At 50.6% G+C, this 143,270-nt stretch overlaps 1 protein-coding gene and 1 long non-coding RNA gene across 5 annotated transcripts in view; one reads left to right on the top strand and one right to left on the bottom strand.

Annotated features, from left to right (window-relative positions):
* LOC143442842 (uncharacterized) overlaps positions 1-5,054 on the top strand; it is a 14,876-nt gene extending 9,822 nt beyond the window's left edge. For both annotated transcript variants that reach the window (XR_013111376.1, XR_013111377.1), the window contains exon 3: positions 3,023-5,054. This is a non-coding gene — a long non-coding RNA (uncharacterized LOC143442842). The remainder of the gene's footprint in view (positions 1-3,022) is intronic.
* Positions 5,055-52,549: 47,495 nt separating this feature from the next.
* On the bottom strand, positions 52,550-138,710 carry Neurl1b (neuralized E3 ubiquitin protein ligase 1B). 3 transcript variants are annotated; one of them, XM_076937065.1, is made up of 5 exons: positions 138,544-138,710; positions 65,438-65,983; positions 58,341-59,033; positions 57,371-57,496; positions 52,550-57,078 (listed from the first exon to the last, which is right to left on the bottom strand). In XM_076937065.1, exons 1-5 carry the CDS (start codon positions 138,650-138,652, stop codon positions 56,834-56,836), a joined length of 1,719 nt encoding a protein of 572 aa, XP_076793180.1. In that variant the 5' UTR covers positions 138,653-138,710; the 3' UTR covers positions 52,550-56,833. The 3 variants fall into 3 exon arrangements, with proteins under 3 accessions (XP_076793180.1, XP_034363355.1, XP_076793181.1); XM_034507464.2 differs by lacking the exon at positions 138,544-138,710 and adding an exon at positions 82,564-82,701; XM_076937066.1 differs by lacking the exons at positions 65,438-65,983; positions 138,544-138,710 and adding an exon at positions 63,416-63,606.
* Positions 138,711-143,270: the final 4,560 nt, after the last annotated feature.

The following is a 143,270-nucleotide window of genomic DNA, read 5'->3' as shown; positions in this document are numbered from 1 at the left end:
AGTAGTTCACCTGTAGTGGGTTTGGCCTAATGATGCTTGTTTTCTAATGTTAATTTGAGTCCCCCCAAAACTGTTAGCACAGAGTCAGCAAGTAAGACATTGAGGGACCCTGCCCCCAGTCAATTCTGATTGGTAAATAAAGATGCCAGCAGCCAATAGCTGGGGAGAAGAGACATAGGCGGGGTTTAGTGTCCCCCCTGTACTCCCCTTCTTCCCCTCCCCCCTTGGGACCAAGAGGAAGAGCAGGGATGAGAGAGCTGCCACGTCTTAGAAGAGTGTGCAGGAGAGAGACAAGAGCTGCCATGTCTTAGAGGAGAAAGGTGCCCGCCATGGATTAGCTGAATCATAAAATGTGGCCATATGGGCTGGTCAATTGAAGCTAGTAGCAGCCCAGATGAAACATAGTAACAGTGGGGTTATGGATAGGAAGTAGATTCTAACAGCACAGAGGGTAGCCAGTTGCTTAGCTACTGTGCTGCTTAAGGCATATTTAAATATAAAAGCTGTGTGTGTGTGTGTGTGTGTGTGTGTGTGTGTGTGTGTGTCTTTTACTCAGGAACATAAACAAAGGTAGGAAGGAACTCCATGACAGGATATATTAAAATATTCATACTACATTCACCCTTATATGTAGGGCTATGTTTAAGTAAAGTGGTCCCATCTTTATATACAGATGTTGCTTTTTATGCCACCCCCCACCTTATATAAAGCTATGGTGTATAAGCATTATATGAATGAGATTGAGGAAATTATTCTATTTGTGTGTATGTGTGTCTATGTGAGGGCACTCGGGTGCCTGTGGAAGCCAGAGGAAGGTGTTGGGCCCCTTGTAAGCCTGTTGATGCAGGTTATGGGTTCCAGACTCCAAGCCTCATGTGTGGCCAGCAAGTGCCCCTAACCACAGAATGTCTCTTTAGCTCTGAACGGTGTCTGTCTTGTGCACCTGTAAGTGCCCACCCTTCCACTTACAAGAAGCCCATGACAGTGTCCCTGGCATGTGTGAACTGATAGCATCACTGAGCTCAGTTTGGGACGTTCTTAACTCAAGTATGGGGATACCACGTACCATGTAAGAAAGCATGCGGAAGACTGCTGAGTGGGGTGGAGGGGCTAAACTGGCCCCTGCACATGGGTAGTAGATGTGCACCGGCCCCTGCACATATCTTATAGATGTGGACTGGACCCTGCACATATCTTATAGATGTGGACTGGACCTTGCACATATTTAGCAGATGAGCAGCTTGGTCTTCATGTGGGTCCCAAACAACTGGAGCAGAAGCTATCCCAGACTCTGTTGCCTGCATGGATCTGGCTCCCCTAACTGTGCTGCCTTGTCTGGCCTCAGTGGGAGAAGATGTGCCTAGTCCTGCACTTGATGTGTGCCAGTGATATCCAGGGGCGATCTCCTCCTTCTCAGAGGAGAAGGGGAGGGGAGAAATCGGGGGAGGGGTTTTGGAAGGGGGGGACTAGGAAAAGAGGCTGTGATTGGAATATAAAGTGAATAAATTAATAATAATAATAATAAAAAATAAAGAGCTTACCAAGAATTAGCACAGAGAAGGGAAATGCCACCCAGATAAGGGACTGGGCTGCTAGGAAGGCTGACAAGCTTGTTAGGTCTCACCAGGTGGACACTGGTGTGGGGTGCTGACTGTATGTCTCGCAGATACCCCATTACTTTGTTGTGGACTAAGTTTTCTTCTTGGAACATGCTGTGTGGGGAGGATTTGATGGCCCAGTCTGTTTGCTGGAGTGTGGAATGCTGTCGCAAGACCATGGCTAAGGTCACAGCTGGGGCTTGTTATGGTTAACTTTCGGATGAGATGATTGTCTGCTCAGAGGCAACACCAGCCTCCATCTGCACACAGCCTGTCCTGAGACAACGGCGGCCTTGTTCTGAAGCTAGATCACTTAGCACAGCCTTCCTCCGAGTATGGTGTCCGTGGCCGTGGTGACTACAAAGCAGCTAGCTGGTGGACGGCATGCACCAACTGGCTTTTTGCTTAGAACCCACGGAGACTGGGTTCTAGAGAACTTGTCCAGAACTGGAGCATGTGTGCTGTGCTGTGCTGTGAGTGGTCAGGTCCTTTGCCTCTGCCTTGAGGGTGCTGTGTCTTCTGCCAGTTCATGAAACCACGGCAGCCTCCAGCATCAGTTTTCAAGTAGGGAAAGCATGTTACAGCGTCATGCTTCTGACAAGGACCAAATGAAGCTGAGTCCTGTCATTAGTCCTGGTGACCCTCTTGGTAACCTAGTAAAAAAAAATTTGATCTCAGCAAACACATCTAGTGCCACATTTGCAGTTTAATGAGTGTTGACAAATTTATAGTTTTATATATTTTTACGATAGCATTTATTTATTTTTGTTTGTGTTTTTTTTCTTGTTTTTGTTTTTTGTTTTGTTTTGTTTTGTTTTGAAACACGGTTTCCTCTATGTAGCCCTGGCTGTCCTGGAATTCCTGCTATTGAACAGGCTGGCCTCAAACTCAGAGGCTCACCTGCCTCTGCCTCCTAAGTGCTGGGATCAAAGGTGTGCACCACCGCACCTGGCTTTATTATTTTTAATAAAAATGGCTCACGACTGAGTGTTTGTGTGCAGCTGTGTATAAGCAAGTACAGGTGTCCATAGGTGTCACATCTCTGTGGAGCTGGAGTTAAGAGTGGTCCTGAGCCTCCCATTGTGGATGCGGGGACAGAGCTTGGGTCTTCTTGCAAGAGCAGTAAGCACTTGTAGCCACTGGTAATCTTTCCAGCCTTTAGTTTGACATATTTTTGAGGTTCAAGAAATACAGAATGTATTATTCCTGCCAACATGTTTAAAATAAAGACTATATTTATTCATAAAAAAATCCATTTTCTGTATCCTCCCCTCCCACCTTAGCCAAAATGTTTTCTAGAGTTTTCTATCATCACAGTAATGCAACATTCTATCCACCACAGTTGGGTGTTTTATGCAATGTTTTAGACTTACCTACTTGTATTAGTAGATTTTTAAAAATAATTTCATGGACTTAATTTCCAGAGTGCCTTTAGATCCAGAGAAACACTGCAGAGGATGTGAAGGTGCCTCATATGTCCCAAGGTCCAAAGAACCTGCCACCATCATCGCTTGCAGAGTTGGCAAATCTGCTGGGGACTGGCAGCTGGAGTTCATGTCAGTGCTTACTTCTGTGAGTTGGGACAAAGGTACAGTAGACACACACCCTCCCTCCTGGCTCCTAGGGGACTTCTTTCCAGAGTTCACCTCTCTTTGACTTTTCCTTCTCAGAGACCAGGCAGCCCTGGGGAGTGTAAGGGCTCTGACTCCAGTTCTAGAGGGAACCCACAGGAACCTGAGGTGCATCTTCTCAGCTGTAGCCTCTCACCTGGCAGAGCCCATGCTGATGAGAGCCAGCACAAGGTGTTACCAGACCTGAAGTCCCAGAGTCACCACTCTGGGTAGCCTGTATGAATTAGTGAGACTGTTTCACACCAAAATGTCCAAAGGGGTCGGGCCATAGATTAGGGGCCCGGTGTTTGCTTAGTGTACTTAAGGTTCTAGGTTCAACCCTTGATGCCGGGGGAGAGGGGGAAGCAGTTAAGAGCATTTACTGTTCTTGCTGAAGACCTAGGATGAATGCCCAGAAACCACATTAGGTAGCTCACAACTGCCTGTACTCTAGCTCCAGACGACAGAATGCCTTCCTCTGGAATCGGAGAGCGCCTATGTGTATGTGAGCTGTGCAAACTCACACCGGCACTTATATGTACACATAAAAAAAGTAAAATGATTGAATTAATAAGACTATCTTCTTGAAGGCCAGGTGGAAACCGGGGAGGGACAAAAGTGGAGACCCAGCCTTGGGGATTAGACCGGAGGGCGAGAGTTCAGCTCTGAGAGGAGTGGCATGGGTGAGCATTGGTGGCTGGTCCATGTGTGTGGAAGTGTGTTAAGGTCTGTGGCAGTACAGCTAGGCAAGGAGGGTAAGGCTGTCCTGTCACACTCAGGCGTGAACTCGTGTGACTGCCCTGCTCTCAGAGTGGAGAAAAGGGCATGTCTGGCGTGAGAAAGCTGAGTGGAGCTGACCTCTTCTGTGGATCCAGCCAGTTAGCCCAGAAGAGCTCTTACTTGTTCATTTAAGGTGCTAGCTGGGGACAGGCACCTCATTAGGTGCAGGGCATCTGGGGCCCACATGAAGCAGGCCTTCCAAGGGGCAATGGAACTATTTTTAGTGGCCTGGGCTAACTCCCAAATCCTGACGACTATTTCTGGCATCAAAAGATTGCCCTGAAGGATGTGGAAAATTTTTATGTTAAGAACGTCTCGTCTCCCTGTAGCTAAGCAAGGACACTGTGCAGAGACCAGGACCAAGGGCCCAAGGGCTTCTGGGAGAAACAATAGCTCTGAGCATAAAACTGGGCCTCCTCCTGCCTGGGCTTTACCAGACCAGCCTGGTGATGGAAACTGTCTCGCTGGTGTGCCAGGACTGTCCTGGGTTTAGCATCAAAGATCCATATTCAGGAAACCCCGTAGGAATGGTTGGTCACCCTGTCTCTCTTTTAGTCCCTCTGGGTCTTAGAAGTTACTTCAGAACAAAGATTCTTAAGTGTTTTCTCCAATGCTCATAACTGGTGTAGCAGGTGTTGCTATAGCCACCATCTTACAAGGAAACTGAGGCAGAGAGGAGAGCGTCACTGTGGGGAGGCTTGGAGCTTGTTATTTCCTGCTTTTCAGGCACCTGGGCCTCATTTTGCCCTATGGAGAAATACTGTCCTCCGTCCTAGGAAAGTCTAGATTTAGTCACTTAGTATCAAGGCCGTGTACCCAACTGACCGCTTGTTGATAAAATGTATCCTGCCAGTATCTTTGAGATGGCAAGCACCTGGCTGTGAGATCCCTTCCCTGGAGTTGTCCTGAGGTTACCCTGGCTATCAATCTCCTGCAGAGGGCAAGTGGGGGTCGGCAGCCCGAGAGTCCAGCGTCTCCTACTGCCTGGGGCAGTGGCATTGGACCCAGCACTGGAATGTGCTCCTCCAGAGGGCCCTGCCTGGGGCAGGAAGGGCCGGCGCCTCCAGTTCTCACCGGACTTGGGTAGGAAGAAGCTGAACAATAGTTACTGGTTGGTGGAGGGGGTTGTGGCAGGGGGAGGGCTGGGTCCAGGACATATGGAGATCTGGCCCTATGCCCTGGTCCTGCCCAGAAACAGAAGTGACCCACCAAAAAAAAAAAAAAAAAAAAAAAAAAAAGGAATCCTAGGTCACTGTGCCTTTTTATAAGTAAACTGTATGTAACTAGATAGTGAGCAGGGGAGTTCTGTTAGACTCCTGCTTAGAAATGTGAAAGGGTGAATAAGCACAAGGCTTGAGGAAGCATTGACCACCCATGGCTGCTCTCAGTATAGAAAAATACAGCAGCATGTGACCTGAGCCTTGGCTGGGAGAACAAGATCAGGTAGCTTGTCATATCACACCTGAACCCATCATCCCCTTCCATTTCCCAACACTAGGCAGGAGCCGCCATCAGACACGAAGGACCTTGGGAAATGGCACCACAAAGATGTGCCGCTGTCAGCAGGCATCAGATGTGGGCCCATAGGAAGGAGCTAGAGTGTGTCACAGAGTCGCTGCAAGGGACACGGTGATGACTTCAACAGAAAAGACCCTAACAGATGAAAGTCTTCAGGACACCTGAAGAAAGCCCCTGGGGTCTGCCCATCTGCTTGGAGTTCAGCAGTTTGGAGACCCCTTGTTAGGATAGGAGGGGAGCGGCCATGACCATTGCTTCCCTGGTAGTTCTGACAGGTGTGTCCTTGCCATGCAGTGTAGATGGTGGAACAGAGGTAGGGTGCCTTTTTTTTTTTTTACACTGAGGGTCATCTTTTTATAGTGTGTGCATCTTTTGGGTAGCCCTTCAGGATCTGACCTTTAATTCTGCCTGTCCCAGAACCCAGTGTTTATAATTAGAACTCTTGGCCAGGGCTGTTGGATTCTGCTGTCTGGGAAACGGCATAAACAACACACACCTGCTGCTGGGACACCGAGTGTGTCCCTGATCCAGGGCAGCTGTGTATGGCTGGCTCCTGCCCTTGCTGGGGCTCAGCAGTGTGGCCCCGCTGCTTCTGGTGGGCTTGGCTCCACCTGCCACACTTCTGAGCAGATTCTCACACATGTATGTGGGCACCTATGAGGGAATTTCTACAGGCACAGTGTCGTAGTAAATTGGTTGGAGCTGGTCCTGGGAGCAGGACAGCCAGGGTTCGCAGCCAGTCAGTCAGGGAAGATTTTGGCCTAGGCTTTTAATACAAGTGCGGATGTGGACACAACTGGATGTTAGGGGAGAGCATAGAGAATTCCTGGTGTCCAGGGAAGTGAATGAAGACTTATTTAAGCGTGCGCTATGCTAGGCATTTCCTATTGCCTCAGTGTTAGGGGGTGGAGACTTGTGCTCATCTTAGTACAGGGGATCAGAGAGGTTAAGTTTCTTCCCTCAGGGTGCATAGCTGGCAGTTGCAAAACTAAGCTTTGAGCTGAGTGAGTCTGAGCACAGAGCCTGTGTCCTTTAAGCGCCACCACCCAGTAGGTGCACGGATTTTCTGGATGGTTCTGTGCCCTCCTCTAGAGGGCATCATTCACGCTGAAGCGTGCAAGGTTACTATGACATGAGAATCAGGGAAGACTTCTTAGAGGAGGTGGCAGCTGGGCAGGGCTAGAGAGACTCAGTAAGAGTTTACTAGACAGGGTTCTGGTGGGATGAAGAGTATTAAGGAAGGGGCTTCCCAGAGAAGAGAGAAGCCTGATAAAGGCAAAGGGGTGACATAGGCAAGGTCTCCGGAGACGAGGGGCTCCCTGTGATGGGTATAGGATAAGGCTTGGAGGATATGGGGGCTGGTTGGTAGGTGGAGACACTGGAGACTTAAACTCACAGTACACACATTGCAGCAGGGAGGATGGGGCTCTGAGGCCTGTTTGTGGGGACATCTGATAATCTGAGCAATCTCGGGGACAAAGGGGCTGTGATAAGATATGACAGAAGGGTTCTTACCAAGGACGAATACGGATCCCTGAGCACTAAAACCTCCTCCACTGTGAGCAGGTCAGGCTCAGCCAGTCCGCCTAGAAGAGCTTGCTGGGTGCGCATGGGGCGTGAAGGGGTTGGGAGAGAACACACTGGCCTGGTTGGTTTGTTCCTGTGAGCTGGGTGGCTCCTTTCCACTGGCCAGTTGGGTGGGGCAGTGCCATGGAGATGGATGCTCAGTCCCTCTTGCTAGCCTGTATCTCGCCATTGCTCCTCTTAGACCCTTTACCTCTGAGTGAGTACATGGTACAGATATGAGAACCACAGGCCCAATTTGCAGGCAAGAAAGCTGTAGGCTCACTCTTTCAACTAACTGCACAAATCGGTGTTCTTTCTGTACAGCCTCTATAGCCTGCTCCAGAGAATGAGGAGATGGGGGCTGGCCTCACTGCCGCATTGGCTTAAACACCTTCTATGCTTAAAGTGAAGACAATGCTTAGAGAAAGCTCCTTCTGGTCAACCTTCCACAAAGGCTGCTTTAATAAGCACCCTTGATCTGTGTTGGCAATGGAACCTTCCAGAGGTATACTAATTAGTTTGTTGTTCATTGGACACAAACCAGGGTCATCTGGGAAGAGGAAACCATGATAGAAAACATAGCCCTGTCAGATTGCCTTGTAGGCAAGTCTACAGAAGCAGTTTCTTGATCGAAGATCGATGGGGGAGGACCCAGCCCACTGTGGGTTGTGCCCAGCCTTGGTTCTATAAGAAAGCAGGCTGAGCAAGCCTGAGGAGCGAGCCAGTGAGCAGTACCCCTCTGTGGCTCTTGCTTCAGCTCTGCCTCCGGGTTCCTGCCTTGATGGTCTGTGAGCTGTAAGATACAACACGCCTGCCACTGTTTCCTCTCAAAGTTGTGATCGCTCATGGAGTTTGTCACAGCAACAGAGACCAAACTAGGACAAGAAGCGAAAGCTCACAGCCAGAAAGCTTGGCCAGTGCTCCAGACTAATGCTTTCCAGACCCACACTACAGGGTTTGAACTGGTTTAGGGGTTAAATTTTAAAAATTGAGTGTTTCAAAAAACAAACAAAAAAAAAAAAACAAAAGCAAACAAACCAACCACAATAAACCCATGTGTTCCTGGTAAATTTTTAATAATTTATACTTCACTGCTTCTCTGTTCCTCTGCTGTCTTAGGTCCATTTTCATTTACTCATTTTAAAACTTTTATTATTATCATTTATTATTATTATTACTATTATTACTACTACTATTTTTATTTTTATTATTATTGGTATTTAGAAACAAGGTCTCACTTTGCAAGCCTGGCTGTCCTGGAGCTCACTATATAGACCAGGCTAGCCTTAAACTCAGAGAGATGTCTGCCTCTGCCTCTAGACTAAAGGTGTGTTCCACCAACATTCTACATTAGTTATGTTTTATACCAATGTGAACAGCAGCAGCAGCAACACAACAACAACAAAAAGCAAAAAGAACTGTTAATTAAATACTGACCTTTGACTGGGATTATTTCTTTCTATTCACACTTTTATAAAGAGGGAGGGAGGAAGGGAAGGAGAGAGACAGAGAGAGAGAGAGAGAGAGAGAGAGAGAGAGAGAGAGAGAGATTAAGTTACTTATTTGATTTTACATGTTTGAGTGTTTTGTCTGCATACATGTATGTGCACTATATGTATGTATGCCTGGTGCCAACACAGGTCAGAGGAGTGTGCCCAGCCTGGTAGATGTTTGTGAGGTGCCTCGTGGGTGCTGGTACCCTGCAAGGACAACAAGTCACTTGCAGAGCCCTCTCTCCAGCCCCTGGGGTTGTTTCCTTAAACTTTGAATGAATTACAGTGGTGAAATCGACTGAAATCATTAGTGCTTGATTTAAATTTAAATTTTAAGTGCCAATAGTCACAGTGTTCCATGTCCTTTTGCTATGAGAGGGACTTTCCTGCCAGTCAGTGGCCTCTCAAAGGGAGGACAAGTGACTCCCCTGATCCCCTTGACTTGTGTCTTTCTCACCCAGCAGCTGGAGGCTTTGAGAAGGAAAAGCTAGAACAGATCCTGCTGCCTACCTGTTACCCCCTAAGAAGTTCGTGAAGACCCAGACTTTCCTGTAGATGCTTCCCCAAGGCTGAGTCCCAGCCTGCTCTACTCTGGTGGTCTTCCTTGCTTCTAGCTGGTCACCCTCACTGACACATAGTTATTTTCCAAGCCTGTCCCAGAGGCCACCCTCTTGCCAGCCCCTAGCTAGGCTGGAAGTTCTGAGTTCAGATGTCCTGAATTCAGCGGATGGGGCCAAGAGCATCATCCCAGGACTGTACGGAGATCAGGTCCGCCCTTATAGCACAGTGTCTACATAGAGCTTGAGCAATCCCTCTGTAGTCTTTAAACCAGCTCTGGAAGACACACCACCCCTAACGTGCTGCATGTGTGTGACAGCTACCATACTGTGTTGTTTATGGAATGATGGTAAGAAACATGTGTTCAGTATAAACATAATTAAGACACATGTGTTCAGTATAGGCTTAATTATTTTTAGAGGCAGCCTCTCTCACTCTTGTAGCCCAGGCTAGCCTTAAACTTGTCATTTTCCTGCCTCTACTTCTCCAGTGCTGGTATTGCAGGTATGTGCTTGACTCAGATGCAATTTAAAAATTCTCTATTTTTGATCTACTGTTGGCTGGGCCTGTGCATGTAGGACTCACTGGTACAGCCGGTGGGCTGTGACAGTCACTTTGATGTTTACTTGTTTGGAGCTTCTACACTTTTTGAGTTGCTGGGTTTTTTTTTTTTTTTCTATCTTCCCAAGAACTGTTCTGGACACTTCTATGTCATCAAATGTCAGGCTCACATCAGGTAGCTGAAGATGCTTGCTGGTGTGTGTAAGGACAGCCCAAGTATAGCATGCATAACTGGATAGAAACAAGCCAGTCCCCAAGCAGCTGAACAACCCTCGGCTCCCCCTGCTTCTGGGTCGGCACTGAAACCTGAACACAACTGGCTGGCTTAGTCACTCTCTGTGCCTGGCAACGCTGGCAGCAAAGGCCTCTGTGCCCAAACACACCACAACAGGCCCACGTCACCAGGTTCCTGAGGCACCCCAGGCATTCGGAGCTGGCTTTCCTGAGCAGAGAGGGGCTGAAGAAGGGGCAGCGGTGGTCATGGAGAAGGGGGCCAAGAGCAACAGACAGGGTCCAGACTGGAGACAGGCAGCAACCAGCAATATGGGGCTTCTGGGGTACATGAGTCTTGAGAAAAGCTACCTTGCAGAATAGGCTCAAGACTGTTGAAAAATAGAAATGCCATTGGCAAAGCAAAGCCACCACTGGATTGTGAAACCGGCTTCTCTGTGGGTACCTCCTTGGAAAGGGGAATTCTCTAATTTCTTTCTTTTGGGCTTTATGACAGCTTCATTGAAACATTCACATGCTACATAACTTGCCCATACAAAACGCAAGATTTACTGGTTTTCCATGTGTTCACAGCTGTACTCGCCTGTCTGTTAATGATCACTATGCTCTTCCCACGCCACCCCTGCCCACATCCCGCTCCTGGCCTTAGGCAGTGGGAATCTACCCTCCCTCTCTGTGGCTTGCCTATTCTGGACATAAACTGGAAATAAACTTTCATAATAGGTGGTCTTTGGGGATGGTTTTCCTCATATCTCCCTCTTGTGCCCAAGCTTCATATATGGTATAGTATGTGTCCGTACTTTATTGAGGAATGATTATTTATTAGTAGTAATAGAATAGTAATATTCTGTTACATAATTATGCACACACTATCCCTCTCTGACTGATGCCGCCTCTGGGCTCTTTCCACTTGATGAGTCACACTGCCATGACCGTTCATGTTCAAGTCTTCATGTGGTTTCGTGTTCTCATTTCCCTTGGCTGTACACCTAGGAGTCAACTTTTAAGTTTCTTTTTAAAGGGAAAAATAAATTTCCCCCAAGTCAAACTATGCACTGCGCAGAGTGGATTAAAATGCCAGCATGGTTATGCTAGAACATGTGACCTTGGTGAAAGCAACAGCTGGGCCTGGAACATGCTAGAAGCTCAGTGAACAGAGGCCCAGAATTTCATTCTTGCTTCCTCAGTGAAAGGTCCAGGGGTGGAAATGCCCTGACAGCAACAGAGTGTCTCTCCCTCACTCCTTCATCCATAGATGCCATAGGCTGCTTGGGTGCTTAGGTGCTGTTTGGGTATCCTAGACACAGATGGAGAAGCCCCAGTCACCCACACATCAGGAGTTAAGTCTAGAGGGGAAGACAGACATGAAACCCTTACATTGTGACCCAGAAGGCAGCAACGACATCCTTTCCCCTTACCCTGGGCGTTTCCTTCTTGAGATACCTCACATGTGATGTCTCTTTTCCCCAGGACAAAGGTGACAGCAGGAAAAAACTGTCTCTTTAGGGGGACCTTGGACCTTTAAGGCCCATTCTTGGGGTTTGCTCCTCCTCTCTTTTATATACTGAGGACTTAAACTCACTTCTGGCATAAAAAGCCCTGTGTCTACTGCCCTTTATCATCGAGCTATTTCCCATAGTCCCACAGCCCTCCTGAGTTGTGTCCAAGTAGAGCTGGGAGCCTAGATTGCAGAAACGAACAGAATTGTTCTATCTACCTTGACCTGGCAGGCAGACCACAGTGCCATTGGCAACCCAGGGCAGGGTATCGTGGGCACCAGAGACACCCTTAGGGTCCTGTATGGGATTGCAGCTCTGTGTTAACACACATGTGGGGCACACCCCTCAGCTACCCCCAGCATGCTCTCTGCTCACAGTTGGAGGGGCATCTTTATTTTTAAAGGCAATGTTTAAGTACCCATTCTGAAACATTTATGTCCTCTACTAAATTCCAGCTCCTCACACAGGGACACAGAGGGCTTCCCAGCCTCTCAGGACAGTGCACCAAGAGAATCTGAGGAGCCTTGTCGTTGGATGGATCAGCAGCCCTTCTATCTCATTCTGACTTACTCATGATTTCTTATTTGAATATAGGTGCTGCACACACATGTGGGTGATTCTTAGTCACAAGTCATGTTCTGTCCCACTTAGATTACGTGTGCAAATTTAAATAATTACTTTGGCTTTTCAATGTTAAAAGAAAGGTATTTTAAGGTCAGGTGTTGGGATACAGACCTTTAATTCTAGCACTCAGGAGTCAGAGGCAGGCAGGACTCTCAAGTTCAAGACCACCCTTGTATACATAGTGAGTTCCTGGCCAACCAGGATTGCATACTGAGAACATGTCTCAAGAAAACAACTATCTCCGAATAAATAAACCCCGATCTTCTTTTCTTATGATTTAATAGTAGTTCATCTTCAGTGGGAAAATTTTGTAAAAAATAAATCTAAACACAGCTAGCTTGAGGCAGGAGCTGCTGCATGCTGCCGTCTCTCCGCTCACTCATCCCTGACGTCTGTTACATCATGGTTTCTCTAGGAAGCATTGTCCTCTGTGGATACATAATGCTGTGGAAAGGGGCTGGGACTCAACGGGAGGAAGCAGCTCTGGAACATTCCTTCTTCCTGGAAGAAGCCTCCCTTACCCTATTGTCTGTCTGCGTGGCCCCCTGGGCAGTGGTAAAGCCAGTGCCAGCGAGGCTTCTAGAGGGTGGCCTGTGCCCAGTACCTGGCTGCTTTCTGGCCTGGGTATGAACAGAGGAACAGATGTGTGAGCTCTGGCAGGAGGAAGGTGGGGCCACCCACCTCTGCACAGGTTCTAAGTCAGGAACTGAATCTGCTGTGTGAATTGACAGTGAAAAATCTGTGTGGCCTCCTCTGCAGTGACTGTGGTTGGGTTGGGGTGCAAAGCAGCTAAGACTTGAGCCTCCTGCCTGCTCTCTTTCCCCAGCATCTCTGAGATGCAGAAGAACTTGCCAGTGTTCAGTCAGTCGGTCATCAACAGGTACTTGAGACAGCCATCCCAGCCTGTGAAGGAGTTTTCCTCAGCGAGTAGTGGTGGAACACGTCCTCTCCGACATGGAGAAGACAGCAACTATGAATGGATGCTTGAAGATTCTCATGGAGCCCCTATGACAGTTCCCACAGGTGGTGTCCTTGTCTCTACTATAGGGAGATAGAAAGGAAGTCTGGGGACTGAGGATAAAGGGTAGTCAGGACATCCTGTGTGCCATTTACAGCCCCAAGCTCTCCAGGTACGGAGTGTTCTGTCTAGCTATTTTCCCAGGCCCCTCCTCATTGTGCCGGCCTCTCCTTATCCAGAGGACAATAGAATTCTCAGAATTGGAGGTAAAATGAGGTTGGGTCTGGATCCCCGCACTACTTTATTGTGCCCGTCTGCATGCGTGCGTATGTGCGTGCCTGGATGGGTGTGTATGGACATACATGTATGTGAGTGACGGGGTAACTGACCATCTTTGTCACTAGTGTACAGAAATGTGCTTGGTACTTGGCACACAGGCAAAAACTTTTAGAGTAAAAACTAAAGAAACTGAGTCAGGGCTGTAATAAGAAGCAACTTAATAAGAGAGAGATTAAATGAGCATGCGGCTCTTTAGAGGGACATGCATCATTTGTCCCAGAATTCCCTGCTTCAGACTCACCAGGAACTGCTGTTTTCCTGGGATCCATGAGCAAGGCTCTGGTGCTCTGTGTGTCTGGAGTCCACGCTTTCCTTTTGGTCTTGGCCCCAAAGCTTCTCCCCTCCATCTTCCTATCAGAGCCTCATTATCCCTCCCTCAGCCTTCAGTACCAAACCATGGGTGACTCTGACTCCCTGCTCTCCCCTTCTCACCAGAGGATGCTTGCTACGTCCCCACCACTGCCTCCACCAGCTGGGACCCTGGGCTCTCCAGCCTCCCTATCACTCCTTGGCCGCTCTCTCAGGCTTCCCTGCCTACCTCTGGGCAGGGTGCAGAGGCACCTGATTCCTGCCCTTCCCAAGGTGCTCCCCGTGCCAGTACCTCCCTTTCCAGGTCATTGCCCAGAGATCAGTGCCATAGAGAGGCCTCCCCCCCCAACTCCCTCTTTACCCCAAATCTCCTCTTTAGTCCCATTTCTCCTTAGTTTTTCCTCAGCATGCTTCCCGCTACCTGAAACAATTTTATAACTTATTTGTAAAATATATAAAATATGTAAAAATATATAAACCAATTATATGTTAATTACTGCCCTTCCCTATAAATTGTAAGCCGTGAGAGAAGGAAGGAGGGAGGGAAAGAGAGAGGAAGGGAGGCATGGCAGGAGAAAAACAAGAATGGAAGAAGAGGGGAGGGAGAGAGGGAAATAGATTTGGCCAGGTGGGAACTGAGGATAGGCCATCCTGGGCTACTGAAGATAGGCCATCCTGGGTTATTGAAGATAGGTCATCCTGGGCTCCAGGCCCTTTAGTTGCCAGAGATGATCTAGGAATTAGGACATTTGGAGACTTCTGTCTGTCTGATCTTGAGGGATGGAGCCTTTGGGACAGACATGTGGATCCTTTGTGGTCAATGGAGATCAAAGCCCCTTCCTTCAATGGAAGATTCCCCTGGACATGTAGTGCTGTCCCTTTCTGAAGGATGCAGGGGGAAGGGTACTTTCCAGAATGGGCCCTTCTAATGATGTGTTAGAAGAAGACCTCTGAACTTGGACCCAGGGGGAAAATAGACACTTTTTCTAATATAGCCTTTGCGGGGAGGGGGTTGCCAGGAATAGGACCCTGGCCTTGCCCTGACAATCTTTTCCTCTCAGACACACTGGAGTCTCCTGTGGGGACAGAGGCTGAGGGCAGGCTGTCCCTAGCAGGGGTGAAGAGCACCTGTCTGTCCCATGGACTCAGGACCATTTGATTGAGTCAGTGCAGCTCATAGGGGGACAGAATCAGAGAACCTTGGTCCCCAGGCCCCTAACTGAGGTAGCCCTTACTGCTATAGACAGCCTGGGTACCCAACCCTGCTTCTGCTCCCCACCACTGCGTGTTCCTTCCTCGGTGTCAGTTCTCACGGTGTAGCCCCCACATCACCGCCAGGGCCCTACTTGAGCCCAACTGACTCAGGAACTCTAGAGTGGACCTGGTGTTCAATGTTCAATCTCAGTACTTCCGGGATGAGGTTGGAGGCCCCTGACAGGCCTTGAGGCCTTCCCCTCTGACCCTGTGTGTTGTGAACTGTCAGTCTGTTTTCCCATCAGACATGGCTGTGATGCACGCCTTGGACCTGTTGCCTGCACCTCTCCAGACCAGCAGCCAGGGCAGACTGTGTGCAGAGTGCTCTGACAGTCAGAGGCTCAAAGGATGGCCTCACTCTGGCTGTGTGAACCTCAACCCACGAAACCTCTGTGCCCTCCATTTCCCAGGGAGGGTGGCCATGCATCTGGGTCATTGTGAGGATGGCACGAGATCACCTGTGCAAAGAGCTCACACTGGGTCCTGGCAAACTCCTGGGGACAGGGCTTCAGAAGTCTGAGTTTCTCTGTTTTTAAAGAGACACTCATTTATTACCTAACATACACAGTGAGGTGCTTTCATAATCTAACATGCTGATATTTTTATACTGAAACGTATGAACACACAAAAGTAGAAGAAATGGGCTATCAGTGACAAGCTTCACCAAGCTTCTTAAACTTCATCCAGAAGGCGATGGGGGAGCTATGGAAGAATTTAAGGCTGGGACATGGCATGGTTTGTGAATGTTGTAAAACGATGCCCAGATGTACGCATACCTCAGAGTCCCCTGGGAGGTTGGTTAAACACATGCTGCTCCCTAACTCCATGGTTGCTTGTACAAGGAGGTGTGGTCCCAACCCCACTTTACAGAAGACAGACTAGATGATGCTCAAAGAGACAGGACCTCACTGCTAGTGAGTGGCCGGGCCAGAGACCTGACCAAGGTCCTAGGGTGAAGTCAACGAGGAGCCTTTAGGTTTTCAGGGAACAGTGGAAAAAGATTTGTGGATGAGACACCCAGCCATTTGTTGGGCTTAGCAGAGACTGTGGCAGAGGCAAGGGCACTGGCCTCAGTTTCCCCAGCAGTGAATCCAGACTATCCACTGTGGTCTATCCACTGTGGATATCCACTATCCACTGTGGGCAAGAGAAGGGGTTCTGTGCTAGAGGGTGGAGGAGGAGCTAGCTGACTTGACTCTAGTCCGGGATTGTCATGTGGTGCCCCAGAATTTCCCTGCCCCACCCCCAGCCCACACCCTGGCATGTCTGGGCCTGGGCTCCGGGAAGAAGAGCAATCTTTCAGTTTGTGTTGCCCAAATATTGCGCAGGCCTGTTGATGTCTCTCCATGGCAACAGAGTTCCAAGCTGGATGGGGGCGAGGGAGCAGATCTGTGTCAGACATCCCGAGGTACTGCCACCATCCCTGAGATACTGAGGGAAGAGTCTGACCCAGTGAAGCTAACACTACCAAGTAAAACAAAGTGGCCAGGCCACAGTGGGGAGTGTGGGAGGGAGAGGCACAGCTGGAGGGAGGGATCCTGAACACTGCTGACTGTTCTGTCCTTAGGGGCTGCTGGAGCAGTCAATACTCAGGTTCAAAGGCTGTGTATTCTGCTCCAGTCCCTACCATGGCTGGGGGCCTGTCTGACTAGGGTCCTTAGCAGTGGGTCAAGGGTGTCAACTCTGGCCTTATAGGGTGACTAATAGTAGTGCATAAATTATGTGGAACCGGCCTGGGTTCTGCCATTTCCCCTGACTCTTATTTGAGCTCGACCAGGATGTTCCAGGGCTGATGGACTGGGTAATGGGTACTGTGTAGTCTGGGGCTGCATGTTCCATAGTCACACCTTCCTCCTGGCCCAGAAGCCAGCACCAGGTCAGGGGATTGGCTGCGATTTTTCTGGTCATTACATACAAATATTCCTTTCAAAGTTTAGTAAAGTTGGGTGTAGTAGAACGGCCTAGTACTTAGGTGGCTGAGACAGGAGGATGGATCTTCGAGTCCTAGGCTAGACTGGGCTACGTTGTGAGATCCTATTACAAAACAAAACACAGATTAGACTAGGGAGCAGGTGTAGAAACAGGATGATTCCAAAGCCAGAGTTCTGGATTCAAATCAACAAGTGGTATGTAACTGTGGGCAGGCTGCTTCACTATCTTGGCCTGGGTTTTCCTCTCCGAAAACAGCTTGCCATTCTAGGGTAGCTCAGATGGCAACCGCAGAGGCATTCTTGATGTTTCTGTCTCTCACACAACAGGGTTTCTATCGCTGTGATGAAACACCATGACCAAAAATCAAGTTGGGGAGAAAAGGGTTTATTCAGCTTACACTTCCACATCACTGTTCACCACTGAGGGAAGTCAGGACAGGAACTCAGACAGGGCAGGAACGTGGAGGCAGGAGCTGACGCAGAAGCGATGGAGGGGTGCTGCTCACTGGCTTGCTCCCTATGGCTTGGCTCTTCCCATTTTCTTATAGAACCCAGGTCTACTAGCTTAGGTGGCCCCACACACAATGGCCTGGTCCTTCCATCAATCACTCACTAAGAAAATGCCTTACAGCCAGATCTTCTGGGAGTATTTGCTCAATTGGGGTTCCCTCAGTTCAGATCACTGTAGCTATGTCAAGCTGACATAAGACTGGCCAGCACACCTGGCTTTCAAATATTATCAAATCAACCGTTTTTTCCGCCCAAGTCAGCCCTGCTCAGAGCCACGTGCTGCAGGAGCCACTTCCTGGTCTGGCTGACTCTCTGTGCAGCGCTTTCTTCTCCTCTTGCAGTGGTTCTGTGTTTCAATCACAGTCAGGGCAGGGGTTGGGGTGCGGGTCGAGGGGGAATCTTGTGTGGCTTCTGGTAGAAACACTTGCCCCTTCGAATCCCTGCTTTGTCTCCTACCATGGTCCCTTGCTCATCCTCCCAGGCCACTCCACACCCCCACCCCTGGCATTCCTGGTAAGGTCCTGCTTTGACACTTCCCAGTTCTCTCTGCATAAATGATTACTTCCAGACATGCTGCTGGCTACTCTCTCAGCTTTGCTCATCTGTGCTAAAACATCATCTAATTGGACCTGGTACTTAAAGAGTTCCCAGTTTCCAGGGTGAGCTCTCTCTCTAGTTTACAGGATGGTCCATGGCCTCTTGGCTCTGAACTACCTTGCCACCTCTCTGCTCAGACTAAGCCTACCTTGCCCACACTGCCCATTGGGGCTGGCCTTCTGTTTTCTTCTCCATCCTGGCTGACTCTTGATGTTGGCATGTCAGTTGGTGACATGTTCCATGTGGTGGTCCATTAATTGAGCCCAGGTGTGTAGATACAGGTGTTGCCAACTTGCCCAACACCAACATATATGACAGCAGTTCAGCATGCCCCATGGCCCTCTAGATAGCCACAGGCATGTTAAACTCACTGGGAGAGGAGCCCCATCCTGTCAGCCATCCTCATTACTCAGCACCACTTCCTGTGGGTGGAGTGGATCCTTAAATTTGCATTTGGATCAATCGCAAAAGTTCTAAGACTCAATCAATATAGATGCATGCTTCTGCCATTGCCTAGAATCTGGCACTGAGCTGGGTCCCTCCAGGACGTAGTCAGGGCATTTGAAGTGTTATATCCAGATGTGTGGCTGGCACCCAGTGGACAGAGGCAAGGCAAGTAATCATTCCCATATCAGAGGACTGTCTGGGCCAAATCGAGAACATCGACAGGTTAAGAAGCCCCAGCCCAAGCCAGCCTTTAGCTTGCCTGGTTTATGTCTGCCTCTGTCTCACTTTGTCTTTGCTTGTGTCTCTTCTGTCTTTGTCTCTCTCTCTCCCTGTCTCCATATCTGTTTCTCTCATCTCTCTGTGCCTCTGTCTTTCTGTGTATTTCATGTCCATGTCTGTGTCTCTTCTGTATCTGTTTTCTATGTCTCTCTCTTAGTGTCTCTTTATCTCTGTTTTTTTGTCTCTGTCCATATGTGTCTTTCTAGCTCTGTCTGTCTCCTTGCTCTTCATACACACATACACGCACACACATATATCATATGTATGCCCAGATCTTTGAGTGAGTGTGTATGTATCTGGTGTAGGTGTGTGTGTTCATACGTATGTGGTCACTTGCATATGTGTATAGGGTGTGCATACATCCATGTATACGTGTGTGTGTGTAAGCCCATAGCTGACCCCAGCTGTCTTCCTCCGTCACTGTTCACTATGGTTTTGGCAGTCCTTCACAGAGCTTGCTGGGATTCCTGTCTCTGGCCTGAGTGCTTGGATTAAAGGCAGCTACCACAGCTGCCTGGCTTCTGTGCATGTTCTTGCCCTCCTCTCCCAGCCCTTAGCATCTAACTGCCTCTCATAAGGGGAGCCTCTGTATAGGTATTTCACAACCTTTGAGAAAAGTTATAGACATGATGACCGTTTGCCCCTCCACACTTCAGTGCCCCCAGACAGTCACAGTGATGCTCACATTCTGACACAGTGGAACAGTCTTTTAGACATGTCCACTCTGGCACTGGGACCGGGCTGGGGTTAGATGGCTTTCACCTGCCGCATGCCTTCTCTCTGTCCAACCTATAGCAGCTGCTTCCTTTAACCAGCTTGTCTCAGACAAGCTCTTAACATCTCTGCGGGACACAGGCACACTGTGTGTAGACCTTCAGTCTGGCTTGGCCAGGTTCTGCATTTGGGGTGGGGAGGCCCTGAAGGCTCCCAACCTAAGCTCTGGGTCTGACTGAACCTGCCTGCATTATCCATTGTGAAGTGAGGGTGCCTTCATGTGTTCTCAGGGTTCCTATAGATACAGACAGCTGAGTTCTAACTGTGACCCTGACCTGATGGCACCCAGCACCCACTGGCGGCAAGTGAATCGATTCTGTGCTGATAATCTGTGTCTGTGTGTTTTCATTTCCTGCACGCCTCTGGCATTTTTATGCAAGGAAGAGCTTTCTCCTTCTGTTCTCCTGTTTCCATTTTGTCTTGATTCGGATGACTTCATGAATTAACATTTTTGCATGTGCGAGTGCAGGTGTGCGTGAAGGTCAGAGACAGAACAGGTGTCGATCTTCTTGACTTCCACCTTGTTTGATACAGGGTTTTCTTTCTTGTTTGATGCTGCCTAACACACAGCTTCCAGCGATGTTCCTTTCTCCGTCCCATCTTGTACGAACACTGGGATTACAGACCCAGCTTTTACACGGGCTTTGGGATTTGAACTCAGGTCTTCCCGCTTACATGACAAAAGCTTAACTCACGGTGCCATCTCCCCAGCCCCACATGTTCAATGCATTGCATTGTCATTTTTATTCATGCTTCTGGGTCAGAGCTCAGGCCGTCAGGGAGCCATGGCCGCCTAGATGGTACCCATGCTGCTCTCCTGTTTTAGCACTTCCAGAACCTTCCCACTTCAGCTGCAGAACCCCGAGTCTCTAGATGGGCTCATTTGTGGTGTTGGGGGAAATGGTAACTAGAGACCCAGGTCTGGCCATTATAGGCTTGGTGGCAATTGCTGCAGGTAGAACCAGGAGGGAATCCTCACACGTCTGAAGATGCTTAAGTCATGAGCTCCCAGACTTTATTTCTGTTTCTGTTGCCTTTAGATTGAGGGCTGTATATGTGTTTGTATGTGTGTTTGTGTGTATGTGCAGATGTATGTGTGTGTATGTGTTGTCAGGCTGTGCTGACAGGACACATGGCTGTAGCATCATCAATCACAGACCTTGCATGCTTTGGTCATTGCTGATTTGGTCACATCACCTGGTTATGGTCTGAACATGTGCCCATGCTGTGGAGGTTTGTGGAGCCTGGCGCTATGATAGGCTGTGGAACCTGTAAGAGGCAGTGCCTAGCAGGACGTCTAAGTCTACCAAGATCATGTGCTTAAAGAGGCCTGTGATTCCTTGTGCTCTTGTTCCCTCTCTCTGCATGTTCCTCTCTGCACAAGGTATGCAGCATGCTCCATCATGTGCTCCATCATGTGCTCAATCATGTGCTCTATCACATGCTCAATCACGTGCTCCATCATGTGCCCAATCTTGTGCTCCATCACGTGCTCCATCATGTGCTCCGTCACGTGCTCCGTCACGTGCTCCATCACGTGCTCTGTCATGTGCTCAGTCATGTGCTCCATCACAGGCTCCATCACAGGCTCCATCACAAGCTCTATCATAGACTCCATCACACGCTTCATTACACACTCCATTCATGCTCCCACCATGATAGGGACCTCAACACAGGCTCAAACCAACATGCATTACCTAAATCTTTTCTTTCTCAGCTTCCTTTGCTTGCACGCTACTTTACCAAAATGGAAGGCTTATGTAGATAGACAGTGATAATAAGCTTAGCCTGCCTCAGTGGAGTCTGATACTCTTCCTCCAAATGCCTCATGGCACAGTAATGCACGGACAGATGCAGCATGGGACATGGCCTGTTCTTGTTGATTGGATTTGACACCTTTCTTAATGCCCCACCTACCTCCATCAGCAATAGCACTTCTTAACCTGTGAGTTGTGAGCCCTTTGACAAACCTCTATCTCCAAAACTACTTACATTATGATTCAGAATGGTAGAAAAATTACAGATATAAAGTAGCAACAAAAATAATTCTATGATCGGGGACATCATAACCCGAGGAACCATATTAAAAGATTGGAGCATTAAGAAGTTTGGAAACGACTGCTCAACAGAGACAACACCGTGTGCTAGAAGTGTGGGGAGTCAGTGGAAGTGCTGCTGCTATGTCTAGGGGCTGTGGTTCACTGTGGGCTGTGCAAGAGCAGAGACATCTTGACCTTAGACTCTTCACTAAAGAATGGTAAATCCCACAGTGAGTAATCCTTTCTTTCTTGGGACAAAGGCACAGGCTGTTGAGTTTGTGGCTTTAATGTCCTTTTACCCTTACTGGTCTCCCTCTGTTTAGATAGTTAGCCCAGGCTGACCTTAGTCCCCTTATGTAGCTGTGGCTGACCTTGGAATCCTGATCTCCCTACCATCACTTCCTGAGTACCGAGATTTCAACTGTGTGTCGCAGCTCCCAGTTCGTGTGGTACTAGGGATCGAACTCAGGGCCTTGTGCATGCTAGGCAGGCACTCTACCACCCGAGCCCACATTCCCCTGCCCCTGGTAATATTTTTTAATAAAGAGATGAAGCCACTGGCACAGTCATTGGAAGTCAACAATATTCACACAGAAAATATGGCATTGCCACAGTTAAGATGCAACTGTAAATTACTTAAAGTTAATGTGTCTCAGTTTCCCTCTCTGTAAAACAGCTTAACAGGATTTTTGTTTTGCTTGTTTGGTTTTTTTTTTTAATCTTTATTTTTGTGGGTTTTTTTTTTTTTGTTGTTGTTGTTGTTGGAGACAGTGTTTCTCTGTGTAGCCCTTGCTGTCCTGGAATTCGCTCTGACCTCAAGCTAGAGATCCCCATGCCTCTGCTTCTTTGGTGCTGGGATTCTGGGCATGCAGCACCACCGCCCGACTCAGCAGGGTTCTTTATGGAACACATTAGCTCATATTTGTAAAGGCCTGAGTGTCCGCTATACCTACTCATTAATCTAAGATTTATTTTATGTATAACAGAGGTGTTTCGCCTGTGTGTATGTATGTATGTATGTATGTATGTATGTATGTATGATGTATGTAATTATATGCAAGCCTGGTGTCTGGGGAGTTCAGAAGAGCCTGTCAGATCCCTTGGAACAGGAGTTAAGATGCTTGTGAAACACCATGTGAGTGATAGGAATTGAACCCAGGTCTTCTGCAAAGCAACAAGTGCTCCTAACCACTGAGCCAATCCCTTCAGACCAACATGTTTTGGGACTTTCCGTGGGTGGGATGTGATTCCAGTTTTCCACCAGGTGGGGGCGTGACACATACTTTTGAGGTTTATTTGCTTTACAGCCCCAATAAACAACAAAGGTTAAGCCTGAATGGAGTGTCCCACGGATGTAGTGGCAAAGATTAGCAAAGCCCTCTGACGTGGGCTGATCTTTGGCAGTGACCCTCTGCCTGGCACCACTCCCCTCAGACACCATTCCCTCCGTCCACCACCTCTCTTACACATATTTGATGTACTTGTATTTTTGCAACAAACCCATGAAATAGGAAACACTATATTATTTCTGTTTTGAAGGAAGTGGTCAAGATACACAGAGGTCAATTACTGGCCCCAAATTGCATCCCAGCCTGCATGCACTTTGAATGCTTGGCTCCAGAACCTGGAAAGGCCATTTTGCAGATAGGAATTTTGAGGCCCAGACACAAAAGGAGCTGGGCATGGATTCCAAGGGGTCTGCACTGGATTAGGAACTGAGTATGGGGCCTCTGAATAAGGCGGGGTGGGGTAAAACACCCTTCTTGCCTCAGAGTGGCTTCATGGTTTAGCTGGAATGGCCTGCTCTCCTGCTTTTCCCACAGGGGGCAAATGTCTCTTATAACTCAGCATCCCCTACACAGGCAGACCACAGGTGAGAGAATTGCGGGCTAGCCTTAGAACCACAGGAACCCAGAGGGTGGAACTAGGTGCTACCCTGAAGGCTTATGCTCGGTACTGCAGGATCTTCACAGCCACTCTGGTAGAAACAGGGTGTTCTTGTTTTACAGGCAGTGACACTGAGACTCAGAGATGTCCAGTGTCCTGCCCCAAGTAACATAACGGAGGCAGGAATAGAGTTAAAACACAGGGGTTGCAGGCACCGGGACCTTTCATCTACCCCTCCTCCACAGCTCGGAAGGACTATAGAAACCTGTTAACAACAACACCATGACTCTGCTGGCTGGAACCAGTTAACAGGTAACAGGCATTGGTTAGGGGTGATCATGACCCCAAACTGTTCAAGTCAATCTTACAGACATTAGTTTGGAGGACGGTCATATGATAAAACACTGTCCAATCAGAGAAACTATCCAGGAGCCTCTCACGTGGATGCTGGGATCTGTCTCCTGCCCTGCAAGACGGGAGCCACATGCTATATAGGTGCTGCCGGTGTGTGTGGAACCTCTAGGGTGAGGCTGGCTGCTCTCAGTGTTCATACCCAGCAGACAGTGAACCCTGTTAGTGTGTGAGGTGGGGAGGTGTGGAGGGGGCTGTTCTCTTCCTTACAGGTGCTTGCAGTCTGCTACTCCAGGCTTTTGGAGTTAAGAATTTGGGCCTTTTCCCTGGAATAATCCTCTCTCTATGGCTACATCCATGTTTCCTGAGCTTTGCACTGTGGATGTCTCACCTGCTGCCTGTGTGTCACGTGCTGTTCTTTTCCCTAAAATGTTCCTGCTGTCCAGCCATTCCGTCAAATAATGGCAAGGCAGAACACGTGGCAAATTACAAAGAGTTCCTTCCATCCTTCCACCAAGAAAGGCCAGAGTGGGGATTGGTTATAATGCTTTGTCTTAATCCAACTCCCCAAATTGGGAATCTGCCTGTCCCAATGCTGAAGGTGTCCTGTCCCCAAGTGGTTTTTGATTGATCAGTAAAGAGCCAATGGCCAATGGCTGGGCAGGGTGAAAGAGGGGGACTTTTAGAATTCCCAGGCAAGGGATGAAGGAAGGAGAAAGGAAGAGAGTCACCAAGACAGAGAAATAGAGGGAACAGATGTAAGAGCTACAGGAAAGAAAGCAACCAGCCATGTAAGAATTCAGGAAAGGGGCCCTAGGGGCCACTCACTGGAGTGGGTCTGGGGTAGTAGAGATGAAATATTGATTTAGCAAGTTGGTCAGGTATGTCGGATGGGAGAATGTGCCGGCAGTGAGCAAGTTTAGAAGTGCTCAGCCACAGAGCTAGTCCAGAGGCCACAAAGCCAGAGGTGGCTTTTGTAGTGGCAGAAGAGCCTTCTGGGAGCCATCATCCTAGCAGAGCAACAGAGGGTACAGCCTGGGAAAAGGTGTGTAGACCTTAGGGGGAGGTGTGGCGTTTGTTCAGTAAACTGTCAGCTTGGGGATATGGGACAAGGCAAGGCTGGAGAGGTCTGCAAAGGATGAGGGTTGGGGAATGGAGGGGGGAGAAGGGAGGAGGAAGGAGAATGAAGAGAGAGGAGGGAGGAGAAAGGAGGCAAAAGGGAAGAACTCCAGGGCCAAGTCAGCCTAGGATGGAACCTGCTGAAAGGTCACAATGAACAGCCTGGAATGTCAGCTTTGTCTGGGAAGGTCCCTGGCCTCTGTGGGCTGTGTGGAGAACCAGTCCTGGAGTGTGTAGGATTGGCTCCATAGGCTCTGCACCCCAAGGCTCTGTCCTCTCAGAGTCTCTGGCATCGCTGGTTCACTCCTGAGCCATCTATGAGCACCTGTTACTAAGTGAAGACCAGGTCACTGGGTCATCTGGATCCAGTCCCTAACAGAGCCCCCTGTTTTCCGCCTAGGGACCTTAGATGAGTACCTTTCCTTCCGGAAGTGTTAGCTTCCTCACCTACACCGAGTAGAGTCTCACCTGCTTCAAGGACCACAGTGAGGCTCAAGAATGGCCCAGCAAGTGACAGTCCTTTGGGTTGTGCCCAAACCTTGCTTGTGCAAGGATGATGTCTGTGCCTATTTTCCCACGTTCCCCAATAGTTCCTGGCTGAGTCAAACCCTCACACACTCTGCCATCTTGCTCAGAGCTCTGAGGACTCCTCCCTCCCTACACCCTGGAAGATGTTCCAGGTCACGTCCTAGGACTCACTCATCTCTATTCTGTGCACAGGAGACATCTCTAGGACTGCTGACGCCCTGTCCCCAGCACTAACCCTTCCCATGACCCAGATGGCCCCACACTGGAGGACTTGGCCTAGGTCACAGCTGCCATTTTTTTCTCTGACCTTCTTCCTTCAGGTCAAGGTCTTGGCACAGGCTCAAGTAAAGGTCTCCAGTCCACAGAATCCTTTCTCTATACATGTAGCTCTGGGTAGGAATACATAAGTGTTATCAGTGTGGGGTGCAGGAGCAGGTTTAAGGGTTGATTCATGAGACTAGAGACTTCCGTGGGGGTTCAGGTGCAGTCTGGTGGGGGAGACAGACATATATAATGTGGTGACTTTAGGTGTTAGTCACACAGTAGAGCCATCCGGGGAGAGGCAAGAGGGTTGCTGTAGTGTGGTGGTGGCGGTGGAACAGGGTAGAGCGTTGCTACAGGAGAGTGGAGCTCCAGGGGGATGAGAATAAGACTTCCTGGGTGACCTCAAGGGATCCTAAGAAGCTTTAGCAAGATGACCTGCAGGGCCCAAGGAAGGAGAGTCCCTCCTGGTGGCTCTGAGGTTTCTAGGACACAGGGCACTAGCTACCTCCTTGGGGAAGCCTCAGGTACAAGACTCATGTCTGTTTCTTCCTTCTTAGACTCCCAGTTCATCACGTAATCTACATAAGGTACCCTCTACAGCACTGCAGAGCACCTGCAGTCTGCACAGGCTAAACACTGTCTTTTCTCTCTTTTCCTGGCACCTCATGGCCCCTGCTTTGGCTGAGGGTTCTAGTTTCCTCCTCTGAGAACCCAGTAACTACTCGTCAGTGTTTGTGGCTATACGGCTGCGGCAAGCTGATGCACCTTTAGTTGACATCTTGGAAAAGCATGGCGCCAGCCTCTTTGAACCCCCAAGACATCACTGGCTGCCCAAGGGCCTTTGAATATTGCACCTCATGGCTTCCCTTGCCCTTGGCCACCTCCCTACAACTCCACGCTTCCTGCTGGTCACTCAGTCCCACCACCACAGACAGATCCTGCTTGCCAGGGTCAGAAATACCTTTCTTCCTTTTTAATTGCCCGTTTCTCCACTATCATTCGAATGCTCCAGGAGACTCGTCTTATATGCTGCACACTGGTCCTGCTGATGGCTCTGAGGTTTCTGGGACACAGGACCCTAGCCACCTCCATGGGGAAGTCTCAGGTGCAAGGCTCAGGCCTGCGATTCTCTACGTCCTTAGGCGTGGAAGAGAACCTGTGCACTATACATGCAATGCACACAGGAGTTAAACGAGAGAGGAAGAAAGGAAGGAAAGGAGGATGGAAAGGGATGGAGAAGGTGAGCGAGCCTGCGAGGCAGAGGGCTGTGGGGAGGCAGGCAGGACGGTAGGAAGAGGGGTATCTAGGGTGAGGCTCCCTCTGCTTCTTTTCACAGGGTTGGCCTGGCAGCCTTGCTGGGGGAGCGCAGGAAACATCAGCCGATGGGATTAGTGGGCAGGAAATTCTCCAGGAGACATTAGTTTCTAAATCTCGTTCCTCACCACGAATGGCATGTACACTCTTGGGGGTGTAGCTCAGGGTGGAGCACCAGACTCAAGGCTGAAAAAAAAAAAAAAAAATCCCACAAAATCTATAAAACATTTGAGAGCAAGTGTCCATGTGCCAACAAGTGGCCGATGCTGCCACCTGCTGGGCACCCAAGGAAAGGGCTCTTCAGGTCACTCACGGCCCCTTCCCTGGGTCTGAATGCCCGTTTGTTTATTAAGTTGATGCTCTGTGAGATGTACTAGTGGACCCGCACACTCCATGTCAGTCTTTCATGCCAGCTATCTTCAAGTACCAAGCTTGGAAATCCAGGCTTGTAGGGTGGAGAACCTAGACAGTGCCTTTCTAGGCATGTGGGACAGTGGACAGCGGGACTCCAGCCTTAGGTCCCGAGCAGTTTATTAGAGAAAGGAGGCCAGACTTGAGCCAAGTTGCCACAGCCTATGTGGCCAAATTTGAAAGTAGACAGAGGGCCAGGTTGGCGAATGGACTAGGAGACCTTCTCTGGGGTAGAGGTGGGGAGCAGGGCCCCGAAACAACCACCTGCTGGGGTCAAGGGCATGACCTAATACTGTTAGGCCATGCTTCCAATGGAAGGCATATTGATGGTGTTAGTGAGGCCTGTACTCTCCTTTGGACTCTGCTGGTTCTTGGCTCCATGAGCTTAGGCTATCCCCTTTCCTCCCTTGGCCTGCCTTATCACTCCATACAACGTGGTCAATAGTATTTCTAACTTCTTTTAGGCTCAACTGAGAACCAAGATCTAACATCCGTAGAGCCTCAGGCACATAGTAGGCCCTCAAGCATGAGACATGAAGGGCCTTACCAACACTCAGTAGTTGCCCCAATGCCTCTTCAAAGCTGAAAAACAGGCCTTGTGTTGTGATGCTTCTGTAGAACCGGGGAAACTGAGTCACCGGACCAGGAAGTGCCTGAATCCAAGCTTCAGCCTGAGTCACAGCATAAATGGTAGAACAGCTCCTGCTCACCACCCCCGGAAATACTTCATGCCTCTGTGGCTGGCTTCCTCTCCTTCCCTGCCTTGCCAGCCGGGCAGATGCTGGCGGGATCCGAAGGAAGTCAGGGCAGGCTCCATTCCAGGAGGGGCTTGTATCGTTTTTGAAGACAAGGCTCTCTTGTGGCTCCTTCAGTGAGGAGAAGGCTCAGGGCTGAGGGAGAGTTTTTCTCAGACCCCGTGGGTACCCTTGCTCCATGAACGTTGCCGTGTTCCCATCCTATACACGAGGGAACTGAGACTTGCAAGGTGTTTGCTCAGGTCCTACAGCTGTGTTGTGGCAGGACTTGAGGTCACCCCTGCAGCACCCCCACAGAGAAAGCTGAATAGGTTCTCATAGGTCACCTCAGCTCCCTCAGAGCAGGCTGGCTCAGAGGCTCAGCAGGAAGCCCTTCCCATCCCATCTCCTCAGAACTGGGACAGGCTTTGACGTCAGCACGTCCACATTCCTGCCCTCTAGCCCTGGGTGGGGTGTTGATTTCCTCCCTCCAATGTTGGTATCACAAACAGGAAGCTGGGTCATGTGGGCAGGCCTGGGTTTCATTTCTAGCAGGTGGTCTCCACTTCTGAGAGATTGGGGGGTCTGTTTTAATATGACAGAGGGCTGTACTGTCCCTGGAGCTACTCAGAGGGTGTTCAATGACCACATTACCTGTTGGTCCTCAGAGTGCTTACACTAGATATGTATGTATACGCAGCTTCCTGCTTCTGCTCACGAAAGAACAATAAGCCCTCTGCCAACAGACAGAGCACTGACGCAGGACTTGGGCTTCATGAGTCCTTGAATTCTTATCGTCAGACTTTCATATCCTTTTACAGATTAGACCACCCGACACACTAACAGGCTAAGCCAATTGTCCGAGCTCCCACAACTGTGGGGTTGGGTGGGGCAGGGATTTGAACCTACACAGTGTAGCCCGGAGCTAACCAGCATAGCCTCTCCTTCCTCCTTAGCTCAGCCCCCTCAGGTTGTAATTCTGGAAAACGCAAATTTGATGGCACCTGTTTGGAGCTAACTTCCTCTACTGGCTCCCTACTGCCCCAGGGTTTGAAAACCATGGCCTGAGGAGTCTATGGCCTAACCTTTGCTGCCCGGCATCTACCTTGATTTCCTCCTTTAGCTGTACCAAACTAATCTGATCCCTGAATCCAACTTCTTCACCTGCCAGGATTACCTTCTGTAGAGAGGAATCTGAGGGTAGAGAGGGGGCAAGCATTGTACCGGGTCACAAAACCAGTCCCCATGAGTCTGTCTAGTCTGAAGCCGTCTAAGGTTGCAGACTAGCTTGTGCTGGGTAGCAGTTCTGACCAGACAGCAGCTTCCCAGGTCCCACCCTGGAGGTAAGAGGTATTTGTATGGTGATCTTCTGAGGTGAACCTGAGGCCAGCCCCCCCAGTCCTTCCAATCCTTCTTGCTGCCTGATAAACCCAAGTTTCCATGGAAATGCTTAATATGGGGTCTCTAATGGCGGGGCTCTGTTCATCCGAGGCCACCAGCCCCGACCTCCCGCAGCAGCTTGACTTGTTAAGAACCTTCCTTGGACTCTTTCCACTCACAGGTGTATTTCCCGAATCCCGGAGAGGGCTGATACAGAACAGTGGCTCCATGTGCATCAGACCATGGGCTGCCTGGTTCATCTAGGCCCTAGTCTCTGGCAAATCCAGATGCTGCTGCTGCCCTGGCGACCACTCTCGGAGAATCACTGGTGTGGAGGACGCCAGGTTGCAAGGTTGTTGGTTAGACAGGGGAAGGATGGATGGAAGCGTCTAACTCTACTGGATTCTGCAGTGGCTCAGCTTTCTTATCCTCAGATGCAAAGAACAGCAGGTTACTTAGTGCTGGGGTTATAAGGACTGCAGAACACATTGGGGGCTGGGGCGGGGGGGGGGGGGAAGATGGTGCGGATAAGAACTCTCCTGCCACCTGGTTCTTTCCACAGATGTTCACTGAGCAAGCACTGTGCTCCTTCCCTGATGTGTCCAGGCCCCAGTTCCCATGGGCAGCATGGATCCTTCTACTCCCTTGAGGAACAGGCTGTCCTCTGGGCATGGATGGGAGGTAGCATGGGAGGGGCCAAGCCACTGCTTGGTCTCTAGTTACCAACTGTGCTTATCCTTGAAGGAGGAGACCTGAGAAGCCTAGTTTCTCCTCCTGGTTGTGGAACCCCTTCGACTCCAGTACACCCCATCCCTTACCCACAGTTACTATTATCAGAACTCGGTACCTAAGAGCAGTGTATTGGAATCCCACACTAGCCCACTCTCTCCAACTTGGGATAAGACTCATCCTTTGGCTGAGTTCCACGCTGTGGGCTATGCTCACCAGTTACTGAGTAGCTGTCTTGGTGTTCAGATCAGTGGTGCATCCTGATGGTGCTATTAGAAGACCCTTCTCAGACTTACTAATGGGACGAGGTGAGGCCTCACAGAGGGCTGTGGAGAGCTTCCATCAAGTGAAAAGGTGCAATCATATACAATAAGGAAAAGACAGTCTGAGGCTGCCAAGGTTCCTCAAGAGTAAATCTACTGGTGAAGTTTCAAAGGAGGAAAAGGAATTCCGGGCTAATCACATCACACATCAAACTGCAAACGTTCTGCCCCCAGTGTGTGGAGAGCTGGGAAAAGCACACACTGGGAAGCTGCCCCAGGGCAGCTTGCACCACAGACCCATTGGTACAGGGAGGGATTTCCAGCAGCCACACTGACTGAATTTTAGATTGTCACCTGCCAGATAGGGAGCGACTGGAAAGGAAGTCAGCTGGGTGCATTCCCGTGACACAGCGCCCTCTGGTGGTCGGAAGGTGTATGGTCGCTGTGACTCAATGCTGTTGAAGCTAGACAGAACAGGAAAGGATGGATGGAGCAAAGATTGACAGGTATACAGTATGCACACGGGAGGGACAATTTGCACTCCCTGAGCAGGGACCCGGAGGATCTAAGCTGCCTTCCAGGTGACGGCTACAGTTTAATGTACTATGGATAGGGCCTCTCCAGGTCAGGAGAGGACTGGAAGTAGAGGTAGCTGTTGTGGCACAGGTGAGGGTCCTACTATGAGAGACATTGTTGTGGAGATGAATGAGGGCTGGCTCTGGGACCCAGTTGCATGGCCATGCAGGTGAGAGCCAGGTCTGAGTGTAGCTCCTAAGGTCATATGCTGGAACGTGTGCGCTAGCACAGCCCTGACGGAGCTGAGGCCTTTGGTGGTCTGTTAGGTCATAGAGGCCCTGCCCTTGCTGCCTGACATGGCAGCTCACACCATGCTGACACAGCAGCTCACATCACACAGCCAGTACAGCAGCTCACGCCATGCTGACATGGCAGTTCACACCATGCTGACATGGCAGCTCACACCATGCTGACACAGCAGCTCGCACCATGCTGTCACGGCAGCTTGCACCATGCTGTAGACACAGCAGTTGACACCATGCTGCTGACACAGCAGCTCATACCATGCTGATGATACAGCAGCTCACACCATGCTGACACAGCAGCTCACATCATGCAGCCAGTACAGCAGTTCACACCATTCTGACACGGCAGCTCAGCAGACCTGCCCATCCTTTCCTGCCCTCTTTTCTCTCTCCCTTCCTTGCTCCTCACTTTCTCACCTACAGAAGTCCATCACACATGCACCATCCCCCAGTTACACACATAGACACATTACTGTCTTATGAGCACACACTCCTTACACACTTACACGCCTTACTCCTTACAGATCCCAGTCTCTCATGCAGAAACACACTCTGTAATCATACTCTATACACATGCACACACACACGCATTCCACACTCACTCTCAATCACATACAGACATACTCCAAAGTTACTCATAAAGTGTCAGTTACATGCATGCACGCACGTACACGCGCGCACGCGTGTGTGCGCACACACACACACTACCCACTTAAACAACACTGGTCACTCACACCTACACATTCTATTGTATGAGTGCCCACATATACATAGCCCGCACTTGTGAATGTGCCCTTTGTCACTTATATACTCTTTACACACTCAAATGCCTAACTTACCTACTTTCCTTCACACTCACACATACTAACCCTCAATTTACACACCCACAACTCAACAATCTTGACCAACTTCCATCACTACTCACTTGCTATTAGTCACACTTACCCATAATTCACATCCTTCACTTGCTCATCCTTGATCCCCGTGTGCGTGTCTCCAGGCTCTCTCTGTGCCTTCTGCTCTCAGAGCCGACAGTCAGCAACCCATGGGTGACCCGAGAGGTCCTTGTGAGCTCTAGCCTTCTGAGAGCTGCCTTGGAGACATGGCATCCCTGTCTCTTGGAATGGAAGATATTTCTCCCTCACGGAGAGCTGGTTTTACAAATTGCTGCCCCTTTTTTGGTCGCCTCCCCCACATCCCTCCGGTTCCTTCCACCTCAGCAGCCAGGGCTGCTCTGTTCTATACACAGAGTCCCTGTCCTCAGAAACTGCCTCACCTCTGACACCTCACTCTGAGTACCCAGATCTCTACCACCACTTCCTGCCCAGGAGTGCTGAGAGAGCGCTCTCTCCCCTCCCTCTCCCCATCAGCCTCCTCTTCCCACAGTTCATCTCACCTCCACCGTTTACTGCCCTCCCTGTCTACTCCCCTCTGACCTCCACTGACTCCTGCCATCTTGTTTGTCTGCAGATCTTCAGGCTAGATGAGCTCACCCACTTTGGCCTCTTCGACTTAGAACAACTGCAGCCAGGGGCAAAAGAGAGCCTTTATACACTGCTGGTGAGAATGGAAAGCAGCTTATCCATAGGAGATCAGTAGGAGGGTAACTCATGAACCCGCAAATAGACCACATGCTCCAGGGGACCCCAAGTAAACACATCACAGAACATTGTTCACAACAGATTGGTTGTTATGGAAGGAACCTCTGTACCCAACAACAGAGAAGTGAATAAGTTGTATGTACATAAGGAATGTCTCTGCGTGTGTGTATGTGGAGAGCAGAGGTGCATGATATAAGTCTTTCTCAGTGGCTCTTTATCGTACACTTTTGAGATGGGGTCTCTCACTGGACTGGACATCTATCTGCCTAGACTGACCTCCAAGCTCCAAGCGTCCTTTACTTTGCCTTCCCAGAGCTGGATGGATTACAGTGTGTGCCACCAAGCCTGGTGTTTGTGCAGGTGAGGACGATCCAAACTCAGGTTATTACACTTGTATGGCAAGCACTTTGCCAACTGAGCCATCCCCCAGTCTCACAAATGATATGGTCACAGACATAAAGAAGAGTGAGTTTGTGTCATTTGCAGGTCAATGGATACAACAGGAGATAATCATAGTGAGTCCGTATGTTTCGGCAAGACAAATATTGTATGTTTTCTCTCATTTGTGGGTCTTAGAGTTCAGTGATACGTTAGGTGATATACATATGGATAGCATGAAACGGCCTGAGCGGTAAGAGAGGCTGACGGGAGGGGGAGGGCTGACAAGAGGGAGGGGTGTGGGGAACAAGGTGGGGGTATATGCTTGAAGTAACTATGTAATTGCATGAAAATGAACATATGTAACCCTGTCTCAAAGAGTTTTCAAAAAAATTGAAGACATCAACACAATCACTGCCATCTCTCTCAAAATTATGAAGACACTGTTCATAGATGTAGAAAAAGTAATAGTGATATTCAAATGTAAATGGAAGTATAGAAGACCCAGAATGGCCAGCATGATCGTGTGTGTGTGTGTGTGTGTGTGTGTTGGAGTGCAATGTCGCGTGTGTCACAATATCTGATTTCAAATCACACTACAGAGCTATTGTAACAAAGACAATACAGCAGGGCAGAAAAAACCAGACGTACAGACCAGTGGAACAGAGCAGCCGAGCCTCCACAAGTAAACCTACACGGCTGAAATTGTCTTTTTTAAAGGTGCCCCACACACACATTATAGGGAAAACGATCTGTTAACAGGTGATGCGGGGAAACCGGCTCTGGGTGTAGAATGGCGAGTCGGGGAAACCGGCTCTCTGCATGTAGAACGGCGAGCCGGGATCTCGTCCTTTGCTTTATGCAAAGAGCAACTTAGAGTAGATCAAAGCCTTAATATAAAATATAAGACCCGAAATGTTGGAGCCACTAGCAGGACACACCTCAGGACACAGTCACAGTCACAGACAACGACCCTGGGCTCCAGTTGGCCAGAGAATAACAAGGGCTGACACATGATAGCACATCAAATTAAAAGCTTTAACAGAGCAAAAGAAATCCTTCCCCGAGGGAGTGGCAGCTTGCAAAACGGAGAACGTCTTTGCTAGCTACTGACCTGGCAGTGGACTAATAATATCTAGAATACGTAAAGAAGTAGAGAACCTAAACACAAAGGGACAGACAATCTAACCAATAAATGGGCAAGTGAACGGAACAGATACTTTTAAAAGAAGAGCTATAGCCAGGCGTGGTGGCAGATGCCTTGGGAATTCCCGCATTCGGGAAGCAGAGACAGGAGGGTCTCTTGAATTTGAGGTCAGCCTAGTCTACTTAGTGAGACCTTGTTTAAAAAAAGGAAGAAGAAAGAAAAAGAAGGAGGAGGAGGGAAAGGAGGAGGAGGAAAAAAAAGAGGAGGAAGAGGGAGATGAGGAGGAGGAAGAAGAGGAAGAAAAGGAGGAGGGGAGAGGAGGAAGTGAAGGAGGGAGTGGAGGGAGAGGAAAAAGAAGAGAAGGAGGAGGAGCAGGAAGAGGAAGAGATTTGGATGACAAATGAGGACATAAAAAAGAGCAATCAGCATCTTTAGCCATCAAGGAAACGCAAGCCAGGACTCCATGGAAACCCATCTCCTGTCCGTCACAGTGGCTACCACCAAGCCAGCCAACCATGCTGGTGAGGCTGCAGTGCCCTGGCACTGCTTATGCATTGCTCATGGGAATGAAAGTTAGTGTAGCCGCTGTGCAAATCAGCATAGAATTTTCTGTAAAACCAAAGCTGGAGTTTTCATGTGATCCATCTTTGTCTCTTGCGGGGTATACTCTCAAGAACCAAGGCGGGGTGCAACACAGTACAGTAACCAAGGTATGGCTCAGCTCAGGGGCCCATCAGTGGGTGTGTGGATAAAGTGTGCTGTCATGGTGCATGTGTATGTGAGTGCATGCCTTTATTAACCCCAGCACTTAGGAGGCAGAGGCAGGTGGATCTCTGTGAGTTTGGGGCAAGCCTGGTCTGCAGAGTGAGTTCCAGGATAGCCAAGACTACGCAGAGAAACCCTGTCTAGAAAAACAAAAAAACAAAAACAAAAGGAACAAAACAAAACAAAAAACACCAAACAAACAGACACCAGAAAGAAAGAATGTAAGTTGTATGTAAGAGTGGTGTGTAATCTAGCATGGTGGCTCAGGCCTGTGATTCCAGCCCATGGGTTAGCATTAAGGCAGGTGGATTGCTACAATTTTGAGGTTAGTCTGGGCTACATAGTGCATTCCAGGGCAACCTGAGCTACAGAGTAAGATCTTGCCTCAAGAAACCAAACCAAGGGGCTGAAAAGATGGCTCAGAGGTCAAGTACACTTGCTGTTTCTCCAGAGGACCCACATTTGGTTGCCAGCACCCACCTGGCAGCTTACTGTTACCTGTGGCTCCAGTTTCTAGGGATCCAATGCCCACTCTGGCCTCTTCAGACATATGTGTTGTACTTGCATGCATATGGAAAATACATGTACATAGAGAAAACAAAAACCAAACTAAACAAAATTAGCCAACCAACCAATTAGCCAATAACAACCAAACCAAATTAACCAAGGAAGAGAAAGATAAAAACTAGAAAAAAGATAGAGGAGTCTTACTCCATTATCAACAATAACAAAACATGTGAAGACCAGTAAGCCAGACCGAGAAAGACAGATAACACAGGCCCTAGTTACTTTTCTCATTGCAACAAAATATCTGACAGAGGCAACAGCAGGAAGGAAGGTTTTTTTTGTTGTTGTTTGTTTTGTTTCTGTTTTTGCTTTTTTGTTTGTTTGTTTGCTGTTGTTGTTGTTGTTTTTGCTCACAGTCTGAAGGTGCAGTCCATCATGGCGGGAGACTGGGACAAGAGCAGCTCTGAGCTGTGGCTGCAGGAGATGAGGCAGCGGGCAAGCAGAGAAAATTGAATGCTGCTGCCCAGTGGTGCCCCCTCCCCACTCCACTTCCTTTTCATTCAGTTGAGTCTCCTGCCTCTCGCCGGTGGGATGGTGCCTTGCACACTTAGATGGGTCTCTCAGTTCAGTTAAGCATCTGGGAAACACCCTCACACACACACATCCAGAGGTGTGTGTCCTTGGTGATTCCAAGTCCAGTCCAGTCCAGTCTGTAATAAGAGCAAACACTCTGCACGATGTGTTTTCTCTCATATCGAGATGAAGAAATAGAAGCAGAAGCCAGGCTGTTTGGGAAGGAGAAAGGAACCATCAGTGTGTGTGTGTGTGGGGGGGGGAGGAATCCGTGGGGGCTGTAGGAGTGACCACAACATGTGTTGTATGTATACATAAAAATGTCACAGCGAAATCCAGCATTGGAGACAGGCCCCAGATGTCAACAGAACCAGCAGGCGCTCGACTCTGTAACCGTGTTAGCTTCCAGACTGGAGCAGTAGTTGTTGGGAACATTTTGGGAGTGCCCAGACTTTGGGGATGGGGGGGGGTGACTCCCACCTGTCTTGGTTTTTAGGGCTCCATCTGCACTTGTTGGGAGGAGCCATGTATCTTAAATATTTGACGCTATGTGGAAGGTCACTACGTTGAGTCTCCTTATCTCCAACACCAGTTTCTTCTGTCATGACGGTCAATCAGCCAGTCACACAGAAAACCTCTGAACACTGTACGTCTCCGACCACCACTTGTTTTTCCAGCCTCCTTTCAGCAACCCGGGAGAGAATGCATGTTTTCCTCTTCGCTCCCTCACCCCTAGTCACTCTGCAGGACACTTAGGCATCAAATCCAGCTGTTGTAGCTCCCAGGAGCCCTTGCCATTGCTGTACCCCCTCCCCCTCCCTCAGCAGTAGCATCTTCGGTACAGGCTTCTCCATTCTCTCTTGTCTCCTGGATGCTGCACAGTCTGCTTGATCTCTCACTCCTGAGGCTCCGTGATTGTCATGAACTCCCTTCTCTCTGTCCACCCTTACTTTTGATCTGACACAATCCATGATTTTTTGAAAAAGATCTTTTTTATCTATGTGAGTACAGTGTCACTCTCTTCAGACACAACAGAAGAGGGCATCAGATCCCATTACAGATGGTTGTGAGACTCTCTTCAGACACAACAGAAGAGGGCATCAGATCCCATTACAGATGGTTGTGAGTCACCATGTGGTTGCTGGGAATTGAACTCATGACCTCTGGAAGAGCAGTCAGTGCTCTTAAGCGCTGAGCCATCTCTCCAGCCCCCAACCCATGATTTTTAAACACCTACCATAGGTTGTTGCCATCACCTGTGTATCTTGGCTCTAAAATTTTCCTGGCTCCAGACCCATAGCAATAATGAGGGTCTCGTGGGCATCTCATGTCTCTCTACCACCCCCAGGCTGCTGGCATGACCACCTACTCAGGGTCTCAGGTTGGACATATTTGATTCCTTCCCCATCCAATCCTCCCAACCCATCCCATTATTCTGCCTCAAAACACAAATTCCTAGTCATGGCTTAAGTGTCTGCCCCCTCCACACAGCTCACATTCTGAAATCCAAGCCCCCAAGAAAAGAGGGTATTATGCAGTGGGGCCTTTGTAGGCCACTTCTGCTGTGAATGTAGAGTCTTCGAGAATGGGAATCAATGTTTAATTCAATGCTTGTTTATTAAAGGGAGAGTAACAAATGCTTTATTAAAGAGAGCATTCCCCATGCCTTCTGGCACGTGAGGGCGCATCAAAGAGTCTGCAGGCACCTCAGCCCTGGACTTCCTCATCCCAGAGCTGTAAGAAATAAACTTCTGTTCTTGGTGAGACTGAGTGTGAGTGAGTGAGTGAGTGTTCTGTGGCCCGTGGCTTACCAGAAGTGATGGATCTTTCTTCTGCCTACTTGTGTCTGTTAACTCTGCCCCCTGAGCACCTATGGGACCAGGTGCTGGGGATAAAACGCAGATGAGATTCATCTGTCCCTGCCTTCCCTCTTCTAATGGGGTACGCTTGAAAGACCCAGTGACAGAAGGAAAAGGGTGTGAAGGGACACAAGGCTGCTGGTGTGGTCGTAAGGTAACTTTGAAACAGCCGTACTTAGACTGAGGCATTAATACAAATGGCGCAGGCTTCGCAGGCCCTGAGAGCTTCTGGTTTCGTCTGGGAATCTGGCAAGGATGACAAGTCTAGAAATTATATAATCTGCTTCATGTTTGGAGATATTCTCTTCTCCTGCTGTTTGAACAGTGATTTAGGAAGGACTCAAGGGACTCAAGAAGCAGTTAGGCCAGGCCATGCTCAGCTCTGGGCCCAGGGAACCGGGCCTGCGTGCGTGACTCACCGGGCAGGATTGGGAGGAGGTGCCCCTGAGAACACTGAGGGCTACTTTGAATTTGTGTTTTACTGTGGGTAATTGAAAGTGTGTAGGTAAGGAGAGACTACCATGTCAGCATTCCAGGATGGCTTAAGGTATACAGGCAGGCGTGTCAACACTATCCTGACATTTTGGCATCCCCAGGTATCCTGGAGTGGCTCTCCCTCCAAGATTCTAGGGGCATTTGTTCTATGCAGACCCAGGATATGAAAGGGCTGTTCACACTTGGGACAGTTATTGAATGGGAGCTAACACAGGGGAATTTGTGAGAACTCTCCTCCCTTTCTGGATTCGGGAGGGTGTACAGTGAGAGGCAGAAACTGCCAGGGGCTCTCAAGGCGAGCACGCTTATAAACCTGTGCTCTAGGTGGCCCAGTGTGACACGCTGTCCCTTTATCCCCACTGAGGAAATTAAGTAGTGTTGACATAGTGTACTCAGTCACCACGAAGGGGCCTGACATCCAACGTCTCCCATCCTTAGAGACTTCTAGACTCAGCAAAATCTCTCCCTTAGGCCCAGGTAGTATGCCTCCCATGTCCCCCCAACCCAGAACCCTTGCAGAGTAGAGGGAGAGGCAGGAGAGAGGCAGGTGGTAGAGGCAGCACTCTCATGTCCGTCATCGCTGCAGGGCCCGAAGCCCATTTCTGCAACCATGTCACCCAAGTCCTCCTTGGAACTCACCCCAGTCTCTGTCTTCTTCACCTACTGTGTTTAACTGAGGAGATGGAGTGGCACCTACTGAGTGCCAGGCACTGTTTACACACTAGGGGCCTAGGCAGCAAATTAACTCTGGTTCTTGTTCCTGAGGAGCAGGAGCTGAGTGAGTACAGACTAACCGAGCCTGATGAGGGGCTGCTGGAGCCTGCCTGGGAGAGCCTGCCTGGGAGAGCCTCCGAAGTCATATGGAAATGGGGTTAAGGGAAGTGAGTGGGAGTGATCCAAGTAGCCAGTCCCTCTCCCTCTCCAGCTCCTTCTCCCTCTCTCTCTCTGTGTGAGTCTGTTTCTCTGTGTGCATGTCTGTGTGTCTATCTCTCTGTGTGTCTGAATGTCTGTCTATATGTCTGTATGTCTGTGTGTATGTGTGTCTGTCTCTCTGTGTGTATGTGTGTCTGTGTCTGTCTCTCTCTGTGTGTGTATCTCTGTCTCTGTGTGTGTCTGTCTCTCTGTGTGTGTATCTCTGTCTCTGTATGTGTCTGTCTCTCTGTGTATCTCGGTCTCTCTGTATGTGTGTGTGTCTGTCTCTCTCTCTGTGTATCTCTGTCTCTGTGTGTCTCTCTGTGTATCTCGGTCTCTCTGTGTGTCTCTGTCTATGTGTCTCTGTCTGTCTCTGTTTCTCTCTCTGTCTCTCTTGCTGTCTCTTTGTCTCTCTGTCTCTCTCTGTCTCTGTGTGTGTGTGCCTGGAATAGGTGAGAACATTCCAGAGTGAGAAGAACATGTGGGCAATAGGTATGATTCTTGATCCACAAAGTTCATGCATGACATGAGCTTCTTTCTGTGACAGCCTTCCTGTTCTGAGACCCTCTTCCACCAGCATTCTCCCCTTCTTCACAAGGTCACAACTAAGGGCTCAGTACCCAAGCATTGATGAGAAGCCAGCAGAAAACCCAGAAACCCATGTCCTCGTGCCATTTGTTGCCATAGCAATTCAGACTAGTGGTCCTCCCACTTCCTATTTGCGACCTGCCCTGGGGCATCTTTCTGTGGAACTGGGAGGGAATAATTCCAGGTAAGGAGGAAATGACAGCCTTCAGCACTGCAGTGGTGGCTCACTCCAGATGGGTACGGTGAGATGCAGCCTGGTGCTAGGAGCGGAGGAAGAGTACCGGGAGGTCTCGAGTCAGCACATCAGGCTGAATGTCCTGGGCACAGGAGCCTGAATATGACCTTGACTCCAAAAGCAGCTGTCCACACTTCAAAAATGGCTGAAAGCCATCAGGAGCACTGCTTACTTACTGAGTTCTTACAGCCCCGTCCTCTGTCTTACCCATGAAACGGGGGACATGCTTTTCCCACCATTGGGGACTCTCACAATTTCACTGCGGTCGCACTATACATCGAGAGGCCGTCTAGGTGTCTTGCTGTTCTGTAGCTGAAGAAGTCAAGGACAGAAGGTGCCATGGCTGCTGGCACCATGTAGATTCCAGAGCCAGGATCTCACTTACGCCCCAGGGCATGCTCCTGCTTCTCTGTGGACCAGTGGGGATAGGCAACCAGGATTCTCCCTCCTTTAAGTCGACTTACTGTCTTAGCATTAGCAGGCCACAGATGGGGGGGGGGGGCTTGCTGATGGGTCAGAGCCTTTTCTTGTTTGGGTTAAACGGGAGGGCAATAAAAGGGAACCATTTAAAAGAAAGTATTCAAAAGCTGTTACAGGGGCTTCAACCTCTTCTCCAAATCAGTTTTTCTTAGATTCTTTTTTGGGGGGTGGGGGTGGGGTGACTGGGTAAGGCCTAGCGAGTCCAGATGGGAGAAGGCTGCCTCTGAGCCTTTGCAGATGCTGTGCCTTTTTTCTGGCACACCCTTCCTCCTTGTCTCAGTCCGCAGACCAATTGCAAGAAGCATTTTAAGACCCCTCTGGAAGTCTCCTGTGATTCTCTCAGGTCAGGTCATGGTTCCCTCCATGCCCCAGGCTTATCCAGACACAGCACTGTCTTCTCCTGTAACATTCCCTTCTTATCTGTCCTTTCCCTGAACAGTGAAGTCTGAGAGCAGAATGGAGTCCTGTTAATTAGCTAAATCATTGTACGAGGTGCTGGAGACAGACCCTCGGGCCTCACACAAATTACGTACACGTACTTCTGAGCTGTATTTCTTTATAAGAGACCCCTTCTTAGTCGTCTCTTCATCCCCCTGTCTAGAACCTTCTTGAATTAAGCAATAATGATTTTCATAGTATGACAATGATATCTGGCCCACACAGAATTGTTTGCTGCTATTATCACGCAGAGAAACAAAGAAAATAAACGTGTCTACGCTCACTTTCACCATCCCTCTAGCAGGAGCACCTTTGTCAACACCTTTGCTTATGTTTGTGAGTGTGTGCACGTGTGTGTTCGTGCCGCAAGCACACGCAGCATGAAGCCCATGAAGGGTTGGTAGAGGACGGCTTGCAGGAGTCAGTTCTCTCCACCCACCATGCAACTTCAGGAATTGAACTGAGGTCTTCACTCTTGGGAGCGAGCGAGCGAGCGAGCATCTTTGTCTGCTGCTCCAGCTTTCTGACCTGCCTTTGGCTTTCTCTGCTCACTGTCCACGTGCTTTTAAGAATGCATTTCTTTATTTTATCGTGGTGTTGGGGATCGAATTAGGGGCTTCCACTGTGCTCAGCCCATTGCTTCGCAGAGCTACATTGCCACCTCTGTTTACCTGTCTTATTCTGGTTTTTAATTAATATGATATTTATTTTAAAGACATCATATCACCCGGATGCTTTCATTACTTTTTTCTTGCTTGGTGTGTCTGGGACATTCATGACATTCCAAAGCTGTCCTGTGAGTGAATCTCAGACCCGTCACTGTGGTGTTGGAGAGAAAGGCCCTTGGTTTGATGCTTGGAGGATATGGTGTAGGCTTTAAAATTTTCAAAACCCACTTTTAATGATGGTTCTTAAATGCTTTAACCTCATTTCTAGCCACCACCCACCAGAAGTAGTGAGAAAAAAGGTTATTAGGAAATGGGGGAAGTGGACCTGTTTAGAAATGGTTCTTTGGAGTGAATCCCATCTGCGTTGGCAGGGAATCAGCAGTTCAGTTCACAGGTCAGCAGCGGCAGCTCGATCCACTCGCAAACACTTCACGGATACACCAGCAGTCCAGTTCAGTAGTGTCAGGATAGCAGCAGCGGTGGCACAACCTAGCAGGAAGAGCCAGGCCTCAGCCGGATCAGCACGAGTCAGCAGGAGGAACCAGGACCACCATGGATGTCGGGAGAAGTTCTGGGCTGTGCCTCTTGCAACGAACGGAAGATATGCCATTGAAGACAGGAGACCAGGAAGCACTGCACAGCTAGCTCTACAAGCAAGCCCCCGTCACTGTCCATTGGGTCCTATTTATACTCCCTCCAAACATGTGTCCTCCACGGATCTGACCTCCCCACGTGTCTTAACTTCAAGTGAGTCTGTATCAGCTGACATCACTCTGCCAACCGGCTTGAGTCCACAGAAGTGGCAAGAAGCCACAGGTACACCACCAGAAGTTTTTTTCTTTCTTTTTTTTTTGGGGGGGGGTATGGGGTCCCGACAAACGATGACCAATAAACAATGGTAAGACGTACCAATACCACCAGCATTGTCCGCTGTCTGTTGGGTCCTTCTTAACACCATGTGTCCTTTCACATGTTTGCTTTAGCAAAATGTCTGCCTTAGTGAAACATCCTCTTACCTGTGTTTGCTTCAGAAAAAAAACCATTCCTTCAGATGTCTGCCCCAGCAAAACACTATCTGACACAACTGACTTTCCAAAGAAACCAGAAGTTTCCACTTCATTATGGTCTATCTGCCCAAGGGCCACTGTGTCCCTGAGAGGACAGACTGGCACTATCGCTGCTGTTGGCATCCATCCTGGCTCTGGGACTTTGCAGCCCCATTCTAGCTGGTGTGCCGAGGCAGCCATGCACGCTGGGGTTCAATTATCACCCTGAAAAGTAATTGGCTTTATGACCCAGAGACTTGCCACACACTAGACCAGGCCTCTGAGTCACTGGGTCATCAATTCCTCAGGTTCTGGGACATTCATAGTCCAGTAGCTAAAGCTATGTCTTTAGCATCCTTTACGATGCCTGTCTGTGTCTATGTTCCCATTGCCTCTCTTCAAGGTACCTGGCATAGGTAGGCTGGGTGAATTAAAGTGAGCTTGAGACCAGTGGACTGAGGCAAGGACCAGGTGCATGACACACCTCCTGGTCCTTCAGGGTGTGGCAATTCTGGGATCCTGTTGGGGTCTCAGCAACTCCAGTAGGTTCCCACCACTGTGCAAAGCCATCCAAAAACAGCCCCAAAGTCACCCTAATATCCCTGTATCCTGTTAACACAAACGTGCAAAGTCAACTTCTGGGTTTTTCCTTTCCTGGTTGCTGGGTGTCACCTAGAGGGTGTCACCTGGAGGGTGCTGGAAGGGGTGGATTTGTCTAGAGGGCCAGCTTTTTTGAGAGTTGGAGGGGGTGCCACAGTTCATCGTGACCACTAGAAGATGTTTCATCTTCTGAAAAGATATCCCCAATTGCTTCTCTTCCGAAAAGCCAAAACCCCTTCCAACTTCAGTTTTATGGCTTTCCAGTGTGGGCTGTCCTTGAGGAGGGGCCCTTGTGTTGATCCAGGGTGGAAGCCTGCTTAAGAGTCATAACGGAATGGCATCCAGGGACATCTTGGAGAAGAGCTGGTGAGGCAGCAGATTCTCAAATTGGACTGTTGCCCCAGCTCCGGCAGTGTACCCACCTGCTGACCTCTGCTCCTTGGCCGGGCAGCCACTTTCTGTTGGTGGGACTGAGGACAGTATCTCTGCTGGCCAACAGCTGCCTATCTCTAGTGCCCGACTTTTCTGAAGTCCCAGAAGAGACCGAATCCTAGGCCTCTGTATAGCTGCCACAGCAGCTAAAACAACGCCCCTGTGGAAAGGTATCTCCATTTGTCAGAGCAAGCCGAAGGGGGCCCACGTGGAGGTGAGATTGGCACAGAGAGGAGTCTGAGAGGGAGCAGGGGGAGTGTCTGAAGGGCTCTCTTCTAGCAACTTTAGACATCTATCCTGTGCCGGCTCAGGAGGCCTTCCCCGAGGCCCATTTCCGTCTCACCGAGGTGGGCTGGCTGTCCCTGAGGGCAGTGCAGAGGCTGGAAGCAATGACTCCGTTGCCTTCGCTGGGGAAGGCTTGGCCCTTCCCACGCCTCCCCTGGAATGCGAGACTGCTCCTGGGAGTTGAGCGAAAGTGTGACTTTCCCTCCAGAGTCAGAAGGTTAGCCTCCCAGGCCTGGACCAGCATTCTTGACCAGGAACCAAAACAAACAAGGGGCACGGGGCCAGGGCAAACTCAGAAGCAGGCCTGGTAAGCCCCTGTCTCAGCACCTCCTTTTCATTCTTTGTGGGAAGGAGGTGCGCTAAATTCAGAGATTCCATTTGGTGGAGGTGGGATGGAACTCAATAGCGCCACCATGTGGTGGTAGGCTGCAGGGAGCAGAGCTGTGTAAAGCCCTGGCAGGTTGAAGGGAAGCCCAGCAGGTTGTCACTGGGGGAACATGCAACTGCCTAGTCCCCTTTATCCATAAGGACATCTTCTAACACCCGAAGGGGGCAAATCCAAGCACTGTGTTGCAGGCGCCTTCCTCCCGGCCAGGACAGCAGTCACTGTGCCCTCCGTGGTTCCTGTCCGGGCTCTGTCTCCAGCTCTCTGCTTTCACCTTGGGCCACTATGAAGTACAGTACGTAAGGGTTACTCAGCTAGATCCCTGCTCTGCCAAGACAGAGGAGCTGACAAGTTAGTTAACTTTGCTGTGACTATGGGCTGGGTAGCACATACATTGTAGACACATACATTGTAGAAGAATGTCCAGTGTAAGCTTGTGGGTCATTTATTACCAGAATGTTCCCTGTGATATTCAGATCAAGGTTGATTGTGGGTAAGCCATAGAAAGGAAATAAGGGTAAAAAAAGAGTCCTGTACTTAGCATTGACTAAGTGACCTTACTGTGACCTAACCCACAAAGTGGGAGATGCCTCTCTCTCCTCAGAGATCCAACAAGGCTCAAAGAGGGAAGGGGTCTCACCTAGAAGCAGGCCTGGACCTGTCTGTGTGTTCATGCTCTGTCATCCACCATGCTGGATCCCATCAGACCCTCAGAACCCCTGTAATAGCTGACACTAAGAGCGCCAGGCCATATGCCCAACCAGCAGTGAGAAGATGGACTTTAGGGAGGGGCCTAACTTTCACAGATGACTCCAGGGTGCAGTCACACACAGAGTGATTTTTGAGATGGTGGACAGGGTCTCATACAGGAGGTGGGTGGAGCCGGGTATGGGCTTCAGGCCTGTTGAGCAACTCCAGAACTGATTCTGTGCTGCCAGGCTGCAGTAATGGGCCTTGGGTACAGTCTGTGGAAAGATGTCTAGGCCTAGGTGGGCCACATCTGGGAGGGCAGGCAGAGAAGGGGACCAGGACTGGTACCTCCTCTCTTAGGTTTCTGGAGGCTTCGCCCTGGGTCTATTTAGTAGTCAAGGTCAAGTTTTGTTTCCAGAACTGGATGCCTGGGCTACTTGTGTTTTCCACATCCTCCTGTAGGAGACAAAACAACTTCCAGGACCAGGCTGAACCTATAGGAGGCCTAGGTGAGACTCTGGCTCTGGGAGGACACAATGGTACCCTGTGGTCCAGATAGGACCACTACTGCTCTTTGCCCATCTGTGTTCCAAACTGATTAGGGGTCCATTTGTTCTCTTTCTTTTCTCCCTTCTCTTCCCCCCATCTCTTTGCTCTCTTCCTCTCTATTGGGGATGTATCCACAGGTCAGCTGGGCTCCAGCAAAAGAGCCAGTTTGTTCCAGACCCGCGGCACAGCTCACCCACAGCTCCTGCCCTCCATGAGCCTCCTCCTTTTCTTCTTCCCCACAGGGCCAGAACACCTGGGGTGGGGTGAAGGTTGTAACGAAATTCCTCTGAAAGATTCATTTGCTTTGGAAAAATCACCAGGACTAGATGCTGGGGTAGAATTATGAAGCCAGAAAAGAAAGTTTTCGGCCACACAATAAGGTAGAGAACTCCTGTCTTTGGTCCTGATTTTTTTTTTTCTTTCTATCAAATGTAAGTGGCAGTGAGGCCTACTCCAGAGGTTTTGTGAGGACCTAAGGATGAAATGGAAGTCGTTCACGGGTGGGGAGTGCTCACTAAATGACCCCTTATTGTTAGCTCTGTGTGCGACTTGGTGTGCAGAAGCTCAGGAAAGAGAAGCTCCTGTGTGTGTAATATGGCCAAACCGGAGGTTGGCTCAGCGTCTGGCTACAGGAGTGGAGGAGGCTTCGCACACTAGAAGGGAAACGGGAGAGGACAGGGACAAGTGTACAAGACCAGGAGAAAGAGGGACACTGACAATTTCTTTGTATTGCTGGGATAAAGCCATTATGACCAAAAGCAACTTGGAGGTGGGGGGAAGAGTTGATTTCATTTTACAATTCGCAGTCCTTAATGAAGGGAAATCAAGGCAGAACTCAAGGCAGAAACTCGGAGATGGAGCTGAACTACAGACAATGGAAGAACACTGCTCATCGACTTGCTCCCTGCTGGCTTGCTCATCCTGTTTTCTTCTCTACCCCAGGGTCACCGGTCCAGGGAGAGCACTGCTCACAGTGGGCTGGGCCTCCCACATCACTCATTAAGCAAGGAAATGTCCTGAAGACCTGCTCACAGGCCAATCTGATGGAGGCGTCTTCCCAACCCCATGTCCTCCTTCCAGATGACCCTGGGTTGTGTTGAGTTGACAACAACCAGCATATCACTAAGTGATCCACAGCCTTCACATCTGGATTGGTCTGGCCCTCAGCCTCAGTAATGGACTGGCCCACACTGGTCTGTTTATGGGTCTGCTTGCCCCTCCGGGGAGGTGGGCTTTAGAGAATGAAAGACCCTGGCTTTGTGTCAACTGTAGACATGTGACAGAGACTGTTTAGGGTCTAGGCCATTGGTTCATTGGGTCAAAGAAAATTTGAGGCTTTTCTACGAACTTCTATACAGTCACTGTCATGGTCAATATTAACTGTCAACTCAATGGGGTCTAGGGTTACACTGGAGATAAGACGTTACTGAGAGATCTTCTAGACTAGTTACTTAAGTGGGAAGACCCTAAGTGGCACACCGGATAAAAAGAGGAAGGCGAGCCGAGTGTCAGCATCCATCTCTTTCTGCTTTCTGACTGTGGATTGTCCCTGACACCATACCGTCCCTGACACCATACCGTCCCTGACAGACACCATACTGTTCCTGACACCATACTGTCCCTGACAGACACCATACTGTCCCTGACACCATACTGTCCCTGACACCATACTGTCCCTGCCATGGTGGACTGGAACTATATAACCCAGTACTGGCCACTGGTACCAAGAAGTAGAGTTTTTGAGGTGAGGAACCTGACTGAGTGGCTCCTAGGCCTTTGGAAGGGTTTTGCAGGAAGAGCATGGAAGTGTTTGGACCGTCAGGCTAGAAGCCCTTGGGCTGTTCTGTCGAGAGTACGGAAGACTGGGGCTGCTGAAATGAATACTGACAGGGGAGGCCCTGCTCACGAGGTTTCAAAGGCTCGTGGGCTTTACTGACAACGGGGCCAGAGGTCGTTTGTGCAATAACCTGACAGAGTCCAGCTGGATTTTCCCTAAATGCTGAGATCTTGAGTGGTGGGTAAGGTCGAGTCTCAGAGCCCCTTCCCTACTGTCCTGGTGCAGCTGGAAGTCTCCTAACAATCGCAGCCATCTCTGCATCTTGTCTGCAACTTTAAACTTACCCAAGATCTTTCTTTCAACAAACTGGACCTTCACATATCTTTTCTTCTCCCTTTTGCTCTACCCACCCCGCCCCTGCTGTAGACCTGGATGAGAGTACTGAGCAATAACCATGCCATAGCGTGAGTGCTATCCTACCTAGGAATCTTTTTCACCCAACAAATGACTCATTACTCCTGATCCTACCCACCTGATCCACCCACGGTTTTAAACCGTGAAACACAATTTCATTTGAGAGGCGAGAGCATAAACTGAAGGTGTGCCCTGCTCCTGAAAGGCAAATACCAGTGTTAGCACACAGTGTGTTTCCCCAGGGTTAGCACACAGAGAAGATGCAGTTGTGTGTGCAGTTGTGCTACAAAGGGGTGGGGGTGGGGCAAGCTCCATCCCCAGCTGGTGTCAGAGTTTGGTAGCATCGTCTACATGGTACTGGTTTCACACACATGGAAGATTTAAGATTGAGAGGTCACGGAGTCTTGTACTGTGGTTCCAGAGAGCTGCTGGGAGCAGATAGTGGGTGTCAGGGTCGGAGTCCCTGCAAAGAGACCCCAAGAAACCATTGCATGAAACCGTGGAGGTAAAGCCCAAGCTACAGTGGAGATTTTGGAGAGACTAGAATCATAGAAAGATGGAGGCACGGAGTAGAGAGGCAGCTCAAGAGGGAGGTTGTGTGCAAGGAGCAAGGCTGGAAGAGTGGGTGTGTGCAACCCCATGGGCACACACGTTTCTGTCATGAGCTCTGGATGACAGGAGGAGCTTCGGGGTGTGGTGTTTGCCCCTCCGGGTTTTGCTCTTGCTTGGGTCCAGTCATTCTTTGCTCTGTTCCAGTTTCCCCCTTTGAAAAGGGAATGCTTGTTCTGCTCCATTGTGTAATGGAAGAATGTAAGTTTGGTTTTTTTTAAATTATATTTTATTTTTATAGGAGCTCATAGTGAAGTGATTACCTTGAGTCTCAAATGAGCCTTGGGTTTCAAAACGTGTTGCACCATTAAATGCTATAGCGACTTTTGAGGTTTTACAGAATGTATGTCGTCCGTGAGCGTATAGGCACAATGGGGATACAGACTGGGGCTTAAAAGTGCTGTTTGGGTGTGAAGTTGGCAAAGGATGGACTTGTGATTAATATTGACTTTCCGCTTGAGAGGATGTAAAATCACTTAAGGAGACAAGGTTCATTGAGATAGGAAGACCCACTGCCAGATGGAATAGAAAACGAGAGAGCAAGCCGAGTGCCAGCATCCACTGCTCTCTGCTTCCTGACTGAGTACCACGACCAACCCTCTCTCACTACTGCGGGTATATCCTCTTCATCCCTAGAACCATGAGCTAAAATAAACCATTCTTTCCCTAGGATGCTTTTGTTGGGTATTTTGTCCCTACAACGGGGCAGATTTCTACCACAGTTACTAAGTTGGTATGACACGTTAGTGGCACTGGCACCACCTTTATGCTACGGGCAAACCTGCCTAGCATGACGCTAACATAGAAGAAAGCAGAAAAGAAGCAGAGACAGATGTATGATGAACAGCTGGGTTCAGCTACTCCTGAAGGAGCTAGAATTGGCAGGTTCGGTGTGTTAAGTCAATAAGGTTTCCCTCCCTTCCTTAAGTTGGCCTTTCCTTTTCTCTCTTTCCCTTCCTTTCTCCCTTCCTCTCTCATCTATCTATGTATCTATGTATGTATGTATGTATGTATGTATGTATGTATGTATGTATGTATCTATCTATCTATGTATCTATCTATGTATCTATGTATCTATGTATCTATCTATCTATTTATTCATCCATTAATTTTATAAGATCTCACAATACAGTCCAGGTCCAAAGAAGCCAGTTTAATAATTTTTCTTTAATAAAAAAAAATCCTGAGCTGGAGAGTTGGCTCAGCAATTAAGAGCACTGACTGCTCTTCCAGAGTCCTGAGTTCAATTCCCAGCAACCACATGGTGGCTCACAACCATCTGTAATGGGATCAGATGCTCTCTACTGGTGTATCTGAAGACAGCGACGGTGTACTCATATACATAAAATAAATAAAAATAAATCTTAAAAAGAAAATTTTAAGAATCCTGCTTATTAGAATGGGTATTCATGAAAATGTTCCCTAGCCTCAAAGAAAAAGATGGTGTCATGGGAGGAAGGGAGAGAGGGAGGGAGGGAGGAGTCTGAGTTCTGAGAGCAAACCCAGCTGTCGAGGGTTTTGTTTGACAACCTGTACTTCTCTGGAGAGTCCTTGTCTCTTCCTCTGTAGAGGAGAGCCTGCAGAGGCCCGTGGAGATCCTGTGATGCTGCGGGTTCCGTGGGTTCTGTGGCTGGTGCACTTCTCTTGCCCCTCGTTCCTTCTGCAGTGGTCCAGCTGGGATGTCCTGATGGGGTGGGGAGAGCAGGCCTGGACACTTCCCTCACCTTCCCTAGTTCATCCCTGTGCTGCTGCAAGCCCACCACAGTCATCTGGGCCCTAAACTCTGGACTACAGGAAGTCAAAGCCAGCCAGTCAGCCTGGCCTTATCTCACCACAAACGAATGCGAATCTGAAACTCACATATTGGCTGCCTGGGCATTCTGATAAATTCCAGCTAGGGCCAGCTGCTCTTTGGAGGTTTTGCAGAACTGGGAGGCACTTTTAACTCTAACCCGAAGTTGAAATGGACAGCCAGTCGTACCTGCTTGCTACAGAACAGGTAGGAACTGCAGGCAGTCACCACACAGCCACTGCTCAGTGCAGCCCACTCTGGCTGGTTTTCTGTGCTTGCTGTGATGTACAGTCAGCAGTGCCGAGCCACCACACCCGTCAGGTCAGACCATGTGTGTGGGGTTTTTGAGACAGGATTTCTCTGTGTAGCCCTGGTTATCCTGGAACTCACTCTGTAGACCAGGCTGGCATCAAACTCAGAGATTCACCTCTCTCTGCCTCTTAGTGCTGGGATTAAAGGCATCCAGCACCATTCCCCAGTTCATGATGTGGTTTTGTACCCTGTCTTCCCCTGGATAATGTGGAACTTGAACTGCTTCTGTGTCCATGTCTTGTTAACATTAATACTATGTTTCTGTTATGAACACCTATCATTTCTTGCCCATTTGTGAGTGCTGGACACTGGTGCCCAGAGCACGTCCAAGCATCCATCAGGTTGTCTGTCTAGACACTCCTTCACTATTCCAATATTCCTGAGAAAAGGCAATACCCACTTAACAGTCTTCAGGACCCAGGAAAAGGCTAATACACATCCCGGGGCTGGCCAATCAAGATCCACATTGCCTCGGTCTTAGGGATTGGTTCAGGAAGGAACATCATACAGGTTGGTCCACTTAGGGATAGATGATGGAAGGCAAGATGCAGGCTGGGGAGATGGGCAGTTTTGAGAACTTGCCTGGAAAGGGAGAGAGGACACACAGGGGAGTGAGGCAGGATGCAGAACAGTCTTCTCAGTGGAGATGGCTGTGCTATTCCTCTCTTACGTTCTGTTCTTCCTGCCTTGGGAACCTTGTTACTTACAAAGTTAAGGCAGCACCCCGTGTTGCTTTAAGTGCTGCACACTTCTGGGTCTTGGTTTCCTGCCACACTAACTGATGCTGTTGCCAACATCACCACTGTCAGTGCTCACCTGTAAAGAGAGGATTCCTTTGCAATATTTTTGTAGATATGGGGTGATGTGATGAAAAACAAGTGGTCATCACACTGTTCACAAGAGTGGCCATAATGTTCATGAGACAGTGGCTATCACATAGTGTTCATGAGACAGTGGCCGTCACAGTGGCTACCACGATATGACCATTAGACACTGGCCTTAATACAGTGGCCATCACACAGTGACCATAAAAATGGCCATTATACCATGGACAGCACATGGATTTCATAACATAGTCACCATCACACATTGACTATCACACAGTGGCCATTACACAGTGGCTATCACAGAGATCATCACACAGTGGCCATAACACAGTGACCATCACACAGTGGCCATCACATGGTGGCCATAACACAGTGACTACCACACAGTGACCATCACACAGTGACCACCACACAGTGGCCATCACATGGTGGCCATCACACAGTGACCATCACACAGTGACCACCACACAGTGGCCATCACACAGTGACCACTACACAGTGACCATCACACAGTGACCATAACACAGTGGCCATCACACAGTGGCCATCACACAGTGACTATCACACAGTGACCACCACACAGTGACCACCACACAGTGGCCATCACACAGTGGCCATCACACAGTGACTATCACATGATGGGATCATACAGTGACTATAATACAGTTGACCATCACATAGTGGGTATCACATAATGGCCATCACATTGTTTTCATAGCACAGTGGTCATCCCAATGACAATCAGACAGTGACTATCATATAGTAGTCATCACACTGTGGCCATTATACAAGACTCTGCAGACACATGTCACCTGTTTAAAGGCTACTAGGATTTAAAGTTCCCCTCCTCCCCACCAACATGACATTCAGTATGATTTTTAAAAATGAATTCTGATGAGACTTTTTTTTTTGTATCAAGCCAAAGTTGTATTTGTTTTCAAACAGGAAATTTATGTTAATATAAAACAGATAAAAACAGACAAATATCAGAACACACAACACACAAAGACCAGCGCAAACCCTTCCCGCTCACTCCCCAAGCTCTCAGGCTTTTAGTACAGTTCCCCAAAGACTAGACGGTATCAGAGAGTCACAGTATTGAATCAGAAAGGACAGACATGTTTCAAAGGGTCTGTACACAGGTAGTGGGGACGGGTTGGGGGGATGAACACCATCAGTCCAACCGCAAACTGCAAGAGGGTCTCAGGGACTCCTCGCTGGCATCTGGAGCCCAACTGCATCTGCTAGCTTCTTGTCCACGTTGAAGGGTTGCATTTTAAAGGATAAAAAGCACACACACACACACACACACACACACACACACACACACACACTTCCATAAGGCACAGACAGATTGTCATATGGGTAGTTCCATTAGGGACTTGGGTGAAACAATGAGACGCTAAAATATTAAGAAATGCTGGGAGGTGGAGCGGTCCTGAGCCGTGTCCCCAGCCAGGGCAGGATGGACAGAGCAGTGAGCAGCTACCATTTCCTATCCTTCAAGGCTGCACAATGTCATTAGCAGCTGGAGTTCAGGGCTCTTGTTCCCCTACCCCCAGTGCCTGGAAATAACAGGGAGTTATCTCCCCAGAGACTCCCTGTAGGTGGCCATTAACTGGTGGTGTCTTGATTGTTTAGCAAGAGCTTACTCACCACAAAGAATACCCCTAATGTGGGTGTGGGAGGCTTCGTGGGTATCTAACTAGATGGATCCAAGGCAACAGAATGGCCAAGAAAGCCCACATGCTCTACCCCGTCTTGCCCAGGGCTGGGTGTTCGATCTGGGTGTTTGCTCTCTGTTTCCTCTTACAGCAGCTGAGGCACTCAGCAAATGTTTGTTGAATGACTATGTCCATATATACGGGATGCTAATTTATCAACCCCCTGGCCACTTCTAACCTGGCTCCTGGTCTGAACTGCAATCTTTTACTGAGTACCTACTACGTGCTAGCCTAAGCCCCAACTCCAGAGTGATCAAATCAAGTTTATGATCTGGCCTCTGGCCTCTTGCCGAGAGCTGCCCACAGGCCTTGCCTTTTGTTCCAGTCTTCAACCTTGCGTCCTGACCACGAGCCACGCTGGTGAGTGGGAGTTGAACAAGTGAAAACGTGTGTTGCAGCCTGTGCAGGAAAGCTGCCCAAGAGGGTCAGCCCCAGTAAGAGGAGGAGCCTGATTAGCCTGGGAAACAACTATTTTCCAGAAAGTTCCAGTGGAAAGGGATATGGCTCCCATGAATGGGGACATTTGGCCTCCCCATCCTACTCTTGGCTTTTGAGGTTCACAGGGCACAAATAGGCAGTGAGCCTGAAAAACAGGATGGGGTGCTGCCCAAGAAGGAAGTGGCCACAAGGTCCCAGAAAGGGGTGGCCTAAAGTCCCTCTCCAAAGCAGCCCCACATGATACCCCAGTGCAGACGGGCAGTGAGTACGTAAGCCTTGGGGGACATCTGTCCCCTCAAGGGTGTGGGCACCAGGCTTTCCAGGTGAGTCTCATGAAAGAAGACTCACGCAGTATTGAGCTTCCTGAGAAGTAGGGCAGGCTAGATGCCGGGACTGGAATCCCAGCCCTACCACTTCCTGTTTTGTGATCCTTAAGAGTCTCACAGGATCTCAGAGCTCACTTGCCAAACGAGGACAATGCTGTATTTCATAGACCCCAGGTACCTGTGTCCTGAGCTGATCATCTTTGACTTGGAAGCTGCATCCCAGCATCCTGCAACTAAGGTGGGTGTGGCTTTTTCCGTTGTCCATAAGATGGTGAGCCTTCTAACCATTCAAGTCTCAGATAGGACTCAATGTGGCACTAACACCTATACACAGGGTCCTGTACAAAAGGTGTCTCTTTAACTCAGTGCTCAGGCATGTGAATGGTATGAAAGACACTGGCTTCTTTTCCCTCCTGTCCCTTGTCGAGATGAAACACACACACATTGCCCCTAGGGCCTGACTCCATCTTTCAGATCACAGGAAAATACCCCGACTTTGCTCTGTGGGAAACAAGGCAGCTATTTATAGCCGCTGCAGAGCAGGTTAAACAGGCCTGTGGTTCCTCTCTGCCCTGGTAACAGGTCACCAGAGCCTGCCTGGTCCACCCCTGCATCTAGGACCTCAGCTGCTGATGTCCTGGTGGTGGCTGTGGGTGACCCCTGCTGGGAGGGCAAGAGGCAAAGGACAGCTTGCTCCCTGTTCACTGAAACTGTGGCAGTTAGACTATATTCAGACACGGCCATGGCTGCCTGGAAACCCGGTCATCATCACCGGTGACGAGGAGGCTCCGCCCATGCCCAGCACATGTAGAAGCTAAAAGCTTGGCTGTGTATATTGAGATGTGTACCCAAAGCACCTGATTCTCAGGCTCTCACTGAGGCAAACAAGGGTTACTGTAGCTCCTTAAAGGATTCAGCTACACCGGGGTAGTGGTGGTGCACACACCTCAGTCCCAGCACTGGGGAGGCAGAGACAGGCAGATCTCTCTGAGTTTGAGGCCAGCCTGGTCTACAGAGTAAATTCCAGGAAAACTAAAACAATGACAAACCAAAAAACTAAAAGAAAAAAAAAAAACTTAAAAAAAAAATTTTAAAAATTCACCCTAAAGGAATTGTGGACAAATGCCCTGAAGTCCCCAAGGAAGAGTGAGCTCTCAGAGGCTCTTGCTGGGAAAGGAAGAAGGAAACTGTGAACGGGCCAGATCCACTCTCAGACAGATAAGCATGGCAGGCCCAAGGCCTCCAGCCAGCAGGGGCACTGAGTAGGGGTTGGGCTGCTCTCAGGTGGTCCATGGCTCCTTGTCAAAGCCTGTTCTGTGACACCACATGGCCTGGATGTTTCTCTTTCCCTCTTCTGGGAGCTGTGAGAAAAACAGTTGCTCCTGGCAAGGTGTCTCAAGCTTTCTCTCAGAAAACCCAAGTGGGTCTTGCCTGTGCCCTGGCACCAGGCTTCCAAGTAGGAACACAGAAGAGAGAGGCCTAGGAACCCCACTAAAGGTACAGTTCAGGGTAGGTGGACATACATCCAGTACAACCCATGGCTATCAAGAAGGGAGGAGTGGAACGCATGGCCAGAACATCAGCAATGGCTAGGTCCGGAAGCCTACAGAAACAAGTCTGACCCGGTGAGAGGGTGCCAGGGCCAGGGGCCTGGCAAACACCAGTATACAGGCCCAGGAGTGGGGAGCATTTTCCGTCTGCTTCTCATGCGTAGCTAACCAGTGTAGTTCACACCATAATAATCAACAGGAAAATGAGAGGGTCAGGACAAGGACCAGGTAGGGGGTCTGGGTCTTCTAGCTTCTGCCAGCTGGTCACTGGGGCATGCCCACAGCTCTCAATACTACCGTGGGAGATACGGAGTTGTCCCAGAGAACAGGAGGGACATCACAAAACTCCAGAGCATGTAGGGACAGGGCTGAGGTGTTTACTGTTCTACTGGCTGGGGATGAAGGAAACTAGATGCTAGAGCTTGGGCCTCTGTCCTCAGCTGCCGTGGAAAGGCCACTCCTAGTCTGTGTAAGAAGCACAAACCACCTGTTCTCTGATGTTCTCCGCCCACCTTCTCCCCTCAGCAAGAGCTGCTCCCTGGAGCTGTAAACAGTGAGTTATTTTTGCTTTCCCTTAGAAAATCTGAGTGCCGTTGAGGGTGCTCTGCGTAGGTTCGGGCCTCATGTGTTCAAAGCTAGCTCATTGCAGAAAACCAGTTCCCCAGAAAGTGGACAACCATCACATTAACATTTGGGCCCGGATTGCACATTCCTTAGTGTTAAATACCCTCCAGGAGACGGATCCCTGCATAAAACGCTCACGAATTCTCTCACACGTATTCTCTGTGCTCTCTACCCCCACCCCCCAACCCCGATAGACACACTCAACCCAACCCCAAAGAAGCATTGCACAGACAGAGGGTACCCTTTCCCAGCTGAAGGTCACCAAGAGGCAGGTGATCTGCCAGGCAGTTCCTGAGCTGAATCTTGGGACAGGCTTCTGGGGGCAACAAGTGTTTGAGCCAGAAGCAACAAATGCTTGCCCAGGCTCTGGCCCCGGGGGCCTCATCTCCACACCTGTCCTGCCTTGCTCATCACTGCGGAGTGGCAGATGAGAGATGGCTCCTGACCCCAGGCTCCCTGATAGCCATGGTGTCGCCCACCTAGCAGGGGCTTCAGAAAGGTGACCTTGCCTTGGCCGAGCCAGTTGCACGGCTACGGCCTATAGATCTTGATAACATCCTTGATGGGCCGCCGGCAGATGGGACAGCAGGCCCGTGCCTGTCTTCGGAGCCGCAGGCCGCAGCTGTGGCACAGGCACATGTGTCCACACGTGTAGATGACTGTGTCCACCTCGCTGTCAAAGCACACTGTGCACTCTCCATTCCTGCTGCCTGCCGGCTCCGGTGCAGAGAAGGCTGGGGACACCGGGGGACTCAGTGGGGAGCTGGGGGCTGTCACTGCCGGAAGGGAGATAGGGTTTCATTAATGGCGTGGCTCTCAGAAGGACTCCAAATGTACTGTTCCCGTGGTGACAATGGGCACAGGTCCCGTCTTTGTTTATGTTTTGAGTTTTACCCATTTTTGATAGTGTTGTCCCACAAAGCACAAAGGTACACTGCTTTTGTCAGCAGCCTGTTCATGCTCCCTCTGAGCACAGCAGAGAGAAACAGCAAAGGCCAAGGCCATGGCACAGCCAAAGGACCCATGCCATGAGGAAGCCCCACCCCTCGGGGATCTGTGTTTCCTTACCCAGAGACGATTCTGATGCTGAGGACGACTGGTTGATGCCGAAGGTCATGTCTGAATCGCTGTCATCCTGGGAGCCGCTGAAGGACCCTGATGGTGTTGTGGTCTCAGGACTGGACTGTAGGGTACCTGGGAGTCAAACAGACTCTATTAGGGTATGAGAGAGGCACATGCTAGTCCCTGCTTTTCATCTCTCTGCACCCCTCCTGTCTAGTAATGAAGGAGGTGACTGTCCGGGGTTCTGTCAGTGTGATGTCTGTGTTTTGCCTGCTCAACCTCCATTCCTTATTTTGGTGCCTTCGCAGTGATATGGCTATAGTGCCATTATATTATAAGATATAATATAGTATACTATATTGTGTGTGATTTATATAGTATATAATATAATATATGTATAGTTTATTTCTGTTATAGCTTCTATTTCAAAAAGCCTTGGCATGCCAGGCCAGATCCAAAGAACCTACCATTCTTTAAGCCCACTGTGATTCAAGGAAGGGCATATAACCCAAGCAAGGCCACCATGTTGCTGCCATTAGAACTGAGGGTGGCCTGGCATGGGAGAAGCCTCTGTGGCAAGGCCTAACTAAGAGTGGAGCCAGCAGGGGCTTACCCTGGGGATGTGCATTTATTATCTAGATCTAACTTTCCTGAACCCATCCAAGAGACTCCCAGACTTCTGAGATACTCTACACTTTTACTTGGTGCACTTAGAATGGCATTTTGTCGCAGCTACAGAATTCCAGAGTGTGAACATCTCTCCCTGCCCAAGCTCAGCACTAAATATGTCAGTGAATTTCCCTCGTCTTTGACAGTTAATATGCATTATGCATTTTCTAAAAAAAATCCTAGTAAAATAAAGTAAATAAAAATAAGTAAATAAATGATAAAGGAAACAAAAACATCTTCCAGCTGAGCTCTGACAGTAGCTGGCTGCCCCAGGGAGCTCTTGTTGGGAACCCCGGCGCACACTCACCCAGGAGCCGCAGTTGGCCCGCCACACCGCCGCGCACAGCGAAGAAGGCCCAGAGCGCCTGCGAGGTGTCCACGCACAGCAGGCGTCCCCGGGGGCGCCCGTTCACCGCCAGCAGGACGTCGCCACCGGGTCGCAGCGTGAAACTGAGCGCGTCGCCTCCGCTGGGCACCGGTCCGGCGCGCGCCACCACCCAGTATTCCTTGCGGTCCAGCAGTGCAGCGGGATCGGCGGGCAGCTCAGATGGCCGCAGCGCGCCAGGGTCGCAGGACGTGATGCCGAAGGCCACAGCCGTGGGCGCCGCCAGCCCCGGGCGCCCCACTTCCACGCACAGGCTCTCCCCTGGTCGCAGCGGCCGCTCGGAGAACACGAGCGTGCGTCCGCCATCGGGGCGGGGAGCACAGGCTAGCCTGCGGTCGGCGGACAGGCTCACATCGGGGCCACGCGTAGCATGGAAGCGCAGCTCGGCATCCAGCAGCGCAGGCGATGAGGCGGGCCTCGCGCGTTCGCGGGCCACACACGGGACAGCGGCATCAGGACGGCCGAGAGCCAGGTGACCCAGCTTGGCCACCACCTGGTTGTTCTCCAGCTCGTTGTTGTCGAAGTTGGCAGCGTCGTGGCTGCCGGGAGGGGGGCAGGCGCTGAGGCGGGCCTGGCCCAGGCGCAGGGGGGTCAGCGTGTCTGCGAAGGTGCTTTCTGTGGGACAGAGGAGAGGCGTCAGGAGACCACTGGGCACCCAGGACGTCAGGCCTCAGACCCAGTCCCTTAAGCCTTAAGGGCCCTAGACTCCAGTTGCCTGTGACCTCCAACCTCAGATCCTACACCCCACCCAGGTCCGCTGTCCTCCAACCTCAGGTCTAAAATCCTACACCTCAGATTCCCTCGATCTCCAACTCCATACTCCTGAACCCCCAAACCTCATAACCTGGAGCTTAGATTGCAGAGTCCTACCACCTCAGACATGAGACTCTAGACCCCAGCTTCAGGCCCCAGATGGGTCAGGCAGAACCCCACTGCCATAAATGTAAAGCCCTGGTCCCAGATCTGCCTGACTTCTGACCCCTAGCCCCCTTGGACCTCACCCAAGATCTTCCTGACCTCAAATTCTGGATGCCAGCTGCCCCTCTACCCGCCCCCCCACCCCCCGAATTTATGGCTGCCAGAGGTTAGACTGGATTAAGTGCTACCTGAGCCTCCAGCCCTTGTGGCACCCAACCTCCTGTCACTTAGGAAGGGCCTTCTTTCTCTCCCATCTCCACCCTGCTCCGCTTCCTCTCTCCTCCTTGTCCTGGCTGTTCTTGAACTTGTGGTCTTCTGTCTTAGTGTTCCAAGTCCTGGAGTTCACGCACCACGTCCAACCTCTTGCCTCTTTCTCTCTCTCCCTCCAGAGGTGTTCATACATTTGCACAGCTGGGCATTAGAAGTTTTATTGTTTCCCTAGTTAAAGCTAAACAAACATCAGCCTAAAGAGCAAATCCTAAACTGGGGCCCTAGCCCGTGGGAGGCTAGCCTGAGCTCACCCATCTTGTTTAATCCCCCAACTGACAGGCACAAACTATCAAAACTGCCATTCGGTATGACAACTGAGGGACAGCTCCCAAGCTGTCTTGTCTAGATTCAGGGTTCTTCGCACAATGCCACCAGGAACAGAAAGGACAGGACAGGGGACAGAATGGAGATGGGGGAGGAAAGAGAAAGCGAGGATGTCAGTGTCTGGAGTGGGCGGTGCCATTTGCTCAGTGGGGTACTGGGAGAGCAAGAGGCGAGGAGAGTCAAGAATTCCATCTAACAGGCTCTGTGCAAGGCTGGGGTGTCAGAGAGAGGCAGATAGGCAGCAGGAGGGTGGGGTGCACATTTGGAAATTCTAGACTTTGCAAAGTCCCCTGGGGTTCCTGGGGTGGGAGCTAGATTAAGAGGTAGTGCATGTTCTGAGAGGCAGGGCTCTGTGCGAGCCATTGGAAGTGCTGGTCCCCAAGAGTAAATGCTGGGCTGAAGAGTGACTCAGTCCTGTGAGAATAGGCTGTTATGAAGAGAGCAGGCCTAACCACTGACTCTCTCCAGCTTCTGGTCTCACTATGCTATCTATGTCTTCTGCTTATTGCTCCGGCCTTCCTGATGGCAGCTCCCAGAGGCCCTGCCTGATAACATTCTAATCATTCTTTTTTGTCAAAGCCTCAGGTATTTTGTTACAGCAGACGGAAGTGTGACTAACATGGAGGCCAACAGTTCAGAGATGGCACCCAAGTCTGGCTGATGCCCTCAGATCAGGGGAAATGGTCTTGCTTTCTGAGAGCCTGTTCAAGTCTATGGCTGTTTATACATATGTACACGTAACTATCTTCAGATTCTGTTACACATACACACATGCACACCCAACCACACTCTGGGTGGCTCTAAGGACTGAATATGTATTTAAAATATGTTTATATGTCCTTTTAAAACATTTGTTGTTTATGTGTGTATTTCTTGTGTGTGTGTGTATACTACATACCTGGTGCCCACAGAAGCCAGAAGAGGGCGTTGGATCCCCTGAGACTGGAGTTACAGATATTTGTGAGCTGCCATGTGGATGCTAGGAATCGAACCCGGGTCCTCTGTAAGAGCAGCCAGTGCTCTTTGCTGTTTGTGCCATTTCTTCAGCCCCATGTGCACTGTTTTTTACATGTGTTTTATGTGTGCTGCCGCACACAACTCAAGAAAGAAAGTACACCCAGCACAAAATCCAGGGCCTTCTGTCTCAGTAGTAGAGGGCGTGAGTGAGGTCTTTCCAGTCAGGTACGAGATGCCTTGCAAGGCCTATGGAGGACTGTTGTGCTGGAATCTGTACCCACACCCAGATTTCCTTGGAGAGAACAACCCACCCTTACTGCTATCACCTGAGGAGTTGAGGGTCTCTTGACCTGGTCAGTCACTACTACCCCACCCCTGCCTACAAGTCAAGAGAGGTGTGAACCATAATGCTTGGATGGTGGATGGAGCCAGTAAGTCTTGAGACCTAGAGAAGCAGCTGGTAGGACACAGGACTGCCACAGCAGGTGACCCTTTGTTTGGCCCACAGGATAGCCAAGCTGAGGAGGGAGCTTGCAGAATACAGCAAAGGGAGAAATGAAGATGACTCCCCAGGCTCCGCCCTTTGCCGGTAGCGGTTCACCACTGTCCCTTCCCCCTTAAATGATATTGAAGTGACTAAGTATTTCAGAATGTCTAGTCTGCGACACCATGGTTTTTGTTTAATCTGACCCAGACACTGGACAGAGGAAAGATGAGAGCCACTTGGACCCAAACACTTTGTGTCAGGAAGAAAAATGGATCTCCTCAGCCATCATCCTTGGGACCCTACAGTGTTCTGGATTGCCAGTGTAACTTAACAGATGTAAGCCTCAGTTTCTTTATCTGCAGGCTGTCCTAGGGTGCACTAATTAACAACTCAGGCCTGGCGTATGTGTCATAGGCCGATAACCACAAATATAAATATAATGATATCTAAAAGATTCTAAGTGACCAGTGGGGAGGGGCAGGCACCCAATGCAATTCTGAGGGCTTCCTCAGAATTACAGCAGGGGCTGGATGCAGGCTGTGCCACCTGAGAGCCTTGGGGGTGCTGGGTGCTGGGTGCTGGGTACTGGGAGCCAGCTCTGCTGTCATTGGCTGAGGTGCAGCCTAAACAGAGACTTTCCAGATCTCCCAGGGGACTCGTGTACAGCCAGGGCTGAGAGTTATGGAGCCTAATACAGACAAATGTGGCCTTGCAGACTAGGAACTTCAGGACTGGTCACTTTTCTTTTCATGGCTTCTCTCCTCAGTGGGGAACTGCACCCTGGACCTGGTTCATCCAGTGTGGTAGCCAGACCCCTGCAGAAGATGCAGGGTGGATACTTCCTCCAGGCCAAAGCTTTGTGCAGCCTGTAGGCCCTTTGACTTGAGTCCTGGGGCAGTGAATGCAGTCCCAAAAGCAGAGGCCCTGTTTCCCAGGCCTGTGGTGCCGGGTGAAATAAAGCCTGCACACACTGGAATTCTAGATAAACAAATTGGGTGGGCATGAATATGTCCCAAATACTGCCACAGGACATATTGGTACTGAATTTTCTTTTCTGTTTATCTTAAATTTAAATCTAACTAGATGGCCTGGATTTTTATGGCTCCATCTGACAGCCCTACCCCGATGTTATCTTTGGGTCTTGCTTCTCAGGCTTTACTCCATGGGTATGAGAAGAGACGGAATGATGAGCGGGTACTGGGTGTTGGCTTTTCGGGGAAGGATTTCATGGCTGAGAATTTTAAAGCAATTAAATCACCTTCTCAGAAGTCTAGGGTACTCAGGGCAAATCAGACACTGGCTATTGTGAGTTACCCATTGGTGGGTCCTGGGGTACCTCTCTCTCCAAGCTAAGTTTCCCAGGGATCTCTTGGGGTTGTACGTTACAACATCCTCTCAATGTTGTATGTTACACCCTCCTCTCAGGGTTGTACATTACATCACCTATGTTAAACATTATCATCTCAGGGTAGTATGTTACATCATGCCACACCTGCTGCCTGTTCTTAATATTAAGTCATGGTGGCTCAATATTCATTTGTTTACTGGTATTTTTAAAATTTTTATTCAGTGCTGGGGATCAAAACTGGAGCCTTGCATGCTGGGTAGTGCTCTGTAATGAAGCAATAGCCACAAGTGAAACAGAGTTTCATCATGTAGCCCTGGCTAGCCTGGGACTTTTCTATGTGGATCAGGCTAGCCTTGAACTCACAGAGATCCACTTGCCTCTGCCTCCTAGATGCTGGGGCTAAAGGCATATAGTAAGACACCAGCGTCTTCTTATTTTTACTATCCCGCCAAACCCTGCAACCTTATTAACTTTGGAGGAGAAAAGAAAGAAAAGATTACACAGATTGATACTAACCCCTTACCCTGGGGCATTACCTGGGCATTCTGTGACAGAGAATTTCTGGGGAAGAGAAAAAAAACCCACTTATGGAGCCAGAAGCTTCCCTCATATAACCCTGGAAACGGTTTTGTTGCTTTTTAATTGTACATGGGGCTGGGGTGGAGAGATAGCTCAGGGGTTAATAGCACTTACTGTTCTCGCAGAGGACCCAGTTCAGTTCCCAGCATCCACATGGTGACTCATAACTGTCTGTAATTCCAGTTCCTGGTGATCTGACGCCCTCTTCTGGTCTCCACCACATGCACACATGTGATGTATGTACATACACTCAGGCATGCCCTCATACACGTGAAAAAAAAAAAAAAAGCAACACAGCTGCATGCACACACAGGAAGGGAAATTCTCCCATGACCCCCCCCCCCATCCCAGAGACAGAGGTCTCCAGAGCTCGCTGTCCCTTTTACAGGTTTGTGTGATCACTGTTCCATGCTGAAGGCATCTCATCAGTTAGCACAGTTCAGGGACGTCTCAGAAATAAGGAGACTGAGGTCCAGTTTGCTTTGTTACATGGTGGGCTCTTCTCAAATCTCCCTAAGGGTCACAGAATACTGTGGGGTGGGGGTGGGGGTGATGTTGATGATGGTGGTGTGGTGGCAGGTTTGCTAAATGAGAAAATGAGGGGGAGGGGGGAAATATGTCCTCTAGGTGTACCCAGACTCATTTAGTCATCAAGGCTAGTCTCCCATCTGTATTTTTTTTTTTTAAACCCTAACCCACTTGCACTGTTCGTGTGTGGCTGTGCTTTTTCCTGTCTGCTCACAGAGATGTGGGTTGGAGAATCAGATTGCTCCCCAGTTCCACGGGGATAAGGGGTGGTGGGAGATCTGGGAGGCTTAGGAAAGCTGCGGTTTCTAGTGCCTTCCTGGAAAACCTTTAAGGGAAAAGGGTGGGCAGGGGCGTGGTTAAAATGCCCAAGGGAGGCCCCAGCGTGGAGCAGAGCTCTTCACAGTTCTGTCTGCCTGAACCGCCTGAACCAGCCTGAACCTGGGACCCAGGCCCCGCCCACATGCAAGCCAGCCGTTGAAGTGCCGGCAGTGCCTCAGGCCATACCCCCACTTCAGACACCATTTCCTATAAGCCTGCCAATGATCCTGTGAGCTGAGCGGTCTCATGAACCTGCTTTACAGTCGAAAAGAATTGAAGTCAGGGAGGGTCCGGCTCAGCATCCAGGCCCCACAAACCGGTGGAGAGCTGGGCCTAGGCAATCATCTCAGCAACTCTCCACATGCTCTTGCCAGCTCTAACCACTTAAAACTTCTATGGCCTCTTTATTTCTTGGGGGAGAGGACCATTCGCTCCTGGACGCCAAGTTTGCCTCCCATGCCCAATGGTGGGGTGGGGGGCTCCCAAACATTTAGCTATTTGAGCCATCTTCCCACAACAAACAAACCAAGGAATTCCCAGCAACCTCTAGTGTGAAGCAGAGTCCATTCATAGGGCTGTACAGAAGGCTCAAAGAGCACCTACTTCCAGGGAAGAGGTGCCCCAGTGTGGGAAGCTTCCGGCTACAGACGGTGGGTAAATTGGTCTATCTGTCCATTCCCCCACTTTGCCCCTGTGTACTTCCTTACAGGCAGATTACATGCAGGGGTGTGTGCAGCTTTCCGAGAAACCCAATCTCTTCACACCTCCCAAGTCTAGGCTAGGCTGAGTTGTTTGCAGGTGCAGGCTACAGGCTCAAAAGAGAACACGTGACTGCCATTCACTTGGGGAGGAGAGATGAGAGAATGGCTTTCCCAACCCACCCTGAGCCCCTTCACAGTTAGCCTGGCTCTAGCTGCTGTGTCTGCCTGCTACTGGCATATAGGTTTATATGCAGGGTGAATGAGTAAGAGCCAGCAGAGGAAATGCATGCTGGGATTGGGGGAGGTGCAACATGAACAAAGGAATGGACAGAGGGAGCGGATTGAAGCGTAATACTCTAAAAGTGATAAACTGGCTAGCCAAGGCATGGACTCTGGGGCCAGCCCACGTGGGTTCCCTCCCAGACCAGGAACAAAAGTAACGCTCTGCGCCTCAGTTTCCACCTCTGGAAATTGGACACCATTGCTTTTGTGAAAATCAAGACACATCAGGCAGCTTGGTGACTCGGGTGAGCCAAGCCCATGGGGGCTGTGAACACTGGGGATGTGCAGGCTGTGCCAACCGACCTACCCAGCAGCTGCACCTCGTCCGTGATGCCATAGACGTCGATGAGTGCCCAGAGTGGGCCTCCCACGGCCACGCCACAGTGGAACAGCACGGGCTCGCCATCGTTGACACTATAGAAGACGCGACCATGGCGATCGGCCCAGTAGGCCAGCACCGTGTCCCGCAGCGCCAGGTTCTCGGGCAGCGCCTTGGCCCAGTATCCAGGCCGTGTGACCAGGTCCGGGCAGGCGTACTTCGGAATATCCTGTGCGCTCATGAGCGATGGGTCGTGCGCAGTGAAGCCGAAGCGCAGCGCGCCGCTCCAGCCAGGACGCACGGCCACCAGGCGCAGCCTCACCTGCTCGTACAGGCGAATGGGCCGCTGCGTGAAGGTGACACCGTTGCAGAAGCTGTTCCGCCGCGTGGCCCTGCGCGAATGGCCGTCCAGACGCACGTTCTTGCCCTTGGCCTGCGCATGGAAGCGCGGCGCCTCGCCCAGGACGGCTCGCCTCTCCGGGCCCGGGCCGTAGCAAGGCCGGGTGGCCAGGAGGCGTGCAGGAGGGCTAGAATCTGTGGACAGAGAGGAGGCATGTCAGCGCTTAGAAGTCCTGTAGCCAGGGATTTTTACTAACCATTTCCATAAATTCCACCTTAAACTGGGCATGGATACATTTTAGATTTAAAATTTAGAAGGCTCTGGGCTAGACCTAAGGATCTCCTCTCTAACCCGCCCCTAACCATGGCAAGTCAACTGTACACATTTCACAGACAAGCAAGCCAAAGCTTGCTGATGCTATAAATGTGCATTAAAGGCCTCCCCCAGTTCCACATCCAGTTTATGGCTTGGGGTCAGATGACCTCTTCATCCCCAGCAAACTCCCAAGTCTAGAAGCTTCCATCTTAGGACCACATCTGAGCTGCAGAGTGCCCTGATTCTTGAGGATCAGTGGGGATGTCTAGCTGTTTTCCTTAAAATTTATGTTCACAGCGAGGTAGGGATCTGGGAAGCACACATTCTGTTGGGATCCCTATGGCAGCCGGCACTCCCAGCCTCTGGTCTCTGGAGCTGGACCACAGTGGCAGCCCTGTCACCACTCTTTCTGCCTGATTCTCCTTGTCTGCAAATGGGTGCAGTAAACTCCCAACGCTACTGAAAGGCAGTGTGGATCAAATCTCCACCTATGAGGGGACACCTAGTGTCCGTGGTGGCCCACTGGTAATTTCACGATCTCTCTGTGGCTCTGTCCTAGGCAGGGCTCTGGCTTTCTGCCTTCTCTGATGGTCATAAAATTAGCCTTTTAAGAATGTACCTTCTGGGGGATTATGTCTAGGGAAATTTTCCCTGAGGGACTTTTCAGAGAACTTGGCCACTGGTTACAACCCAGGTGACCCAGAAGGGAGTGGGAGTGTCGTCCCTCCTTTCTGGTTTCACCCCAAGGGAGGTGGTAGGAAAGTGATCATTGCAGAGAGGAGTTCTGCTTACTACAGCAGCAGAGGCCATTTCAAAAGCAGGCTGCCACAATACATTCTGTGAAGAATGACAGGCCACTATGGGGACAGCTCCTCCCATGCTCACCCAAGCATGCATGCACTGTGCTCTGGTCCTCTCAGGGATGGACATGGAGGGTTTAGTTGACTCTGAGGCTGATGGGTGGCAGACCAAGGGAGAATAACAATCATGGCCCCTCTAAAAACTGAGACAGGAAGCAGGCTTCTTCAGACAGGAGGCACCCACCTGCTGAAGACAATGCCAGGCCAAGGAACAAGACAAAGTCCCTCTTAGAAGAGAGAGAGAGAGAGAGAGAGAGAGAGAGAGAGAGAGAGAGAGAGAGAGAGAGAGAACCTTCAGGGACTGTAGTCAACCAGGTACTTAATAAATATCAATCAAGGGTCTACTACTTGTCAGACAGCATGCTAGGCAGTGAGGATACAACTGTCCCAAGAGAGACAAAGATCCCCTTCTGATTCGCTGACTGCACATGAGGCGTCTGTGTTAGTGGGTTGTACTGCAGAGAACAGTGTGCTGAGCTGGAGCCGAGACCCTGCCCTAGGGCTTTCATGGACAGCCTCTCTGATGGGTGACTGGAGGCAGAACCCTAAAGGAAGTGTAGGACTGAGCCTGCAGGTGTAGGGAGGATTCCAGGCAGGGACAGGGGTGGGGAAGCCAGGGAGTGGGTCCTGAGTGAGCCCAGGCTGGGCTGGGGGGTGGGTGCGGGGTTTATAGATCTTTGCCTTCACGTTAACAGCTCTGCTCTGAGGGAGCTTCATTAGGGGAAGCTCAGAGCTGAGAGGAAGGCTATGCTGGACACTGGGTCAGGATGGGTTGTTGGGAGAGCCACAGTTTGGACAGGCCTGCTGGATCACAAGGCACAGATGAGAGAGAGGCCAGTAGGTGGCGAAGAGGGGTCAGATTCTGGGTGTGTCTTGATGACAGCGGAGATACAAAGATTGTAATAAAATTTCCACAGAAATTAAAAAAAAACACGAGATATATTTGCATTGAACGTTTAAACAATACTCAATGGATAGAACCCGTTTTTTAAAAGGGATTGGTTCTTCAGTGTATATTTGAAGAGGGAACAGAGAGCAGTGGTAGGGGTAGGCTTGTGGCAGTTGTGGCCCAGGGTGGGGCTTTCACCACATCCTCCATGCCCAATAAAGGCCTGACCACACCAGGTCCTTGTTAAAGGGTAGCGGCTGCCTGCACGCCTGGAAGTTAGCGACACTGGCTTCTCCAACAGCCTGTTTACACATAGAGAAAGGGGACAGTGGGAGGACTGCAAGCTTAGGTCAGTCCCTTCTGTAGACTCTACTGGGCCACTCAAGTGCAGCCATGCAACTGTCAGGGCCACCATTGCTCCAGATTAATCAGACGCAGCTTCCAGGTCTGAGTCTCAGTAAGACTCCATCCTTCTCCATACACCCATCCAGTAGTCGCCATTCTGCCTGCCTACTATGGTCCTTCCTTCCCTATTGCCATGTCCAGCTGTTGGGGAGACTGCACTCAAATCCAGAAGCTGGGGTGCAATCCTGGCAGTTAACCAGTACAGACCTTTCTGCTTGGGACAGGCTTTTACTTGCAAACTGGGCAGTCACCATGCATCTAGCAAACATCTGGAGGCTGCTTACTCTGTGGTACTTGTCCCTCCTTCCATTCTCTCAATAGAGCAACAAGAGCCTTGTCTTGTGGTACTTGTCTTCCTTCCATTCTCTCAATAGAGCAACAAGGGCCTGGGCAGGAAGGATGCAGGAAGTACTCACAGGAGACCCCGTACGAACACCAGAGAGTGGCAGGCTGTGTTCCTTCCACTGCTCGTTCAAGTTTTACATTTATTCACCCGCCCTGTGTGTTCTGCAGACCCCACATAGTGATTGGCATCTCTCCAAAAGAGCATAAAGAAGGCGGCTCCATGCCCCAGCACCCAGGTCCTGTGATGTCCACAGAGACAGGTTTTGAAAGATCAGACGGCAGTGATGTGGGCAGAGCAGAGGCTGGTCACTGTGGGGAATGCAGAGGACTGGGGTAGTGCAGGGCTTGGGATGCCAAGGCTGGGCAGCCACCCACCTTCACCTTCACCCGCGTGAAGGGTTGCTGTATGTGCCATCCATGTTCTGGGACTCAGCTGCCTGCCTCTAAATGCCAAGCCAAGCCAAGAGGCTCAGTCAGGATGGCAGGACCCAAGGTGAGAAGGGGCTGTACATAGGCTTTCAGCAAACAAGCCTGTGGCCAGCCACTACTGCCTGGATAAGAAGAGCTCAGCTTTCGCCAGTGCCCAAAGACCAATGTCCCTGCATCTGCTGAATTCTCCAGGAAGCACCAATGGGATTCCAAAGCAAAGCCTTCAGCTTGCCCAAGTGCAGCGTGAGCTTGGTTGACTACTTCTCTTCCGGCCCCACGCTCTCTATGCACTGGTCCTGTCTATCACAGTCCCTCACCAAGCAACCCTGGAGCCCCACCAGCTGTTAATGGAGCCCTGTCTTGGGCAGGGAGGCAGGCAGAGACATGGGGAGATGCAGTCTCTGCTACTTTCCAGCAAGTTCCCTGCAGACACCACTGTGATTTTGGACAGCACGCATCCAAAGGCCCCAGGCTGACATATTTGTTTAATTTTGATTACACAGCCCAACTTCCTTCAGGGAATGAGAGATAAACACGCTGCTTCACCCGCCCTCCCCCCCTCCCCCTCCCCCCACACACACACTGAGGCCAGAGACCTGGTGAGAGGCCGAGAAAACCAGAGTGATGGAGAGGATGGAGGTCTGTTGTACTCTTGACACAAACTGAAGACACTTAAAGGCCAACAGGTGTCCTGAGGTGCATCCAACACCTGCTTTGCTGGTGTTTTCCAAGGACACAGGAAGCTCAAGCTATCAGGAGAGCCAAGGCTCTGGGTACAGCAGTGGGAAACTGATTTCTCTCACTTCAACAGGGGCAGCAACAGCTGTGTTACAGAAAGCTGAGCCTAAACCCACTGTACTGCTCATCTCTGAGCTGGTCCTATCGTAAGCCACTGTCCTGTACTCTGCATCCCCCACGATGGATATTTTTCATCATGACTGCTGTTGGCTTTTAAGATGAATCTTCACCTGCAAGATTACTGTAACCACTTCTGGTAGACAAGCAAGCTCTGGGCAGCCATGACCCACAGTGCACACAGCACAGGAGCTAAGGCATGAGTCCCAGGTTGCCGACTCCGTCTCTGCAGCAGCCTGAGGACTTGGTCACTTCCCAGCTTTGATACGGCTCTGTTGGTATATATACCCCATCCTGCCCTGGCCCGAGCCTTCCTGACATCTCATGGTGGAATGTCCTGTCACGGCTGCAGTCCAGCAGCTGTGAGCACAGAAGTTCTCAGCTGCTGCCACCAGGACCCAGATTCAGACACCATCATCACAAGAACGTTCGGCTAGGATGAGGCTTCCAAATCACACTAGGACAAACCCATGTCCCTTTGCTCTCACACACACAGCCGAGGCCCCAGGCTAGTGAGGTCCAGCTAGGAAATGTGAGACCCAGTCAGCGGAGGAATTTCCAGAGGTAAGACACAGTGGACGTCAGCTACCTTTATTGTTGACAACAGGGGCAGTCTCCGCCTGAACCTCATAGCCAGTAGCGCTGGCCCCACCCAGAGGTGTGGGTTTTTCTAGAATTCACCCAGGGGAACGATGCCTAACACTAAACCATGGCAGATTCAGGGCTGGAGAGGGCAGATTGGGCGACTCCAATGCCCAGTTCTGGGCAAGCCTATGAACACTCTTTGGGTGTCTCCTGCTATGTGGCTCTGGGTTCAGTCTGTGCTTTGCTACTAATCTGCTTAAGAACCCTTGAGCAAGTCCCTTTGTCTCTCAAAGATGTGGCTTTGCCACCTGCAAATAGTGGATGACCTTACATCTCCACCTTGGGGTGGCTGGCAGGTTTCATGGGAACATCCATAGATGCCTCCCAACGTTCTGGCCCTTAAGCAGAAAGGTGGCAAATATTCATGCCCTCTATCAAGGTGCAGCCAGCGGGCAAGCCCCTGGATTTCTATTGGCTCCGGAGAGCACGGCCCTGTAGTCATACAGACTTAACTCAAACCAGGCAGTGTTGTATGTTTGTTTGCTGTGTGACCATAAACTCCACGTTTAACATCTCTGAGCCTCAGGCAGACCTAAAAGACTAGCGGAAATCATGTCTACCTTCTGAGGTTGTCTGGAGAATGACACAGGCTCACTTGATATGCACTGTGGTACACACAGTGGATGTCTGTGAGACATCTAGCCCTTTCTTTAATCAGTGTACTAGGAACACAGTTTCTCCCAGAAGGCCCATGAGTTTAGCCAGGAAATGCCACCTCAAACTCTTATGGCTATCTCCACAGACAGAGGCCTGTTCTTAAGATATCATGTGCCAGGCACAGGTGTGCTATGCCAATCATCCCCAATCCTCTCGCCACTGACCCTTCGATCTATGTCAGGCTGAGGAAACAGTGCTCACTGCCAGGCTTGCTGGAAGCTTCCACAGTGCTGGTAGCAATGATGGCATTCTTTCCCACCTTTAAAAAGAGCAAATGCTTCATTGAGAATCCCTGCCGAGCTCCTAAGATGTGCTGGACACAGGCCTTCATGCTCTGACCGGAAGCTGGAAACACCCCTGCAGAGTCCCTACCTCCCATTTCCAACAGAGAAGAAAAACTGAGGCTGTGAAGCCAGACTCAGGGCTTTCTTCCTACCCGCCCATCTTCAGGGCAGCTAGTTAAATGCTTGGGTAAAGGGTAGTGTGGAGTCACAGGCCTTACTGAGAGCAATGAAGAGTGCATAGCCTTGCCTTCTCTACCCAGAAACACAGCCACACCCCATGCACACAATCTGACATTTACTTCAGAGGCTTCCTGGACCCTTGGATCATCCATCCTTAGACTGCAGACCTTGAATGAGAAATATCTGGTTCAGGAAATGGTCCCTCAAGTTCAAAACGCAAACCAGCTCTGCAGGCAGCACAAAATAACATGGAGTGTATCTCTTCAGAGATAAGAAAAAAACCACACACACACACAAACCGAGGCTTCCCGCCATACCAAAAGGGCAAGGACTTGGGTGTCCTTGGCAGCAGAGGAGACCTTTCCATTGGTGGGTTTGAAGTGGCTAGAAAACAACTCACCCTGGCTCCCCTGCCAAACACAGCAACAGGCGCACAGGGGACTTTGTTCTTGGCCTCACAGGACTGGCTGGCCAGCACCCTGTGTGGATGAGGGCCAGCCCGCGCTGGAAACTGCCACTAGCTGCCTCCTCTTTGCTCTGCAAACAGCTATTGACACTCAACAGCTGTGGGGGGCTGGGGGTCCCTCAGGGCTGTTGGGGAGAAAGTCTTGTCTGTTCTCTGGGCCTGTGAAGTGTAACAGCCCCCTCAGCTGGGCTGGCTTCAAAGGGAGCCCAGGCAGAGTGTCATCTTGCTGTCCCTCCAACTGTATGGTCCCTCAGCCAGGTTCATTCTTGATGAAAGGGCCCAGGAAATGCCAGCCTTACAGGCATCAGCTTCAGGGTTAGGGCCCCAGAGCTGTGAAAGCCAGAGGGAACATCCCTCATTCCTTCCTTGGTGCACTACTTCCTCCTCCAGCCGACAGCTCCGTAGCATCCACTCTGTGCCAGTGCCTGTGTGGGATGTGGGGTACACGTCCCAGTGAGTCACACAGAGGACTCCCCTGCTGTCTCCTTCCCCCTAGAAGGCAGATTCAGAGCTGAAAGCAACAGGAAGGACACACAGGAAAACACAGGGAAGTCAGAGGAGCTGCCCTTCAGACAGAAGAAGGCCTGGGAGGTGTGGTTCAGGCAGGAGGACGGACAGGCAGCAGGAAAATGCTGGAGGGATAATAAGCTGACTGCATTGGGAGCTTTGGAGGGGTAGGAGGATGCAGAGGGAGTCAAAGGCTGCATCATAAAGGATCTCAAAGCCCAGGCAAAGATCTTCAAGAAAGCTTGGGGCTGCTCAGAGTTCGAAGTTGGGCAATGCCCCAAGTGGATCTACCTCTCTGAAGAATAAGGTTCAAACTGTGAACCTTCCCTTCTCCCCGGCCTGTGCAAATGGCCCAATAGAACAGGCAAGAGAAAGGCAGCCAAGATTTTGAACATCGAGTCTAACTGCCACACACTCCTGCCTGGCCCAGCCCCACCCTCACCCCCCAGCCCAGTGGCGCTTCTCCAGGCAGCCCTGGCAGCTGCTCACTGATAAGCTGGCTAGAGCTGCCCAGGCCTGTGTTCCCCTCTCTTTTTGCCTTGCAGACAGCCACTCCCGCAACCTGGTGCCCTGAGTGGAGACTTTACTCGTGCCAGGTGAGCACCCACAGGTACTCGTGCCAGGTGAGCACCCACAGGTGCTCCTGAGAGTTGGCTGTTTGTGCCCACAGAGCTGCTCAGTGCCTGGAAGGGTGGGCACTGAGCAGAGGCTTCTCCAGTATACTCCTATCCCCAGAGTCACTCTGCAGAGCATGTCCGCCCCAGGTCTTGCTAACATTCCAACCTGTAAGGAGAGCGTTGCAGATGTAAGCGAGGCCATTGTGGAACTTGGCACGGAAAGGGACTCTGGCTGGGGCAGGCAGAGTGGCAGTGGAAACCATCAATCAGCTGGTTCACAGCCTCAAAAAAGGTCACCGTTTGGCGGAACTTGGGATGAACAAAGGCAAAAGTATCTAAAAAAGGAAAGCGGTGGTTGTGGGGGGAGGGGAGCCCCAAGGGCCGCCAACCCTGGAAGGAGCTAGAGGGACACCTGCTGAACCCAGGCCCACCACCCCAGAGACAGAGGAGGCTGCTACAAGCCCCACCCCTGAAGAAGAGGGGCTTAGAGAAGCCTGTAAAAGGCCCAGCTGACTGAGGTGGGCTGACCGTGGGGTTCTGAGCAGCCATATAAGACAGGATCAAGCTGCTGTGACCACAGCCTGTGAGGAGGGTTGGGGACAATACCTAGCACCTGATAGGCCAGGGTGTGATTAGTTTTGTACCCCAGCTGGCTCTTCTAGTGTTTCACAGGTCTCCGGGACAGCCTATTGCCCTAAGAGGTGAAGGCCTATGCTGGGCCTGTGAGAATCTCCTTCACACTGGGTTCGGGCTCCCTGCAGCCAATCTATAGGTCATAACCCATTTCACAGATGGGAAGATCAGGCCTAGAGATGGAGAGGGGCTGGCCACACACAGGTAAACCACACTTGAGCAAAGGCCTGCACTTGTTTCCATGTGACAGGGCAACTTGGTCTTAATCCCTCATCGCAACAAATCTGGGTGTGTGGATTCTTTGCCCCCAAGCATAAAGGCTACACACAGAGTCCTACTGTGTGCAGGGATCTAACTTACACCTGTCTTTCATTTCCAGAACTGGAGGAGAGCGATACCATGGTCATTCTCCTCCTACAGATAATGAAGGGATGGAAGCTCAGAGTAGGGAACCGGCTTGCCCAAGGACACACAGCTTAGAGGCAGCAGGACAGATTTGAACTAAGCATTGCCTCCAAGCCCAGGGCTCTTTCAAACATCTCTCTTGGAATTCTAGCCAAAGTCCAATTGTAATTGCTGTAAGACCCTGGGTCCAGCTCCAGACCTCAATGCCCAATTCTGTCAAGTGGGAGATAGACCAAGATGACGCAGAGGCTCCCTGGTTCTGAGAGCAAAGCCCTCATCTTCCGGGACAGAGTCCTACGCCACAACCCAGACACATGGAAATTCCACTCTACCATCTTCTGTCCTTGAACACCAAGAACCTTGAAGGACAGGAAGCTCCCTGGAGGCCCAAGGAGTGGCTGTCTCCAGTGGAAAGTTACTGAGCCCAGCTTTGGAGGCACAAGGTGGAGCGTGTGCCTACCCACCTCATAAATCTATCATCCTGGGGGGCCGAGGGGAAGAGAGCACATGCCCAAGGGCCATAACTGTGGTATAAACTGGGTGGTGTTGAGGGTGTAAATAAATGCCCTGGGCCCTCTGCCAGCCCACAGCCAGATGCCCCCGCCTATCCACTTCCCCAAATGGCTTACTCATTAAAGAGCTTTCCCTACCAGTAGGAGGTAAGGTCTGAGGTAAGGTACTACTAGGTCAGTGGAGTCCCCATGAGAAGGAATGAGGAAGGATTACAGTACTTGGTGGCTGTTCACAGACACCTGCCATTGAGCTGAACTATTTAGAGTCTGGCTGGATTAGCTGAATTGAGTAGCTTCCCATCACCTCAGTGTCCTGATCTGTAAAATGGGTCTAACTCCTGCAGACCATTAGGAAACATAAGTGCAAGGGTGAGAGAGCCATAGAACACATCTCTGGCTCACCAGGGAATCCTGTCCCAGGATTCCAGAACAGACTGTCCTCCGAGGATCTACGTGACATATGGCTATGCCAAGCCGCTCCACACACAGGCATTCCCTCACCCTTGAACCGGGGGCCCTGACTTGCAGAAGTCCTTCAGCACTAAAATCTGTCTCTCTGGGCACAGCAGACCTCTGCCCACACTGCCCTGCATATCATGTCTAAAAGCAGCTCACAGGTCGTGGAGCCCCCGAGCTGCTAATGGTGACGCTTCCAATGGAATGGCCTGTGTCTCCTCCCAGTTGTGCTACCCAGAAAGTCTCAGGACAGTGTCAATCCTCTGACTAGCTTTGGCAAAGACTGGGATGTATATGTCAGATATAGGGGATTCTCAGGCAGGACCTCATGGTGAACCCATAGGACACCTGGAGCGTGTCCAACCTACCTTGCCTGCAGTTGGGATTCAAGACAAGCAAGCAAGGAATACAAAACTGCAGAGAGTTAACCTGCAGGGGGCATCCTGCTCAACCCAGCAGTCCTCAGGAGGTTCCTGGCCTCCAACCTGAAGAAACTGTGTGGCCCAGGGCAAAGGACTGTTTCTCTTAGTGACAGTCTCCTACCAGTTACACGCAGCTAACAGCAATGGCTACTAGGGCCTGTGCTGAGGGTTAAACAAGCCACTGCCTTAGAACAGTGTTTGGCACAGACAGGTTGTGGACACACGTTAGCAGCTATCATTACTCTGTGTCTGACTCTTCCAAGAGCACCTGGTCCAGGCTCACCATGGAGCAGCCTGCTGGCTGGGTGGATTCATGACTCTAAGGCACAAGAGGAACACTCTTCTGGTCCAGAGTTTGGCACACCTGGATGGTATCATCACGTCAATGTGCCAGGAGAGGGTGAGGCTTGGAAGGTCATGCTACCTGACTGGCAGAAGGGGATGCAGGACACAGATACACAGGACCCTGGCCTGTGTGTTGTGATAGGCAGAGTGGGGACAGGATGCTTCTTGCCTGGCATCCAGCCTGTCAGCCTTGCCCACTGAGCTCGGGTTAGTAGATGTGGGCCTGTGGTATCGTCCGTGGCCTGGGTATGCAGGTTCCACTGGGCAGGCACATGCACCCTGAAAGAGACCAGCTCAAAGCCACGCCCACCTTTGTGGATGCAGAGACAAGGGTGCTGGGAGGGGATGTTTTGCCACAGGCAATTGGGATATGGATGAGTCACCTTCAGGTGACAGAGAAGGTGTGTCCCAGGATGCTTAGGGTGAGGACAAGGGGCAGCCACTTGATGACCGACAAAAGCTCCTGGGGGCAGGCCTGAGGCTGGGTTGCTCGCCTGCCTCTTCTCAGCCACCCGACCCAGGGCAGGTTTTATTACTGCTCAGAGTCTGTTTCCTGGTCTTGCCCCTTAGCCTCTGCATCCACTGTCAGCCTTAGGCTTCTATTTTACACTCCAAGAATACAGTACAGACAGGAAGTGCAGTCTCCCTTTCTACCCATGGAGGGTTAAACATGTCTGGTCCTGGTCCTGATGGGAAAGGTAGCGAGTAGATTGCACTCTGTCTGTAAACCTCTCCTACCACCATGACTGTCCCCGTCACCCCATTAATACCAGCCCCCAGAACTTCGCAGTTCTGCTCCTGTCTTCTCCCCTGACCTGGGGTCTTTGACCTTGAGCACCCTGCCTTCCAAGACACTTCTCCCCACGATGGAGTACACCTCCTCCAGGAAGCACTCCCTGAATCTTCCTCAGGTCTCTCTGTCACTCACCATCACTACCGTGTCTTCGCTGGTCTCGTCCACTCGAGCCTTATTCCCTAGAACCAGGCCATGGTCCCTGTCCCAGCTGAGTGTACCCATTGCCCCCTCAAAAGCCTGAGAACCTGAGACCAATGTCTGCACGCCTGAAGAGAACCTTCCAGTCCAGCCCTGAATCTGAGGCTGAGAGTAACCCAGCCATTGCCAGCCAGCCCTTATGGCCCCCAGAGGCAGGACTGAGACCTTCTTTCCCCAGTGACAGCCATGATCATGATGATGTATCTTGCTTACTGTTCCCTTATCTTACTCAATTGACCCTGCCTTCCTGGGAGCTACCCCTCTTGTTCCTGCTTCCTGCTGAGGGTCTGGGGTGCAGTGTGGCCTTATTCTAAGGTCTGGGCTCCAGGTTCTGCCCTTACCTCCCCTGCAGCCAAGGGGCCTCTGTCCAGAAAGGCTGTACCCATCAGAGATGCATTTGACCTGTGACATGGACATGAGCTGACACCCTAGCACTTAGGAAGCCTGAGTCTAAGGCCAGTCTAGACCATACAGAGTGAGCGCCTGTCTCCAAAGAATCCTCCTAGACTGTAGAAATGGCTCCTTGGTTAAGAGAGAGCCTCTACTCTCGCAGAGGACCAGTGTTTGGATCCTAGCACCCATAACGAGAGGCTTATAACTCCATAACTTCAGCTCCAAGGGATCGGAATGTTCTTCTGGCCTCTGCAGCCACTACAAACATGTGGTACACATGCATGCTCACATGCACACATGCAAATAAAATAAATCTTTAGGGCTGCAGACTGCTCAGCATTTAGGAGCATTTGCTTTCCTCTAGAGGAGCTGAGTTTGGTTCCCAGCACCCACACCAGTCAGTTTACAGCCACGATAATTCCAGTTCTAGGGAATCTGACATCTCTGACTGTGCACAATCTCACACACATGCATATACATAATTAAAATAATAAGACGTATTTTTGAAAAATAATTCTTTTATAATGAGTGCATACTAGTACATTTTCTATGTTGTATCACTAAAGAATATTTGGTAATTGGAGCTGACCCACAGTAGACAGGCATGGTGGGAGCCCAGCTTGGTTTAGGGATAGGGTGGCACTAAGCTGGTCCTACTCTATAGGAAACATGCTGCCTTTCTGGCCATGGCATTCAAGCCTGCACTCCATGCTAGGCACATAACATGCTGGTAGCCACAGAGTAACTAAGGCACAAAGCCACAGAAGATCCTAAGAGCAAGCAGACACTCAGCTGGACTTCCTTTCAGAGGTAATCTCTTCCAGGAAGCCTTCCTAATTCCCACAGTGAGGGAGGGGCAGATGAACCAGATAGGATGGAAGAGAAGAAGCCTAACTTGTCTGTCCAGAACATGGACCACTTCTCTACCAAGCATCCATCCACACAGGACAGGCCCCTGGCTCCTCTCCCTGTATCCACTGCCTGCATAGCGCAGTCCATGGCATCAGTACAGGACCTCACCTAAGGGAACTTGCCCGGCTTACAGGGTCTCAGGGCAGTTGAAGGAGCTGCTGTGGCTTTGAGAGGCTCAGCTCAAACAGAAAAGAATATTTCAATGACCCGAGGGAGAGAGGGGTATATGTGGTCAAGAGGACAAAGAAAGCTCAACTCAGCTCCAAATTGCATCTGAGAGAAGAGGGTGTGAGAAGAAAAACAATTGTTACTTGTTGGCCTTTGGCTGGCTACTGCAGGGTGACCACAACTGCTCCCTTCCCAGGGGCTGAGAAAGTCATGGTTCAGAACTTGCTCTGGGAGCATCATCACAGTGGTCAGACAGGATGCTGTGCAGCAGAAAAGCCAAGCAGCTATAAGGCTTTGCCCAGGTTTGCTTTGTCTAGCAGGGTCTTGTTTGGGTGCACCTTGTTTAAGATGGTCATAGGAGAGCTTTGTTTGAGGTTGAAGGGGAGAGGGGCTCTGTGGGAAGGGTCATTTAAGACAGGGGTGAGTACACCCCATCTAGACTTAGCATCTGTGAGCTATGTAGTAGATTAGGAATCCTCTCCCTCTCTCTCTCTCTCTCTCTCTCTCTCTCTCTCTCTCTCTCTCTCTCTCCTGTGTGTGTGTGTCTGTCTGTCTTTATATCTGTCTCTGTAAGTCTCTCTTCCCCCTATATATAGTGCTTTTGCCCCTGACCTTTCTGAGCCTTCATTTTTGTTATCTGTGAAATCAAAGACAGCCCCTTTGAATACGAACAGTGAAGGTCTGGCCCAGCCTGCCTACGGCAGCCCAGCTCAGTTATGCTAACTCCTCAACCAAAACTCCCAGACAGCTGGCTGTCGAGCAGACACTGAAAGCCGTTGGGTTGGCCAAGCACTGGACAACTTAATGATTAAACCAAGTCTACAGTTCGAATTCAGCATCTCCTCCAAACAGTGCTACGGGTGAACCCCAGAGGTGCACAGGAAAGGGGCTAGAATGTGCTGGTTGGGAGAAAGGGAAAGAAATCTTCCTCCCACCCACCACATCCTGGAATGCTACCCCTCCCATTTCTACCAGTTTATTTTCTCCTTATAAAGTCCAGGGGAAGGCCAGGAAGAGAACAATACTGTGGGGCATTAGAAACCTGATGGATCTCAGTCACCCAAGTCCCAGCTTGGATGGAGTCTGTGTGAGCCGGACTTACCCAGCCTCTCTGTGTGCCCACCTCTAAACTGGAGAGGACTAATACCTTATGTTGCAGGGTGAAACTGCACCCAGGAAGGGAGGCTGAAGCACACAGTAGGAGCTCAGCAGATGCAGCATCTCCCGCTGACCCTTGCTTTCTCCTGGGTCAAGGGTATACATCATAACATGTTGGTGTAGTTTGAGAGAGCTGCCAAGGTTATGAACACCAACCAAAGGGCACTTCCCTTTCTTTGGCATTTCCTTATTGTGCCCTGTAGCGTGCCATGTGCACGGTGGAATACCCAATAAACATTATCTAAACCATGGTGGCACTTAATAAGTGTTATCTGAGCCTTGATTGAGACTGTCAGGAAAAAAAAAAAACCCGGAGGACTTTGGAGCTAAATAAACCTGGATTTCAATTCTGGCGCTGCCAAGTAGAGCTCTGTAGGCAGGGACGAGCCATTTGACCTCCGAGAGCCTTGGTGTGGTTTTTTTTTTTTTTTTTTCCATCCATCAAATGGGAGTAATGGCTCTGCTGGGAGGATTAAACTCATTCATTTATCCTCCCAAGCAACCAAACATCTACTATGTCCCAGCCCCTACTCAACATGTAACAGTGATCAAGCATATATGTGTTGTGCAGTGACTATGCTCAGAAACGTCAAGCAAAGAAAGGGACCTGGGAGAGAATGACAATGTCAAGATCCAGTCTAGAGCAGGGGCCTGAGGGAAGGGAAGGGAAGGGAAGGGAAGGGAAGGGAAGGGAAGGGAAGGGAAGGGAAGGGAAGGGAAGGGAAGGGAAGGGAAGGGAAGGGAAGGGAAGGGAAGGGTAGCCATTTGGAGGTCAGAGTGAAACTTCCAGGCAGCCTGCTCAGAGTATGGCAGGAGTATAGCAGCCTTAAGAAGCACGCTTGGTTTATGACTGCAGCTACTTATGCAGGGAGCCTGGCATGGAATCCAGGTGCTCAGCAAACGCCAACCCTCTATTTTCAGTCCTGTGGAATGAACCCCACCCCACGCACATGTCCCTTCCCTGAGAAGGAAAGCACAGGCTTCCTCAGGGCAAGCCTGAGCCAAGTATTCCTTCAGCCAAAGACGCAGGCTCCATGTGTGCTCCACCACCCGGTTCTGAGCCTGCGCCAGGCACTAGGTTCTAGGATGGGCAAGCCAGGGAACAAGACAACCAAGGCATGGAGCCTGTCCTCACAGAACCTCTAGATTGTCACAAGAAGACACAGTGACAGTGCAGTGCAGTCATACGAACACAAAGTCTTACAAAGGTGTCTCCTATTGGGGCAGGGAGTGTAAGGTCCCTGGGAAAGGTGACCAGGGAACCTGCTGGTGAGACATTGTCTGGACAAGGAAGAACAGCCCAGGTGTGAGGGGTTGTATAGATGCCAGAAGCTAATGGCAGGTAGATCTGAGAATATATAAGTCTCTACATTTTGGTCACCTGCTATCTGATATGCCTCCTCACTTGATTCAAGTGTAGGTCCTGAGTGTAGGCGGTTCCCACACAGCATGGGGTGACCTGCCTTGACCCTGAGTCCCCAGCCTAGAGTGCTCCACCCACAACATCAGGCCCCAGGGGAATGGGCACCCCAGCAATGTATGACCACCTGGTGAGACTGCCTGTCTCTTGCCTCTCTCCAAGTGTGACCCACAGGTGGCAGAATGGCTTTTAAAAACCAACCAGAATAGCACAGGCATTCTAGTTGAGTATGGAGTGGTGTCTCAGTCATGGACTTCTGTGGTTGCCATCTCTGATGAGACCTCAGATCTGTCCAGATTGGTGGCCGGGTCTCCTCAGCCTAGCAATAGCCATGCACACAAGAAGCAATTGTCACTCTGTCTAGTATGGACCCAGATTCTAATGCCACCTCTGAAGCTGACCAGACTCCACCTGGCTGACCTTAGAAATAACCCAGTGAAAGCCACCTGGGGTTTAGGGCTGTCTCCCTCCTCAGCAACGCTTGGTCCTCAGGTTGGCCCAATCCCCTCCAGGGAAGGAGACAACTCTATTTGGGTAACTGCTGGAGGAAGGGCCGTGGGGGTGTCAGAGCAGAGATGGGGTATCAGCTGGGCGGCACTAAATCTGACCCATAGCCAACTTGCTTCTTCTCTGAACTACCCTCCCCCAACACACACACACACACACACACACACACACACACACACACACACACACACACACAGCCTTGCCCAAGGATGCTGAGAATACACAGCTTTATGCCCAAACACTTCTGAAGACTTGGGGCAGTGGGGGTGAGGGGCGGGGCAGACGGGCTGACAGGGCCCATGCAGTCTCCCACCACTGCCTGGCATCGGTCATTTCTCCGGTTCTGAGCTTTAACTTCTTCTTGTGTAAAATCGGGGTACCTTTTCTTATGAGGATGCTTCTTTGCAGACAGGCTGTGACAGTCTCGGCGCACTGACCTGTTCCACCATCACTAGGTATTTTCAACGAGGCGTGGCGTCCCCGGCCTCCGCACACCCGCCCCACGCCCCTCGCCCACTGCCTTTCTCCGGTCTGGGAAATTCTAGGGCGCTTTTTAACTAGGGGGCGATGCGTTCCGCAGCAGCGGCTCAGATGGGGCTTGGAGGGCCCCCAGCTGAGCGGACACCCGATCAGGGCGCAGCCCGGCGCGCGTGGGAACGCCGCCAAGAAGTAGCACGTGTGGCGGGGGCGCCTGTGGGCTGTACGCGGAGACCCGGGACACCCGTGCCCTGCAGTCCCCCTGAAGGGCTCCGGCCCGGGGAAGCCCCGATGCTCCCCTCCGGCTCGCTCATCAGCGACCTCCAGCTGGAACAAAGGCGTGGGGCGCACGGCCAAGGCCAGGAGAACCAGGCAGGGTCACACAGCCCCGCAGGGGTGCGGTTCCGGGGATCGGATTTGGGCAGCCAGGCTCCGGCTTGCACCCGGGCTCCGCAGCTGCGGAGACCCGGGGAGGACCAGGCGCTCGGCGCCACCTCGGGGCGCGGCTCCGGGCATACCTGGCAGGGTCCGGTGCACCGTGTTGCCCATCGCTGCTCCGAGAGAGTCGCGGCGCGGGGCTAGCTGGGCGGGCCGGGGGCCGTGGCCGGGCTGCGGGGCATTGCCGCTGCACCGGCGACCGGCGGGCGGCAGATGGGCGGCGCGGGCGGCGGCGGGAGGAGGCGGAGCCACCGGCCCGGGCGCGCCCGCCCCGCCCCCGCGCCCGCCGCCAACCGTGCCGGGGCGGGGCCGTGGCCACCGCCGCGTCTTTTGAAAGTTTGCACCGGTAGCGCGTTGGAGAGGCGGGGCTGGCCTCCCGCCCTCGTCGTTCCCGCGCGGACCAAGCTGGCTCTATCTGCCACTCGGGAGGGGCCTCCGGGTCCCGAGGCCTCGTCCAGGCACTGGGCCACTTCGGGTGGTGCCTAGACTCCAGGGCGACGCGCACACATGCAGGTCATGCCATGCCGGACACTGTCAAGGGCTCCATGACAGTCCATCCAGGGTGAGATGGGGAGGGGTGGGAACTTCTCCATTCCCTAGTCCGTATACCTAGGAGGAGAGACTTTGGTGTTGTATAAAGAGGGTAATGGGGGAAACCCAGACTTCAGCTCACTGTGCCTTCTTCATTAAAATACTGCCCACACCCTATGTACCAGGCCCTGTGCTGAGTCCCAGACACAGCAGTCCCCGCTCTCAAAGAAGAGACAGGAAAAAGAAAAAAAAAAAAGCAATTAAGATCACACAGTAATCAAAGCAATAACATTGAAGTGTCAGGTAGCACTGGTTGTGGGTTTTTGAGAGAACAGGGTGGTGTGTGAGGTGGATAGTGTGTGGGGTGGCACAACCACTCCCACCGCATAGGTCTTTTCTCGGCACCTTCCAGCCTTGGCTACTCTGCTGTAGGGAAGCCAGCTAGCCCATGCCACCCCTAGTCCCGATTCCCAGGCTGACTACCGAGATGGGGGAGGTGTGATGACTGAAAAGACCCAGTCCCTAACCATTACTTTCGGACTTTCAGACTCGGTATTCTCATCGGCTTAGGAAGCAGGATTATTACCTCCACAGCAGACAGGAAAAACTGAGGCTCAGTGGGTGGAAGAGATGCCCAAACCTATCTCCCAATTGCTGAGGGCAAATTCCCCCTGAAACTGTGTGAATGAAAAGGGGTGCTCGAAGGAGAGCCTCCTGCCTTGGCTTCTCAGTTGTCCTCAGCCTCTCTGCCTCCAGGACGCCACGACCAGACCTATTCTGTACTGAGTTTCTAGTTCTTAATTACAAGTGTTCTCAGTTATTTAAAATTTCACCCCAAACTCTGGTGGGGAAAGGTACCTTAGCTGAGTGGGCCTTCACTCTGTATGACCCTTTATGACTTACAGAGGTCATGTTGCTATAAAAGGAATTGAGGAATTTCACTCAGATAAAATGACTCATGACAAAAGGACCTTGTGGCTGCAGGATAGGAAGCTGCTGTTCACTGGTCTTTAAAAGGCCGTTTTCGGAGCACTCCAGCAAGCGGCTATGTTTCGGTCACCTCCCAGGCTGCTCACCTGCAGCTGCTGAACCCACCCACCCCCGACTGTCCTGGTGTGTGTGTGTGTGTGTGTGTGTGTGTGTGTGTGTGTGAACATGTGGATTTGAAAGGCTGAGATTGAGGCTCTCAGTCCGAGTGCAGATGTGCTGTAGGGAAATGCCTTCCACGTTGGCGACACAACAGACCATGCAGAAAAGTCAAGATCAGAGAATTTCTTGAAGGTCTAGAGTTCCAAATTAGTGTGTTAAATAACACAGATTTAAAGCAATGCTGTTTTCAGTGGAGCTGATATCTGTGCAACAGTGATAACTTGGTGGGTGGAGGTGATAAGCCTGTGGCAGTAAGATAGTAAATTAACCTTGTAAGTGACCATCTGAATGCCCCTCTCTCTTCCCCTCCTGTCTTTGTGGACTCTCTAGCTGGACATGCACGGCCTGTTGGGGAGGATGGAGGTTGTCCTTCCATCTACAGTCTAGGTAGATTCTAGACTGTCTCCTATTTGTGTATGTATGGTAATTGCTCCATCACTGAGGTCCCCCGGCACCTTGCCCTGTCCTTCAGATGCACCCTTACTGCAGCTGCTGTCTTCCTGTCCTTCCCACTCCAAGGGGACACATTCATCTCTGCCTTTCCACATAGGGCTGGCCCACTCAGTGCATACTGAATAAAATATTTGCTGAGAGGTCTGGCACTGACTGACCAAAGACAAAAAAGAAGAAGAGAGGCAAAAGAGAAAGCAAGAAGAGGAAGGGAAGAATTGGGAAGGAATATGGTAACATAGTAACGGTAGTTCTGCCTGCTCATCTTGAGTGACGGATGTGGGCAAAATAAACAGACAGAATAAGCAGTGCATTCAAACATAAACCAAGGCTGTGGCCACTGCAGTACAGGCTGATTTGCTCATTCTAGAAGTTGCTTTGGCTCTGGATCCCACTCCTGAGAAGAAAGCTGAGCTATTGAGTAAGGGTGGGGCCAGTGGCTTAGCCACATAGGGAAACCCCTGTGGCAGGAGTAAGAAATAGCTACCTGTGAGGGCTTTTAGGTTCCACAGATTTCTAGATTTCACTGTGAGGCAGGAGTACACTGTAGTGGGCCATTGTAGAGTCCCAGGCTAGAAGAACCACAGAGAGCATTCCCCAAATTCTGGCTGATCTCCTATGGTTCTGCTTCTGTACTCTGGACCAACCTAGCTCCTCAGCAGGGCCAGCTGAGAAAGCACGAAACTTCTATCTGCATGGGTTAGGAGACCTGGGACCAGACCTGGGGCAGAAGCATGGAGCAACAGGAGGAATGTGGACCCCTGCTCATGTGCTGCGCCTGGGGCTCTGTGACCATAGATGTGTCTCATGACCCTCTCCTGCCTCTGCCACACCAAAGACAGCCTGTAAGTTCCTCTGTAGACACAGAGCCTCAGAAAGTGGAGTCCCTTGCCTGAGGCATCCAGCAGCTAAGAGGAATGGAGATGGGTACCCAGGTTGGACCATCTCTAAACAGTGTGTCTCAAAAGTGGAAAAAAAGAGAGGTTCTACCCAGGGCCAGGATACTGGAGCTTAGAGGAGTGGGTGGCAGGTCAGAAGTGTCCCCACAGGACTCAGGGGACAGGGCAGGTGGGATACCATCAGACTTTGGCCAGAGCCTTCAGTCAAGTTACTCCTGCACAACAGCAGCCTGCCCCATGCAGACACAGCCGCCTGCCTCATGTGGCACAGAGACTGGACTATCACCTTCCTTCGGTACCAGCCCCACATGGGCCCTGGGTGAGCATCACTGTAGTTATACACTGCCAGGAGCCTGTAGAGCAGGAGGCAGTGAGAAGCCTGGTCCTGGCTCTGCTTCTGTGAGGCCAGCTCTGACAGACCCAGCCATGGCAGCAGTAGGTACATACACCTGCAAAGACTCACCTGAGCTGGGGGGGAGGGGGCATCACAGGTACATTTACAGACTCAGGAAGCCAGAATCCAGGCTGCAGTTGGATTACAGAGCTGTTTTAAAGTTGCCACAGGAAGTTCCTAGAAGGCCCGTGAGTCCCGGTGAGTTTGGGCTTCAGAGCAGAGCTCTTGTCTCATAACACCAAGGGATACACTTCTGAGACTGGGTGCCTGCCTGAAATGCGCAAGGCCCTGGATTTGGTCCTCTTCGGTAAAGAAAGAACCCCAATTTGCAAATCTCAGGGCCATAACCTCTCGCTATATCAATTGCTGTGTACAAAGTTCCAGCAACTGAGTAGTAGGTACCTGGTACCACTGTCCGAGTCCTCACCACCACTACCTGCCAAGGTGACCATGAACCTCCCAGGAAAGGAAACAGCTTCAGAGATGAGGAGGAAGAACTGTCAGGCTCTCCCAGTCGGGAGAAGGTAGAACGCAGAAGGTTCTCATTTCTCCACAGAGTGATGGAGCCTCCCAGCACAGCCCTGAACAGAGGAGCCAGGCAGTCTTGAGTTTCTCCAGCTCCAGGGTTCACTCCTGCTGTACTACCCTCAATGAGCAAATCAGTTCTGTCTGGCAGAGAACCCAGCAGCCACAAACCTGGCAGCCAAGGAAAGGGAGAACAAGCCTTGTGCATGGTTTCCCTCATTTACTTATGGAAACACGTCTAACCTGGAAGATAGCTGTAGCGGGAGCTAATCTCAGGGCCACAAGAAGGTCATTTTTATCCAATGACATATCAACCATGTTCAGATGGATGTAGACATTAAGGTGGGAAAGTACCTAAAACCCAATGGGGGTTGCTGTGCCAGAACCTGAGGCATGGTGTCCAGACTCAGTGTTTCCATGATCAGGGTGGAGGTGATCTGACTCACTCTGTGGGCACAGGGCAGAAGCCCGAGGCAGGGTGGACTGGAGTAAATCCACAATTCTAGCTGTCATTGGTTGGGGAAGTACTGAGGTAGTTACAACACAAAGGTGGCCCACACTGCATGAGTAGCAGACCCTCCAAAGCCCTTTGCACATGCCACCATCACAATAGTGGAAGGAGGTAGTTTTACCAAGGTCTCTGTTCTTCTAGATAGGGAAGTTAAAGCCCAGCATGTGTGGGTAGCTCACCTGTGATCATACAAGAAAAGACACTGAACATCTGGGCTCTGGTCTGTTAATCCCCAGGGTAACTCTCGTAGAGAGTTTTTTTTTTTTTTTTTTTTTTTAAAGGGAGCTGAGGTGGAGGACTTGTTTCTGAAGGCTCCATCTTTGTCACCTCCTTCAATCCTTGTCTCCTTCAGCAAAGCAGGTAGTGTTATCATCTCTGTTCTATGTTGGGAGGCTCAGAGCAGCAGAGAAACTTATCTAAGGCCACTCAGCCAGCTGTGACACATGTGGGCCTGGAACCCAACTCAGTCTGACTCCAGAGTCTCTGCTTTTTTATCTTGGCCCCCAAGTGTCTGAGAGTTTACAGAGAGACCAGCCTGTCCTACCGGAGCAGCCAGAGTCCTGATGACTTCCTGGAGTTGTAGAAAACTGGCCCTGGGCATATGGATGTTTAATGAAAACTAGAAGGAAGGGTTGTATGGTGCTTAAGAGCCCAGCTTCAACCAGAGCTTTTCCCTAACTGACTGGAGGACCCTGGGTGGGGCACATGCCCCTGCCTGCCTTGTTTCTGGGTCTGAACAGTGAAGCACACACGCATCTCTGTACTAGAGAAGTGGCTCATCAGCCAGCCATAGCATGGAAGCATCCTGTGTACTCAGGATGCTAGCCACATCTGGACCCATCACTATGTGCCTGATTGCTGTAGCATCCTCTATTGAGAGGTCCAGATTGGTCAAGCAGGATGGTTTGAGTCCACACTCTGCTCTCTTCTGGTTGCCATTGTTTCCAGGCTCTGGAACTACATCCCTATAAGGAGGCATTGGCTTTCAGTATGGTCCTCTGTGGCAGCAAGCTCTCCCACTTTGTCCAACAGCAGTTCACTTGAGAACTATTCTATCAACTGTGTTAAGGAAAAATCTAAATGGGCTAAAATAAATGAAGGACACATGCAAGTCACAGCCTGGTTGGCAACCCTGACAGTGACAGGCGTGAGTATGTGTGCATGTATGTGTGTGGTGTGAAAATAGATTCAGAAGAACTAGAAACAGAAGGATGGAAGACAGTTATTTACAATGAAGGAGAAGAGGGGAAAGAAGAATGAAATTAGAGTTTTTTTAGTGGGTTCCTTTTGGTTTGTGCAATTTTTAAAAAATTAGCATACAAGGTTTCATGATGGCATATGCCTACTTTGCTTTGATCAAGTCTCCCTCATCTCCTCCTTCTCTCCCTTCTCCACCTCCCCCGCGTCCACAGACCTCTCTAGCTTTACTGGATCTTAATGCCAGTCATAACGCTAACTAAAACACTGTGGCATTGTGTTTGGATAAATGACCAGACCTGTTGGGTAGAAGACAGAAGACAGACACAAACAGATGTGTGGTTTGTGCCAAGCATAGGATAAAGACAGTCTTTAATGACTAGTGTTGGTCCATCCAGCTGGCTGTCCACATAAGAGCAAGAACCCTACCCACACCATCACAATGGCGGCAGAGGGATCTAGGCTAAAGGACAGAATGACATGGAAGAATGTCTTCACAGACAGAGTGCAGGTCAGTCCATAAAGTGCTTGTCTGGCATGTACAAGGCTTCAAGTTCAAGCCCCAATACCTCATGAATTGGGCATGGCCATGCACACCCATAATCCCAGCTCCAGCACTTGGGAGGTGGGGGTAAGCAAGTGGAGGTAAGAGGATCAGAAGTTTATGGTCACCCTTGACTCTACACGGAGTCTGAGATCAGCCTGGGCTACGTGAGATTTTACCCCTCCCACTCAAAAAATAAAAACCATACAGGCAGTCACAAAAAATATATCTTCACATCAGGCATGACACACACCTGCAATCCCACATTCAGGGGTAGAAGCAGGAGTCTGTTACATATGGAGTTCCAAAACAACAACAACAACAACAACAACAACAACAACAACAACAACAACAACAGTAAAACCAAACAAAAAATTCATCCTTAAAAGAAAAATGTAGCTGAGCATGGTGACTCAGGTCTCTAATCCCAGCACTAGGGAGGCTGAAGCAGGATTTCCACGAGTTCAAGACCAGCCTAGGCTACACGAGCCTTTCTCCCAAAATACCCACTCCCATTAGCTTTATTATTTATGTGACATTAAAAAACAGAAAACAACATGACCAAGGGATATGGAGTTGGCTTTGTATGTAAACTAACTACCCTTCAAGCATGAGGGCCTGAGTTTGAATTCCCAGAGCCCATGTAAGAGGGGGAGCCTGGCAGCAGGTGCTGTAACCTTGGCACTGGGCTAAGGGTACAGGGGTACACCTTTAGGTTCAGTGAGAGACACTGTCTCAAAAAACAAAGTGAGGAGACGGAGAAAAAACACCGACATTGCCCTTTAGGCTCCAAAAATATGTAGACACCCAGACTAATAAATACATAACACACATATGGGGAGTTAGTGCAAAAGAAAAGGGGGCAAAATCCAGATATTTCACAAGAATATTTTAGTGGCCAATGAACATGAAGGTACTGTGTCTCATCAGCGATCAGAGAAACAAAAATCAAAGTTACAAAGAGATAGCCACAGCACCCAACTGACTGGCTAACACTTAAAATCTTGGTCATACTAAGTGTCAACTGGACTGTGGGAAACCAGGAAATCTTACATGGATGATGGGTATAAAGTAATTCCACACTTTGGGAAACCATTTAGTAATATCTGTTACATATTGAACTATTTATATTAAGTGTTTACTATGCCTGCTAAACATGCATTGCTATGTACCTGTATCTTTTAAATATCTATTTGACAGTATCATCTACTGTAACTAAGCCTGTCTCCATGATACCACAGTCACACTGACCATTGAACATGGTCATGCTCTGGGTCAAGCCAAGCTGACAGAACAGACAGCCTGGAGTGGGTGACAGAAAGTGGTCATCACTTGTGCATAGTATGGTGGGCAAGGTTAGACCAAGGGGGCTTGTGGGAGGTTGAAAGTGTTTTGTCTTTTAGAGGAATCTTATTGCAGTCTCTCCTGAGCTGTGGCTTCTCCACACTGAATTCCATGGTGAAAATATTCCGAGTATAGAATTCCCCAGCAGCCAGGTAACTGCCAGAGAGATGCAAGGTGGTCTCAGAGTCAGAGCTGGGACTGAGGAGAGCTACCCTAAGCCGCGTGCTCCTCTAGGCTGGCGCCTTCCAGGCTGGGGTGGGAGGTAGGGCCCTGAAGTGCTGCAGAGGAGTTTTCTATGAAGAAACATGAGTCCAAGCCCCAGGGCTCATCGTGTGTGTGTGTGTGTGTGTGTGTGTGTGTGTGTGTGTGTGTGTAGTCCATTTCCTGTAAGCAGCTCAGGAGACTATTTGCATTTATACTGAATGGTTCATTCACATCCTGCTACAAATGTCTGTGTCAGGAATGGTTTCTCCAAGTTTCAGGGGGCTGCAGGATCCCAAAGACTCCAGCAAGTGAAAGGAGGTAACCACAGGACACTCCAGGGCTAGGTAGCCCAGCAAAGGTGGCAGGTCTGCTTGCTGCAGAGGGGAACAGCAGGGAGGCTCTGCCAGAGCTGTGGGGTCACCTTGGGAGTTGAGGCCCTGGAGTCTGTGGGAGGAGCCTTTGAGGAACAGGTAAGCCTAAAGGAGTGGCAGTAAGCAAAGAAAGAGGTGTCCCAGAGCTGCCACTGTGTGAGGCTTCCCTCTTGAAAAGGCCCAGCAGAGCGGCCTTATTCCCGTAGCAGCTGCCTCGAGAGGCCCATGCCTGTCTGTGTCTCCTCTGACTGCCACAGTCTACCAGCGACACAGGCCTGTCTGCATCAGGTCAGGGGCAGGGGAGGGAAGTAGAGAAGGCTAGCCCATCGCTTGGCCAGAGATCAGACACTGACAGGGAAACTTTGTGAAGCAGGAGGGAAACACTGTTCTTTAGAAAACTGTCAATACAAAGGGGAGTAGGTATACACAGAGGGGGACAGGGAAGGAAGAAGGGAGGGAAGAAAGAGAGGGAGATAGAAGGAGAGGCTGTGTTCTAGAGAAAAGAGCCAGAGTTTTGACAGACAACTAGGCGGGGGGAGGGGAGTCAGCTCTGCTGTGTAAGTATGGACAAATTTCTTGCTTCCTGGAACCCTATTTCTACATCGCTAGAGGCTAGGAATAACGGTACCAATATCAGGACATTCCATGATGTGAGTCTCCCCAACAGTAAGTGTCCCATGATGGAGGAAAGCGTACACTGGCACTACCTCCGCCCATGAGCAGAGCTGAAGTTCCTAAGGGAGGTCCCTGATAGTGGGAGACAGAAAATCTGGATGCAGGTGATGGAACACCAGGGTGGTGAGCTGGGTGAGGGAACCAGGGTGCCATCTGGCCAAGGGGCTACTGGGGCTGCTGTCTTTGGGGGCAGGCATTGCCTTCAAGTCACATGGTCACTCCCTTTGCTTGTTGAGATGGGGACTGTATGTAGCCCCTGGCTGTCCTGGAACTCCCTGTGTAGGCCAGCCTTGCCTCACATCACAGATATCCACCTGCCGCCGCTGCCTCCTGGATGCTGAGATTGAAGGTATGCACCACCATGCCTGGCTCACACAGTGTCCTTATGGAAAGAACAATTTAAAAGGCACAGAAATCAGTTCAGGGACACACAGGGGCCCAGGGGACAGGCTAAGAGGTTTCAACTGGTCCTTCTAACCTTCAAGACCTAGACCCTGAGATGTCCCAGCCAAGTGGGCTAAATGATATGCCATCTCAAAAGGAGTTTAAAGTGCCCCCCCATCTCTAGAGTTGAAAGGGCAGCAGCCATTGGCTCAGGAGCTGCTTTATCGTTTCTGTGCAAAGACAAGACCTGCCCAGAGCTGGATCCCAGAGAGGAGTTTTTGGCCACCAGGTCACTCTGAGTCACTCTCTGGTTCATCTAAGGGACTAAGTGCCCCAGGCCTAGTCTCCCCTACAGTGAGGGCTTAGTATAGATCCTAGACCAGGCCTGAGAACAGTTACTGGATATGAGGAGGAGCTGAATGGCTGAAGGGCACCTGGGCAGACAGATAGAGGCTGCCTGGCCATGGGAGGGCCAAGGGAAAGAGCAGAAAAGCCAGGTTTTGCAGACTTTTCTTTCTTACAAGAAAAAAAAAAAAAAAAAAAAAAAAAGCTCTATATTGATTGTATGAAATACCAGGCCCTACAGAATATCTTTGTAATCTCTGTGATAAGTTTTGATCACAGTCCCTGGTACCTTTTCTTAGGCCCCACATTTTATGGATGCTTCCTTGCTTCACACAGTTATGCTTGCAGACACTCGGGGGCCCCTAAAAGTGGGCATTGCAGTTTGGTACCCAGCATCTGAAGTCAAGGTTACACAGGAAGACAGAATCCAGAGTTGGGCTTGAGCTGGGGATTAGATGCCATTACCCTGGCCTCCCTCCCAGAGGCACCCAGGATGGGCACACACCAACCTAGTGATTCAGAAACTGAAGCCTTAGGGTCTCAGGTTGTCACCAAACCAGCCTTTGCCGGGAACGAGCTCAGCCACTAAACCCAAGCTGCTGCTAGGAAAGAAGGGAAGAGGTGGTATTTTTGGGACCCATCACATGAAGCAGGCTGAGGTCCCCCCTATTTTTAGCAACCAAGCTGCAGGTACCTGTTTCTCCCCCACTGGGAGAAAAACCTTCAGCAAACATCCGTTCACACTAGCCCGATAAATTCCTTAAATAAAACGGCTACATTCTGGCATCCCCTGCACTAGAAACACACACTTCTTGGGTTTTTAATATCACACACGTGGCTTGCATAATTTTAACCTGAGTGCATGGTTGCTGTCTTGTTCTGTGAGTCACTGTTTGGGGTGTCAGGATATGGGGGTGAGGTGGGCAGGCTCTGTGGATGCGCGGGCCATGTGGCAGTGCAGGTGGTCTGTCCCAGGGAATGGGCTCTCCTGATCCTTAGAGAGGAAAGGCCATTACAGGGAGACCCAGAGGCCACTGTGCTACAGTCCCTGAATCTTCAGACCACATGGGAGTCTCCTCCATAGCCTCTGTGCTATCATAGTGGGTAAAGCCCGCCTTCTCACCTACCCATCAGATCCCTCCCTGGCCTGGCTTTGGGGGGGCTTCTATAACCTCAACCCCTCCATGGCTGTGCTCAGCAGGCATGCTGAGCCTCCTATAGCTTCAGGGTACCTGTACCTGTTGTCCTCCACCCTGGAGTATCTCCCCTTCCCTAATCTCAGGGCTTCATCTCATAGCTGGGGTCTTAGCTCATGTCATCTCCTCTGAAAACCCCACAGTCCTGACCATCTTGACTAGGCTGATGCAATCTGTTCCGACCTCTCCCGAGCTTGGGGTTGAGAGGGGAGAGGGGATGGGGGGGGGGGGAGGTTTCTCTTTCTACTTCATTTTATACCAGGCTCTCAGTCACACCCTGACAGGGTTGTTTCCTAGCTGCCTTCCTTTCTTTCCCCTTGAGCTTAACGTGGTCAAGGTGGGCCTTTCACCGTCACCGCCTTCCAGCATTGTCTCTGAGGCACCTTTAGTAGATGCTCAATCCACTGAACAAATGAACGAGTGATGCCTCCCAGCTCCCAGCGAGGCTCCTTCCTATTTCAGAGACGAAAAAGCCTCAGAAAGGTTGGTGACTTGCCCAGGGTCACACAACCTTCATGGAGGGATCCAGAGTGAGTCAGGGCTGGGAGCTCCCCCAGCACTGGACCCAGTATCTTCTTTTCTCCTCTGTGGATATGGCGAATGCCTCTTTGCAGGACAGGCAGGGAGAGGCTGAGTAACATCATTAATTAGCCAAGCTGGGCACTGTACAGTAAGGACACGTATTCAATTGTCCACAGGGAGCGGGGGAAAAAACCGCCATCCACAGAGGGTGTCACTGTGGCCATTAACTCTGTTTGTTCACTGTTCTTTTTTAAATCAGCTTATGTTGAGCACTGTCGTCACCTTAAAAAGCACAGAGACAGAGGGGTCACTTAGAGCACAGTAGGGTGGCTTCAAACGTCTACCATCAGCGTCACAGAAGGCGGCTCCTTCCATCCAGAAGTTCTTTTGTTTGTCCCTCCTCCTGCTGCCCCAAACCCATGGCCTATGACATCACCACCACAAAGCCCACCCTGGTCTCAGGCACACGGGACTGAGGACCAGCGAGCCTCAGAGAGATGAGCCACAGAGTGCCTTCACTTACATATGGGACGCTGAGGTGCCGAGGCCCAGTGAGGGCTAAGATGATGACCTCGTTGCTTCCACTCTGCCCATCTTCTCCGTGGTGCTGCTGTCTCTACCCGGGCTGCCACTTGCTAACCAGCTGCCCAACTACTGTCCATCTGCCTCAGTAGCTAACGTAACCCTGCCTTGGCCTTCTGCACTTGGCTCTGTAGATAAGTCTGTATGATGTGTGTGACTGGGAATCAGAATTGTAGAGGTGCCAGGGGTGGGCTTATCCCCTCCTGTCTGTCAGCGGAGACACGGATGGAATCATTCTGGTAGTCTAGGACCTCAGTGGATGTTAGAATCATGAGGGGCCAGAGAGACAGGCCTTTGGAACTTCTTGTCCTGCTGGCCTGAGGGAGGTCTACTCTGCCCAGTGATTCTGCTGTGGGACATCGAAAGGGTTGCTTTGAGCTAATCCTGACCCTATGCATGCCCTCATGCAATGGTGGTTAAAGCCGGTGTAGTAGTGAATCATGGGAAAGGAACAAGATAATGTCCCCTGTACCACATGCTATTGAACACAATCCCTTCCCTTCTAGGCCGACAGACCTGGATCTCCAATGCCCATGCTCAGCGGTGTGGTCCAGGTATTTAGAGAAGAAACCCTTCCTTCCTGAGGAACATCTTGACCCCAGACAGTTAAAGCCACACCCAGGTGCTGCTGGAGAGGTGAGGACACAGTGAACGGAGCAAAGCCTGTCATTCATCAGGTGGTCTCCCCATGGTCAGTAGAAACAGGGACAGCTGGCCTCGCTCACTTTGTCCTCTACTGATTCTTAAATATTGCTTAACATAACCTAGGGTAGGGAGGGGGTAGGACATGCTGGAGTGAGCCCTGCACGTGGGCTCTGGCTGTTCATCTAGGGATCCTCTGAGGGCAACAGAGAGATGCAGAGAGCTCTATACACACAGTGAATGCATGACAGTGAGCAGACCTGTGCTGAACCCAACCACCAGGGAAGGGAAAAAGGCTCTACCGTTGGAACCACCACCTGCTGAAGCCGGGGAATGGCTGCTTTGTCAGGTATGCGTAAGCACCCATCCTTCTTGCTCATCTCAGAAGCCCAGGTCTATGTCGCAGCAGGCAGAAGGCCAAAGGAGCGTGTATTTTGGGATGCCCTTCTTTCTATTTTACTTCTCCCAACACTGGGTTTTCTTCTGGTCAGCTCTCCACATGGGCTTTGGTGAAGCTTGTGGGGGCAACGCCAACACGTCTAACTCCTGTCCATTTAGGCTTCACGAGGTAGATTCCTGCCCACCTTGCTGTGAATGGCACGGCTCTCTAGTGATGCTGCTTCACACGGAACCCGGGAGGCACACAAATACACAAGACGCTTGCTTCAGGAACATTCCTAGTGACACAGTCTCAGCTCTGTTCCTGGTGGAACTTCTCTCGATGGCTTTTCCCTTAGGCATGCATCTGGTGCACTTTGTATCGTCAACACGCTGCACGTAGCCACGGCCCTCTTTTGAGCCTGGTAACTTGACTTCCATTCTCTACCCTCATCTTTATGAGGCAGCATTGGGCAGCCCCAGCTTCTCAGGCTGGCGGGAGGTCCCAGGGAAGACACAGCCACACCTGAAAGACAGGCGAGTGGTCTGTAAGGACCCTGAGCACTGGAAGCAATGATGGCGGCCGGGGTGCAGATGGAGCAGACTATGATCAATGAGGGTGTGGAAATTCGGGGCTCCCTTTTCTCTTCTCTTCCCTCCTATGACACATATGCTGAGCCGTCTGAGATTGGTATCCTTGTAAATTACAATTGAGGGTCTGGGGCTATAGCTCAGGGGTGGGGGTTTATGCAGTTTCTTGCCTTCAATCCCCAGCACAGCAAACAAAGGTGAGTTATCGCTGTGTTTCATTTTGGGTAATTTCTGCTTCTCCGTCTTCAAGGTCACTAACAACCGGAGGCCTGCTGGGGATCCAGCCCAGGGCCTGGGCCTGGGCCTGCTCAGCCTGCCAGGTGCTCTCCCACTGCTCTGAGCCAGATCTTCAGAGGCCTTTCTTCCAGGTCAGTCGGCACCTTTCCTCTTGTGTTGTGCATGCTGGAGCTTTTCTCTCTAGACCTATTGGGGCGAGGCACTTGTCGAGATTCATTTTTTGAAAAATGTAACTGACAAACTCTGCATCCATGCGCAGCATGCCTTGGTGTTAAGAGCAGCCGAGGTAAACCCAACTAGGTCAAAGAACCTAGCACATGAATTGGGTGGACATTTTGCCAAATGTGAGACAAACACACATGACACTGCTATTAACTGTAAAGCCATCTGCGAAACTGACACCTCTGGCCTTTTCAGATTCTACACATGAGACCATACACAACCATCTCTCCGTGTCTGGTTTGTTTCACTTGACATAATGTCCTCTAGGCTCATCCATGCTATTGCTGGTGGTGGGTGTTCCTTTGATTTCAGGGCAGAGTTGTATTCCACAGGCACACAGGCTGACTCCATGGTGTGGCTGCTCAGTGCTCAGTCAGGAGAGAGGGTTGCCATCTCTCCAGGATGCCAACCTCTGGCCTTCTGAGAGGAACCAGTGCACGTAGAATCCTTCTGTCTTTGATAGACCCATGCTGCTGCTGAGACAAGGCAGTCCTTTGTCTTCATGCCCAGCCTTGTCCTTTTGCCTCTGTGGAGTCATAGTGACGATAGCTTGTGTAGTCCTCAGAGCATCTCCTGGCAAGGGTGAGGCTCAGCATCTCTTGTGGTTGGACTCACCCCTCGGAATAGTCCTTTGCCTTGATCAATAAAAAGGAACTACCACATGAATTGGGTGGACATTTTGCCAAATATAAGATGCTACTTACACACCGAGAACCCAGAGAACAATGAAACAAAACTAACATACAATGGACAGATCAGCCCATGTAGAGGTTTGGGTAAGAGCGGCCCCCAGAGGCTCATATGTCAAATTCTTGGTCACCAGAGAGTGGCACTACTTGAGAAGGATGAGGAGGTGTGGCCTTGATGGAGGAAGTGTGTCACTGGGGGGGCGGGTGAGCTTTGGGGTTTTAAAAGCTCAAACTATGCCTGCTCTCTGTCTTCCTCCTGCCTGAAGATCTGGGTGTAGAACCCTCAGCACCACTCCTGCCTGCACGCTGCCATGCTCCCCACCATGATGATAATGGACTAAACCTCTGAAACTGTAAGCCAGCTCCAATGAAATGTTTTCCTTTATAAGAGTTGCCATGGTCATGGTGTCTCTTCACAGCACACTGACCAAGGCAGTCCGTGAAGAAGCATCTCTGAGATCCCAATGATGCCAAGCCCAGGCAGCAACTAAGCGTGTTTCTCTTTCCTGTGCTGAAGCTGTGCAGGGGGTGGGGGTCGGGGACATGGCAGCAAGGAGCTAATTCTCAAATAGTCACAGAATGCATAGGAAAGTCTCCAGAGAGGCAAGGATGGCCAGTGGAAGGAAGTGGGCCTTTATCCTCATCTTCCAGAGGCCCTGCCGTGATGCCATCATGCTGCTGTTTCTGGGGGGTATCCAGATGTTCCACACTATCCAGCTGTGTGGGCAGATCTGCTGCTGGCTGTGTATTTGCAAAACCTGTCTTCCTGCGGCCTCTGGACTATTGCCCCATCCCAGCTGACCAGCCCCAAGCTCATCTCCTGGCCACTACCAATCTGCTGGATTTGAACGTTCCTTACGGCACCAGTATCTAATTACTGGACCCATCGGTTGAAGTCAGTCATCCACGATCAAGACCACACAATGAGGTTAGATATGAATGGCCAGACTCCAGGTCCACAGGATTTCTGAGATCCTTAGTGTCCACACCCACGCCGGCATCAATGGGTTGATCCATCTATCGAAAGCCACCAGCATGTTCCCAGTGGAGCTTGGTCTTGGCTCATCCTGGTGAGCCACTTTCAGCACTAAAAGCCCCGCCCATGGTGCAATCTGGCACTGTGTATTATCTTCCTTCCCTTAGAATGAATTCCCCACAGCAAGCTGGCACATCACCATGTAACACAGCCGGAGGCACAGTGAACAGCGCCAGCTTCAGAGGGTACTATCACCTATCAGACCATCAGCCTGCAGGGAGTGACAGCTGCTTGTCTGGCCCCACCCTCCAATGAGCCAACTCTCCTTTGTGTCCACCATCAATGGTAGCTCCTTGCTGTGTTCATTTGCTGTGTGCACTGAACATTCAGTATCAAGTTTTAAGCTGCAGCAAAGACAGCCATCTGGAACCTTCTGTCCGCGGGGGCCCTGAGGTCACATTGTTCAGGAGAGATTTGGAAGTCCTGGCTTGTAGCCTGCTTCACTCATTGATGAGAACAAACTGGAGGGCCGCTCTTTCCTCATCCAGTGCCTGGCTTTTCCCAGAAGACACCTGGCTGTGTTGCTCAAGCCTGTATTGTCACGGCCACCACACCCTCTGTGCCGTCACCAACCTCCTACCTTTGTCTCAGGCAAAGCCACCTGGCAATGCCTCTGCAGCCACTTGATGTGCTGTGGGAAACGGCACTGCCAAAGAGTTTGGTGGGGGAGGCATAGTCAGGCAGCAGCTGCAGAAACATCCAGGGGCTGGGACATTGATTGTCATACAGATATAAGGCCCTGAGTTTGAATTCCCAGTAACCAGGCATGGCGATGCACATTTGTAACTCCAGTGCTGGGGGAAGCAGAGACAGGAGGATTCTTGTTGCTCATTGGTTGGCCATCTTAGTGGAATCCATGATGCTCAGTAAGAGACTGTGTCTCAAAATAAAACAGCACAAAAAACTCGAGAGTCATAGCGGAAGACATCTGACCCCTGGCTTCCACGTGCAAGCATGCACTCAGACATGGTCACTTCCTCCCGAACATGTACACACACTGTGAATGTGCACATACACCACATGGCCTTGGGGAGGCCTGTCTGCTCTCAGCAGCTGTGTGACCTTGGACAAGTTAGATCACATGCCTGAGCCTCAGTGCCTTTATCTACAAAATGGGACCACCAGGGCCTCTGACTGTACAGTCTGTGAGAGACCAAGTAAGCATTGAGTGATTAGCCCAGGGTCTGCTATTCAGTGGATAGTCAACAACTGACATCCATCACTGTCCCTCTGCAGGAGTGTGCTGAGTCACATGCCCCTTGAACCTGATCTTCCAGGTCTCTTCCAGCCCTCTGGGTCAGTGTGGCCACCATAAACCTCACACAGCTAGCTCCAAACAGTCTTGAGAAATGGCTGGCCACCATAGGACCTCTCGCTTCAGAGCATTCATTTGACCAAGCACAACTATTCCTGTTCAGAACATGAGCTACAGTTTTTCTCCAATGTCATGATCCCTTCTACCTTCTGTGGGTAGGATGGCATTGTGATGGGGTTCCTGCCTCCTTCCCTTCTTCCAATCAGTAACCTTGGCCTGAGATGCTTCCTGAGGCTTTCAACAGATAGCCTTCCATTCCTTCATCCATCCATCACATACTATTACCTATCCATCATCCATCCACTCATCACCCATCTATACCACTCATCCTCTACTCATCCATCCATCCATCATCCATCCACTCAGTCATCCATCCATCCATCCATCCATCCATCCATCCACTCAGTCATCCATCCATCAATCCATCCATCCATCAATCCATCCACTCAGTCATCCATCCAACCATCCATCCATCCATCCATCCATCCATCCATCCATCCATCCATCTATCCATCCATCCACTCAGTCATCCATCCACTCAGTCATCCATCCATCCATCCATCCATCCATCCATCCATCCACTCAGTCATCCATCCACTCAGTCATCCATCTATCAATCCATCCATCCATCCATTCATCCATCCATCCATCCATCCATCCATCCATCCATCCACTCAGTCATCCATCCACTCAGTCATCCATCCATCCATCCATCCATCCATCCATCCATCCACTCATTCATCCACTCAGTCATCCATCTACTCAGTCATCCATCCATCTATCCATCCATTTATTCATCCATTCAGTCATCCATCTTGTCCCTCCATTCATGCATCTATCCTCCTAATGAGCTGATGCGTCAGGTCTGCTCTCTACTCTACAACACAGTCACTGAAAATCACGAACTTTCCAGGGAAGCCAATGTCAAGGAAACGAGCCAGCAAACTGAGCACAGCTTTCCAGGCCCTTCCCCCACAATCTGGCCCCTGGCTTCCTTTCTCTTCCCCTCTCCTACCATAATCCAGAAACTCAGTGAGAAGAGCCCTCAGTGGGAGAGTTGGTCCTGGACCATTCCCAGGAGTTTCTTGTCACTGTGTGGTATGCAGGCTGCCTTCAGTGTGCGACCTGAAGATGGGTTTGCTGACTGACTAAGGTAACGTCTGGTTAGCACACCCACCAAGAGGAGTCATGAGCAAGGTTAGTAGAAAGACAGTTGTCCACCTTCCTCCTGGACACTCTACATCTGGGAATGGAGGCGTAGCCATGGGGACTCTGGCTGAAGGCCCTAGCCTGTGACCCTCACAAAGTACCTTTGGCTTCCTGTGTGTCAGCTGTAGTCCCTACGTGGGAGCTCGAGCCCTTATGATCCTCCTCCCCGCTGTGTTCAACCAAGTTCTTCCTGCTCTTTAACCAAGAACTGTCTCAGCCCCCAAGGGTCACCTGAAGGTCACCTGGGGGCTACCTGAAGGTCAGTTTTACATATCCCCTGTGCTCTGTGACTCTCTACTCTGTGGCATATCCTCCTTCCCAATTCTAGGCTCAAGTGTAAGAATGCCTTGAGGTAGCTTTGTTCACTTGGACCCCCAAAGCAGAAATGGGCAGCTTGGTTATATGTGGCCTCTAAACTTGACAATGTTTTGGCAAAGATTCCCCCACCCCCAAGGACTCTGGACTACCTTTACATTCTGGGTGCTTTTTTAGATGTCTGGGGCCTGGAAAGAGGCAGGAGCCTTGCTCTCTCTGATTCCTCAGGGGAGGAGGGCAGGAAGCTTGCTTCTTCCTCCCCCACGTCTCCCAGGCCCTCCTCCCCCAGGCCCATCCCTCACTGCTGTTCCAAGGAGGAGGAAGAATGTCATAGATGCTGTAGCTGTTTTTCTGGAAGACTGTGAAGGCGCATTAAAATATGTGGTCCGTGGGTGTGAGCTGGGCTGGGGCCTCACAGCTCCATGGTGGGGAAAAGCACCAAGGCAATGTGGTTGGGAGGGAGGCAGGAGAGAGAGAGAGAGAGAGAGAGAGAGAGAGAGAGAGAGAGAGAGAGAGAGAGAGAATATCGTGTTCTGAGGGTCTGGCCCCTGGCATGGCCTCTGGTTTTTTAGTCCTGGACACAGATTTACGAGGGTTTATCCTAAGCGCCTACAGTTTGAGGCCATGGATATACACCGTGGTTATTTTGAGGAGTAGCAGGGAGCTGTTCATGGAAACGGCCTGGCCTCTCTGTCCCCTCCCTATGCCCTGTTCTCTGTTCCTTTCTAAGGAACAGGCAGGATGCAGGCAGAGATGGTTCACAACCTTTTGGTTCTGGTGGGGAGCCTCCCGGCTGGGTAGGTCAGTCTGTTTGTTGGGGATAGCCTGGTCTATGAAGGGCTGCTGGGCAGAGTGGAGTTGGGGCAGGATAGGGAAATCTGGAAAGCTCATAGAGGCAGTGATCTGAGAGAGCAGAAGGAGAAAGAATGTTAGCTGGGCATGATGGAGCCCCACGCCATCTGAGTCCCCATCCTGGACTCTGTGATCACAGGCAGCGAGGCTCAGCATGTGGCTGGTGACCATTCCCTGTCCCTGGTCCACCAGGAGCAGGAGAGGTTTGAAGAATTCTGCCTCCCTCAGGTGCAGGTTCCATCCTCCTCTGGTGATGGTGGTCACAGCACTCGGGTGGCTGGGCCCCAAAGGGACTGGGGAGGTCAGAGGGCATTGAGACAGATCAGGGGGAAGAGAGGCTAGCCCAGAGGCTTTAATCAATCCAGCCACCCAGGTATAGTCCTGTACAGAAAGGTCTCCTGGAAAAAGCCTGTTCTGCTTCTCATTCCATAGTTAGGAGCATAGAAGCCATTGTACCTATCACAGTGTGCTAGGAATTATATTAAATTGTTTGCTAAGAGGAAGGGGATGGCAGTCACTCCCCAGGTGCTGATGAGTATTTTCCATTGCTCCGTATCTCGTCCTGCTGTGCTGATCTTATGTATCTACAGTATCCCTGCACCCAGAAGCATGTCATTACGTCCCATCCCCCATTACACCAAAGGCAAATGTCCTCCCAACTCTGGGTTTGGTTCTGGAGCCTTCAGGCCTGGACCCCTGGCCATGTTGATTTGCTCCAAGGAGTGAGTAGCACGAACCTCCCCAGTCATGAAGTACGGGGTTCGTGGGCAGCACTGGAGAAACCAAACTCGCTCTCTCTCTGGAAGTATTCAGACAACCATCTCCTTGACAGATGCCAGAAGCCAAGTGACCACATGTGGAAACTTGGTGTGGGCACAGGAAGGAGAGCCATCCTCAACACAGCTAAAGAGCTAAGAGGCCCTGGTCCAGCCTCACCTGATGCCTGTGCTTGCCAAATGTAAGATATTACTTTTAGTTTTTGAAACAGGGTCTGGCTGTGTAGCCCAGGCTGACTCAGACTCCCAATCCTGTCTCAGCCTCCTGAGCAGTGGTTCTTAACCTTCGTAATACTGTCACCCTTGAATACAGTTGCTGATGTTGTGGTGACTCCCAGCCATAAAATTATTTGTGTTGCTACTTCATAACTGTAATTTTGCTACGGTTATGAATCATAGTGTAAATATCTGATATGCAGGATATCTGACGTGTGATACCTACAAAAGAGTTATTTGAACTACCATGGGGGTCGCGACCCACAGGTTGAGAACCACTGTTTTTGAGCCTGCATCCCCCTTACCCAGTACTGCTCTGTCAGCAGTCTGTAACTGACAGGCAATGTAGGAGGGTCAGGGGGTAGCCTCAGCTATGGAAGCTTTGGCGACCACATCCCCTTTCTCAGCCCCTTTCCTCATATACATGTTGCCTCCAGTCCCCACTCCGTTAGCTGAAGGCAGGCAAGCAATATGGCTGTCCTGGCTTTGCTGGCTCTGAAATTCCCTTGAGAAGCCTGTGCCCCCTGACCTGCCCTTGGTGTTTTGTTCAGACACTTGTTTCTGATCTTGTAAGTGAACCCTTGAGCTCCTGTGCCATGGCCCCACAGCATGGGGGAGGGGGCTAGCCTGGGGTAAGAAATGGGTGCAGACACAACTTCTCTACCTCACTGCAGTGAGAAATTGGCTCACTGCCCTTGATAATGGGAGGCAGAGCCTCTCAGAGCATCACAGCAGACAGATATGGGGGACATCATCCCAGGTGTCCCTAGCTCTGCAGACATCCACAGACATATACTCGTCTTTGTACAGCTTGATGTTTAAAAAAAAAATTGTTGACATGCAACTTATGTATCATAAATTTGCCCATCCAAAGTGCACAGTTCGATGGCTGTCGGTCTCATTAGTTTTATAATTGTCACCGTCATCGGTCTTAGAATCTCAAGATGAAAACTGGATTTTAGCTGGCAACCCACGCTCTCACCATTGTCTCTGTTTATAGGTTGTCATGTGCCTGCCCTATCTCCACAGAGTCCGCTGACACTCCATAGGAACACCCACGGCCACTGGTAGACGGACTTCACTTGACAGACCATTCTCCGGGACTTTCCCATGCTCTGCTGTGTATTAACACTACATTCCTTTTCATGGCTGAATAATATTCCATTGTATGGACAGACCACATTTTATTTGCCTTCCTACAGGAGTGAGGTTTAGGTGGAGTCCTCATGTCAGTGAGCATCGGTAGCAACTTTTATGTGGACATCTACCTTTCTATTATTTTTTTAAAATTATATTTGCATTTACCTTTTTTTTTTCCTTTTTCTTCCCTGGGAGTGTGCTAGCCGGGGTGTGTGGCTTCTGAGGGTCTGCCTGCTGCTTTCTCACCTGCACTGCTCAGCATCCTTTTACTAGCTCCTCCCCCATATTTGTTCTCTGTCCTCTGGGTCATGATCATCCCAGATGAAGAGTAGTGCAACCTCACGTTTTCGTTAGCAGGCTGGCTCTGCACTTCCTGCCTTGGGGACTCTCTGTCACAGGCCCATTTTAATCATTTGGCTCATAGTCCACTAAGACATGTGCCCTGTCTCCTCTCTCCCCTGATGATGGAAACTTACATTAATCCTACCATAGAATGCAACACACACACACACACACACACACACACACACACACACACACAAACACGCGCATGCACCATGGAGGCAGGAAGGAGACTTCCATCCCCAATAGGGCTCCCTATTCAGGTTCTGTCCAGATTTGCTGTGTGACTTTAGAGCAACCACAGAACTTCTCTGGGCTCTTTCCCAGTCTTCTGTTTTCCTTCCCACCACCTGACTACTTGGGTTCTCCTCCATCTACCCTCAACAACTGCATTAAAAACATCTCTCTTGCAACCTTCCCAAAAGCCCTGGCTCTGGCCCTTAGATCCCCCTTCTGCTCCTGAAATCTTAGGACCAGACACTCAGAGAAGATAAGCAGCCAGTTCATGGACTCCTAGCAGGTAGGCAATGCCTCCAGCCCAAGGCTCTCATCCTGGTGTCAGTGGTTCCATTAGTGACCTTGAGTGTCAGGCTTTGCTCTTCCAACCTCAGTGTCCCCTCCTAAGGACAGATAGGTAACTGCTGGAGCCTTTGCTTGCCCTTCAGACTCTCTCCCTCCCTCTCCTTCCCCCACCTCTGAGCCTTGAGGGCATGGCCACTGTGCTTTTGAGCCCTCTGACCAGGGGAAGAATGGTCAACACATGAGTGCCTGGAGAGGTGAGAGGGAGGAGGAAGGAGGAGGAAGACAGTGAGGAGGAGGAGTCTCAGCTCCTCCTGCAGCTCTAGCAGTGTTTAAAGGACTCCTGGGCTCCAGGAAGAATAGCCTGGCACACCCAGCCGCTGTACCCTACCTTACATGGCTGCTTCAAGGGCTCTCTGGGAACACTTTGCTTCCTTTCTACAGTGTCACCACATGGTCAACAGCAGTATATACAACACACACACAAACACACACACACATACACACACTTATACACACATACACACATAGAACACACAAAAAAACATACACACAGATAAACACACCACACAGATGCACACAGAGACATACACACAGACACATATATATGCACACACATGCACATACACACAGAACACACACACACAGATAAACACACCACACAGACACACACAGAGACATACACACAGACAGAGACACAGATCACACACGCACACAGACAAACACATAGACACACACAGAGAGAACACACATGCACACAAACACACAGACACACAGAAAGAACACACAAACACACAGGCACAGAACACACACAAACACACTAGAAAGACACACACAGAGACCACATACAAACACACAAAGAGAGACAGACAACACACACACACATACACACAGAGAACATACACATACATAGTGAGATGCATGTAGATACACAGAACACACAGATAACATACACATACACAAAATACACACAATCACAGACACTTGCAGAAAGACACACACAGGAACACACACAAACATGGAAAAAGATACACAGAGAACACACACAGAGAGACAGACAACAGATATACATATACAGAGAATGCATACAAACATACAGAGAGAGAGAGAGAGAGAGAAGACAAACACACAGAGAAACAGACACATACATACACAGTATACAGAGACACATACACAGACACCCAGCAGTTATCCATAGACACACAGTGACACACTCTCTCATTTGTCCCCAGTCCTTCTGTAATGGCTTGATTTACTAACCCTGACAGCTCCACATGCCACCACCGCCGCACTGAAGATTAAGCTTCCAACAAGTAAGTTAGGGGACAGTGAGACCCCAAGAAGCAGGACAAACAAATGACATCTATGTGCTTCCCTTCCAAGGCTGTGTGCCTGTTGTTCTCTTCCTCTGCATGAAGGGTCTAGGGGAAGAAGCTTCAGCCTAGCAGGGACCAAGGCACAGACTCAGCCACTGGAAGAAAAATGACCAAGGAAAGGGGCCCACTCTGGGAAAGCAGGGCCTGGGCAGGCAACACACATGTGACCCCACACACCAAATGCTTCAAGCCTGGTCAGTATGGATACTCAGGCCACACAGAGGACATAAACAGTAGGCAAGCTATAACTTCATGCTTTACTTGAAGGACTCAGTGCAGGTCTGGGGTACAGATACCACCACTCTCATTCTGTAGACAAAGAAGTTGTGACAAGATGGCAAGCTCCCTGCTGGCTGCAAGCTGCTGAGCTGCCATGTGGAGGACCAGTTGTCTTAGCCAAGAGCTGCCAATGCATCAACACTTGACTCCGTGCAAGCTGAGGACACTGTGGCCTTAGCTCAAGTGTGGTTCAGTTTCTCCAAACTCATACTGGAGTGTGACTGGCTAACCACAGTGGAGAGAAAACAGTAGAAAATGTTTTTAATCCTACCCTTCCAGAGATGAGTCCATAACAGATTGCAACATTCCAGTTCCTCATTCCAAAGGGGGAAACTGAGGGCCAGAGACGCTGAGTGTCAGAATTGGGGTTAGGTCACAAAACTCATTTCTCTGGGCACTCACTCTTCCTCTTTCCCCTTCTCCATTTCCACCCCTCACCTTCCCCTCCCTCTGTCTGCTGGGGCTCGAACCCAAGGCTTCACGCATGCCAGGCGAGCATTCTAGCTTTCTCTACTGTTAGGCTCTCTTTCATGTTTGAAACCATGAATGTACACAGTCCTAGCATTGGGAGGATCCTGAAACAGTACGGAGGAGGGGCAGAGCTCAGGGAGGTGAAGTCCTCCCCCCAGCACCACACAGCAAGGGGATGACAGAGTTAGGGTAGAGACCTAAATCCATTTGCCCCAGTGCAGCTCTCTGCCTGAAGAAGTCTCCAATGGCTGTAAAGCGGCACTCACATCAAAGGATGGGAGATTGGCTGAAAATAGCCCTTTCCCCAGGATTCTGCTTTGTCTGCGGCTCTGTTCTGGCCCAAGCCCTACCCAAGTATGGCTAATGGCTGCCCACCTGCCACTCCTGCCCCTTGAATCTGGGCTCATGCTACTTCAGAAGCCTCCCAGGATGCAAGAGATGGCAGGTCTTTGCCTTCCATCCACAGCGGCTGATTCTGAGCAGGAAAGCGTTTCCCTCTCTCCTTCTAGCTTTATAGAGTGCTGTGGGGGATGGAGAGAGTCAGGTCAGCCAGAGCAGACATGGGGAGGGCTGGTGACAACGCAAAGCCACACCCAGTGGTGCCAATCCCTCGGGACACATGGTAAGCACCTCAACACACAAGCAAAACAGCCCTGGCTCCAGGCTTGCAACTAGAGCAAAAGCAAATTCAAACTATGCCAAGGATAATATGGCAAATGAGGAGGGGGGAGGGCGGAGAGCAAGTGAGCGTACTGAGGAGACAGCTTCTAGAGGGACAGACCTGTCGTGATCCTGTAGAAACAGGCCAGAGCTGCTAGACTGCCTACTTGTCAATCAAAACCAGAAATGGAGCTTCTGTGAGAATTGTATCTGTTGTTGGCATCTGCTTCAGCTGTAGACCTAGTAAGTGCTCCCTCACAGAAGCAGTCAGCTCAGCACACAGTTATGTGTGGACAGAGCTCCAGCTGGCAGACAGGAAGATATAAGAAACTAGATGGCAAGCAAGTGACAAGCACCAGGGACTGAGAAGTCTGGTGCCACAGGGCTAGTGTCAGCACCACGGGACTGTCTGACAGGCAGGAAAGAAGCTGTGTAGATTCAGGAGCCAAATGCTTTGAAATTTAGCCAGATTTAGCCAAGCTAATGTGTACACACACACACACACACACACACACACACACACACACACACACACACACACACAAACCAAATAACCAAACCAACCAGCCAAACAACAGTTACAAAAGGAAAACATTCTAATTATCTAGTCGCACATACAGAGTAGTAAAGATTCGAGCTCTGGGCAGGTAAAACAGTCAGAATAAGTGCAAGCAAAATGTTCTCTCCGGCCATGCAAAGCAGCAAGGTTCCTTTGAGGGTATGATCAAAGCCATGAAGGTTAATCCATTTTGAAGGGACAATAATAGGAACCTTTGTTCTGTCTAATGCTTTAGGCAGAAGTCCCCATGAAGCAAGGTGTGGGAGATGATCTGAGAGTCAGGAGTTGGGGACCCCAGGACAGTCAGGGACCCCAGTCACCTACCTCCACCTGGGTTCAAAGATCAGCCATCCAAAAAGAAAGCCTCAAGGTGGTTAGGGAGGGTAGCAAATACCTGGGGTTCCAGCACAGGAGGCTAAGGCAGGCGACCTGGACTGGATGGTGAGGTCTTATGTAGGAAGGGAAGAGAAAAAAGAGGGGAGGAAAAGACAGTGGAAAGGGAAGGAAGGGGGGAGGAAGGAAGAGAGAGAGGGAAAGAGAGGGAGGAGCCAGCACTTACACCAAATAATCTCTCACATTTATCATCATCATCATCATCATCATCATCATCATCATCATCATTATTATTTGTGATTAGCTACATACATGCCACAATGCGCATATAGAAATCAGAGGACATTTTTCAGGAATCAGTTTGCTCCTTCCACCGTGGGTTCTGGGGATTGAACTCAGGTCATAAAGCATGTGTGACCATTGAGCCATCCCACCGACACACACACACACACACACACACACACACACACACACCACACACACACATGCATGTGCACATACCACTCTGTAAGGATACCTATAGATCTGATCAAATCGTCATGGGGACTCCAGCTGTATACCTGGGGTCAAGCCGGCTGTACTGTATCCACAGTCAGAAGGAGAGCATGGCAGACACGCTTGCTTGTGCACAGCTTGCTTTCTCCATGCTTTTCAATGCAAGACCCCAGCCCAGGGAATAGTCCTGCCCACAGTCTTCTCACCTCAATTAATCAAGATAATCCCCCTGTGGTGGTTTGAATAGATATGACCCCCATAGACTCATGTGTTTGAATGTTTGACCTGTAGGGAATGGCACTATTAGGAGGTGTGGCCTTGTTGGAGGAAGTGTGTCACTGTGGGGAGGGCTTTGAGGTCTCCTATGCTCAAGCTCTGCCCAGTGTGGCACACAGTCTTCTGCTTCCTGTGGATCAAGATGTAGAACTCTTGGCTCCTCCAGCCCGTATCTGCCTGCACGCTGCCATGCTTCCTGCCTTGATGATAATGGACTGAACTTCTGAACCTGTAAGCCAGCCCCAGTAAAATGTTTTCCTTTGTAAGAGTTGCCTTGGTCATGTTGTTGTCTCTTCACAACAAGGAAACCCTAAGACATCCCCACAGGCAAACCCTAAGGCCTATCTTCTAGGTGACTCTAGATCCTGTCAGGTTGACAGTTAACACTAATTAACCATCACACAGTGGCAACCTTATGATAACAAAGGGTTTTATCACTAGATATGGTCTAAACGCTACACATAAGTGTGGTGGTTTGAATATGCCTTGCCCAGGAAGTAGTACTATTAGAAAATATGGCTTTTTTGGAGTAGGTGTGGCCTTATTGGAGGAAGTGTGTCACTGTGAGTGTAGGGTTTAAGACCCTCAACCTAACTGCCTGGAAGACAGTCTTCTCTCAGCTGCCTTCTGTACAAGAGGTAGAATTCTCAATTTTTTTAGCACCTACCTGCACGGACTCTGCCGTGCTTCCTGCCTTAATGATAATGGGCTGAACCGCTGAACCTGTGAGCCAGCCCCAATTAAATGTCCTTTATAAGAGTTGCTGTGGTCATGGTGTCTCTTTTCAGCAATGAAACCCTAAGACAGTAAGGGATGTGATAAGCTAGAAAACTCTTCACTGGGTGCCTGCAGCACCCCTAACTTCTACTGCCCTGGATTAAGACGATCAAAATGTAACTGGATTCTGCCGTGAGGTCCACTGGGTCTCATCCACAGAGACACAGCTACACAAGGCAGCGCTGTGTCTCCTCTGGGAAGGATGAGGTGTGGAATAATCTGAGAGCCTTCACTGATGCTTCTGAGAAGACAAGGAAGAAGGCAGCTTCTAGAGACAGATGTATCAGAGGGTCCCGTTCCACACAAGCATGGGCTATACAAATGTGCACAGTGGGAAGGGAAAATCTCCCTGTCTTCCTGTTGAGCAGACTTGCTGGTGCCATCCCAACGGTCCTGGGTCAGCTCACTGGTATCATTGATTCATGGCCCTGAACACCCGTACTAGAATGGGACTAGTGGCAGAGTGGTTTCTTCTCGTGCTCCTGGCAGATCTCAGTGATCCCTTGGCTGACCACATAGGACCTCCTGACCCTGGTTTTCCACCACACACCCTTGGCTAGGAGGTTTTCCGGATTCCTGTTTGCTGAACTACAACCAGGATGGCCCTCTAAAGACAAGACAATTGCCAGCACCTCATCAGGGATATCCTTAGTCAGTCAAAGGCCCTGGCACCACGCCATTCCTCCTTGGCTCTAGCGGGAGAGTCCTGTCTCCATATAGATTTTCTTGGTCTGTCAGGTGGCTCCCCGGAATATCAGAGATCCTCGTGATGCCCACCTGTGTCTTCTGTGACTATGTAAATCTCTCCAGATACCCCTATAGTAAGTAGCTAGGATCAGAACCCGTGTGGCCACCCTCCGCAGCCTCTACACCACAGTATGGAAGAGTGTTTCCCAAAGTCTCATGTCTTTACACTGAATGACAAGCCTTGGAAATAAAAGAATCTTGAGGAGGTTGGACTCGGTGGAAGGAAGTCACGTCTTTGGGGTTTGCTCTCAATAGGGATGTCGAGGCCTCAGTCACACCCCTCTCTCAGTTTCGTGGCCAGCATGAGAATAAGTCTCCTCTGCCAGATAGTCTCAGCAGGACGTAACCTTACATGGTGACAATGGGGCCAGCCAGCCACCCATGGACTGGCACCTCTAAGACCATAAACCGTATGGAGTTGATTCTATCAGATACTTGACACACGGACTCTCTCCAGCTGCCCATCACAGTGGACTGGAGTTGCACAAACCCAGACACAACCCTAACTCCACTCATTCATGTGTGAAGTGGTGATCCTTCATAGCTCTGAGGAGGGCTAACTGGACCATGAGGGTAAAGCACCCAGCACAGCACCTGGCACCCAGCATCCATCAGTGACAGCTTACTGGGTTCTATCAGAGCTGATAGAAAGTTCTAGAACCAAACAGCGAGGATTATACATATATTTAACGTCATTGAACGGCATGCTTTCAAATGGCTACCAGGTCGGTTTGCACAGTGTGTGCTTGACAGTCATTCCACTGAGCCACAGCAGTGCTTCCTGCCAGCTGCCAGTGATCCTTCTTCATGGCACTGTCCAGGTTTAATCCTCAGACCCAGCCTCCTTTCCTCTTGCAGAAACTCCTCAGGCTGGCCCTGAGGCTGACTAATAATGCTTGTTTTTTCCTCTGCTTGGAAGACTGGATCCCCCAGAGACCACTTACAGGGAGGGACCAGAGAGACAGGGCTGACTGTCCTCTGATACTTCCAGCCCTTAATGACACTTGGCGGCCTGGATCAGAGAACCCACCCAGCCCAGAAAGTCTGAAAGGCATCCCTTGTCTTTCTGGGATGGTGATGTGAACAATGGAATCCACTCTGAGTCTACAGTGAACCATGGGATGCTACTCCCACCTTCTCCAGCCACAACTCAAGGCAGCCAGCTTGAACTGGCTTCCTGCAGCATCATACCCCCTCCCCAACTTCCTACTCAGCAGTGCTGTGGGCTAGGCCAGGCTGGCCCACTGGAATGAACGCTCCTTTTTCCTTGGGGCCACAGCTCCATTCATTCAGCCCGGTCTTAACCAGAGACCAATAGCCCACACTCAGATAGATATTCAGGACTCTAGTCTCTGCCCTGTGGACCCACAGAGCACTGGCAGGAGACTCAGAAGAGTTGGAAGGCAGGCCCCTAGTTTAGGGGAGGCAGAAGGCAAGGAGGACATTGCCCTCTCCCTGGGCTGGCCTTCCTGCATAAGGCCTGCCTTCTGTAGAGCCCCTCTCTGCCAGTCCTTCAGGCTATCCCTGGAGTTTTATACCACTATGCTTGCCCTGGTGTAGAGCCAGTCTCACATGTAGCTGGATGCCACCTGTGGGGGCCCTTGCTAAGAGAGTGAGAACATGATAGTAATGTCTACCATACCCCCTTTCTCTTCCAGACAAGACAGATTCATACTTGAACTTCCTCAGAAACCATTCACTTCCTGCCCTGTCTGTCTCTCCAGGCAGCCTCACCCACCTGCCATTCTCCACTCACAGCCCAAATGAACATTCTAGAATACAAAGCTCTCTCCTTGCTGGAGACTCCTGTTGCTTCCTGGGAAATGTCTGGGCTCTTGAAGGATCCTGCTGAATTCCCTTGCCTCTCTCCACACAGCTGGCCGCACGTTCACACTGCCTAATCCAGGGCGGGCCATCTGTGCCCCATCTGTCCCCTGCCCCTGGAAACCCTTCCCTTGCTTCACCACAGAAGTTCTCTCTCTTATGCACATCTGTTAGGACCAAGAAGGTGAATCTTCCCTGGACAGCTCTGAGAGAGGAGGCAAGTGTCCACACAGAAGCACCGTGCTCTGGACGGGCTTGGGAACAGATCCTCAAGTGTTCCAGTGTACCTGGAGCAAGGCACTCAACCCTCCTGAATCTATGTCTTTGGCTGCAAAGTGGGGCTGAAGGCACTGCTTGTCCCAGTGTGGTATAGCATTCACACAAGATGATGTATTCTAGAATTTGCCCTGCCAGTGAGCATGACCCCAAGCTATAACCCATTACTGTATATTGTGTTAAGTTTTGCATTTAGTTTTTGTGTGTGCACCTACATGTGTGTTTAAGTACTATGTATGACATGTGCATGGAGCTCAAAGGGCCACTTGCAGGAGCTGGTTCTTTCTAGCATATAAGTCCCGGGGACAAACTCAGGTTGTCGAGCTTGAAGGCAAGTGCTTCACCCACTGAGCCACCTCTTAGGCCCCCAATCACCCTCGTTTTTTCACATCCAGAAGAGTTGGTAGATGGGCTCCCAGGTGTGCCAGGGAAGGCCTGGGCCAGGGTGGAGCCCAGGGTGCAGGACTGTGCATGAGGGGGCGAGGTCAACAGGTGCCTAGGTTGAACACGGAAAAGCTGTTGCACATAAAATACCCCAGTGTGTCAGAGTGGTCACCTCTGGCTGATGCAAACTTTTAATGTTTTTTAAAAATATTATTAAAGACTCTTCCTCACTCCCTCACTGTTATTTCTCAGGCTCCTCCCAGATGCATGTTGATCGAATCAAAAGCTGGAATTCTAATCCTGGGCTCTGATTAGGTTGCCCAAGATGAACACACACAGACACACACAGACACACAGACACACACACACACACACGCACGCACGCACGCACGCGCACACACACACACACACACACACACATGCACACATACACACATACACGCCCACCAAGAATGAAGAGACCCAGCCTCTGAAAATCATGGTACCACAGGTAGATAATACAGTCAGTGAATCTTATTTGAATACCAGACAGGACCCAAGCTTAAAATTGAGAAAGGTCCAGGAGAGGGAGGAAGGAGAGGGAGGAGGGGCCATCTGTCAGGAGCCTAGGAGGAGAGGCACTCCCCAACCCAGCCAGAGAGGGCTTGAGATGGCTGTTAGACTAACGTTTGGAATAGAAAGTTCTGTCTCCTGAACAAATCATCTGCCTATATTGGAAGCCATCTTTACCTCTGTCCTGTCTCCCCATTGAGCCTCCCAGACAGCCAGACAGTGTGGCTCGCTCACCACCATCCACTACTCAGCTCTGAAGCTGTTGCCAGGAAGGTAGGCACAGAATTAGCAGTTCTTGGGGCCAACCACACCATCACACCAGAATCAACATGGCCTTGACACATACCCAGCTTCTTGTCCTTGTGACCAAGCTACGCCCTGTTATTGGTAAGACCTTGAGGCTGCTTCTAGTACAATCAGTCTGGAACACAGGTCAGCCCATGCAGTGCCCTTTAAATGTCTTCACAGAGCTCCTCAGCTCTGACACAGCATTGGGAGCTGTTTCTATTCCACAACATGGCAGGTCCCCCACAACGCCCTACCACCTCAGGTCTTGAGTAGTGTGCCCATCTTCCCTACCCTGCCAAGCTGCTTAGGCCTCTTGGTTAAGAGTGGAGGGGGATGGCCTGGAATGTCTCCATGCTTAGCTGATGAGAACTCTGTCCAGCAAGGGAAGAAGCAGCAGGTGTCTTCTGTTCCTCTGGTGACCTTCTCAGCCTTGAAGAATGGCAGGAAACACCCTGGGGCCTGCTAATGAGTGCTGGATGTCTCCCCGTAGCCCTGGCGGGCAGTGAGGATTCGGACCCTCCTTCTTAGCTACTTTGGCTCTTCTCTGTTCTCCACGCCTCCTTCCTTTTCCTTCTCCAAGAACCATGAGATGCCGTGACCAGGCCCAGCCAGTGAGGGGAAGCCAGGCAGAGAGGTCCGTTTGAGTTGGGTTTCCGTCAACAGCTTTTGTTTTTCCTAGTTAAGCAGTCATGTGGTGGAGCGAGGTTTTCAGAGCACCTTGGCTTGGTCAGAGTTTACTCAATGCTAAGCTCAGTGGAGATGAGTGAAGTGGATGAGAAGCAGGGAGCCTGATGGAAGGGAGGGGACTTCCCGGACTCAGGATTACACCCAGCAGATGCAAGCATGGCCAGTTGATGTCTCTCTATCTCCCCAGCCCCTGCCCAGCACTCTGCACATTTCTCTGGTTTTCTAGGGGATATCATTTCCCATCAGGGTCTCCAAATGGCCACTCCTAAATGGCAGCTTTTGTTACTGGCCGTTCTAGATCCTCCAGGTCTCCCTGATGAATGCAATGTCTTCACACCTAATAAAACACACAGCAAGCTCTTGGAAGCCTGGAGATCAAAGCCTTGGTCCGAAGCAACAGTTCTCAACCTTCCTAATACTATGACCTTTACTACAGTTCCTTGTGTGGTGGTGATCTCCAACCATAAAGTTTTTTTTGTTGTTACTTCATAACTGTAATCTTGCTACTGTTACAAAATCTAATGTAAATAGCTGTGTTTTTCTATGGTCTTAGGCGACCCTGTGAAAGATTGCTCGACACCCCCACAGGCTGAGAACCACTGGTCTAAGGTATCCATGTGGGCTTCCTTATCTGATTCTCACAGAAACCTGCAAAACAGGTTTTCTCATTATCTTTGATTAGGAAAAAATCAGCCACGGAAATACAGTTCTTGGACCCCTGGCTTACAAGCAGGAAAGGACTTGGATCCAAAGCCTGTACCCTCATATGCTTTGCCTGACTCAGTTCTGGATCAGATGTATCTTTCTAGCCCACTTAGCAATGGGAAGAAGGAAGAGCTGGGTGTTATGTCCCATAATACTCCAGCAGGGCACATGCTTTTCCAGAGAACACATGCCCATGTAGAGCTTCTGCTAAGGGCTCCAACACAGGAAGTACCCATCAGGATGGCTAGGTGGTGAGGGTTGAACTGTGATGGTGGGCAGTCATGATGTCCGACCAATGCATAGCCCCTACACCTCAGTTCCTTGAGCTCCAGTTAGAAGGCTTAGAGAGGTTCCCTGAGGAGACAGTCAGAGTCCCTCAAAAACCCCGGTTCTTCTACACATCTGCTTCTGTGGAACTCACTGGTTCAAAATCTCCCCGAGAAGCCCTTTCCTTGAGCCTCCTCTCCTGGCTCGGTCCAGGATGGAAATGCTTTTCCTCCAGGCTGTTTTCCTTCTCAGTGTGGTTTAAAATACAACCCCTGATCTTTGCACAGGTTCTGGGAAGAAAGTAAATATTGAAAACATAAGTAGGAGATTGCATTAAGTGCTTTCACCTTGCTCTGTGACACTCAGGGTCAAGACTGGCTTATGATATGTAAATGACTCAAAATTAGGCAGCAGCTCCTGCGCAGATGAGCCACTTTGATGGCAGGGGGTGGCTTGGGCCTGCACTGAGCAGAGTCTGGGCTTCCCTCGGCGCCCTGGCACCCGGTACGCTCTTCCTTAACTTCTGGGCACGCTGTTGGGCTTGGCTACCCTTTGCTTATTTGTGAAGGGCATTCATTACTATAAAGGATAAATTTAGTGTTATTGAGAACACTCTCCTGGTTTGTCCTTTACCATTTATGTCAAGTGAAACAAAGGTCTGATCATCCCGTCTCTCTTTCCCCTTGGCCAATAATGAGGGGCCTGGCTCTGTCTCCCATGCCTCTGGTCCCTCTCACCCTCCATGTACCTTCCCACTGGCTGGTCCTGAAGGTGGCACCTGTCAGGAGGAGGGAAGGATCTAGCCTTTGCTTCCCTGTCTCCTCAGGACCATTTGACTCTGGGCAGTGGCCTTGGGAGTTGTCTCCGTGCCTTCTAATGTTTCTATAAACAATGCTACAAGAACCTGCACCATCCGCTTGCAGCTAAACTTTCTCCTCCCTCCCAGGAAGGCTCCAATGGTGTCTAGGACCAGGAAGTAGACAGTTGGGAAAACACACATCAGCCACCTAAGATGCACTTCAGACTGAAGTGGGTGCTAGAGATGGAACTGAATGAGCCATCTCTGCCCCTCGGCTCTAGTGCTTTTGTCTCTCTTAGCTTTTGCCTTCCCTGCCTGTTAGGGAAGAATGATACATGGGGTGTTCAGTGAAAGCTACTTCCCTTCTCCTTGACACCCCTCCCTTATCAAGCTCTTTCTTGCACTTTACCAATGCTAGGTATAATAGCATCAGCACAGGCTTGGGACTTTGTAGTAAGCTGTGTGACCTTGGGCAAGCCAGACAACATCTCTGAATTCTTGCCACCATGTTCTCTAGAGGATTCTGCAGAAGGCAGACATGCTTTCCATGCCCTACCCTGCTGCTTTTGGGGATCACCCCCCACCTACGTGCTTACCAAAGAACCACAGCTATATTACAGTCACTGAGACTGGAAAGCCGTGGGCTCCAGCCTGGGACACAGAACACTACATCTGCATCCCAGCATTGGTGACAACCGCTACTTCCTTCTGTTCCCTGGATGTCCCTGGGGATGAGTGTTCCAAGGACATGAGCCTCTGGAATCCCCCTGCCAGTGGCCTCTGTCACTGTGTTGCTGTCACTGATGAGACAGCAAAACAAGATGCTCGTGGTGTGAGCACTGGCCCTGGGCTGGTCCTGGACTGATGCTGAGCTGGCCCCAGGCTTAAGCTCAGGTTCCATAAGGAAAGGCCGAGGACGTAGGAGAACCTGGTAGCACTGGCTTTGCATGGTGACCGGCTTTTTGGCTGCCAGCTGAAGTTGGCTCTCTCTGCACAGGGCACATAAGTGTTTGAGTTTGAGAATGCATGTAGGGGTTAAGACCTGGGGCTGGGGTTCCTGCTCAGAGAGGTGACACTGTAGTCTCTCCCACCCTTACACAGCTGGGCCCAAAGCGCAAGTGTCTCTTGCATCACTGGGTCTCGTGGCTGGGGACTGTCCCTGTGGGACAGCAGCTGGAGCAGCTGTATGACCACAGCAGGTGGCAGGCGCTGTGTCCTGAGAGGCACTCAGAGCAGCAGCATCTGCTTACCGTGTGCCTTCTGCCACACAAGGCTGCCAGCCTTCACCCCATTCTCACGGGGAGCCCCTCAGAGTGATGCCTGCTTCTCCACCATGCTGAGAAGGGAACCTACAGAAGCCAGAAAGGAAGCTGCTGCTGAAAGCCACAGAGCAGGCACAGGAGCAAGCAGGGCTGGGATTCAGCCCTGAGCCTGACCATCCTGCTTAGCACACAGGGCTGGAGAGGAAATCACTTGGAACTTCCCACAGTGTCTTGGAGTTGGCTGGGCTTGGTAGACCCTCTGCTACCTGGTTCCTAATCACACAGAGAGTTGAAAAATCAGTGGGGGACATAGGCTTGGCCCTGCCCACTGTAGTTCTGGGGGTCCATAGGGTCCTCTACTGAAGTGTAGAGGGAGCCCCTCTAACCCCACATCCCAGACCTGGCTCCTGGCTCACGCTGGGTCAGAGAGCTGGGTTCTGTAGGCTGCTGCACTTTCTAGCTAAGTGACACCGAGCAGGCCAGCTCAGGACCAACTCTGCATCCCAACACATGGATGAAGTCCACCTCTCCTTCCTCTCCTCTCTTCTCTCCCCCAGCCTGCCTTCTTTAGTGGATTTGTATTCTGTTTCCTTCCTCCCTCTGTCCCCTTCTTGGGAACTTCATTTTGAGGCTCTACAGAGATCCAGTTCCCCTCCCAGGCATATGATGAAGTTCTCAGCCAGAGGTGACTCCCAACCCACCTTCAGAGGGTTGGGGGAGGGGCAGTCCCTGGAGACCCCTCCCAGGTGCTTTGCAGACCACAGAGGCCACCTTCCAGCAGGGCCAGAAAAAGCAGGACTCCCAATCCCCACAGACTGAGCCTAGCAACGGTTGGGGTTCCCATGGCAACCGGTGGTTTATTTTTAGTCACACTTTAACATTAACATGATGAGAGGGGATCTGAGAGTTACATTACTCTTTTAACAGCACCAGAAAAGGGGGAGGGAGGACAGGAACATGGCTTTTTGCAACTCCTGGGCAGGGAAGGGAGGTGTCTGCAAGGTGTCAGTGGGGCCCTTGATCAGCCAGTCTCTAGGATATCCTTCCATTCCTGGACTATGGAGGAGATGGAGGCTAGGAAACTCAACCTCAGCCCTCAGGTGGGTGGGAGAATGGCAGGAGGTGGGGGTGGTGTGGGCATGGGAGACACCTAAAACAGCCCAGTCACTTTGTGAAGTGCCACTGGATCTCTGGTAGAGGACACTGAGTAAGGGGGAGGGGAGAGAGGGAAAGGGAGGAGGGCACACAGAGGGAGCAAGGGGGAAGGGAACATAGGAAGAGGGAGGGGAAGGATAAGCAATGGAGATCCTTGGAGCAGAGGCAGATGTGTACAGAGCCTTGTACTGTGCCTAGGCTGGCTGCCTTAATACTGTCCAGGATGCAGAAGTGTGGAGATGGTAGCCCTGGGGAGCTCACAGTTAGGGGTGGACACAGAGGGGGATGGTCTGGGAGCAAAGCATGAGGCGGGAGTGGGGGGAGGTTCCCAGGCTATTCAGGAAAGAGCAGGCTCCTCAGGGGCTCGGTTGGGTTTCTTGATCTTGCTAGGGCTCCTCAGGTATACTTGGTCCCCAGCCAATGTGACTGAGTTAAGGAATTGACACATGACCCAAGAACAGCCAATCAGAGCCCTTCCTGAGTATGCCCTTCAGGGCCAGGGTCCTAGAAAGGCATCCGTGGGTACTCTGACATAGCTGGGCAAAGCCACTTTGATTTTTCACTGGAGTTAGTTTGACTTGGCATCCGTCCCCAATAGTTGAACCAATTTGGCTAATTCCATCAGTATCTGTGGTTTGGCTAATATGAGGGGACATGGTACCTTCTAAAGGGAGATAGAAGTGACTTCTGCCTTCTACTCTTGCTGTGAACTGCCACCACTCCTGACCGGAGGATGACACTTTTCAGAGACATGGTCACAACCATCTTGGATGTGGGGCTGGTCACTTAGGGCACCCAGTCAGAGGCCATACTGGCCTGGCAATGAATTTAACTGACTCCACAGCCCACCTCCCAAGGTAACAGGCCAGAGTGCCCAAGAATCCCAAGCTCATACCTCAGACAGCCCCCTGGGATGCATGTGTATCGGCAGCTGAAAACCAGCTCCTGGCCAGCCCTCTTAGAGGGTCTCTCAACCCTGTGACTTCCATCCCCCAACATTAACTGCCCTCCAAGGGCCACAGCCATAGGCATCTTGCCCCATCCTGCTCTGCTCTTCACAGCATCCTGTCTACCCCCACACTTCTCATCTTGTCCTGTCCCCAAGCTGGAGCCAGAAGAAGGCAGGCCCCAGAACAGACAGGCAATGGGCATCCCACATGTCTGCCCTACTTGTGACCTTGTGTTCTTAATGCCATTTCTGTTTTTCTTTTCAGTAATTTATTACAGTTGTGAGCTGCCAAGTGGGTGCTGGGAATCGAACCCAGGTCCTTGGGAGAAGTAGCCAGTGTTCTTAACCACTGAGCCATCTCACTAGCCCCAATGTCATGACTTTAAGAGGAAAGCCTTATGATGTTCAATTGTGTTTCGGTTTTTGAAACAGTTCTTGCTATGAAGCTCAGGGCAGCCTCCTGTAGGCTGACAATTACTGGCCTGCCCCCTGCATCTGACCTCACTTGCAATTAATGCAGATACTTTGCAGGAGGGTGAAAGCCTGGTGACCAGGTCACTGCTTGGTCTGAGCTGTAAGCTGGCTTAGTGTTAGCCAGTTCACTCCAGCAGCCTTTTGTTCTATCTCTAGATAATTACAGTGTCTTGGGCTGTGTAAATGGTGTATGAATAGTTGGTTAACTGTAATTTTATGTCTATGGCTTTTATCATGTTGTTATTTTTTATTGTTCCCAAGTATTTTCTGTGCAAGGGTGTTAAATCTGTGGGTGCATTGTGTTTAGGTACTAAGGGCCACCCACCAGCCTTCATCCCTGTCACTTCCTAGTATTCCCAAAACTTCCACCGAGACACTCTTTCTGACACTACCTCATTTCTATCTGCCCTACCAGCTCCAGAGGCAGAAATGTCTTTGCCTTTAAAGGAAATGCCCAGTGACAGCCTTCAGCTCCGGATGGAGCCCAGATGGTGGGATTCAGCCTCTCAAGAGGGGGCTGTCTCCTGTCAGGGTACAGAGAGACAGCCACCCTGGCTCAACCACTGAAGGCTCTCTGAGGAAGAGAGCCCTCCCTGGCCCCTGAGCTCATTCAGGCTGCTTTGGCAGACAGGTGGGGCAGCCTGGAAGCAGGAGAGAAAGCTGACAGGAGCCAGGAGCACCACTGCCTCCTGCAGCTCCCCAACAAGGCACTTATAGGCCAGAACTGGGTGGCTTTCTGTCCAGCTAGCATCTTTCTTGATTCAGGTCAAGCTCAGAGTAGGTTTCAGTGTGGGGAGCCCTGAATGATGGCCAGTCTCTACATCATCCCACACTGGGGTCATAAGCTGGGCTACCCAGGCGGAAGACACTTGCTCCTGGCTCTCCTTGCATGCTGGGACATGAAGGGCCAACCTTGCTCTGGGTGTAAGAGGAACAGATATCATGCTCTTGTCCAGTGGAACTCAGAACTCTGAGGTCCCAAAGAGGATGACCACTAATCGAAGCTTCATAGGCTAGCCTATGAAAACCTTCCAAGCATCAAGATAAACTGGCTAGTCCTGGATTCAAACTCCACTTATGGCATCCAGGACTGTGTAACCTTGGGCTCCATAGGCCTTAACATCCAGTTCCATCTCTTCAGTGAGCAAAGCAACATTAGGAGTTGGGCAGGCCCTAGGACCTCTATGGTCCTTACTCTGTAAAGATGTATTGAGATTATATTTTCTGAAGCATGGGAATAGAAATAGTATGTTAGGTTATATTTTTCTCTTGTGATTTCCTGAGGTATAGGAAAATCTAATGGATCCTCACAGTCTGGGCTGGCCTTGGCACTACACCACATTACCTTAAGGGCTCCTCGGCCCAGACATCTCTATGCTTCTAACACAATCTTTTTTTTTTTCTTTTCTTTTTTCTTTTTTTCGAGACAAGGTTTCTCTGTGTAGTCCTGGCTGTCCTGGAACTCACTCTGTAGACCAGGCTGGCCTCGAACTCAGAGATCCGTCTGCCTCTGCCTCCCAAGTGCTGGGATTAAAGGCGTGTGCCACCACCGCCCGGCTTCTAACACAATCTTGAAAGCTCACACTTCAGGCCAGTCTGGAAATCTTCAGTGAGCCACTTTTGGGGGGAACTTACGGGTATCGCACTTCCCCGGCAGGGAAGCAGGTTGCCTAGGAGCTGGGGTTTTGAGGCCTGTGAGTGAGGCTATGGTTTGCCTGCTGGCTTTTGTTCCGTGTAATATTAGAGACAGTGCAGTTTGAGATACTGAGAACAGGTTGTTGGAGTTGAATTCAGGAGCTGGGCAGGTCCTTCTCATGCTGAGGGACCTGAGCCAGGCCTATGCAAAACCAAGTATCCCCGAATGTACTTGATTTATGGAGGTGGGATTAATATCAGTCAGGGAAACAGATTAGAAAGGCCTATGACTCTCTCCTAATTTTATCTCCTGTTGTCCAGGGTCTGACAGAGCTGTCAGCGTGTCACTGGCTCACGTTGGCATCCTCTTTCTGAGTCCTGGCCAGAAGGAGGTCCTTTATGCCTGCTTCTCTCCTTGAGAGCAGGTCCTACTCGCCTCTTCCAGGAATTCCTCTTGGGCTGTTTCATGCTTATGCTGTCCTCTGAACCCCTGGAGACTTTCCATCTGCAGTCACCTAACTGGCATCTACCCTCAGCCAGGCTCCAAGTGAAGCTCAAGGGGTAGAAGGTAGCCAGTCAGAGGCTTATCTGGAAGTTCCTGTCCTCTCCTTGGAGGAAGACAGGAGTTCACAGACTCAATCACTGGTGGTGCAAGGTTGAGGAGCAAGAGACTGCCTTGAAGGGTGGTATTTGAGCTGGGCCTTGAGGGACTCCTCAATATCCAGTTGCCTGAGAAAGGGATGGCACAGGAGCAGCTCTGGCTGAGACTCGGGGCAAAGTGACATGGCTCCTCATGAAAGCCACTCAGATCTTTACTTTGGTCCTCAGACAAGCTGAGCTCAACCCCCCACCCCGATCCCATCCCCTTTGCACTTGCTGTTCCACCGCCCTGGAAAACCCTTACTCTATGTCTGACTCTGTCTATGGAACCTTCTGATAGTCCAGTTTGCATCTCCCCCTCCAGGGAGCCATCCCTGACTCCCCTTCCCCAGCCCTGTCTGCCGCACTTCACTCCGGGCTTCTTTTCCTAGAACTTACACTCTTTAGAATTGGGTTCACTTATTATTAGGTTTCTTGCCTGTGTTCCATCAGAGTATGAGGTACAAGAGACAGCAGCTTCCTAAGGCCCTGCTGTCCCATGTAAGGACTGGGATATGTATAAAGTTCATGTACCTCCCTGCTGTCTCATCTAAGGACTTCCAAGAACCAGTTCCCTAGAGGCCTCTTCTCTTTAGGCAAGCAAAGAGGGAGAGCACAGAGCACAGGCAGAAAAAGGGAGTGAGGCACACTCAAGCTGAACAACTGGAGAGTCACTGCAAATTGGGGGTGGGGATTGGGAAATGGACCTGGTATAGGTGACCAGAGACATCTCTGAAGAAGACATCATTCCCTGGGACCGGGTGAGGGACAAATCAGTCCCACAGAAACCAAGTCCTGGTTCTTTCAGGCTCCCAGGTACACACCCAGGTTGTAACCATAAGCAAGAGGCTGGGCCAGTGGAGGCCACCTCTTTGGCCCAGATAGGGGACAAAGAACAGGATGGGAGTGAGGGATATGGAGGAGGCCTCTTGACCATGGAATCACAGGGATACATCTCCATAGCTCAACCAGAAATCAGCTCAGAGTGTCTCCCTCTGGGCCTGGTTAAAGATATGCCTTAGGGAGACCCATCTTGTACCAACATGGATGCTACAGGTGCACCCAGCACCCTGTGGAAGCCCCCCAGAGAGCATGAGCCAGCTCACAAAGGCATTTTTCCCTCCACCCCTGTGGTTGGCCACCTCTACCTCAGCCTCAGCAGGAACATGTGCCAGGTGCCAGGAAGAGCCCTCAGCATCCCACCTGTGTAATGATGAAGAGACGAGGCCACCCTGCCCATGATGCTGAGACCAACACATGATCGTTTGCTTGTACCTGCAGTGAGCACCCCCAGGTACTCGAGATCACATCTAACAAATGATGGGGTTGGAATTTGGGTTCGATGCCTACGAGATCTAAAGGATGCTGTGGATTCTCAAATGAACAGATGTCCAGGAAAGCATGTGATAAGACCCATCCCCTTCATCCAGCCCTGAACCTCTCCCTGTGCTAAGACTCTTGGACATCTTCCTGATCAGTGTTTGTAATGGCATCCAAAAGTGAGTATGAAAGTCATGTCACAGAAATTAAGCAATCTGGCTCCCAGCACACAGCAATGAAAAGGAAGGGCTGTTGAGATTTGGTCTTTGGCTCTGTACTGTAATGCCAAGTTCTGGCCCCTAAGGTCTGGGTTCCCCCAGGGATGAGAAGATCCTCATGTACACCAAGTGATGCTATATAACCTTGCTCCTTAGTTTAAAACTATTGGTTGAATAAAGATGCCTGCAGACTATAGCTGGGCAGAAGAGAGGTAGGCAAGGCTTTGGTTCCTGGGCTTGGGACTAGCCCAAGTCCTGAGGCAGAGACTACCAGGAGAAGAGAAGAAGGTGGAGAGAGGAGAAGACGCCATGGAGGTAATGAGGGTGGGCCAATTGGAGTAAGAGTGGCCCAGGCAGAATATGGCAAGTTATAACCCGGAGTTATTGATAGGAAAGTAGATTCTAATGGCTTAGAGGGTAGATGTCTGCCCAGCTCTAGGATTCTAAAGGCATATTATAAATACAAACATTGTATGTCTTTTATCTGTAACTAAATGATCCAAGGTATGGTAGAAACCTCCAATTAATATTAAATATTTAACACACCAGTAGGACCAGGACTTGGCAGGCACTGCTCTTTGCCTTGTGTAGTCCCCATGCTGGCCTATGCTGGTACATGCTCTGTCAGCATCCAGGGACTGAGGCATTCCAGTGGCAGACACTAACTCCAGGAAGCCTGGGCCTGGCCAGCCCTTTCTACAAGCTTCCAAAAATGGAAGGCCAGGCCACAACGCTGGAGGACAGAGAGCCCCTGTATAGGTCTGCTGACCTCACCTCATCCCACTGGTGAGAAGAGACAGCTTCCTTGGCCTCTGGGTGTCTCTCTCCTGCTTCTCTTCTCTGAACAAGACAGACAGGGGTTATCATCTTAAAATGAAGTCACGAGAGTGGGCTGGCCAGTGGGCAGCAAGAGACTGTGTCTCAAACAAGGGGTGTCTCAAGGACTGCCACCTGCGGCCAACCTCTGACATCCAGGCATGTGCTGTGGGATGTGCATAACCCCCCACTCTCCCCCCAACATAGTCACAGAGTGGTCTGCAATCTAACACAATGAGGTGCTTTAAAAGGGCAGAGCAGTACATGCATATACATGATTCCAGCGCTCAGGAGACTGAAGCGGGGAGATCATGAGTTCTGGGTTGCTCTGAGCTGTGTAGCCAGACCCTTGTCCTTGCTGTGCTGGCCTCTGGAAGTGTGAGACTAAATGACAAAGCTCATGTGTAGCTCACTCTGGAGTGATCAGCCCTCCAGATGTGCAGGTGCTAAACACACCAGGAAAATACGTCTCAATTGTGTCTGAAGGGCATATGCCGGACCTGCACCCTCTTCACTGAAAGCTGCGTGGATGTCCACACCATGCACACAGCTATCCACACCGCCATTTGCCACTGTCAATGTCAACCGGAGCTGACTTGAGAAGTAGGGTATGACATGCGAATCTTTGACCTATGATTTCAAAGTCAGTGGGTCTAGAATCGGTCCCCATGGACACTGAGGGCAAGATAAACTTGCAACAGTAACCTGAAAACTCAGGAAGAACTGGCTGCTTTCTCCACGAGGGTTATGTCTTTGCAAGCCATCTGGTTTTCCTGAACAATATTCCTGAATGCTCCCGCAGAGCTTGTGAGACACGTGAACCAGGACCAGACTCAGCCCTACACCGACACTAGGCCAACACACAAGAATCTCAAATGTGAGGCCCCTCATTGCCATCTCTACAATCAATCCATCAATCAATCAATCATCAATCCATCCATCTATCCATCCATCAATCACTGTGGCTGTTCTCCACCCGGGTGCTCCAGACTGACAAAAAGGGGAAGATCACAGCTCTGCCTCTGTGTGACTCTGGAAGAATTACTTCACCTCTCTGAGCTTCCAAATCCTCATCTGTACCATGGTGGGGCTGAAAAGCATCAGTTCACTTAAAGGGTCATTTTACGAACTGAAGGAGGGAAGGTTTGATGTTGCCAGGTTGCAGGCTGGAGCATACAGCAAACTGAGACTGACTTCTGTACTAGGCTGCCCCTGGCTTCCGCGTAGTGTGGCAGATGACAAGCTGCATCTGAAGACCCCTGATGCATGGCAGGTGCCCAGCAGAGCTTGAGCAAACAAGCATTCCCCTGTCTGACACTGTGGGTCTGAACTTTGCATGTCCCTGTGTGTCTATCTGCCACCATCCTGAGTCCAGCTCCTGTTTTTCCCTTACCTGAGCTCCCCAGAACTTGTGTTCAGGTGAGAGATTAGGAAGGGATCCAGCTTACTTAAGGGGTGCATGTGGGTCCTCTCAAGCCCTGTCTTGTAGTCCTCAAACAAACTCAGGGGAGACCAGCTTGCTCTGCTGTGTACAAAGCAGGTATAGCCACTTTGCTTGTTTGGTTTTGGCCTCAAGAGATGCTTGCTTGTAGGTTCTGTCCCTTGTGCTGCCTGGAAAAGAGCCCATCACCAGTTCATCTCTCTCCACACCCCTGCATTGAGCTAGGAAGGGAGCTAGCCCTTGGTGAGAATATGCACTATCCCCTCCTCCCTCCTGGTTAGTCATCTCCACCCTCAGGAAACTTGACCAACTTTCCATCCCAAGGTATTGTCTCAGGCCTTGGATCCCAAATTCTTGCTTTGGATACCAAAGTGGGGTTGGGCCGGGTTAAAAAAAAAAAAAAGATGGGAAAATGCTCCTGGCTTCCAGGACTGAGAGACAGCAACAGACTTCAGTCAGGACACTGGACAGTTTGAGTGTCGTTTGTGCACACATTGGGGGATTGGACCCCTATGTCAGTATTAAGAGGACTTTTAAGAGCTGGAGCCTCATGGGAGTCATGTGCCCTCTGAAGCGTGTGGTGCTGGCTTTGTGAGGTGACCTTAGTCCTTTGAGAGTGGGGTGTGACCCATGAGCCTGATCCCCTGTCTGGTTATGTTACCTTTCTCTCTTGTCAGGATGTCACTAACATGAGACCCTTGCTGATGGTCAAATTGATAAGATTGCCTAGTTCTTCAAAACTGTAAACTTGAAACGTTCTTTTTTTTTTCTTTGTAAGTTAACTAGTCTCTGTTATTTTGCTATAGTAACAGCAAGTGAGCTAATACAGGAGGAATCAAGGTACTGGTTTCTTCTCACACCTCCATGACCAGCAACTTGATCTGAACCACCATTAATTATTACATGGGCCACTGCAGAGCCCTTTCACTGGTCCCCTGTGATGCCCCTGACCTCGAGTCTGTTCTCTACACAGCACCACGGGGACCCTCTGCAAACAGAAGCCGGAGCCTGTGCCTCCCTAGCTCCAAAGCCCACAGTGGCCCCATAGATGCAGTCTCTGGAATGGCCTAGAAGTTCCCTCCCCACCTTGACTATCCATCTGTCCCTCCCCTTATTTACCAGAGTTGTTTAGGTGAGAATCTAGGTCCCCGGAAGCCCAAACAAGCTAGGTGTGTCTACCCAGAGGCCAATGAAACTGACAAGTCATGGTGAGAAGCCAAGGTCTGTTCAGTTTGCCCACATTGTAAAGACCAAATGAAGAGCTCTGGGGACCCCCAAGTCCATCTTTAGGGTCCTGGCACGAGGCTTCTGCTTAAATAGAGGACAAAAGGCATGCATAGCCAAGCAGCCCTGGTCAAGGTAAAGTCTCATCTGTCACTGACCACTGACCCATGACTGTCTCAGCTCCCATCTCTCCTGCCTACCAGGCTGTTTGACAAGGTGTTAGAGCTGTGTGGAATGTCTTTCTAGAAGATACCATCCATCCCCACTCCCTCCAGCTGGCACTAGGTCTCTGCCTTTTCCTTCTCCCTGCCTGAGATTCCTGGGAAATCCCAACATTTTGGAGGCCACAATTTCAGGATTCTGATAGCCAAGGGAGGGGTGCAAACACCTCTAGATTATCTTCCTCCTGCCAGGGTGGCCATACCCTGCTCCCACGGGGCCCTGGCCTCTTCTGGACTGATGTCTCCACTAAGCGCTAGCTTGCCTCAAGGTCTTTGCCACAGCTGTTCCTGGGCCTGACTGCCCTCCTCCTGTGCTGGCCCCGTCAAGGGACCTCTGAGGCCCATCTGTTTATCTAGCAACTGGTGCCCTGTTCTTGGGCTTGTCCCCTGACAGGCTCCACTCTTCCTTTCTCAGCACTCAGCAGCTGGTACCCAAGAATACGCACACTCTCTTCAGGGTGTCACCTGTGTCTGTCATCCTGCCCCACAGATGTCAGCTGCATAGTCAGGGCTCTTGGTCCTGTTCACGCATACATCCCCCATGCATACAAGGCTCCTGGATCCCCAGAAGGTATCCAGTATTTGCTGAACTAATCATTAAACTCATCACAAAAGGCTGGATAAAACCAGGACCCTGGCTGACCCTAGGCAAGATTTGAGCAGAGACCTCCAGGGGAGTTGGACTCAATGTCTTTGTGGTTGGACAATTCTGGTTCCTCTCTGAGGCTGGGAATGGAAGGAACCCAGGGCTAGGAATTGGGGCAACTTGCCTGGTTTCCAGAGGCTCCCCCTTAGCAGCAGTACCTGAGGCCTCCTGAGAGGTGCTGCTTTGTAGGGATGTCATGGCAGGTCATTCCATTCTGTTTTTTTCTTGAAGTCATGCACAGGACACAAGTTGACTCGCTGGTGAGTTTGCCTGGCACTGGGTGTGTGTCACTAGGCTCCCAGCATTCCCTGCTCCTGCTTGACTTTGAACCCATTTTCTTTCCTTACAGCTCCTTAGACCAAACCATGACCTGAGGTTGCCCCTCTCCCACTGTGTACACAGAGCCTCTGGCATCCCCAACTCCCCCAGCATGACGCGAGACACGCCCAGTCCACTGACCCTCCTAGCTGAAGTCACAGATCTCGGTAGACCAGCAGGGGGAGCCCAGACCTTTTTCTGTTTTGGTGGCAGAAGAGGGTAGAGGTTGAGAGCACACAGTAGGCAAGCAGCAGATGTCACCTCTGACCTAGGACATTGGCATCAGCTGCCAGATGGGCCTACAGCTTCCTTCTCTGCTCATTTCCATCACTGTGGACTTAGCTTGTCACCCTCAGAAGACTCTTGTCCTGAACTCCCAGTCCAGAATCACAGTGTCTCTGTGGCCTTACCCTGTGCCTTTTCCTTCCTGACATATATTGTCTCTGAAGTGGCATTGTTTGCGTCAATGGCCCTTTCCTTCCCTTCATGTTTGTCTCTGAGAGGCAGGGACCCTGCCACCGCCATCCTGCCCTCATGCTGGGAGCTGTGCCCAGCACGCAGAGGATGTTCAGTCATGGTAGGGCACGCTAGCAGCAGATGCCCACACTTGGAGGGCACTTGACGGAGTCTGGAGGAGTCTGCCTTCTTAGTCGGCCATTTCACTAAGTCTCGTGCTTTCAGTCTTAAGGACGGGTGTTTGCCTCTCAAGAAAGTGATTAAAATCAGTGCTTTAGGGAGCTGTACTTCTTTTCTGCTCTTGTGTGGTGTTGGGAAATTCCAGATCTTGCCCAAGTGACAGGATAGCTGAGCAGGTTAAGCTGGACACTGGGCTTCCAGGTTCTGCCATGTATGGTCCCTGAACCATCTTTAGGAAGACAATTTGGCAACATCCCACAACAGAGAGAAACGTGAAGACTCTAAAACTGTCCTGGGCTATAAAATATACACACTCCAGTTCTTCCACCCTGTGGACACACCCTTTGCAGTGGGACTCGCTATATTGTGAAGACACCTGTCTGCTGGGTCTGGGTACTTTCCAGGTCTCCTGAGTGGAACATCACTGAGAATGTGCAGTTCTGACTCCAGGCTTCAAGGCCTCCATGGTTTTTCTTTCCTTGAGTCCCCGCTATATCAGAACTAGTCAAAACCCGTTTTAAGGAAGAAGAGAGGCAAAACAGAAATGAGGCCATCCATGATCAGCCAGCCTCAGCTGACCTGATGCCAAACTCAACTCCATAATTAACCAAGCTGTCAATAGTCGAGCCAGACCAGATTAGTGATCACCCCAATATCATTTGCCTGGTGACAAGTAAGAGATTAGTGTTCTAGACCTTTAAGACTCAGGTGCTTATTATATAGCATTGCTGTGGCAATGGATGACTGATATAAAAGCTTGGTGGGTCCACTCCTTAGAAGCTGCTGTGAGAAGCACAGATCAGACAGGAGACGAAGTCACTGGGCCACACTACTGGCAAAACGTGGCAAGCCACCCTTAATACCCAGCTGACTCACTCAAAATGGCTGGTCCTCATAGTGAGACTCTAAGCCCTGATATGGACAAGGCTAACCACACAGAGTTACACAGAAAGGCCTTGGGAGTCTGGTGCCTGGAAAGGCATGCTGGAGAGTGACCGAGAGTCACACCGGTGTGAGAGACACATTTTCCATGGGGACTTGTCTGAAATGCTCTGAAGAAAAGCTTGTGAGGGGTCTGCTGTGTTTATATGGGCTTCTAGAATTTTCTACAAGATGTTTCTGTGTTCCTACTAAGTGAATGTCCTATGCACTTCATCCATGTCATCCAGGAGTCAGGCCTTGAGCTGTCTGCAGGGGTATCTACAATCTCCTCTAGGAAAGGTTGAGCACCTCGTTCAGGACTTGTGAATCTTGAGTTCAAAATCATATAAAAGGCACCAACCTATTAAAAGGTGTTTGGCAATTTTAATTACCAGAGAAGCATGCATTGAACCCACAGTAAAATACTGTTATGTATAGCTCAGGGCCCCTGAGGATGTGCTAACTACCACCACACTCAGAATTGCCAAGAAGAGAGAAAATTGGTATGCCTATCCTGGTTTATATGACTAAACACGTGCTTATCACGAACCCCAGTGACTCTGTTCCCTGCTATCTACCAGAGAGAAGGGAAAAACCATGTTTACCCAAACAACCTAAGATGGTATTGATAAATGAATGTGTTAATGAGTGGTATCACATCCATACAAATAGAATACAACTGAACCATGAAAAGGAATGGACTTCAGATTTATAAACAATGCTGATGTCTCTCATAGGTCTTGTGACAATCATCTGCCACAGATACCTGTCCCATCTCTCCAGCCCATTCACTAAAGTTCCAAGCAGGGAAGTGGTGTGTAGGAAGGGCTGCTAGCCGGCGGGCAGGTGGGAGCCAGCAGATCCAGGCAGGAGCAAACTTTACTGGAAATGTTTTGCATCTTGATTGTGATGTGGTTTTATGGGTTCTGGGTTTATGGGTGGTTTTATCCAAACTGTGAATTTTATTGTATGCAGATTCTATCTCAGTCAAACCAACAACAGGCTGAAGACTCAGCTCCTTTCAGCCAGGCCTCTGGGTCCCGCTCTGCCGCCTCTGTCTCCTTATCAGATATGAACCAGCCCAGCTTCTCCCTTCTCAGGCTCCCCGCCAGACTCCCAAGACAGTGAGTAATTAGGGTGCAGGAGTCTTGGATATGGAGCCAAAATCAACAGCTGGATCAGACCAGATGCCAAGCTGTCTCCAGCTAGGCGCTGTGCTCAGCCTCCTGCCCCCACCCCCACCCCCACCCCAGAGCCTGAAAGAGAAACAGTCCAGCCAGGGCTATCGGGTCATGGCTGTCTCCCCATGGTCTCCAGTCTCAGCTGCATTAAGTTTTTGAAGTCTCTGTCACCTGAGCAGCAGGGCACGCAGAAGGACATTACTATCCCTACATTGTAGGTCTGGAGTAAGTAAGACTCTGGAGCATGCTCTCCCTCCATCTGTGTCCTGCCCCTCACTCCCTTTTCCCAGAGGTTTCTCCAAGCTTCTCTCAGCTCTCTTTCCTTGGGGAGTGCAAGTAGCTGGGAAAAGCCCAGTCTAAGCTGCTCACAGGGTAGTGTTCTGTTTTCATGTAACCATTGGTCCTAGCCCCCCCCCCACCCCCCAGGCAAAAACATTGTGGGGACTTCCGGCCACAGAGAGGAAGGTGGCACACCCTGTCTCCTGGGCTGTGGGGTCTGGAAATGAGCCTGTAGCATGTGGGGCTGTGATTTAAAAGGAAGAAGACTTTCTGTCGAGGAGTGAAGCTTTCTGGTGCTCTCAGCCTGCAGAGGTTGCTCACATGTGACCACTCGGCCGCTCACCAGCAAGGCAGTGTAGATTCTGTAGATTCTGAACCAGTTCTCTAGGAGGCCCTGTGAGACACACAGTATGGCTTCCATGGCTAAGAGGTAGTAGACCTGTGGTCAGTGCCAATAGCTGGGGCTGTGTGTTCTTGAACAGCTTGCTCAGTGTCTCTGGTCTCTGAAAATGCACATCCTAATGGGACCCAGGATAATGAGGTTGAGCGGGAGCATCTCCATGCTTTTTACTCCTCCAAGGGCTTTCCTCTCCGGGTGGCCATCAACCCAACCCTAGGCCACAGGAGCACAGCTCCCAAGCTGGGTTGTATGTGGACAGGTGCCACTCTGAGCTGACATCCACTGTCTCCCTTAAGCACCAAACAAAGCCTCTGAACTCTCCTGAAGACATTGGTCTCTCGGACAAAGTCACCAGCCAGCCCTTCTGGCTTCTGTGTTCCTGTCACACAGGAGGTCTCCTGCTGAGAGGAAGAAGCAACCTCAGAACAGAGTTTACAGGGCTTGGAGATCCTGGTGCCTTACCCCATGGCTGCTGTGTGCCATCTTACCTCTGGCTTGGCAGAGCCTGCTCGATGCTGGGAAGACAGAGCAAGCCTCACCCTACACACACACACACACACACACACACACACACACACACACTGACCCTCATGCCCCTGTCCCAGGCCATGGTGACAGGTGTAGAGAAACACATGCTTGTTGGGAAAGGTTCTTCTCAGGCAGCCCTTGGACCTGCAGGCAGAGGCAGCCAGTTGACTTAACTTGACTTCCTTTGGCCCAGCCAAGCACCTAGTGCATGTACTTACTATATTCTCTGCCATAGGAGGGCAAGGGAAAAAAAGGGTTGGGGTGGGCGTGGGCGTGGGCGTGGGGGTTGAGCCTAAGCCTGTGAATGTAGGGACAGGCTCTCTGCACTCTGTGCTCCCTGGAAAGCAGTCACATGTCCCTGGGGAACAGACCACATAGATCACACTGTAGACCCCAGGCAGAGCTGGCCTAGCTAGAGGTGAGGTCCTTTGATGGGGGAGGAGCCTCCCTTACTAGGTGGATGACCAGCTTTTGAGCTGTCCCCTAAGCCCAGAAACATCATCTATCCTTTCATAGACACAGGAACAGAGGTTCCAGCTGAGAACCCTCCCAGGCATCCCAGCCATGACAAGCCATGGTCCTCAAATAGGACCCCAGTTCTGTGTGATCCCCAAGCCCTGCTGATACATGTCTGCCTCCATTCCCTTTGTGCATGACAGATGGATGAGACACTCACGATCCTGAACGTTGAGCTACCAGACTGTGTGGCTTAACTAAAGGCTTCCTGCCTCAAAGGCATCTCCTCAACTTCCAGGCCATGTGGCTCTAAATGGGAGCCCTAGAGACTGGCTCACTACCCCAGCAGGAACCTCCTGACCCTGCCACATGCTCCTGGGGACATGCCCACAACACCACAGTCTGCATGTGGCATCTCCTTTATGTTCCAGGAAAGGACAAGGTAATCCCACCTTACCAGGCTCTCAAGCTCGAGCAGCACTTGACACACAAGGGACACTGAGGCTGATGGAGTACAAGCCACTCAACAGAGCTATGCTTTGCTTTGCTTCCTGTGAGAAACTGAGAGGGAACATGGCTTCTCTGCTCCCTCCCTGCCGCCAGGAGTCAGCCCCACACAGAACTGCACAGAGGACAATCACAATGACAGGCCTATAAAAATCAAACAGGCTATCTTCCAGGAGGCGGGGTTGGGGGTTGGGGAGTGGTAGGGGGGAACAAAGACATTCATTTGCAAAAGAAGTCAACTCAGGGTCTGGGATTAGCCGCTTTGAGTCCTTACAAGGAAATTCACATTCATGGGGATTCAGGGCAGGGATGGGGTGGGGTGGGGGTGTGGAGGAGGTCTTGGCTGCTGAAACCAAAAAAAAAAAAAAAAAAAAAAAAAAAAAAAAAAAAAACCAGACACTTCATACTGAGGAACCAAGCCAGCCAGAGAAGCCAGCGAGGGAAGGTGAGCGGCCATCATCAGGCCTGAGCCTGTTTGTGAGAGAGGCCCGAAGTTCCCAGGGAAGACCACACTTTCCCTACCCCAGCTCAGGACACCACCAGCCTCATCAGCAGGGAGGCCCAGCCCAGGCCCTCTAGCTTCAGTCTCCTTGGAGACACCAGTGTCACCCAGGCAGTGAGTTGGGAGCCTTACAGAGTCTCTCTATCCCGGGCTGTTGACAGCTGCCTTCCTCTCTGAGCCTCATCAAAATGGAGGTAGCTCACACCTGTCCCCCAGAACAAGGACTAAATGAGATGACAACATAATGTCTGGATACTGGCCAGAGACATAGTCTGAGTCACTCTGCACCCGGGGGAAACTGAGGCTGAGTGGCCAAAGTCACACAGCTGGTCAGCAACTGAGAACTCTGTCTTAGGCCATGCAGGCCTCTGCCCACCTCACCCAACTCATAATAGATCCTCACTGCATGTCAGGCACTTGCCTTGCACACTCAGGTTGGTGGTATCAGGTTTAAGCCTGCACAGGTCCAGCTAGCAGCTACCTGGCAGTGCCATTTTCTTAGTATACCATGGAAGATGAGAATTCATAGTGAAATGCAAGCAGATACATTTCTTAATGACCTGCCATCAGCCAGAGCCCATTAGCTGAACAGACAGACAACGGCAAGGCTTCCCCAGCCACAAAGGAAACAAAGGGCCTTTAGCTTGCTGCCAGAGGCTGGGCAGCATTCTGCTCTTAGGAGGAGACAGGCAGCCCTGACAGACAGCGGCTGCTGGACATCTGTTCCAGACAAGATCAGATAGAGTTCTCACTGCATCCTGGCCTCCGTGTCCTCGTGAGAGTCACGCTCTGCTGACTTGCCACTCAGATAAGAGGGTGTTAGAGGGCTGGCTGGCAAGTCCTGGAAAGAGAAGGACCAGGAAGACAGAGGCCAGAGGCTGGGTACCTGAGTGTAGTACCTGGCACGGCCCTGTGAGTGAGGGCAACGTGTCTCATGAGTAAATTCACACCACTGACTTCTGTCTCCCACTTGTTGGCTCCTGGCAAGTGCAGCCCTGGCTCTCTTTGGAAGAACAGCCTGGAAGAGGAGACCCCTTCATAGGATGCAGGGGGTTAGGGGGGGTGGTAGAGGGATGTCTAACAGGCCAGTCTCAGGCTTAGCCCTTGAAAGTCCCCGGTGCCCCGCAGCCTTGGGTTCCAGTCCTGCCCAGCTCCTTACTGCTGGTGGCCGTGTCTCACTTCCTCCTTGATACCATCTGTTGTGTGGAGATAATCAAGCCTCGAAGCTTGGAGACAATAGACATTGTGCACAAAGTGCCTGCAGTAGGGAGGTCCCTGACATATTAGAAGGACTTGAGCTGATGACCTCACAGGTTTTATCACCAGCTGACACAGGCCTGACCATGGTGTTGCTGGGTGGTCCATGTGTGGGGCAGTTCAGTCAGCTTCCACTTGACGGATGTCAAGTTCGCACTTAGCTTTGTGCCCTCTCAGACTCACTCCTGCCCTCTCTACTCAGAAAACACCCCTGCACCCACACCGCCACCCACCAGTCTTGGGAACATCCTTGGCTTCTCCTGCCCTATCTTCAAACTGTATCCAGACTCCAGCTGCTTCTCACCTCTGTTCCACTCCCATCACAGGCCCAGGTCCCTTTGTCCACCCTGAAGACTGATTTTCAAATGACCCTTCTACTTTCTTCTGAGACGCCCCCTCCCCCCCCTCCCCCCATGAACTAAGCTGGAAGGGTCAGTAACAACTTTTTCCCATTGGTTGCCTAGAGCAACATATATTAATTCTCTTGCAGGCCTGGAGGCCAGACATCCCAATTCAGCTAACATGAAGGTATGGGAAGGGCTGGGTCTTTCCAGAGCTGTAAAGAGGTCCTGGCTCTCACCTTCTCTGGCTTCAGGAAGCTCTGCACTGAACCTCTCCATTCTGATGTCACTTGCCTTTGTTGCCCCTGGAATGATACCTGTGAGTCCAGCTGTGGACACACTAGGATATCCCGAACACTCTCTCCTTCTCAATCCGTCGTCTGTGAACTTTTCCCTATAATAACGCTCCATTTTCACAGAGTACAGAGATCAGAGATGGATGGGGGGTGGGGGGGTGGGGAAGTCTATTTTTAATCTACTGCAGGATCCATAAAAAGGTAAGTTGGAACTTGCCTTTCCTGTGCTGGCCCAACTCTAAAGCTGCCTCTCTAGAAAAAAAAAAAAAAAAGCCCATGTCCTCATGTGAGCCCCCGATGGCTCCTGCATTTCGAGCCTACACATCTCCCCTCCGGTCCTGCATGCCTCCTTGCCATGCCTCCTGGGTCTTGGTTGGTTGGTTGGTTGGTTTTGTTTTTGTTTTGTTTAGTTTTTACAGGTTCTGTTTCTGCCTCAGGGTGTTTGCACTGGCCATTGCTGCTTACCAGAACACTCAGCCTTGCTCAGCCCCTGGCATTGCTCCAGCCCGTGCTCAGGTGACATCACCATAAAAGACTCTGTAAGAAGCCCCGCCCCAGCCTCCCCTTCACTGTGCTTTCCTTGCTGTTTCACCCCTCCCCAACCTGTGCTATACTTACTCCTTTGCCATCTGCTTTCCTGCCAGACTCAGTTGCCAAGAGCAGAAATCTCGACCACGGCTTTATTCTCCCGACCCCAACCCCTCATTGAGATGAGTGCTGGGCACAGCAATGGCCTGGGCACTGGAGAGACTGTGAGCCATCCTGCCAACCCACAGTTCACTCGAATAACTGAACCTCACTGTTACAAGTTGTGTGGATCCCTCAACCCCTTTGCCATCTTGGCTGTGGTTGTCCTAGCCCCACTGTGAAAACACACCATGCTGGGGTTAGAATAGGCCAGTGCTCTGCTCTCCCACGACTCCTGGCCAGGCTGAACCTCTGTCACTGCGATGGCATGGCTTCTTGGCCACTGGACAGTGAGTTGTGGTGTTACTGAGGGTCAGGTCCGTGTACTGGTGCAGTGCCGGGGTCATCCTCACTTCATAACTGGATCTTCTGTGGCTAAGCCCTTCCTACATCTGACCTCACAGCCTAGATTCTTTTTGTCTTAACTAGAAGTATGCCCTTGTTCTCAAGCAGAGATGACAACTCTCTCATTTTACACACCCGGCCTTCCAGACCCTGCACCAAACACTTCCAGCCTGCACTTCCTGCCACTGTCAGCCGCTCTCTGTGGCGTGGTTGTTCTACTTCACACACAGAAGCTGACATAAGGAGAGGTGACGTTGGGGCTAGAGAGATGGTTCCATGCCAACGAACATTTAGGTCTCAGGACACAGGCAAAACGCCAGATGCGGCCGTACCCCTGTGTGCACCCCGGCACTGTGCAGGGTGGACACAGGAGATGCACTGGGGATTGGCTGGCCTCCAGTCTAGCTACAGGCTCAGAGAGACCCTATCTCAAAGGAGTGAGACCGAGTGTGGTGGAACAGGACACCATCATCTTCCTCTAGCCCCTGTAATGCATGGACACTCTCGCCGACCCCCCATATACACCTGGGTGCATCCTCCACCCCCAACACAGGCCTGATGACATGCAGCTCAGATGAGGCAGACTCAGGAAAGGAGCCCAGGTTCTCTGCAGACTCCTTTAACTACTCTGCTAGGGCATAAGAAAAGGAGAGCTGGCTCCAGGTAGGCCACAAGCCCTGAGCTTACAGTGTGCCTGTGCACACTTACGGCCAGGAAGGAATGCTCCTGTATGCAAGGGCTTTGTGAGCCATGATGTTGGCTCCTGACTCTAGTGAGTGCCTGTTCATAAGCGAGTGTTTGTCCTTCACGTGCCTCAACATAGCTGCGTGTGGGGATACGTGGAAGACATGAGAGTTCAGAGAAACCATCAGAGGGGTCTCCATCTGTACACAGAGAACCAGCAGAGCCCACTTTCTCCTGCTAGCACAAAGAAGATGCCCTGTGAGGAGGCAATAAGACAGTGGCCATCCACTCTGAGTATGAACCAGCCATACGGATCCCTTCTGGCAGGTTCTAGCCTGCATTGGAAGCTCCCAGGTGATAGATGCCACCTGTATCCACCCCGGCTGACTAATGCAAACTTGATACATTTGTGTTATGGAGTGCATAACTACTCTGGTGGCCATTGCTTTAACAAAAGAGGATCTCAATGCCCCAATTCCCACCCCTGAGCACCTCACATTTTCCTTCCTAGCCCTAGGTCCGGGCTGAGTTTGAAGTTCTGCTCTGCACTGGGCTCAAACCTCAGCATGGTTAGGTAGAGACGCAGAAGCCAGAACCCCCTCTCACAGGCCCTGGCTGAAGCCCCTGGTATGGTGGACACTCACCAGCCCGCTGAGCCTTCCTACCTGGCAGCTGCAGACAGCTCTCAGACTTCAGCTCTCTCCTCAAAGACAGTGTCTCACAACCCCATTGGGGCCTTTGGGTACAGGTTCTCTGGGTATAGTCTCTCTGCATGCTGGTTCTGGTTCAATACAACTCCACCAGCATCCCTGAAGTCGGGAGCAGCAAGCTGAAGCGAAGGTTGAGAGAAGCCAGCAGCCTTTGAATACCCACCTAGTGTGCAGCCTGGGAGGGGCAATTCAAGAGGGGTAATCAGAGTGGCTGCAATGCCCAGGGGAGAAAAGTGCCCGCAGCCACCTGGCCCATGAAGCCCAGCTGCTGTTTATGTCCCACCAAAGAGCACAGGTGTGTGCAGGTGGCCCGTGGGGAGCCAACAGGCTTGCCTCTGCAGCTGTAGTGGGTGATAGGTCCACCCAGCAGGCACTGGGCACACCAGCACAGAACAGGGCCTCACCTGTGGCATCTTGCCTCATACTAGTCCTGGGGCTGAGGATAGGCTTGGTGGCTGCAGGGAGGACAGTGCAGGATGGGGCATGGTAGAATGGTAGAGGAGACACTGTTGGAGCACTCCCATGGACTGGTTGTGTTTGAGCGTGCCCCAAAAGTGTGTGTGCTGGAGGCTTGGTCCCCAGTAAGGTGATGTTAAGATGGAGAGACTTTAAGAGGTGGGGCCTGCTGGGAGATGGTTAGGTATTGGGCATGCCCCATCATGAATGAAGAGATGCTGTTTCTGTAGGCTGAGGTGGTCTCTCCAGAGTGAGCTGTGTCCCGAGAGATCAGTTTGTTATATAAGAGCCATGGGCCCTCCGCAGGGCTACTTCCCAATGTCAGGGATTATGTCACAATGATGAGAAAGGAAATAAGACAAGCTCCTAGTCTGTACAAACTGATTGTTGTCACGATTGTCCTGGCTGACGCGGACCATATGCTCGCTGAAGGCCTAGACCCTGTGGCTGGCTCTGTAGACACTGTCATGCTGCACACTGGCACACTTAACCCTCACGCAGAGCCTATGCATGGGTATTAGGATTCTTGTTATTTAGTGAATGAGGAAAGAGACTCTGGACAGTACCGACAGTCCCAGGGTCACATGACTGCTGAAGCACAAGGCTGGGCCCCACATCAGGCTCCCAGACACTGTTTCAGGTTTCCCAGAAGACAACAGTAAAGACCATTGGAACTCTGTAAGTTGAACAGGCTTTTAAGCAATTCATTTTCCCAGTAGCTCTTTCTATGGGTGTTTCTATCGTTACCTGACAGATAGGGAGAGGGGGACGGCGGTACAACGATGAAGGGAATAGAGAAGATACTGGAGGCCAGGCTGTGTGATTGGGGCCCACACCACAGTGCAGCACCAGCTCAGCCTTCTGGGCTACTCGCAGAACACCCGGGGTCAGGGAGAGCTTTTGTGGCTCTCACCTCGGAGAGCCGTTGCCTGGTCACGGCCACTGGCCTTTGAAACCACCACTTCTTGCAAGTTCTCACTGCTGTATTTTGATAAATGTTCATAGCAATAACAGATACTGTTCAAGGAGCATGTACTGACTTCCTCGGAGAACAGAACCCTGACAGCCATTACCTGGAGAGGAGAAATGTGCATCCATAAGGAGAAGCAAGATTACACTGCGGGAACAATGACAAATGCACACAATTTTAATTACTGGGAAAATGTAAAAGAGCTTTCTTTTGTTTTCTTCCCACAATACCCATGATTCCCTCAGAGACCAAAATGGAAACCCCATCTATGCAAGGTCTACCAAGACAGAAGTAGGCAATATTGGATGCAGGTGCTTCATGCCCTACTGAATGCCCTACTTCTGCTCATAGTGGGCTTTGGGGACATTTATCAAAACATACCAGGCAGCATGTGCAGGCCTACTGTGCGCATGGGAGGCAGACTGCTTATGTTATCCCTCTTTGGCAGAAGAGGCCAGCCAGGGTCCAGCAGGTAAATAACAGATTGGAGCCAAGCCAGCCTACAGTCAGTCCATTCTTTCTGGGTTGCATGGAGCCAGAGAGGACTATGGGCCAAAACGTAGGCAGCTTCAGGGTTCTAGTGAGTGGTTAGCAGACCCTTAGTCAGTTCCCTCACCCTAGCACATGGTCCAAAGAACATCCCCACCCTGCAGCAGAGGACAGTAGAGGCAGGCCACTGTGTAGACAAGGTCACCAGAGTTTGGAGGTCTCTCAGAGTAAGAACTCAGTTCTCCAGGCCTCCAGCTCCCCTCCCCCCTGGCCTGGGACAAGAAGCCCTGCCTCCTTCTCTCCTTCCAGCTGGAAAAGGAAGGAACACAGCTGGTGTGTTACACTGTCTGAGAACAGGGGGGAGACAAGCCAGACACAGACAAGGTCAAGGAGCTTCCATTCAGCCTCTGTGATCCCAACATCTTACCCTATCCTCCCACCAGGCAGGGAGTCGTGAGCATTTAACCCATTTCACAGGTGAACAAATGGAGGCTCAGAGCCTGGCCTGTGACTTTGGTCAGTTTTCTTACTTAGACTGTGCGGGTTGGGAGATAGTGTCCGGCCTGCCCTGGCAAGCATCCACTCTGCCTTTCCAGACCTGTGCCCCTGTGTTGTTTCATGCACCATCTCAGGCTTCTTAACTGCAAAGGAGAGACTTCACAGGGCCATGGGGCACAGTGCTTAGCCCCGAGGAGACATTGAGGCAAGGCTGGTAAGTGGTCCTTTTGTGACTATGAAGTTTATGCTGTGTGTAAGTAAGCAGTGGAGGCCACGGGGCCAGAAACATCAGGCAGGAAACAGGAAGATCCACCTGGATGACAGCCTCAAACAAGAGGAGCTGGAAAAGGTGCTGGCTGTCCCTAGCGCTCTCTCTCTCTCTCTCTCTCTCTCCTCTCTCCTCTCTCTCTTTCTCTCTCTCTCCCTTCTTCCCTTCCTCTAGTTTTTACTTGACAGATTAAAAACTCCACACATTTGCAATCTATGTGTGCACATGTTGCTCTCTGAGTCTCTCCTCCTTGCGCTGGGGAACACACCCAGGCCCTCCATCGTACTAAGGACGCTCCCTACCACTGTGCCATGGCCCCAGAGCCCCCTTGCTACTTCTTACTCTGAGACAGTGGCTCAGTCATCCAGGCAGGGTTTGGACTTGTGATTCTCTTGCCCCAGTCTGCCTGGTGTGGCATTACCCACATGTGCCACCAGAGCTGGCTTTCTCCAGGCCTCTTAAAGTACAGACAATTTGGCCTGGAGCTCTTGGGGTGTTCTTCAAGCTGCTGTGCTGAAATATTGTAAGCTGGGCACATGCAGAACACAGACACCCACATCTCAGCTCTGGTATGGAGAAAGCCCAAATCAAGGCATCCGGTCAGTTCAGGTCTTGGTGAGGGACTCTCTCGGCTGTCTCCTGTCCTTGTGTGCTAGGAAGGATGAAGCAGCTCTCAGGGGATCCTTTTGGTTTTTTTTTTTTTTTTAGGTATTTATATATGTTAATTGCATGCATTATAATTGCATGCAGAATAACGAATCTCACTATAACATTTACATATTTGTTACACAGAAAAGGACTGGAGGAATGGCTCAGAGGTTAAGAGCATGTGCTGCTCTTGCAGAGGATCTGGATTCTGTTCTCCAAATCCACACATGGCAGCTCCCAGCTCCCTATAACTCTAGCTTTAAGGGATCCACTGGACTCTACAGGCACCTGCATGTACATAGTACACATATAGACAAGGAGGCACTCATACATGCACATCATTTTTTAAAAGATTAGAAATTTAAAAATAGACAAAAAAAGGTGGGGTGGGGGTTTAGGCCTGCCAAACAGAACATTCATGGCAGCAAAAGTTTTCTTGGTACTTACCATGGCCAATCAACAGACAAACTTTCTTCATGTGCTTGTGTGTAATTACATACATGTGTGTGTGCATGTGTGTATGTGTGTACGTGTATGTGCACCTGAGCACACATACTAACCCTACCACAGGGCACACCTCTGATCTTCCTGCTCTTGTTTTCTCCCTGGCATCTTTAGACAGTTGCTCTAAAGCTTTACCCACAGCTGTCCCCCTTCCTGTTGGAGGGTTAGTCTGACAAAATCTCCCCCTGCAACACGAGAACCAAGCTTAGTGAGACAACACCAATGCCGAGAAAAAGGAATCAGCTGTGGAAGTGTGGCCGACACGTGAAGGGTACACACAGTCGTGGTGCATTACCCATTAACCACGCACCTCAAGGTGACAGTGACCCCCATCAGATCACAACAGAGCTGAACAATTCCTGAGGTACAGTGTGCTCCTCAAGTGCTTGTCGTGGTCCTCATCTGCACGCACTTCATCAGTAATGACCAGCTCACATGGTCACAGATTGATGACCATGATGAATGATGCTGCCACAAATTTATTCTTCACTACACTACACCTGTTGTGTTAGTGAGTACCAATGTCCTCCAGTTACAAAATGAATTCTCTGTAAGTTGGTCGCCATGCTGGTGGTGCCATTAGTTTTGTTCCAAACCGTTCTCTGCTGGGCTCAGGTTTTGAGCACGTGCAGACTTATCCTGTAGTGAATTCTGAGGGATGCAGAACCTTTAGGAGACGGGACCTGACTGCCAGAAGTAGGTCACTAGGAAGTAGGGCTTTTGAAGCTGAGACTCATGCCTGCCGCCCCTGCCTCTAGCCTGCTGGCTCCACTTCCTGTGTCTGTGTGTGAACAGCTGTCGCCTCACGCTCTTGCCACAGTGAATGTGGACAGAGCTGCTTCTGTCACC

This window comes from Arvicanthis niloticus, chromosome 6 (genome assembly GCF_011762505.2).
Source record: "Arvicanthis niloticus isolate mArvNil1 chromosome 6, mArvNil1.pat.X, whole genome shotgun sequence".
Taxonomy (NCBI): domain Eukaryota; kingdom Metazoa; phylum Chordata; class Mammalia; order Rodentia; family Muridae; genus Arvicanthis; species Arvicanthis niloticus.
The sequence above is the reverse complement of the archived record's forward strand: the minus strand, read 5'-3'. Positions and strand labels throughout refer to the sequence as shown.

Excerpts from the sequence above, each read along its gene's own strand:
- Neurl1b (XM_076937065.1), bottom strand. The coding sequence starts at position 138,652 with ATGCAGAGAGACTATACCCAGAGAACCTGTACCCAAAGGCCCCAATGG. Across the intron at positions 59,034-65,437 it reads GGACGAGGTGCAGCTGCTGG|AAAGCACCTTCGCAGACACG; the intron begins GTAGGTCGGTTG and ends TCTGTCCCACAG. Across the intron at positions 57,497-58,340 it reads GGGCCAACTGCGGCTCCTGG|GTACCCTACAGTCCAGTCCT; the intron begins GTGAGTGTGCGC and ends TTTGACTCCCAG.